The 143,547-nt window shown below is 45.4% G+C and overlaps 2 protein-coding genes and 1 pseudogene across 6 annotated transcripts; all 3 read left to right on the top strand.

Annotated features, from left to right (window-relative positions):
- The first annotated feature begins 15,782 nt into the window (after window positions 1-15,782).
- On the top strand, window positions 15,783-64,118 carry SNX31 (sorting nexin 31). 3 transcript variants are annotated; one of them, XM_053660810.1, is made up of 14 exons: window positions 15,783-16,100; window positions 16,239-16,313; window positions 25,943-26,057; window positions 27,788-27,852; window positions 30,281-30,391; window positions 34,707-34,797; window positions 35,954-36,041; window positions 39,293-39,416; window positions 45,079-45,171; window positions 46,939-47,142; window positions 53,471-53,584; window positions 55,545-55,622; window positions 60,585-60,641; window positions 63,518-64,118. In XM_053660810.1, exons 1-14 carry the CDS (start codon window positions 16,035-16,037, stop codon window positions 63,608-63,610), a joined length of 1,374 nt encoding a protein of 457 aa, XP_053516785.1. In that variant the 5' UTR covers window positions 15,783-16,034; the 3' UTR covers window positions 63,611-64,118. The 3 variants fall into 3 exon arrangements, with proteins under 3 accessions (XP_053516785.1, XP_053516786.1, XP_036989306.2); XM_053660811.1 differs by having other exon boundaries at window positions 60,588-60,641; XM_037133411.2 differs by having other exon boundaries at window positions 39,347-39,416.
- Window positions 64,119-71,198: 7,080 nt separating this feature from the next.
- On the top strand, window positions 71,199-100,723 carry ANKRD46 (ankyrin repeat domain 46). 3 transcript variants are annotated; one of them, XM_053661058.1, is made up of 5 exons: window positions 71,199-71,316; window positions 87,469-87,532; window positions 91,372-91,702; window positions 93,021-93,179; window positions 98,723-100,723. In XM_053661058.1, the coding sequence occupies exons 1-5, from the start codon at window positions 71,209-71,211 to the stop codon at window positions 98,937-98,939; spliced, it is 879 nt and encodes a 292-aa protein (XP_053517033.1). In that variant the 5' UTR covers window positions 71,199-71,208; the 3' UTR covers window positions 98,940-100,723. The 3 variants fall into 3 exon arrangements, with proteins under 3 accessions (XP_053517033.1, XP_053517035.1, XP_053517034.1); XM_053661059.1 differs by having other exon boundaries at window positions 71,281-71,316; window positions 87,469-87,568; XM_053661060.1 differs by lacking the exon at window positions 87,469-87,532 and having other exon boundaries at window positions 71,233-71,316.
- A 21,472-nt stretch (window positions 100,724-122,195) lies between these two features.
- Window positions 122,196-128,420, top strand: LOC128626730 (transmembrane protein 230-like; annotated as a pseudogene).
- Window positions 128,421-143,547: the final 15,127 nt, after the last annotated feature.

Genomic DNA, 143,547 nt, shown 5'->3' on the forward strand with positions numbered 1-143,547 from the left:
AGGCCTCCCTGTCTTCGTGTTAAAGCGGAGATGAGTACAGGGCCACCTCACAGGTTGGTGTGAAGATGTCATGGAAATAACACCTGAAGAGCTCCTCCGGAGAGGGTAAACAGGAGTTCTTTCTACTGAGCAGAAGTACCACGAGCAAAGACACGACCTCCCCAGAGACGGCCGCCAACCTGGACCATGGACTTGGGCCCAGAGACCTGTTTCACAAAAAGGACGGAAACTACCAACTTGGATGCGTCATCGATTTACTTGCTACTTTCAGCCCAGTATTCCCACCAGTTTAGAAGAGATGGCCACAGGCTCCGCTTACTGTTTAACAAACATCCATGTGACAAATACCCGGGATTCGTCTGTTTGTTGTTTTATGGCGCAGAATCTTTTCTTTCCTTGAGTTTGGTTTTCCTTCTTGACTACTTGGACTACTTCCAATACATTTTTAAAAACAATACTTAAACAAAGAAAAACAAACCAGGAAAACCAACAGCATTTGGCTTTGCACATGCCCCTCTCCACGACAAAGTCTGCGGCCACTGCTGTCCCTTTACAAGAACTTCGCAAACCCTGGCAAGTCCACCGTCACTGGATACACGAAAAGCCGCACTATCATTTTCTTAGACAAACATCCTGGGCAATTTGGCTTCTTTTACTGTCATTAATACAACCGGTTCTGCTGAGTACCTTAGGGGACCTTGAAAGACCAGTTCTTGTTGTTTTAACCTGCTCGCTGGCCTATCCTCTTGGTTTATAATTCTAACATATTTGCCAATGGCTTCCAGGTACCACCGAAAAAAACACCTACGATATACAAAGGGCATTTTCTTTTTCCTTAATATCCATGTCTCCAGGACAGGACAGGAAAGATGTAATGAACGCCAAGGAGCACGTGGGCAAGTGTGTCCTTGCGCATGTTTACCCGAAGCTTGGACTAAATGTTCCCGTGTCCTTTAGCTTATTCTGCCACTTCCCAGTTTGGCTGAAACTGTTGGAACTAATCCCTCTGCCCTTTAAACTTCTGATTTAAGCTAAAGTGACATGCTGGTTGGCTACTTCAGGGACCAGGGAAGTGAGTGAGAAGAGTAACGGCGCCCCCTACAGGTCTGTGCTTATGACAGTGAATTTGACAATCTCGGGGGGCCTCCTGAGCAGCAGGAGTGTCCTCTGGTGTCTGGCCTGGTGGGATCTGCAAAGTGGTGATTTAATGACCAGTGGTTTTCAGTATATTCATGAAACTATGCAACCATCTCATGATTGATTTAGAACATTTTTCATCAGCCCCAAAAGAAAGCCTGTGCCTATTTAGCTGTCCGTCTCTCATCCCTTCCTCACCCCAGCCTTAGGCAACCAACCACTCACCTGCTTTCTGTCTCTATGGAGTTACCTATTCTGGACATTTTATATAAATGGAGTGATATAGTTTGCTGTCTTCTGTGATTGAGTTAGTTTACATAGTACCGTGTTTTCAGAGTTAATCTAAATTGTATGTATCAATCTTCTACTCCTTTTTTTTAGCCAAATAATACCCCATTGTATGGGTAATACCACATTTCAGTTACTGATTCATCACCTGATGGCTGTTTGGGTTGTTTTCAGGGTTAGGTGATTATGAATCTGCTGCTATGAACATTCCTGTGCAAATGTGTCTGTGGACAAGACTTGTATGTAAAGCATTCCTTTAGGTCGGAGAGTCTCAAACAGGGATAATTTTGCCCCCTAGAGGAATTTGGCAGTGTGGGAGAACAAGGTTACCTGTCACACCTGCGAAAACGGTGCTCCTGGCATCCAGTAAACAGAGGCCAAGATGCTGTTAAACACCCGTGATGCACAGGGCAGCCCCACAGCAGAAAAAATACCCCTCAGAAACGTCGCCAGTGCCTGGGTTTCGAACCCTCACCCCCAAGGTGACTCAGGTGCCCAGGAGGGAGGTTTGGGAAGCTTCAAGGATCCTCATTCTCACTTCGTGCAAGTGACCCTCAGCTGGACAATTTCCAACTTGTAAAACCAAGACTTTTTTTCACGAACCCCTTCAAACAAAGAGGACCCACATTCCTTCAGAAAGGTCTGAGGTGTATCATTTAGTCCGGGGTTCTTCACTCAGGACCTGGGTCTCCGGGGAATTTCGGAGCTGCCTGAAACTCTCTCTAAAAGTGCGTGCACGTGCAGACCATATTTTCAGGGGAGAGGATCTCAGTTCTAAGGGGGCCGATGAGCCCGAGCCTTCACGCTCCTTAGCCAATTTTTTCCCCTTCACTTCTCTGTGGCACTCTTCCTAGGCGGAAAACTCTGTTTTCTAATGTCAGTTAATTAAGAATTAGAGATAAAAGAGAGCCTGTTGCAGGCAAAGTGGAGGTATAATAGTCTGTCCGGGGCCACCGGGGTGGCAGAGAGAAGCAGAGGCTTCCCCTCCACACCTCATGGGGAAGGAGGCCTCGATGAAACATTGCAGCCAAGTGGTTCCCAGCACAGGCCTCGGAACAAGGTGGCCCGGCCTGGAATTCCTGCTCTGCCAACCTCTGGTTGTGGAAACTCAGGGAAGGCACTCGACCTTTTTGTGCTTTAACTTCCTTACCTGAAAAATGGGGGCAGTCATAGTAACCAACCCACACAGTGCAAATTGGGTGGTTAGAAAGCTTAGAACGACACACAGCAAGTGGTAAGCACTTTGTGCTTGTTATCTATGTAGTGCGGTCTCTGTATTTTTTATCCTAGGAACAATCGATGTTAAAAATGTAAAATCATCAGCACCGAAATCATTAAAAATGTAATATAATCTCCCTTTGACATGTCCATGCGAATTTTGCTGCTGCTTGTGAAGGCACTTTTTGTGCCTAGAACTTTTTAAAAAACTCAATGTCATACTTGGTATATAATCTGTCAGATGGTGGTCAGTGCTGGAGGAAAACGCAGCAGGGCGAAGGGTGGGCGGAGGGCACTGAGGGTTTGCACAGAATGGTCCAGGAAGACACGTCTCAGAGGGTGACGTTCTAGCAGAAGAAAGCAAGGGGTGGGCCCTGTCACCGTCTGGGGAAAGGGCGCTTCCTGCAGGAGGAGCAGCGAGTTGGAGAATGGGGGAGGGTGTGTGGCTTAGCCCCAAATCCAGACTGAGCAAGGGGAAGAGCAGTAACATGGGAGTCAGAATAGGAGGGGCAGTGGGTGGGCTCAGGACCTGAGCCAGAAAGAAGCTGTCGGAGGGTTGGAACAGAAACGATAGGGCCTGGCTCACAGGAGAGGATGGGGTAGAAGCAGGGGGACCAGTTTGGAGGCTATTGTTTAAATCCAGGGGGGAGATAATGGTGGTTAAACCAGGTTGGAAGTAGGAGAAGGTAAGAAGGGGTAGGAATCTGCATATATCTTAAAGGAACGGCCATCAGCTTTGCCCATGAGAAATGGGATGTGAAAGAGATGAATCCAGACCATCTCCAGAGCAAACACCAGCCCCTTCCACAGCCTAGTTCAAGTCCCATAAATGTCTTCAGCTGTGTTCGCACATTCTATGTACTCAATTCTAAGCATCTCAAATGCTAGACTAATAAGCATAACCTTCCCAAATACTTAAGCAACTATAGAAAATCTAACTACTTAAATAAGTAATGACAGTGATTTACCAGTTATCTTCAACATTACAGTATTGTTAATAAACTGGGATACATTCTGTTATAGTTTTCAATTTAAAAATCTCGAGTCCACAATGATTGCTCAACTACACATTTTACATTGGAATCACGAGGCTCACAGGTCAAAACGTTGGATGCCCTACTTGCCAGGTCCTCTGAAACATAATGAACATTGTAGGGGCCAACTAGTAAGTACGACACAGGTCATTTCTAAATCTAACACAAAAATATTAACACAAAGCATTTAACCGTATCATCTATACAACTAAGTCTGAGACTTTCCAGAGGTGCAGTCGCACACCCAGTAAGGAGAAGGGTGGCGCCCAGGTGAACTGAGGCCACATTCTCACCGACAGGGCTGTGACTGCTGATCAATCAGGCAGCACTGTCCAGGACCCCAGATCTGAAGACGCAGAGATCAGGGAGAGGTTTCTGCGTGTTTCTCTTTTTAAATGAGAAACAGGAGCAAGCTGAGCCCCCCAGAAAGGGAGGTTGAGGTCGGTGGAGTCTAATAATCCGCATCCCCTGGAGTCAGATTACTCACTGCCTAAGTTTCCTGAAATTCCCTTCTACTTTATCTCCAGGTTTGATGGGACCATCTTTGATAGCCTCTGTACTGCTTGCTTCCCTGCTCGATCGGGTTGACCTGTGGGTGTGGTTCTCGAACTTGGCTGTGCAGTGGAATCCACTGTGGCCAGCAGCAGCCGATTGTTTTGGTCCCGGTGAGGTCCAGGGCTGTTACTGTAGCTGCGGTGGTCAGGTCATCCTAAGAGGTGACATTTATACAGAGACCCCCAGGTACAGAGAGATGGATCTACCAAATATCTAGGGGATGAGAGATCAGCAAAAAACAAGGTTCTGAAGCAGAAAGCTGTTTGGCCCAGGAAAAAGAGAGCTGGACTGCACTAAGTGGGGGGAGGGGTGGGGGGGCAGCAGCCCAGCGTGCCGCCCAGCACGTCTGTGTGCGGACTGTGTTCTCCCACCAGACCATGAGACTCCAGTCTTTGTATCACTAGCTACATTCCATGTACCTAGTCATTCCATGTCAGCCCATGGACTATGCTCAGTATTTACTAAATAAAGGAAAAACCAACTAGGTATAGCTCCTCCATGAGCAAATTAGAATATCAGGATGCTAGGCTTAATTTTTCACTCCCTAGCTCCCTATAAAACCCAGTGGGGAGCTGTGACATTTATGGAGCTCCCCAAAGGCTTTGTTTTATAAACACATGGTCTGCAGCCCCCGAGAAGGGAGGGCCACCAACTGATGAGAACAGTGCAAGTCTTCTTCTCGGTACTTACCGGTGAGTGGATACGATTCCCTAGAGCGCCATTGCTATGTACGACTGCGTACACGCAGTCAAGGGTCACCAAAATCGGTGCTTTGCGAGCGTTTCCTGGGGACTGATTTCACGTTCCGTGCAGGAGCCAGGCCAGCTGAGAGGCCTGCCCTCTCCCGCCGTGTGCGTGCACAGCAGAGTCAGAATTCCTGCCAATTTTAGGTGGGAGCCTTGCTATTATTGCGCCATCACTGTTGTGTAGAGTGGCTCATGGCTTTCCTCTGCAGTTTTTCCTGCACTTTAATGACAGCTTTCTGTTTCTTTTTTATCTGTAACCATCTGGTTTGTTGTGGGTTTGTTCTGTAAGCTCTGCAGGCCGTGTTAGGGAATGCTTCATAAATCTTTTTCCATGACTTAGGTTTGAAGTTGGAGTATGTTGGTTTTTGTGGGTAACGGTCCCATTAGACTGCTAAGCTTCCCTCCTGTAGTTAGAGCACCCTACTTTTACTTTGGGGCCCCCACCCCATCTCCACCAGCCCTAGTTGGAGCTGTGTAACTTGGAGTCTTTCCCTGCCCCCCCCTTCTCTTGCCCCAAGGGTGCTCTGCTAACCAAGAATCGCACTTCCTTCCCCTGTCACAGTGAGCCCTGGGTTCAGGGACAGCCCACAGCCCTTCTCGACCACCAGGGTCCTCACTGTGAGCTGGCAGATCGATGCTCGTTAGGAAGGAGCAGCCTGCTCTCTTCCTCCGCAACAGTGGTTCTCAGAACTAACACTTCTTTTTATAAACAATTTTTTGTTACTATCCCTTTAATACACCAGAAGGGAATTCAGAGATAATGCACATGTCATGAAAAAAAATAGGCTCTCTGAACTCTAGTACAAAAGAGAAATAAACGCCGCTTATAAAAATAACAAAAATACATTCATAACAAATTAGCAGTGCATCGGCACGTGAGGGCACAGGCACGCCTACACGTGAAGATGTAGCGGGATAATGGGAAGCGTGCTCCAGACGTGGGGAAGCGCCATGAGCGTGCTGGTGACGGGCAGAGCTGTGCGCAGGTGAGCCGCATGGTGCCACCAATACCGTTAGGGACGTCACCCTTGGTGACGTGACATCTGAAGTAGTGACATAGTGAACTGCCCTTGCTAAAGTCTGAAACAAAGGAAAGAACAATTTTCTTTTACTTTGCACATGGTCGTATTTGTGAACAACTCAGTGTGTAGTAAAACTGAGCAGCGTATCTAGGGACCCAGTGAGGTGCCCTCTGGGGACCAAGGCCGTGGACACCATCTTTGCAGTCTCCCCCTGCCTTCTCTGGGTTTCGGGTATCTCCCAGAAGGGAGCTTCTATGTTTGCCTGGCCCCCCAAATTTTGTGTCTGCCACCCAGAGGACACCTCTAGGTGACCTGACTCCGGTGGCCAGTGGGGCCGATACGTGTGTTTCCCACAGGACTGGAGCAGACAGAGAAAGAGGTCTTCACCCAGCGACCAGCCCAGCCAGAGCAGCACAGAGGCAATGCACCGAGGAGCCCAGTCGCTCTGTGGAAGAGGCCTGTTAGCTCATCTTCATGGCTGCAAGCCCGTGGGAAGGGCTAAGGAAACACACATCTAAGACCATCTGAAATCTTCTCCAGAGACGTCAGATACTGGGCACAATGTTTGCATTTTTCCTCTGCCGGGCTCTCTGGTGTCATGTCAGAGGCACCAGAGCATTGTTTATGGCCCTGCTGCCCCCAGGGATCTCATGGGCAGAAGGTGGGTCCAGGCACTCCAGCCACAAGCCAAGACTGTCCCCATGTACCTCATGTTCTTCAAGAACCCGAGTCTTTAAGTGTTGCCTTTTGTTTATATCTCCCGTAGGTTTCTCCACTTGCCTCTAAGAAATTCTGAGCTAACCTGTAACTCCTACAGGTAGTCTATGTTCTCTCCTCACATCCGAGCAGGTCACCAGGAAGCCACACAGCATGGCAAGGGTGAGGGGGTGGGTCAGCCCCTGCGAGCCACCTTCAGGGGCTGGGGGTGGAGTGAGGAGGTAATGGGTGTTGCACTTGGTTTAATCAGAGGTCACACACAAGAGGAGACGAAGACAGCAAGTATTCAGCACAGTGTCTGGATGTACGTCTGGGCTCAGTAAATGTTTCCCCTCTCTCCTTGCCACTTCGCTCTCACGGAGCTGTTAACCACTTCCCCTGCACAACAGGCAGCTCATCCCTGGGACTGGGCTCTTAACCAGAAATGCCGGCGAAGCGTCAGCTGATGGGGGAGGACTGGGACTTAGAGGTTATCTAGTCCATCTGCCCAGCCTCCTCATAAATTTTATTTTTAATTTGTAAATATCAGTATTTTATCAAGGTCTGAGTGACATACAGTTAGTTAAAGAGTCAACTAATTAATTCTACAAGGATCATGAAGACAAGCAGCGGCCTGTCCATTATGAGAGGCGGTCCTCTCCTGGGTCTGGCTGGCCGCCTCCACAGCCCGTACACTTGCCTGTGAGCACCACCCCCCTCACTCTTTCGGGATCAGGCATTCTCTCCCGACCTCTCAGTACAGAAAACGAGGATGTGCCCCTTGATTTCGCAGGTTGGGAAGCTAAAGTGGGTCAAGCCCAGGGACTTTTCCAAGGCCCCACTGAGGCCAAAATATCTGAAGATGAAGCCAGAGACCTTGCAACTTTAAAACCCCTTAGCATTTTTTTCACACTACACTCAAGTTTGGGAGTCAGTGCTCAGGCAGTGAGAAAGCTTTGGAGGCAGCAGCTCAACATTTAAATCCTGGCTGTGATTTTTTGGCTGTCACCGTGAGCACATCTTTTTTATGTGCCCCAGTTTCTTCAGCTCTAAAATGGGCACATTTATTCCTATAAAGTGGGATGACACGGTCAAGGGCTGTACAAAGACTGCGAGTCCCAGCTGTAAACGCTTGGGCAGTGGTTGACTTCCCAGGGCCCATTTTCCTCATTAGTGAAATGGGTCTCCCTGCCCCTGCCTTGTCTCCTATTCTCCACTCCAGTTCGATGGCCTTATTTCTATTTTCCAAGATAACTTGAGGCTTTCTCATGCTTGCTGTCTATCTGCCTTAAACACTCTTCTTTCTAACCTTCAACACAGGCCCTTGATCTGGCTAAGCCCTACTCGCCCTTTAGGTTTCAGTTAAGAGTCCCTGGTCCAGATAAGCCTTCCCTGTGCCCCCAACTCAGGGCAGCTCTCCTGACCCTCGTCCTGAACCTGGCGCGTGCTCTGCGCTCTGTGCCCTATGCTTTTCCACCACAGAAGGGCTCACACTTGGAGTCTATTGCAGTTGTGTTCTTTCTTCTTGAAAGTCTGCCTTCCCCATGAGACCGTAAGAGCACAGGAACATCTGGCACAGCCACCGCAGTGCCCGCGGCCCAGGCACAGGGCCAGAAACATGGGGGACATGCACTAACCTCTCGGCTGGATACCAGTCCACCTTGCTTGGCAAGCTCACTGCTGGACCCACCAGCTCAACCTTGTTCTTACAACTCCCTGACTAGAGATGCAGAAAAGCTGGTTGTCCCCAAGGTCATGTTGACTTACTCAAATCAAGGTCTGATAGCTGAATGGTAAGACAGGCTCAGCAGGTGGGACGGACCCAGGCATGTCATTATTTACGGTGCGTGCTGGCGTGGCCAGTAATGCCCCTTACCCCCAGCCGTGGGGCTGCGGCTCTCATTTCTGTTAAGGAAAGAAAGTCTTTATATGAACCCTTCCACGCCAGAATTACAAGTGGCGGGGAGAGCCCTGCTCTGCCGCAGAGCTGTGGGGCATAGCTGTCGTTCACACAGTGTCCTCATAACTGAGAAAGAAGGAGTCAAAAAGAATCAAAATCAAAACTTTTCTGAGAAGGCATTCCTCAAAAGCCCTGTGCACTCAGAAGAGGAGTGGCTGAGTCATTTCCAGTTGCATGGTTGAGAAGAGATCTATTTTCTCTTCTAAAACTCTCAAATACAGAAGTACTACTCTGTGACGACCGTATGTCTCTAATTTACACTGATTTAGTTTCGCTTGTCTAAGCAGAAATCTCTGATGTCGAACAAATTCATACCTAGAAATGCTCTCTATTCTGTGAACAGCTGAAATGGATGTTATGAGGGGACTTAAACATGGGGTAGGACAGTTGAGATGACAAATGGTGGCAGTTGGTAAGAGCTTGGGTACCACAAACCCCTGGCACAACTGCCACGTCCCCAGGCTGGCCTGCAGTTCAGCAGGGCAGTGGAGAATGTCGGCTCTAAACCATACTGTCTGGGTCTGAGTCCTGGCTCTGCCGTTGAGCAGCTGCATGGCCTTGGGCAGTTTGCCGAACCACACGGTGCTTCAGTTAGCTCATCAATGCAGGGGCAGGGGAGTACCTACCTCATGTCACAACATTGCGAGTGACTAAGATTTTGTATATAAAGAGCACTTGGAAGCATGTTTGGCTCAAGTAAGTACTCAAGAAATAATAAGCTCTCACCCTGGCTGGTGTGGCTCAGTGGATTGAGCGCCAGCCTGCAAACCAAAGGGTCGCTGGTTCGATTCCCAGTCAGGGCACATGTCTGGGTTGTAGGCCAGGTCCCTGGTTGGGGGCATGCAAGAGGCAATCAGTAGATGTATCTCTCACACATCAAAGTTTTTCTCCCTTTCTTTCTCCCTCCCTTCCCATCTCTCTGGAAATGAATGAATAAAATCTTTTTTAAAAAGAAAAAGAAATAATAAGCTCTCAAGACAAAAACTAGATACCATCCGAGTGCCCATCAATAAGAGGACTGGTAAATTGTCATGTATGCATACAGAGGATACTACTCAGCAATGAAAAGGAAAAAGACTATTAACATACACAACAACCTGGATGAATCTCAGAATAAAGTTGCTGAGTGAACAAAAGCTAGACCAAAAGAGTATATTTAGCACACGATTCCATTAACGCAGACCTCTTGAAAGTGCAATGTGACTTATAGTGACAGAAGGCACGTGGGTAGCTGCCTGGGAAGGGGAGGCAGGGACAGACAGGCTGGAGGGACCACCGAGGGGCGTGAGGACACCTCTGCAGGCTTTGGGTAGGTTCCCTATCCCGATCGTGGTGATGGTCTCACGAGAATGCACATACGTCAAACTTTATGCACACTTTCAATATGGGTGAATATTGTATGTATGTCAATTACATCTCAACTAAACTGTTTAAGAGAAAAAGACAGATCAGCCATTACTATTACCCCATCCTTGTTAACACTACTGAATTAGAGTCAACACTCAATTCCAGCAGTATGTGGTTTTCCCTGGTGACGATGAATCTTTTGATTCTCTCCCACTTATGAGAACTTACGATTCTATAGCTGACTAGTCTTCTGACCTTGGACAAGTCTCTGAGACCCTCTGAGCCTCCATGTTTTTCACCAGTAACATGGACATTATGATAGCTACCTGCCTTTCTGACTGTTGCCGGGCGAAGGTTGAAGACGAGTGTTCATCCAAGTGCTTCACACACTGACGGTGGGGTGAGCATAGGGGGTGGCACATGGCTTATGAGCTCAAATACTCATGTGTTTTCCAGCAGAACTTTATGCTAAGTGCCTCTTAAGGCAGCCCCTCTACAAAACTATTCAGATTCATGATTTTGGGGAGAATACCCTTGTTAGCTCATTTTTCTGGTTAACCGTCCAGGTCTGTGGAGAGAAGGGATTGAGGGCTACCAGAGTCTGAGGGAAGTAGGCCAGGCCACTTGGAGAGGCCGGCCAGGGTTAGCACGGGGCGCTGTTATATGGGAACCGCCCGGGCAGCAAGTCCGCCACCTAGGGAAGCTTCTTCCTTCTGCCCAGAGGCCCCTGCCCTTCAGAGAGTCAAAGCCTGCTGCTGCCTGGCTAGCTGGGGCTGGCTTAATCTTTTGGGTAACAATGGGTATCATTCTTGAGAGCCTGCAAGGGTGGTTGCAGGAAAACAACATAAAAGACTTCAAGGGGTGGGGGACTGGAGGGAGTTTATAAACCCTGAGTAAAAAGGACTAGAAAGATACAAACTAAAATTGTACCAAATGCAAGCCAAGAGGTACAAACCAAATCACTATCCGTGGTTATTTTTAGACCTGGAGTTGGGGGAACTTTTCACTTTCTTCTGGTGGCTTATCTGTATTTTCTAAACTTTCTACAATGAGTGGCTATTGTTTTTGCAATAAGAAAACATAAACAACACAACAATGAAAAATCAAAACCAAAGTATTTCTGGTTTGGAATTGCTACCATTGTTCAAAAAAGCAGGAAACATTCTCATTACCTCTGACCAGTAAAGATAATCATCAGCTGCAAACAAAGAAAAAAATAAAATGCCTCCAGCCCACGTGTGATCGGCCAGCTCAGACTCTGTCTCTGAGAGCTGTGTCACTGGGTGGCCTCAGGAAAGTCCTGCTGGGCCCCGTGACACACAGGGGAAAGGACGGTGATGCCCCCCAAGCCTCTTTATGTCCTTTATCGCTAGATCTTGCTCTGTAATCCATACATGAATATAAACTGTTAAATCGACATGTTTTCTGCCTGCCCCACTCAGCTGGAAACCAATTGTGTTGTATCCTGATACCCCCAACCTATCAGCCAGTGGGTCCAGAGCGGCCACACCAAGAGTGACAAAACAGCTGTCACTGGCTCATGGCCCTCTCTGCTCCACTGACAGACCTGGACCCACTGCACAGAACCCTTAAAAGTGTGTGATCCCCAGAAGCTTCTCCTGCGGGCGGCTCACACAGAGTCCACTCCGGCCGTGCCTTCTGCAGTGTCCACAGCAGAACCCAGACCCAGACGGTCGAAGTTTATATCCTGGCAGTGAGGTTCACCCCCTGTGTAACTTCGAGTGAGATACTGAACTTCTCTGTACCTCAGTTTCCTTATTGGTAAAACGGGCAAAGTACTATCTATTTATAGGGTTGTTGTGCGGACTGAGTGAATTAACAGAGCACAGTGCTCCGAACAGTGCCCGGCACACAGTCAGTGCTCCCTGCCTGTTACCTGTTACTGGCCAAAGCCTCTGCTTCACTTTCGAGCAGCTGCTTGCTGTCTGTCTGCAGGTCCCTGGCAGCACGTGAAAGAAATCTTCATTTTAAATATGGATTAAAAAGATTGAATAAAGTCCCGTGCAATGTTTCACAGCCTTTAGTTTCATCCCAGCAAGCTGCTTGGGTGAAGTTCGTAAAGCAGCTTCCCCAGGAGGCATTTTTCCAAGACCAGACCTCAACTCTTACAGAGCCAGCTCGAGACGAATCTCAGCCCTCAAACTTCCAGGAGCTGTGAGTGACTCTTACCCTCCAGTAGCTTTCAAACCTGGGAGTTTTAAAGCCAGATGCCCAGGCTATCCCCCACACCAATTAAACCAGGATCCCTCAGGCGGGGCCCAGGCATGCGCTCCTTTGGAAGCTCCCAGGTGATTCCAGGGTGCAGCCCAGGCTGAGAAGCACTGCCGGCGCCTAAACCAAATGCCGCAACCGTAACAGATCACAGGTGGTGGCTAATATGTGGTCCTATGTCAGGACGGAAGCAGACGTCAATAAACTGGTAACACTGGGGACAAGCACAGCTCAGGAAGGGGGGCCTTAAGATGTCAAAGCTCCATGGTATCCTTTCATTCTTCGGAAAGACACTTGGTTTGGGGGATCACCGAGTAGTCCTGCTTGTGTTCTTGTAATTTCCAGTTACTTCCTGCTCGAAAAAATCTCGCCCGCCCTGGAGGAGAACTCCTCGGGGGGTCCAAACGCAGAGCCAGACAGAGGCACGTCAGAGCTTCAGCTCTGTGGCCCGGCCTGGAGTCGCTCAGTGTCTCACCCAGGGGCTGAGCAGCCCGACCTCCAGCGGGCTGACGGTGAGGTGGGACGTGTGTTGTGAAGGAGGCCATGGAGCACCTCAGAAGAGGAGGGGCACCCCCAGATGAGGCCATTAGGGAGGAATGGGGGGTATGTGTCCTTCGGAAAGGTCCTTAACCACATGTTCTTCTGTTCCTTCAAATGTCCTTAACCTTCAGGGTCACTGTGAAGGTTAAATGAGTTAGTATAGTGCTTTAAAGTAGAGAGTTCTTGGCACTGAGAAAACCCTTGCAGGGTGAGCTGTGCTTAGTATTATTGTCATCAGTATAACTGTTAAGCAGATTTCTGGTCTATTAGTAAAATTTTTTAAAGGAAAAATATTTGGTAGTTAAAAATAGTAGAGCAGGGTTACAAGTACAGTTGACTCTTGAACAGCAAGTGTGGTAGGGGTGCCAACCCACCCCATCTCACAGTCGAAAAACCGGGTATAATTTAAGTCAGCCCTCTGAATGCTGGGGTTCCCAACCTCACATCCAAAACACAGTCAACCCTTGAACAAGGGTCCGATCAGGATGCTGCCCTGCAGACTCGGACCCCAGAGCTGACCTGATTAGCCTCTGCTCCTTGGCACACTCAGGGGAACTCCGGGCCTGGGTACAGAGTGGCCCTCGGGGTCAGGGATGGCCCCCAGACCGGGGCAAACCCTCAGGCCCATGCCCCCTAAACGGGAAATTCCTTTGAAGTGAGTATAGCTATCAACACAGTTTCATAGAGGAAAGAGGTCAGTTTAAGAGTCCACTAACTTGCCCAAGGCTCCCTGACGAGATGCCCCTGAGCTGGGATACAAATTCCCGTGGCTGTTTTCCTAGTCACTACATTACACCACCTCCCTAACTCAAGGCTGTACGTCTCGATCTGCTTTCTGTAAAACCAGAACTGTCCATGGTTCCTCACTCAGGTATGAGGGAAATTCAATGGCATAATGTACACCACAGCCTGGCACACAGTGGGCCTGCAGGAAAGAATGGGTTTTCAGCAAGCACTGGCTCTTCGCCCTACTTTCAGATTCCCATTTCGGGCAGTCAGCTCTCACCCAGCGATGACCTGCATTTTAAAGGACTTTCAGTGATTCCAATTAGATCCACTCTCTGGTCCTATTTTGTTGCTGTTGGATGTTGCTCTTTTCTTTTCTTTTTTAAATTCTCACTCAAGGACATGCTCATTGATTTTAGAGAAAGGGGAAAGGAGGGAGAGAAATATCACTGTGAAAGAAGCATCAACCAGTTGCCTCTCGCATGCTCTGCACCCAAACCAGGACAGAACGTGCAACCTAGGCATGTGCCCTGACTGGGAATTGAACTTGTGACCTTCTGGTTTGTAGGACACCCCTTCAACCAACTGAGCCACATGGGGCAGGGCCAGATGTTGCTCTTAATGTTGACCTGGAAGAGTCATGGGAGGATGAAAGGGCGGGAGGAAGCAGGGAGACAACCTGGTGCCCGCCTGGTGACGGACACACCTGGTGACGGACACACCTGGTGACTGCTGCTTCCCCCGCCTCCCCTCTGCCCCAGTGGCCGTGGCAAGGTCCTGATTTAACGAAAATAAGAGACTTAGGAGGATTACTTTCCACAGCAACCAAAAATGAGAGACTGTTGAGAGAACTTGGGATGCTTAGCCCAGAGAACAAAGGGTTTATGTGAACCCAGCCAACTGGGTGCTGGCACCTATTTAAAACCAAGGGGTCTTGGGGATCGAGAGAGGCCCAAGCCACTTCCATTGAATGAGGTTTCTGGTGTATTAATGAAAAATGTTTTTTTTTTTTAAGAAAAAATATTTACTAGTTAAAAAATACTGCCCTTGCTGGTGTGACTCAGTAGATTGAGTGCCAGCCTGGGAATCGAAAGGTCGCCGGTTGGATTCCTGATCAGGGCGCAGGCCTGGCTGTGGGCCAGTTCCGCTGTCAGGGGCATGTAAGAGGCAATCAATTGATGTGTCTCATGCACTGATATTTGTCTCCCTGTCCTTCTCTATCCTTTTCCCAATATCTAGAATAAATAAAGAAATCTGAAAAAATACCAGAGCAGGCTTATAAATATAGTTGACTCTTGAACAGCAAGTGTGGGGTTGGGGGAGGCCAACTCACCCCCCTCACAGTTGAAAATCCGGGTATAATCTAAACCAGCCCTCTGAGTACTGGGATTCCTGACCTCACATCCAAAACACAGTTGACCCTTGAACAAGGCGGGTTTGAACTGCATTGGTCCACTTCTATGTGGATTTTAAACAACCTTAAGTGTTACATTTAACAAATGTTAACACAAAATACTATGGTAATCACAGAATACTTACCAGATATATGTATTTTTAAAAATCTTAATTCATATTGAACTGCAGGCAATGTTGGCAGGTAATGGAACGTGAACTTTTTTCAACCCTGGCAAGGTACTGAAAGACAAGGTCAACACTTGTGGTTTGAGGGTGGGTCTCAGAGTGAGCTCTGTCTCTGTGTTTGTCGGTAGATCCATCCTAAGGGGGAGGCGACATTCTACAAGCCACGGAGGTCGGAGTGGCCCTGGCCTGTAGACCCTTGGAGAAGGGTCAGAGTGCCGACAGCTGCCTACCTCGGAGCGCTGCGCTCCTGCAAATAGTCCGACTCTGAGATTTGGGGCAGAATGGGAAGTAGTGAATTATTACTCTTTTAGCATATATTTAGGGTTTCTGTGCAGCCGGAGCAGTGATTTTTAATTCATGTGGGTTCAAGGAACCTTCTGAAAATCTGATTTAAAAAAAACCCTGGACCTTCTTTCCAGAAGAATTCTATCTCCCCACCCACTCACCCACACACAGTACCCCCGCCACGTTCCCAGAGGAGGAAGTCTTTCGCACTCTCTAGGACGTCTCTCTGCCCCGAATTCCGTCCCAAGCCCTGCCTGGCACGTGGGAGCCCTGCCCTGGTGCAGGCTGCCTGCCAGGTGGGGGACTGAGTGTTGCGGTGCTCGGCTCTCGGCCACAGACACGCTCCACCCTCTACTGGTCCTGGGACCTGAGAGGCGCAGCCGGAGCCTGGCGGGGACCGGAGGAGGCACCGCCCGGCCCCCCGCCCCACCTGCTGCCGCCGGGGGCGAGGGGGAAGCGGCAGCAAGCCCCGCCCGTGACGGCGTGGCCAGCCTGGGTGCGTCCACCGCCCCGGCTCAGAGCTAGGACGCGTCGCTGCAGGTCGGGCTCCTGGGCTGCTGGCCGAGCCTGGACTCGGGTCCCTACCAGCGCCACGGGTCCGGCTGCTCCGCCGCATCCCCAACCGAGACTCGCGGACCGGGACCGCGCCTCCGCAGCCACGTGAGCCATGAAGACGCACTTCTGCATCCCGGTGTCCCAGCAGCAGCCGGAGGCGCTGGGGGGCCGCTACACGGTGCACTGGGGCCGGGGCTGGGGCCGGGCTGGGGCCGGGGGCCGGGGGCGGGTTCCCACCGGGCAGGGACGGGGCGCCACGGCGGGGGCTCGCCTGCTCGCGGGGCTATTCCGAGCCCGGACCTCTCTGTGTTTGCAGCTCTACTCCGTGTACCTGGACGGGTTCCTCTTCTGCAGGGTGCGCTACAGCCAGCTGCACCGCTGGAACGAACAGGTGAGCGGGTCCAGGCGGGTTCCAGCTCGTTCACCTGACGCACGTGAGCAAAACTGCGCCCAGTGGACCCCGGGCTCGTGGCTCTGGCAAAATCCGAGGCCCTTTAAGGGCTCCTGGCACCAAATCTTCGAGACATAGTCGTGGTAAGGATCGGTTGTGAATTATTTGGCACAGAACTCAGTGGATACACGTTGCTGCTCCGAATCATCTGCAGCTAGGAGATGAGGGACCGGGGTGCAGGTGATGCTTCCAAACTTTTTCCCGCCCAATGATCGACCCCTATCCCGCCCCCACAGTCCCCCCTGGCAGGGCCGGTTCACAGCCCGCTCTTCCCCAGGACGACGCCCCCACTCACAATGAGCAAACCAAGTCCAGACCAAGGAGTAGTCAGGAATCGTGTACGTGGGCATTTAATACTCTTCCTCCCGGTTACCCCCCTCTCTTAAGTTTACCCCTCTGTGAAAAGGTGTGTCTGTATTTTTGTTTCCAAACGGCTGGTTTCATAGTCTTTAAGTACTGGCAGGCGTGGGAGCCCTGGAGACAGATGACAATATCAAGAGGGGACGGCACTTCTCACACAGTTTCTCATCCCGAGGTCTCGACGGCATTTTCTCTGGGACGCAGACTGATGTATTAGCCTGTTTTAATGTGGGTCGTTTTTTTTTTTTTTTCCCAATAAGGGAATGTTGAAAGTCTTCAAAATGGATTAAAGGAGTGAAGTTGAGAAATAAACTTCACCAGGTCTCCAAACCCATCCCATACACAGTTTTTTTCTTTTTGTTTATTTATTTTTTAGATTTTATATTCTGATTATAAAGAGGAAAGAAGAGAAAAGAAAAAGAGACTCTTGCCCAGAGAGCAGCTATAAACACTTTGGGCGGAGTCCTTTCAGGCACTCTCTGGGTCTCTAGTGAGCAGATCCGCGCAGTTCCCTTCCCCATCCTCTGTCCGTGGACAGTTCAGTTCCACTCTTCTGCCGGCACCCTCCCTGCAGCCAGCCTTCTTGCTCATACACTGTATGAATTTAAAAAGCCCATTTTCAAGGTATGACTAAGTATCTTTGAAATCAACAAAAACCAGCTGCAACATTCATATGTGGGGTCATCTTTGGGTTGTTAGTGCCTGGCACCCAGTGGGTCCCCAGCAATGATTGGCGGAAGGGCGTCAGTTCAGACTTGTGAAAGATGGGAAGCTGCTTGTGACCAAAACATGTTTGGAGGGCTGGGAAGACTGCCCGCGGAGATCTCGAAGGAAAAGGAATGATAGGTAGGCGTTTTAAGTGTTTGAAGGAGGAAGTTGAGGTATCATCTTCTGCTTTCCACTTGTCTGTCTTCCTGCAAGTGAGGTGGGACTGGGCAGGAAGCCCGTACAAGGTAGGTGGTAAGCAGGAGACAGCAGGGGGGCGCAGGGAGATTGTGGAATCGGGTGACCACTCCCTGACTCACCTCTTTTCTGACCTTCAGTTTTCTCATTAGAAATAGTAAGTAGCTCTGGCCGGGTGGCCCTGTTGATTGGAGTGTCATCCTGTTCACCAGAAGGTTGTGGGTTCAATTTCCAATCAGGACACATGCCTAGGTTGTGGGTTTGATCCTTGGTTGGAGTGCATATGGAAGGCAACCAATTAATTTCCCTCTCTCTCTCTCTCTCTCTCTCTCTCTCTCACTCCCAATACCGCCCCCCTCCCGGCCTTTCTAAAATCAGTAAATATATCCTTGGATGAGGATTTTAAAAAGGAAGAAAGAAAGAATAAAAAAAATAGGTGATTATGGATGTCAGTGTCACAGGGTACTTGTGAAGTTCAGGGGCCAGTATCTCGTACAGCCTGGCACACAGTACATGCTCAGTAAACACCAGCAAACTCAGGGTTGGAGAATTCCTGGTGCTCCTTAACCAACAGACTCAGGAAAGTGCGTGCTTTCAGAAACATTCAGCCCAATCAAATCCTAGCAGGCCCAGAAGCGGAGACATAAAGTGAGCTAACTTGGTCTCCTATTTTGCAAGCCATGAACAAGACGCCATTTGAAATTCACTGCAGTGGAGTCTTAAATGTTGAACTCCACGCCTCAGTGCCCTCTGTGGGGCATCAGTGGCCTTTAAGGAATACTTCATGATAGTCCCAGATTTCTCAAAATCCTAAAGTGGACATTATTCAGTTTCAAACTACCTCACACCTTGCCCTATTGTTTCCTCTTTCTGTAGCAACAACTCCATTTTAAATAAATTATTTAGATCTTAGGTAGCTGTTGGTATTTATTATTAATTTATAACAATAACTAACAATTAGGCAGATACTGCATGCTAAGTCTGATGCTAAGAACATGTACTAGTGTGTTTAATTTTTATAGCAGTCCCATGAGCTGGGATTATAGTTAGTCCCATGTACCAGATGAAAAAACTGAGGCACAACTTGCCTAAAGTCATACTGCTGGTAAGTGTTGGAAGCAGGATTTGGTTTCCAGAACCTGCTCAGACCCATTCCATTTTGTGGGGGTTTTTTTTCCACCATAGTTGACAAAATAAATTGTGTCAATAAAACAATTGAGTCAAATCCTCAAGCTCTAAACTACTGTGTTTTTCTCTATTTTGGAATAACTTAATGACATCCCCCAATTTGGAATGTTTAGTGTGATGAATCTTGGTAAACATGTACAATTACCACCACCACCACCGTAATCAGGCCAGAGAACAGTCCCTATATTCTAAAAGTTCTTTTGTCTCCTTCGCCCTTGATCCCCTCCTTCCACCTCTGGCCCCAGGCAGCCAACATCTGCTTTCCGTCATCAGAGCTCCGGGCACAGGAGTTAATTCTAGCTCATTACTCCCATTTTATAGATAGTCTGAGTACAGTCAGCAGATTTAGCAAATGAAAATACAGGATCCCCAGTGAATTTCAGATAAACAACACACACCTCTTTAGTATAAATATGTCCCAAGCAGTATTTGGGACATCATTGGACATTCAGTATTTTGTCTGGCAACCCTGAGTCTGAGACTAAAAGTTTGGGTGATCTCTTCTAGCCATTTCTCATCTAGATTTTATTCTTCCTATTCCACAGATGATATGAACCAACTCAGAATTTGTTTTTTCTTTCAAAGATGTTATTTATTTTATTTTTAGAGAGAGGGGGAGGGAGGGGTAAAAAGAGGGAGAGAAGTATCAATGTGTGGTTGCCTCTCACATGGCCCCCACTGGGGACCTGGCCCACAACCCAGGCATGTGCCCTGACTGGGAATCGAGCTGACGACCTTTCGGTCTGCAGCCTGTGCTCAGTCCACCGAGCTACAGCAGCCAGGGCTGGCTCAGAATTCTTAATCTGATTTAATACAAAGCACTATAAAGAGGAAAACAATATAAAGGCCCCATTCGTGTTTGTGTGTGTGTGTGTGTGTGTGTGTGTGTGTGTGTATTTGGTGAGTGTAAGTGTATTTCTAGTTGGTTTCCTGGGAACTTCCACATGTCCATAGAATAGAAACTTTATCTTATAGAATTAACTGACTATTCATGTACTTAAGAAATATTTACTGACTTCCTGTTAGATGCCATGCACTGTGTTGAACTAAGTGGAGACTCTGACTTGAGCACAGGAGATTTTTGACTGAGAACTGGGTTTCTGTTTTGTGAGCTGGGTAACTCTGAGGCTGAGGATGAGTACCTGGCTCAGGCCAGGTGGGCCCTGCACCTCCTCAGCCACGCTATGTAGAAGCCAATGCCATAGGATCGAAACTGAGGAGAGACAGTTGTGTTTCCAACAGGTCAGTTGTGACCTGAGCGCCTTCTAAGACACCGCAGCCCTGTCCCCAAGTGAGGCATCCTCGGTCTGGTAGTTTGCCCCTCTGCTGAGAAATGCTGTCCATCCCTCTGCCCTGTGAACTGCCTGACCTGACCGCTTCTTCTGCGTCTTCAGACCATTAAAGCCAGTGTGACGTATGCCCCCGCCCTTGCCAGCAGCACCCCCTGCAAATGAAATCAGTGAAGGAACTGGCTCGCTTTGGCCAAGCGTGAGGGTGTCTGCGTAAGTGCTGCTCAACTCTGTGAAAGGGTGCTTGCCTCTGCATATATTCTAGCATCAGACATGGCAATGGGGACGAGATCTGGATGCTGGCAAAGAATCCTGCGGTGGGAGAGGAGGGCACCGGTTTACTCTTCGTCCCTGCCTGGTGCTGACCCAGCCTGGCTCCTTCCCCTCCTTTAGCCAATCTCCCCACTTCCCCATTCAAACCCTCTATTCCCATCAAGCTGGCCCACTCCTTGTCTCTGCGTGACTCCTTCCCCCTCCCAAGAAGACCCCTGCTTCTGGCCCACTGGTCAGGGGCCAGCCCTTTCTCAAGGCCCACCTCCAGCCTCACCTCCTCTGGGAAGTCCCCCTCGATGGCATGATATGCCTTCCTCCAATTCCTGTACCACTTCATGTTTAGACTTATCATGTTCTTCTTTTTTTAAGTCCTCACCAGAGGATTAGCTTATTGATTTTAGAGAAAAGAGGAAGAGAGAGGGAAAGAGAGAGGGAGGGAAACATCAATGTGAGAGAGAAACATTGATTGGTTGCCTCTCGTACACGCCCCAATCAGGGACCGAACTCACCGCCTAAGTCATGTGCCCTGGCTGGGAATTGAACCCAAAGCTCTTCGGTTTACTGGACAACTCTCCAAATGGCTGAGTCTCAGCTGCCAGGGCTTCTGTTCCTCTTCTTGTGTGTATATTTTTGTCTCCCCTGATTATTTAGTTGCAAACCTCAAATATTTAAATAAGCAATAAATGAAGTCTGCTGGCATGCATACCCAGCCCAGAATCCCACTTTAGTAGTTGCTCAATAGAGATTTGGTGTGGGAGAAGGGAAGTGAGGGGGAGGAGAGTGAAAGGCGGGGAAAAGACAGTGTCCAGGTTCCGCCACCCATTCCCATGTAGGGCCTTGGTTTAAGTCACTTCATCTCCCTGAGTGTCAGGTTACTCCTCTTGTCAAGTAACCTCGTCAAGGTGGAGGAATGTCGTCCTGGACCCTGTCTCAGTGGGAGAATGGCAGTGTTCATGGGGACCGTGCCCATCTGCCCCACAGGCAGTTCTGAAGGATAAAGGAGATGATGTACAAGCTTCAGGCTGATGTTCTTTGGTATCAGATGCCACAGACCAGGTTGCTCTTTAGCCCAAGAATCTGGACTTTTGATTACAAGGGGCCTTGGAAAAGTGGGATGAATGAGCCAACATTAGAAACAGGGGCTGTTTGTGTCTGTCATTTTACGTGCGTGTCAGTCACCACCCTGGGACAGGTGTGCGGGCTGTGAGTGCACAGTGTGAGAAAGGAGGCGATGCTCCATGATTGGTCAGTGAAGTCCTCTTTCTGTTAAAAGGTGGAACTGCACAATGGGGAAAGTGGTGAAGGAGATTGTGCTGGGATTAAAATATATATTTTTATTATATATACATATATATTATATATATTATATATGTATATATAGACATTGTCTTGTTTATGAACATTGTCTTAAAAAAAGGACCAAAACCACTTCATGATAAACGAACAGAATATGTTTTCCTTTTGATCCCTTGAAACAATTTTTGAAAGGGTGGGCTAAACTATAATGGCAGATAATTCTCAGCATGTTACTGGTTTTCACACCTGAACTATGTGCTGTCTGAGATCAACAGAAAAGGCTATATTGGGGCAGAGACGAAGGACTTGTGTAGGTGATGAGTGACTTCTGGCGGACTTACCTGCAGCTCATTATATACTTACCTTCCCCTTCCAGCAGTGTTAGAGAAGAGAGGGGAACGGTTCTCTGAGCAGTCAGCTCAGGTTGTGAAACCTGCTGGGAGAGTTTGGGCTCTGTGGTGGGTATTGGAACCTGGATTCCTGTTGACTTTCCCCCCAGGTCTTGGCCTTAGGGTAGAGGCTTCTGCAAGATGCTCCTCCTGCATATGCTCAACCCAGGTGGCCCTGCTGGCTCAGCGCTGCTGTGATTTCAACCAATTGGGGAGCAGCTGTGACATTTCTGAACACATGCCAAGGAAGACAATTGCCTTTTAAAGATCACTTAATTGGTTAATCAAGAAATAATTGCATGCAAAGAAGACAGGATTCTGCTTCTATTTAAAGGAATTAGCAGTGATGGGGGTGCATAAATTCCAGGGTGCATAAATCCGAGGGCACTGGAGCTGCCTGCTGGGCACAGGTGCCTTTGGACAATCTCTGGCATGGTGGGAAGAGTTCCTTGAATTTAAAAGAAGCAGAATTTTTGCTGTAATATTTTATACTGCTAGATCTAGAAGAATGTTTGCACACTTAAATGGCTACAAAAGTCAGGCAGGTGATTTAAGTAAGAGGCATGGATCGGACAAGAGGCCGTGGGGAGGGGTGGGAACTGCTTAGGTCTCTAAGGGGGGTGGTTGCCTGAGACAGTGGGAACCCAGTGACTCCAGACCTTCGGATTTTTCAAGAGAAGCCAGAACTCAATTTATAAAAAATAGGCTTTAATTTCCTAGACCAGTTTTAAATTTACAGAAACATTGCAAAGATAGTACCGAGTTCCTACATAGCCTGCACCCAGTTTTCCCTGTTGTATTCCATTAGTAGGGTGCACTTGTTCCAGTTGGTGAACCAGCACCAGTACAGTATTATTAACTCTAGTTCACGATTTACTCAGACTTCAGTGTTTATGTAATGTCCAACCTCTGTTTCGGGATCCCACCCAGCACATCACGTTACGTTTAGTTGGGACATCTCCTTAGGCTCCTCTTAACTGTGGCAGTTTCTCAGACTTCATTGTTTGTAATGACCTGGACTGTTTCGAGGAGTGTCAGTCAGGCGTTTTGTGGAAGGTCCCTCTATCGGAATCTGATGTTTTACGTGACTGCACTGGCTAGGGCGACCCCAGAGGTCAAGCGCCATTCTAATCACATCATATCAAGGGTACCTACTCTCTACACAACTTACCACTGTTGATGTTGACCTTGATCACCTGGCTGAGGTAGTTATTATCAGGTTTTGCCACTGCGGAGTTATTCTTTAACTCTCTGTCCATAGTGTATCCTTTGGAAGTCACCGTGTATAGCCCACGCCGACAGAGTTGGGAATTATACTCTGTTCCTTGTGAATGCATGTTGACATGAATTATTTGATTCTCTGCACAGGAGATTTGTCTATTCTCTCCTATATTTTTATTTATTCAATAATGTATTTATACTCATATGGGCTCCTGGATATCTACTTTATACTTTGAGTTATACTTCAATATGACTTTATTTTGTTGCTCAAATTGTTTCAGCTTTGGCCTGTGGGAACTCTTTCAATTTGCTCCTGTGTCTCTGATATACCCCTATTGTTGATTTTTTGTTAGCATTTTCTTATTTTCTGGTGCTACAAGATGCTTCAGATTCATCTTTCATATTTCCTACGTTGGCCATTTCCCCACGGAGCCCCAGTAGCTTTTACTGGAGAACAGGATCAGAGACCGAGATCTGGACACCAGGTGTGTCCTTTGTCACGTCAGTGCGGCTGTTACCAGGCCCTCTCGACTGACAGCGTAAGGACTGTATGTGTGTGGAGCTTATCTATAGACGGTTTAACATTTAACTGTCTGGGTTTCTGTTAAACTACACATGAGTCCATACCAATATCTCCATCTACAGTCCATGACCACACGGATCGCTGGAGCTTCCTCACCTCCCTTTTCTGAAAACTCCCATCCAACTGGAGAAACCCGGTTCCCACCACCTGCCATCTTTTTACTTAAGTGTTCGATTCTGTCCACACACAGCGCAGGGTTAGAATTGTTAACCTGTGGCCCCGTGGGAAACAACTCTGTCAGCTGGAGCACAGTGCTTCTGGACAGTTTCTGTGGCCTTAGGGTGCACAGACTCCACTCACTTCCAAAACGGCTTAGGTCAGCATCTTCCCCCTTCGCTGCAACATTCCATACATTTGTAATATAGTTAAATTCTTCTGTCACATTCTGCATTCCGTCCTGGGTTTTGCCCCACCTCCTAAGTTGTTTTTCAGATATTTTTGCACATTAAGTTGTGTTGTAAAGTTTAGTAGGTTGACAAATGTGTGGTACTGTGCGTGTACACACAGGGACAGTGTTACACAAAACAGTTTCACTGCCCTAAAAACCTCCACGGGCTTCACCCGTTCAACACCCTCCCACCCCAAGCTCCCGGTTACCACAATTTTCTCTTCTACTATTGCTATAAGTTTGTTTTTTCAAAAATGTCATATATTTAAAATGAAACAGATTACAGCTGTTCCAGACTGTCTTCTTTCACTTGTCGATCTTCTTTTCAATTTTCACCATGTCTTTTCAAGGCTTGGTGGCTCATTTCCTTTTATTGCTGGATGATATGCCATCATCTGGGTACACCACAGTTTGTTTATCCAATGCCATATTGAAGGACAACTTGATTGCTTTGTATTTTGGGCAGATATGAATAAAGTAGCTATAAGCATTCACCAGCGTGTTTTGTGGACATAGTTTTCAAATCTGTGGACTATATACCTAGGACTGTGATTACTGGATATTGCATGGTAAACATTAGCTTGTGAGAAATTGCCAGACGGTTCCAAAGTGGCCGGGCCATTCTGTAGCTCATTCAGGACACGAGTGGTAAACATTTTGAATCACAAAATTAAGATTGGAATCAAATTCAAATTCTCTAAAAATCAAACACCCCAAACAAAACACATCAGAAAACAGGAAACTTTGTAGATTTCAGACCAGCACTGTCCGACAGAATTTTCTGTGCTACTGGAAATGCTCTAGATCGGCTTTGTCCAATTCAGTAAGAACGTGCCACGTTTCGGGTAGTTACTGAGCATTTGAAGTGTGGCTGGTATGACTGAGAAACTGAATTTTAAATTTTATTTCATTTTAATTTAAGTTTAAATTTAGGTAGTCATAGGTGGCTAATGGACATCATATTAGATAGCACAGGTCTAGGTCATTTTAAGGGTTTTTTGCTTTCACTCGAGGGAGGTGGGAAACCAGGAACGGTTTTGAGCAGGGCGGGGCAGGGCAGTGATCTGTACTGGGAATAGACTGAGGGTGTTAATGCTGTAGACAGAGAGATCTCTTGGAAGGCTACAGTAACCTGAAAAAAGATGACGGGGCATGGACGAGGGCAACAGCAGTGGGGCAGGGAGGAGTGGTCAGATTCCCCGTGCATTTTTGGAGGTAAGGCCTATGCGAGGTAAATATTGGCCAAATACACCCTGCATTTGTAACAAAAACCATGGAATTAAAATCCTTACCTGGTTGCAGTCTCATTTCTCTTCGATCTGCTTTTATTTCTTTAAGCCATTGACTGTGGTAATAGTAGGAATTGCAGCCCTCTGCTCTGGAGGTACCTTGATCAAACCTGACTGGATCTCACACTGGTTTCCTTTCTCCTGTTTTAAAGAGAGCAATACCATGCCTTATCTGCAAGCTGCCGCTCTAAGTATAGGGCTAGAATGAAGGCACATGCCCTTTTGGTTATTTAAAGATTATTTTTAAATCATCTTTAACCCTTCCACCAGGAAGGGTTAATTTTAAATAAAGTGCCAGAACAAGATGTGCCGTAAGAGGAGTCTTTGGTGCCTCACCAACCCTGAGTTGGAGGTTCTTTGCCTTCAGCATGTGTTTTCTGGATCTTTCAGCTGAGACGGGTCTTTGGAAATAGCCTGCCTCCCTTTCCACCGAAGTACTATCTTGCAATGACCACATCTATGGCCAATGAGAGAAGGGACCAGTTGGAGCAGTATTTGCAAAATGGTAGGTATTTTTTAAAACAAATTTACTGAGATGTAGGTTGCACAGTATAAACCCACTTACCTAAAGTGTACAATTCAGTGATTATTAGTCTGTTTATGGGATTGCACAACTGTACCATGATCTAACTTGAGAGCATTTTCCTCACTCCAAAAAGGAACCTCACACCTATCACAAGTCAATCTCTAGGCTTCTCCACCACCAGCCCCCATCGCCCACGCCACTAATTCCTGTCTTTCCAGCTCTGCTCGTTCTGGACATTTCAGATAAATGGAAGCATGTAACATGCAGCCTTTCTATTTGGTTTTTAAAATACTTCTCTCTAATTTATTTTATTGTAAGAGTACTATATATAATACACATAACATACAAAATGCATGTTAATCGACTACCTTATCAGTAAGTCTTCTGGTCAACAGGAGGCAATGAGTAGTTAAGTTTGGGGGGAGTCAGAAGCCATACAGTGGTGTTCGACAGTATGGGGGTCAGCATGCCTAACCCCCACATTGTTCGAGGGTCAACCTTATACAGTGAAAGGCACGTTCCCTTCCACCCCAGACCCCCAGGCTTCTCAAAGTGGACACTCCTGCAGGCAGGTGGCTTGGGGGTCCCTCTGAAACCGTCTCTGTGTCTACTAGCGTGCGTGCCTGACTATCCAACACTAACCAGAACTTACTCTGCGCTTTTTTGTGTCTGATTTTTAAAACCTTTTTATTCTGAAATATGCCCCGACTTTTAAAAAGTTGCAAAAAGTAATGCAAAATTCTGTATACTGTTCACTCAGACTCCCCAAATGTTAACATTTTACATTTGCTTTATCATTCTCTCACTCTCCTGCACATGTGTGTACTTATTCATATATATTATATATAATTTTTTAGATACATTGTTTCACACACAAGGCACTTTACCCTTAAATACTTCTGTGCATATTTTCTAAGATCAAGGATATTCCCTTCTATAACCACAGTATAGTTATCAAAATCAGGCATTTCACAGTGATACCATAAAGTTACCTAGAAACCTTATTCCAATTTCACCAACTATCCCAATGATGTCCTTCAGAACAAAAGAAAAAAAAGATTTTTCTTCTTTATGTTGTTTTTATCCTCTTACAATATATATCTTATAGATCATCCTAGGTCAGCAATGACCCGTTTACTTTGTTACTGCTCATAGCTGCACATATTTCTCAAGCACAGTAAATAAAAATTCCAGAAGTCATCTCTTTCCCACTCACCTTTTATAACAGAGAATATACCTCTTTCAGCCCTGTTCAAGAAGTAATACTTCTTGAAAATGTAATACTTTAAGCCCAAACTGTAATACTTTTTGAGTTTTCATTCTCTCTTGGTTTCTTTTCTCCCATCTTAGAGAAATACTCCTTTAACCACTGGCCTTTTCACCAGTAATCACAGTGCTTGAGGGGTCAGCTTCCCAGGCCAGGCCTTTTATCCACATCATCAGCATTACTTGGGCATCCTCTCTGGCCAGGTGGATACTGTGCGACTCGGGCGAGCATGGAGGCCTGGGGTTGGTGTGATGGGTCCAACTCGTCATCAAGGCTGCCTGGAGGAAGCGAGCTTTGCAGCGTTTGGTGTGTGTGAGAGGTCACAGGCTCCACTGCTTTCTAGGAGGCCGCAGGGCTTGGGGGCCCCCTGGAGGTCAGAGTGGTGTAACAGGGAAGTCAGCCCAGCTCCACGCTAACCTGGCCTCCTCTCCATGTTTTCCAGTAACCGTGGACCCGGACGTGCTGAGAAGTGACGTCTTCATTGACTTTTTAAAACTGGTACAGCTGGTAAGCTTACTCTTCTTTACTGAGGTCATTATTTCACGGCAGAATATGTCTCTTCGTTAACCACGCCTGTGTTTCCGGCATCAGCCCAGCAGAGGCTGCACTCAGGTGAAACACGCTCATTTGGAGCACAGGGGAGGATGGGTCCTATTTTGTCCTTTTGGAGGTCTAGATTCTGGATGGAAGATTAAGAGTGTCATTTTAGCTCATTTTAATACAGTGGGTAACTGTTTTTTTCTGTAGCCTAAGCATTCATTGTACACTTCGAAACCGACCATGGAAAAGAGAACCTTTTATCACTCAGGGCCCTGGGCAAAGCAGGGATGTAGTTTCTGTAGCGGATATTTCCACACGTGCTGTGGGGAAGCCTACAGGGCAGCACCCATAGCCACGCCCCCATTATCTGTACATTCTCTGTTCCTGCTGTACAGGGCAGGGCAAAAGTAGGTTTACAGTTGTTTGTGTGGAAAGTAACACAATAATTAATAAATAACAGTACAAGAGTAAACTGTGTTTTGTGTAAACCTACTTTTGTCAACCCCGTATTGTAAGTGGATCACAGAGCAAATCCGAAGGGAGTGGAATGAAACACAGCCGCTCACTCCCGTTTGTGGGTCTAAACCGCTTCCAACATGTCCGATAGAGGCTGGAACTTTGCCAAGACCCTTGTTTAGTGCATCACTCATTCTAGTTGTGTATGTGAACATTTTCATGGCTGAATGGAAGAACTTGGAAAGGTCTCGTTGTACAATAATATGATATTACTAAACTGGTTCCCTAGGTTGGGGAAGAATAATAGCTTGATCAGATTTGTAAGAAGTGGAAGCAGATTTTGTTTATTTAGTCATTCAACTGCGTTGCTAACTCTGGTCCACTCAGCCTGAGAAGTGACCCTAGAGGCTTCTCTTGTGTAGTCATTTGTATTTTCCCGTATATTTGATGGGGTACAACACAAACACACACACACGCTTTCCTTTTGTTGGGAAAGTCTGTCGTGGTGGCAACAACACTCAAACAGCGCACAACTGATAGCAGTGACACCGAAGGCCTCAGAGGCAGCACGGCTTACAGTTCAGTGGGCGCTCTTCACGTTTCTGTGCACACACAAACATTCACATGTGCACACCTCCTTCCTGCTTTACAAATAGGCACATACTCCTACCTGCTGTCTGAATCCTGTGTGTTAAAGCTCACATGTTGCAAATCATTGCATGTCAGCGATGACATTGCATGTCAGTGCAGAGGGGCGACTGGCCTGGACTCTCTCACCTCTTTGTGTGCACACTGTGGGTTTGCTTTTGTGCTTTTTAAAAATCACACATGGGTATTGATGACTTGGAGCTTTGTTTTGAGTGCCTTTTTTGCTGATAATTTAGTTCTCTTAGTATTTTACCTTTATGACTTTATGCAGAAGTCTTATGCTCCAGCTGTGTTTGTCCGTGTCTCTTCTTGCCTCTTCTGACAAGATTTTCACAATGGTTTTATTTTTCCCCTTCCATTCTCAGTTCTCCCAAGGATGACCCATAACGAGGGCCATTCTAAATGCCTAGGGGAGTGCGAACTCACCGCATCCAGTGGATATTAGGGCAGTAGGGGTTAATCCTGTCACAGAACCTGGGGCGAGAAAGTCTGGGACCTGAATCGCAGAGATGAGACAGCTCTGTGAACTGACAGGATCCCATTTGTGAGGTGCTAGAAAGAGCGCGCCCCCAGATGCGGCACCCCCACGAGGCCCACCGGGGCGGGCACTGGCCATGCCTCCTCCTGGGGTCCCTCTCTCTATGGAAACTGAGCACTAGTCTGTCTCAGCTTCGAACTTTCCTAAACTCTGATGGCCTTTCCAGTGTCTGTAGTGTGCCCTTGACATTTTGAAGCATTCTGTCCAAGAACCTCACAGGTCCCGGGATCTGTGCGCACCCCTAGCCTACACGCATGCCCTCACGGACTCAGGGGCGCGGCAGCACTGCGCTGAGCGGGTGGTGTGGGCCCTTGGCTGGGTGCCCGCACACAGGTACTGCTTGCTTCCACATAAGGGCATCAGAGCTTGCACACTTCTGATTTTTGTTGTAGCAGGATCATACATTAATGCATTTTATGGACTTGTAGGGAAGCTTGGAAATATTAAAAATGGGAGTTAAAAATCTGAAACCACCAAGGGTCACATGGATGATTTTTTTCCCTAAAATGTTGTTTATTTGATAATTATTCAAGCTACATGTCATTACATTGCCTTTGACCCTCTCCACACCCCTCCCAACCCCCGCCCTGTCCTCCAAAACTCCACCCCCCAAATCTCTACCCTGGGCTCTCGTGTGCTTCTGGGTACTGCAGACCTTCAGGGCCCGGGGAGAGGACACTGCTGACTGTCACCCCCATAAGGTGCCCCACCGAGGTCTCTGTGGGGCTCACTGTGCTTTCCCTTTGCTCACAGGACACGTTTAGCGTCACCACCAAGAAAGTCTCTCTGGACATATTTCTGCCCGACGGAAGAGGCATTCGCATCGAAATCCTAACGTCAGACACCGCTGAAAGAGTCCTAGAGGTAAACTTCACCTAAACTCCAGCCCCAGGACTGAATGCAGGCAGCAGTGTTTGAAGGCGGGGACACAGTTGCCTTCTGGAAGCTTCCTGCCGAGTACGTCACTCTGGGTGACTTGTCTGCAGAGATGCTGGGGTTTTCTGGTAGACTGGCTGCGGCTCAGTTACAGCCAGTCCCAGGGCCTTGTTAAAATTGTTTTTGGATTAATTGCTTAGAGAGAGAGAGGAAGGGACAGGCAGAGAGAGATTTGTTGTTCCACTTATTTGTGCATTCATTGGTTGATTCTTGCATGTGCCCTGACCAGGGATCGAACCCGCAACCTTGATGTAGTGGGACAGTGTTCTAACCAACTTAGCTACCTGGCCAGGGCTCACCAGGCCTCTTTGGTTTTGCTTTCCCTGTGGGTATCAACTTTCTGGAGATCTTTTAGAACCTTCCTAAAGCTACCTTCAGTCCCCTCAAACTCAGCCAGGGATGTGCTCTGTTTCGGGGTTATGGGGTGGCCCACAGTTGGGAGCAGGAAGGAGGCTGGTGCCCAGATGGGCCTGAAATGGGCCACACCCAGGTGGGCTGGCAACAGGTTCTGGGAGAGAGTGCTGCAGGTTCCTCAAGGGCTAAAAGAGTTGTCCTTCCTCCCTCACAGGGACAGCCCTGAACCAGCACCCCAGCAGGTCTAGTTCTGTGGCAGACCTGCGTTTAGCTGCTTCTCTGAGGACTCCGAGAGCGAGACCCAGAGAGCATCCTCTGCTCCCTTGGACGTGGCCGTGGCCAGCCCTGCCCCGGGCCTGCCCTCCCTCTGAGCTGTGGAGGGGACACCACCTTCTCACACCCACACACTGTTCCCAGGCCCCTTTCCTTCAGAGAGTTTTAGTTCTAATCCTCCAGAGACACACACAGGAGAATAAAAAGTTATAAATGGGAGGAAGTGGGGAAGTTTCTAGGACCTTGCCAAGGACAGATCGTTCTTGTGCCGGGTCCGCGGTGTCTGCCGCCTTTTGAGCCTGAAATGAGCAGAAGTGCCCCCATGGGGCTCCCAGCTCCCGCTCAAGTCCACTTGCCTTTACCTGAGACCCTGTGTGTGTGTGTATCGGAGGGTTCTTTGTATGGCGACTCTCTCCGGCCTGGAGATTTCAGCCCACTCGTATCCTTCTGGCCTCAGGAGCGCAGGCTGTGTTCCCAGGTGGGAAACGCCCTTTCCCGATTTGTAGGCTCTGCCCGAGCGTGACCAGTTTGGACGTCTCTTCCTGCTGAAGCGACCGCACACTCCCCACCCCAACCTCTGCATGGCCCCTGCATTGTGGCCCCGGGCGCGTGGCGTCAGCAGCTACCTAGTGCATCCATTGAGAAGTTTCCCCAGACGCCTCCTCCTTCGCCCCAGACTCCTGCCACTGTACCCCACATGTCTCCTCTAGTCACCCCTGTTCCCCTGTCTTCTCCTCTCAACCTCCATGCCCCTAGTTCGAGCCCTCGTCATTCTTACCCAGATTTCTACAGCAGCCCAGGAAATAGTCTTCCTGCTTCCAGTCTTGCTAATCTTCTGCACAGATTTTCAGAATGATCTTTCTAAAAAGCATCCAAGGCCTTTATGCTTAATGCTTGAGGGGATTTATACCAACTCCCTGCCCTTCCAGCCCCACCCCCACCCCCACCAGCCACAACGGTTCCTTCAGTTGCCCTGCTGGGACCTACAAAATGGGACACAGATACGTAAATGAAGGAGGAGGAGGATGGTGGTAGGGTGGGGACCTTAAAGTAGATGCCTCTGGGGCCAGGCAGGTAACTCAGGTGCTGCGGGCGGATGTAAGATCATTTGAAAATGGTTGGCCCCTGGAGCCCCTGCCCTGCCTGGCCACACCATCGTTGACATGTTTGCGCACCCTGGCCTCGCTGGCCAAGACACACCTGCAGCTGGCTGCTGGTGGCAGGTTCGGGTCTCCTATGTGCTGAGGTTAGGACGAGTCCTGGATTCAAAGGACAGTGCTGTCACACCATAGCCGTGTGAGTTTGGGTAAGTCACTTAATGTTTCAAGACAACGTCTAAGTAATTATAGAAATACCTCATGTTCCATCAACAGTGGTGGTTCTGGGTGTTTATTATCATTGGAATTATCGCTGTTAGAGGCAGCGCTGAGCAAGCATTGCGCTGGGCAGTAAGGGTAGGGTCCCACGGTGCCATCTGTTTCTGCCCAGTCCCCCTGTAACTAATAGCATAAGTTTAATCAGACACATTTGCCATCTCAGAAAGATGCACTTCCTCTCTTCCAATCTCACATCGGCCTGTGAGAGACTCCCCCATGACTCTGACGTCATTAGCATCAGGTCCGTTTAACCGGAGGTTCTGCCCTTAAAGGTACAGTGGTTCCACAACAGGTACAGTGAGCCCTCGGCCGGCAGACCTGCGTATTCTCTTCCAGGGGCTGGAAATTCTCTCACCTGCAGGACAATGTAATTTAAACTTTGTAATTAAAAATCACAGTCTGCCTCTCCGCACGCCTACTTGCCGCTCTTCGCTGTTCCTGACCCCCTCACCCCCATCGTGCTGGGCTCTTCAAAGACCAGTCATAAGCTAAACACTTTTTGTCACCGTTGTTTATACATTTGTGCTGATGTCGGTTTATTGCTGCTGTTCATGTTGTGGAGCATCGTTAACCTTTGCCAGGATGGAAATATTACTGTCTCATGTTGTAGATGCTCACTCCTCTCCAAAGAAGGTGCTTGTATTTATGTCATCATAAATGATAAAGGCTGCTCCATTCTCCTTTCTCACGCCTCTGCTTTTGCCTATGAGCTTGCTGTTTTCACTGCTGGAGTCGGAGAAGAGAAATCTGATTTGAGTGGACATGGGCCATGTTTACTCTAGGACAAGATATAATCCGTTACCTACCACACTCACGCCCCACTGCGACCGTCCACTGTGGGGCCCTGTGTTTTCATTTGTTTATTTTTGTTTGCAAGGGCGTGGGGAGGGAAATGAGGGAGACAGGAGAATGGGGCAAGTGTCGGGGAGAAGTTTCCAGGCTCTTTACTCACAAGGCTGCACTGAGAACAGCACTCACACCATCTGCCTCATAAGACTGTATTTATGAGGTGCTGTATTTTACTGTGTGTAATGGACTCTTTTTTGACCAAATTTTTGAGGGAAAAATAAGGATATGCATTATACATGGGTAATACTAATTTCTTATTTATATAAATATTTTTAAAATCTTTTATTTATGCTTATGCATTAATAGTATAACTCTAGAAAGCAATAATGATATCCATGTATAAAATAATACCCTGCAATATGATAACTGGTTTTGTTTCCAAATATAAGTAAAGAACGAATTGAATTAAAAAATTAAAATGAAAGCTATCTTTTCTTCAAGTTTGGGCCAATAATGTGGGTGTGCACTATACATGGAAAAGGACAGTAATTTTCGGGTCTCCGACAAGGAGAGTCTCCCTGGTGTTTGTACAACTTCCACCACGAGAACGAGGAGCTGTGGTTAAAGTGTTGGCTTGCTCACAGTGCTGTAAGGGCACATCCTTCGGTGTGAAAGATGATCTAGAGAATTCAGGTGGGGCGTGCAAAGAAGTCATCCAGGGGCCCAGATTCAAAGGGGGCAGAGGTGAGGGTGGGTGAGTGGTGAGGGAAAGAGTCTGGGGTGGCGTGGAAGTTCCTGCTAAGGGAACATTTGAGGTTATAGCCTTGTGACCCATTGGTAACACACCCATTAGTGTTGAAATGAAAGCTCTTTGATGTGAAAGCCAAAAAAGAATATGAAATGAGGGTAGTTTGTGCCTGGAATCTGAGGATTTCACTGTACCAGCACCATGTAAATTAGGCTTGGACATCACAGGCAACATCACAGATAAGCAGGCTTCGGGTATCAAAGGCTTGGAGCTCGTAGACTTTTACAGAACAGCCAAGCAGTGGGGAATATCCCTTTTCCCAATATGTGGTAACTCCGCCCACTGGAAGGTAAATATGTAGAACAGATGTTCGTGCAGAATGGGTGCTGCCCTCCAGTGGACAATGAGGTCCAAACGACCTGGGAGACACATGCATCCTGAGGTGGGACAACCAGCCTCAGCTGAGGCCAATGAATGTCGTTGTGATGGGACAGATTTTTTCCTGTCACTCTATTTCTTATTAATTTTGAAATTTTCTAAAACAAGTGTGTACCGTTTTAGGTTCTGAAAACATTTCTTTTAGTATCTGCTAGTCCATTAAAGCACTTTTTATTGTGTTTACAGGCAGTTGCAAATCTGGCATATCTCAGTACCCACGGCAGACATTTCTAACCCTGCCCCCTTTTCTTGTCTTTGGTTCAAGGTGGTGTCACACAAACTTGGACTGTGTCCGGAGCTCTTGGGCTACTTCGGCCTCTTTCTCATTCGGTTTCCCAAGGAGGGCAAGCTCTCTGGTAAGCAGGACAGAAGGAATGCCGTGTGGGCAGGGGCTCCGCTGAGGAACCGCCCACCCCCAGGGGAAGTCCCCAGTGTGTGGACCCTACTGCTGTTCCTCACTCCTAGATGGAAAGTTTGGGGGTGGGAGGTCGCGTCTGTGGGCAGGGAGAGCTGGGGACGAGCAGCTCCAGGGAAAGGGCGTGGACAAGAGTGAGAAGTCAGGTCTCTCCGGGCCCTGCACTCCGCTGGTGCCTGCACTGGTCCCCATCCTGATGTCCCTCCCCCTGCACCAGTGCACCTGGCTGCTGACCCGCAGCCACGCCATAACCTCCCGTGAACGGAGTGCCAGACCCCGGGCATCAGGGCATCCCATCATGCCGTCCTTTTCCTTGTTAAGGAGTAGTTCCTGTGAAGTTCAGGTGATATAGATAAGTTCCCAGCTCTGGCTGGTGTAGCTCAGTGGATTGAGTGCCGGCCTGCGAACCAAAGGATCGAGGTTCGATTCCCAGTCAGGGCACATGCCTGGGTTGCACATCTAATACTTGGTCGGGGCACATATGGGAGACAACCAATCGACGTTTCTCTCACATCGATGTTTCTCCCTTCTCTCCCTTTCTTTTTCTCTAAAGTCAGTAAACATATCCTTGGGTAAGGATTTAAAAAAAAGATACGTGATAATAAGAGATGACAGTCCAATTCACATAGTTTTTGCTTTTCTAGATGCAGAGCATTTCTAGGTAGTGCAAGTTTTTAGCTGTGAGATGCGATCAGTGACCTCAGCACAGTTTACACACGTCCTCAGAAGCCGTGGGGAGGCGGGTTCAGTTGGAGGGTAAGGGGTCAGTGTGTTGGCCTGGCCGCTGGGATCTGGGGCGAGCTGGGATCTGGGGTGAGCCGGCAAAGGCGCCGCGCCTCTCCGGCCCCCGGTTTCTTCATCTGTAGCTCCGTGTAAAACACTGCTCACTCAGGGTCCTGGTATTTTATGAAGATAAAATGTTATTGACTTTTTGAATAAGTTTTAGAAAGCTAAAAATTACATAGAAACGCAAGAGAATATTATTGTCATACGTTATGCTTTCCAACAGTAATGCTTTCTGTTCTCGCTTTAAAGCCACTGGGTGTAATCTCTCTGTGCTGTTTCGATCAGCGAGACTGCCTTTCCCCTTTCTCTAGTCATGAAAAAATTAGCGGACTTCGAACTCCCTCACGTGAGTCTTCTAAGTTCAGAGGTGGAAGACTGCAAGGTCGGACTCAGGAAGTGGTGAGTAGGCGTCGGGACAGCAGACATTTGAGGCCGAATGGCTGTCGCTGATCAGAACCTGTCATTTCACCTGGTCGCTCTTAGGCCAACAGCTAGCAAGAGACCGGGGGGATTTGTGCCCGGGGGGGCACAAAGAGGAAAACAGTGAAGAAGGCAGAGAGGGCAGTGGTGACACTGTTTGTCCTAAAGGGTAGGACGTCGAGGTGACTTCGCTGGTCTCAAGTAAATACTCAGAGGGATATTAGTGTGAGGAAGGTTAAGACTTGAAAAACAAGGGCTCTTAAGGTTGGGATTGAAACAGGTAATGGTGAGGAACTACAGGCCATGGGCTTGCTTTGGAATGGATTACTGACGGTATTAATGGAAGGAATTAGTTGATTCCAAGCAGTTCTAATTCACCTGTTGAACTGTGTTGAACTATTTATTCCCTGAAGGCAAAGGGTGGGCTCTGCCAATGTGAAGTGCATTTGAACTCTCAGTAGTTGGCTTACATCCCAAAAGCATTTCAACAATAAATGCATGTATGCCAGGACCAGCCTTATTTCTACACTGATAGGACACCTTGCAGAAAAACACTACCTTTCCCCCCAGAAACAGAGGCCCCTATGGAGAGCAAGCAAACAGAAAATAACTAGGAGCAGGACACTCCCCTGACCACCCCCACACGTAACCTAGAACCTGTAGCTCTGTGTTGATCACCATGGTTGCGTTGGGTTGTGTCTTTGGTTCACTCTCTCCTGGCTCAGTTATTCTGTAATCTGAGCACAGCAGATGAAAAGGAAGGCATTTTGAAATCTAGAAATAGTAGTTATCTTGACCTTGTGATGCCCTGCAAGAGTTCTAGTCTGCGGTTTTGGTTTTGGAAGGATATTCCCAGCAAGGCTAGAAGTTCATTTACTATTATTCAAAAAATATTCTGAGAAACTGTCAAATTCCACGGCATGGAACCCTGACAAAGGAAAAGGAAAAAGCCTTAGCAGTTCCATCCAAGGGTTTCTAGAGCAGCTGTGCTTATGGAAGCTGCTCAGTCCGGTGAGTGGCCGAGCGTGGTTACTCCTGGGATCGGAGAATGTGAATCTCAGTCCCAGCTCTCTCAGGATTTAGCTGAACAACCTTAGCCCAGTTACTCAAGTTCTCTAAGACTCAGTTTCTCTGTTTGTAAAATGGGAATCCTAATAGAGTCATGAGCCTCATAGGATTATCGTGAGGGTTAAACAGAGTGACCCCATGCGCTCAGAAAATGTTGCTCTTGTTTGTTCTCGTCATCTTGAGGACGGTAATGAGAATGCCGGCAACAGCAGAAACACTGGGGCTGAGGCTTCTTGTGCGTGGCTCTCTGGAGAGCATGAGGTCAGAGGGCAGATGAGGACTGTTCTTTACCTCGAAGCTTGAATTGGAAACTGGGCTTTCCCAGGGTCTATGTCTTCATTAACTAGGTGAATTCTAGATTATAAGTGCAAAATAAAATGTCCATCTACACGGGAGGGTAAATGGTAATGGAAAGAAATAATTTTTCAAAAGCCTGCTTACAGGCCAGCATCTCGGATGCAGGCAGGTTGCCTTTGATCCTGGGAACTGGAAGAAAGGCGGCCTCGCGTCAGTGGTTAGAGGTGAGGTTCAGGTCACTGGAAAGGGCCCGGCCGGCTGCCTTCCAGGGTGAAGTGTTACAGGACGGGGGCAGGGGGCTGTGGGAGTCCCAGCAGGGGCAGCCTCGCTCTGCTGGGAATGGGTTAAACCATTAGGAAAAAATTGTAGTGGTTAATTCTACCTCCATACCTAGAAGAGGCAAATTCAGAGAGATGGACAGTAGAACAGAGGGTACCAGGGACTAGGATTTTGAAGAGAGGGGTTATTGCTTAACAGGTGCAGAACCTTTACTAGGGAAAATGAAAATCTTAGGGATCTTCCTCTGCCCGTGAATTCCCTGGTGCATCTCTCCAGTGATGATATGGTTCCTTCCAGACCAGAGGGTGCCTGCCCTGGCCTCTCAGAGCCCCAGTGTGGGGTGGGTCTGGGGGCCATCTGGCTTTCTGATGTAATGGTTGCTGTCCTCTGCCACACAGGGGGCCCCGGGGATGCATGAGTGAAATAGTAAACAGAATATGAGTAGGACTGCTGCAGCCGCTTCTCCCCATGCCCCAGAATGAAGTTGATCTTCAACTAACATTTTCATCCTCTTCCTCGTCTAAGCCAACCCCATCATCTGTCTGTTCACCCTACACACCTGAGTGCCGTGGTTCTGCTTACCTCTGCCTTCAGACCGGTCACGGAGTACCTGCAGCACACCCTTTCCTGACCTTTCCGTCCATTCTCAGCACACCACTGGGCTTCTAGTTCATCCTGGTGGTGCTGGGTCCGTTAGACATACACGGAGCCCTGCTCTTTGCAAGTCACGTTGCCGAGGCCCCTGAGTAGGACCCAGCCCTGGAGCTCAGGGGTCCTCTGATCAGCTTGATCAGAGCAGTGGTCAGGCTAAACTCAGGAGCTGAGAAAGCACAGAGGGTGGGGCCCTAACACAGCCTTGGGGAGCAGGCACCAGAGAAGGGGAAATGAGGATGCGTCTTGCCAGGAGAAGCAGTTAGTTCACAGACAGAGGTTGGTGAGGTGAGTGGTCTTCCAGGCAGAGGGAGAGGGGAGAAAACATGGCTGGAAGGTAGAATGTTCAGGGAGGGGAGTGGGGTAAGAGAGGGGGCTGGACAGGGAAGTGGGGTGTCCTCTGAAGGGCCCTGGATGGGAGCAGAGTCCGTGATTTCACTGCTGGGACTATGGGAGCATGAAAGGCTACTCAGGAAAACCATTCCCATCAGCATGTGGGGTGTGAGATCGAGGGAACCCGACTGAGGCAGGAAGCCCAGTGAGGAGGTTGCCAGAGCAACACAGGCAAGAGGTGAGGGTGGCCTAAGGATGGGGAGGTGATATCGGTGTGGGTAGGAGCAGGTGAGAGCGCACGTCAGGTATTGTGGGTGGGGAAGCTCATGCAGGACTCAGTGGCTTGGAGTGAACGGGGCTGCGTGTGAACAGGGCTGCGGACCATTCTCCTGAAGCTTTGTCCTTTGCTTTGTCCTTTTGCATCTTTGCTGTCCGTGCCCACCAGGCAAGAACTTACAGCATCAAAAAATTAGGGAGCAGAAGAGGTGAGGGACAGATTGAAGGCTAGGCAGGGAGAGGGGCAGGGCTTCGTCAGAAAGGGGCCTCGGTTCAAGGCGTAGAGAGCCAGCACGTCAGAGACCACCGTGGCTTTGTGCTCCCAGGGCTGCCCGTGAGCCGTGCGGTGGGAACCGACTTAACACTCCTGGGTCCTGCAGGTACATGGACCCCGCCCTCGACTCCGTGCTGATGGACTGCAGAGCTGCTGTGAACCTGATCTACATGCAGGTGAGGGCAGCCCAGAGCCTTCGGGGCACCACATACAGGGCCCGGCAGAAGGGAGGCCTGCAGGAGTGTGGTTGGGAGGGCGGTAATATGGGTGCAACGATTTATAGTTTTAATTTGAACATTTCACCTAAAATGTCAGATGGTGTGCTTGAGTGCGAAATTGCTGTTAGAAGAGTTACATGCTTATGATTTTGCGGTACAAGATTTTGTAATAAAAAGGGGGCATTATTTCTGTAGGACCCTGTATTATAGGCCATTTGGGTTTAAAGCATTAGAAAAAAAATAATTGTAGTAGTGAATTCTACCTCCATCCCTAGCATAGGCAACTTCGGAGAGACAGAAAGTAGAGCAGAGGTTGTTGCCAGGGGCTGGGGGAGGGGAGGGGTTGTTGGCTAATGGGTACAGAACCTTCGCCAGGGACGATGAAAAAGTTAGTGCAGAGAGCGGTGATGGGGACAGCATTGTGAGTGTTTCAGTGCCACCGGAGTGCACACTCACAGATTGTTAAAGTGAGAAGTATTGTATTTTACTACTGTAAAAAAATGTAAAAAAAAGAGGAATCCACCTCCATTTGGACAATCACTGTCTGAATTTGCCACTGAGACACCCTCATCTCAGACTGATCTGCATGAGCCTAGAAAGGAGACCCCTGACAATTCAGTCACACAGGGGTCCTAATTCTCACTTTAGCATTAGCGCCCTTCTTCCCGAGCGGCAGGGAGTGTTGGTGGCCTGGGAAGCTGCCCGGGGTCGTGGGCTCAGAAGGGCCCCGTGCTTGTTTAAGGCTTTGCTGTCACATCTTGAAATTCTCAATTTTTGAACAAGGGACCCCGCATTTTCATGTTGCACTAGGCCCAGCAAATCATGAAGTTGGTCCTGCCTATCCCTACTGCTCAGCCGCCAGAAAAGTAAATTTGGGGCTTGACCTGTTTTGATTTTCCTGGCCTGTGCGGGGAAGGCTCTGCCAAGCAGCTGGATGAGCGGCGGGTACTGCCTGCGTCCTACACATCTGGGTCCTCCAGCTCAGATCCCCCTCCTGCTTCACCCGCTCCCCTAGTGTTCGCTCCACCACGTCAGCATCGTCAGCATCGTCGCAGGCCTGACCCTTGCCAAGGCCGTTCTTGACAAGGCTGGGAGGGAGGCATGGAAGCTTCATTGGAGGAGTTCCGTGAGAGTATCCCCCCGTCCGCTGTCGCACAGCAGGCAGAGTGGCCAGTCAGATTCTCGCCCTGCTCACACCCTCCAGGTCCTTCCATTCCACTCACACCGAATCCCACATCCTGCCACACTTCTTTATTTTCTTCTTAGCGTTTCCACCATTGCACACACACACACACACACACACACACACACACACACACACAGGTATATATGTACACTTATGTATGTATTTTTAAATATTTGTTTACTGTCTCTCTTCCTACTAGAATGATTTCTCCGTGAAATCAGGTATTTGTTGGGTCACTGCTGTGTCCGCAGACTGTAACTGTTCCTGGCATGCTGTCGGCACTAAGCCCTGTGGTGGGCCTGGCCTTGTACTGATTGTTGTAAATGCTTTGTTTCCTGTAAGCTGCAGACTAACTCTGTAAGGCAGTTGGTAGGTACCCTCCACATGTGTAAGAAGAAGAACCATAAAGTTTGCTGACAAAGAAGTGGATAGGCTTGGATGTAGGAGGTGTAGAAAGGGGATTTAACAATACTTTCCGCAAGTGGCTCTTGTGTTGTGTGATTCTAAGCTGCTAAATGTTGTAGCTTTTCATAAACTGAAATGAAAGAAAAGGAAGAATATAGGATCATTCATTACTTTTATCGAGTGTTTCAAAGGGACAAGGAGACATCGACAGAACGTACTGTATAGTACTTTGGTACAGAAAAGACAGGGTTGGCTTTTGATGTTTCGGCTTATTAACGAACAGAAGGGGAAAAGAGCCTCAGCACATACCTCAAGCTTTTATTTTTTATTTTTGTTTGAAGCAATTACATTGCTTTAATTGTATTAGTTTAAGCAATGCTTTATTTTTGGAGTGTTCTGTTATGTAGCAATAGCTAACTGATAACAAAGCTGTTATATTATTTTCCTCCTTAGTAGAATTATGTGTATTGCTGGTATGTTACATGTCACTTAAATTGACTTCAAAAAGTTTACACTGTGATTCTGCGTGGAATGAGAGTTATTATTTACACTGAAAGGCATAGACAAAACGTCAGGGCTTCCTTTGATATTTGTAGAGCAAATGTTCATCTTTGAAGAAACGACTACAGTTCCATATTCTCTTGCAAAGCAACAACCAGGTGCTTCTTGTGCCCAGAGAGAGGAAACTGCTCTGTTTTAAACTAAGATGCAAATGGACTGCCCCTGCACAGGCTGAGTGGTGCCCCTGAGGGCAGGAGAAGTCACTAACTGCCTGGGAATAAAGGGAAGCGGTTACCAGCAAGAAAAGGCTGGCAGACAGGCTCAGGGACTGTACAGCGCTGTCACTAGGCACTGTGTCATCACTTAATCTGCAGTGTTTTCTTAGTGTCACAGAAAATCCTGGTATCTGAGAGTCAGTTTGACAAAACCGAACGTCATTTATATTTACATCTCCCCCACTGGGCCACCAGCCCGTGCAGGCACTTGGCCGTTTTGGCTCAGGGCCTAGCACGTGGGTACGTGGCTGAGCAGACACAGCAGGCTCCAGCGGCCAGAACGTCGGAGGAGGAGTTATAGCCCCAGTACTCATCCTTCCTTAGGGGACTTTTTAAGAGACTAAGGTCCAATCACTCCTACAAAGCTCTTCTAAATTCTAAGGAGGCAAAGCAAAATATCAATAAATGTTTAATGCTCACTATTATATTCTTATGGCTAGACTGTGGCTTGGAGTTCAGTTCATATTATACTTTGATGCGTGTGTAATCACGTTCAGGGCACTTATCCCCATGTTATATGAGTTGGCACATAATTTACCAGTTTAAATGTTTACTGAAGCTGGTCACTGTTTGGTTCTTGCTATTGTAATACATTAGTATTTGTATCTTGTTTACTTGCTATTCTGTCCTCAGTTGAGAATGCATCATCTCAGTCTAATATCGCTCATGTCTTAGTGGCATCGTTTCCAGGGACTCGCGGTGGGGAGAGGTGGGCACTGCCTGCATCGAAGGCTGATTTCTATCTGTCCTCGTTAAGGAGTGGCAAGCCAGGGAGCAACAGGTGATATTTCTACTGCTTATAGCTGGAGAAAAAGATGGCTTGTGGAAAGCACAGTGAATTGCAGTTTCAGAAATGCGCTGTGTCACTTGCTCTGCCACAGGCTTTCTCTCCGTGTGACCTTGGACCAGACACTCTGTCCTTCTGGAACTAAAACTACGGTCTGTGTTTGAACCCTCTGTTATGGCACTTCTCCCCCAGCATTGTAAATACTGGTTCACATAGGTATCTCCCTAACCAGCTCTGAATGGCCAAGGGCTGTGTCCTGGGTGCCTAGGACATATAAATGGGTGGGGCGCAACCATCCTTTTAAAAACTTAATGTGCTGGCCTGTATGATAACTTTGTGCAAATTAGTAAAAGGTGCCCCTTCCTCCAGGCAGGGCCCGTGGCTTGGAGAGGGGAGTGTTGGCTGACCTCTAGCCTCCCGATACTGCCACAAGCCCGTGACCTGGCCTGGGGCCCAGGCTGCTCGCACATCCCTGGCCTTGCTCTGCTGCATGTTCACCAGCTGGAGCCAAGCAGCTGACGCGTTGTCTCAAAAGGCATGCGTGCTGCACAACCCACTACTGCACCCTCTGCAGAGGGCGCTAGAGTACGTGTGATTGAAGCTCATGAGAAACACGATGTGTGATCTCACGTGGTTTGAAAAATTAGGTTCTTCCCAAGTCTCCATTGGTGAGCCACATAACGGAGTCGAGACGTTTGTCTTAGCTGACTCTGTCCTTGCCGGCAGTGAGGTGCTGTGTGCAACGATCTCATACTCAGAGGCAAACACTGACGACGGTAGTGAAACAAAAACTTATGTTCCTGCTTCTGTAGGACATTTAAACCTCTGTCCCAAGTCCCCTAAAGATGAATGATGCGTCCTCAGTTTGTGCTTAGTGTCACTTAATTCAGCCAGGTTTCCTCTTCGACAAGGTGGCCCTGTGTGGACAGGGCTCTAACGGCCAGTAGAATTTGGGAAAGGAGGTGTTTAGTTCCTCACACCCATGATTCCATGCTGGTACAGCATCGAGGTTCAGTGATGGGAGCAGTTGGCCACAAGGAGAAAGTCTTGGGTGGGCAGCTGCCTGCGTGGCCACAGTGCAGTGGCGCGGGCCAGGGTTGGAGGGCCAAGAGAAACCTCATGGTTCTCCTGAGCTCCGGCCACACCCATTCTAAAGCCCAGCAGTGGGGCTCAGAGCACAGTCCCTCCGAGAACGGCCTGTCGGCTACTCACTCCAGTGGGTTAGTGCACGGTGTAGTGGTCAGATCTGGGTTTAATCCGACTCTGGCCACATATTTGCTGGATCATCTTGAAAGTCATAACCTCACTGCATCTCAGTTTACCCATCAGTAAAATGGGAGTAAGTTTCCTACCTCCACAGAATGGTTTGGAAAAAGTAATTGAGGAAATCTTTCTAAAACAATGTCTCGACAAATAGGATTTTCCTTCTCTCTGAAGTTATCTCCTTTTCTCCCAACCTAAACAGCAATGTCAAAACTTTAGTCTGCTTTTCATTCTCCTCTTAGAGATAAGGCTTCCTGCCAATATCACAGAGGGACTCAGTATGTGGACTTATGTTCAGGCCAAGGTGTAAGTAAGCAATAATTGGCAAAGAATGATTGCGTGTTTGCTGTAGAGAAGACATTGGATACGTTACACTGAGGCAAAGGACCCAGGGTCTTCCCTTGAGGGGTTAACAGTCTAGCCAAGGACCAATGGAAGACTCTTCAGTGCGAGATACAGCAGGACAGGCTACTTGTATCGATTCGAATCCCATCAGTTCTATGTGAAAATTCCTGTCTCCCCAAACCCCTGTCAACCCTGAATGTTACGTACTTTTTGGTCTTTGCCAAGTTGAGAGGGAAGAAATTCTTTGATTGCTAGTGCGATGAAATATATATTTGTCACTGGAATTTCTCTTTGTCATTTGCTGATCCACACCTGCCTACCTTCCGATGTTTACATCATTATGACTGCTTTATAGAAATAGTATCAAATCTTTGCCTCATAGGATGTACTTATCTTTCCCTGGCTTGCCATTTACTTGTTGGTTTTGTTCTTGGTGGTTTTTATATGCAGAAGTTTTATATTTTTACATATTATATATTTCTTTATCATGGTATTTTGTTTTTGTCTCTTAAAAAGTTATTCCCTACTTCAAGATCAGATTAAAAATATTCACCTTCATTTTCTGCTGGCTCTTTTATGGTTTTTACACTTAGATCTTTAATGTATCTGGGTTTATGTGATTGGGTGGTGTGAGGACAGAGCTGACTTTATTTTTATTTTCCCTTCCAAGCGCTGTCAGTTGACCCTAAACCACTGAACAACCTTTCGCTACACTCACTAATTTAAAAAGTGACTGTTATAAAAAGCTGGGTCCTTATATCTGTCTACTTGGGTCTGTTTTTCATCCTTGAGTGTGTTTGTGTCAGATTAACTCATTTCTGCTGAATTTGCTAATTTTACAACTTATGTTTTTTTAAGGCAATCCAGGACATTCAGAAAGAGTGGGCCAAGCCCACACAGGCACAGAGGCAGAAATTAGAGGCTCTCCAGAAAGAAGACAACCAAACGAAGGTGAATCAAACATTGCACCAAAAGCAGTCCCCCCAGGAGGGAGTTAAAGAAACATCAGAACTGGGCTGTTTCTATAATTTACAAACCCGCCAAGCACTAAAAGTGGGACTTTTAAAACATGAGAATACTTTTCATTGATTTTTCTGATTGTAACATTAATAAAGGCTTTCTGTTTAAAGATTCTAAAAAAAAATGCAGATGATACATTGTGAGTGCTTTATCAGGTTAATTAGCATAGGCCCTCCACATTTGTAATGGCCACAGAGTATTCCCTGTAATGGTTACCATGTGGCAAAGCAATGTCCCATTGTTGGGAGTCGGGTCGTTTCCGGATTTTGCTGCTATGAACCACTTTGGCAGCGAGCGCCACCGTGGTGAGGCCTGGGACCCTGTCTGATGCGTACCTGCCTGTGCACGGCTCCTGGCTGAAGGTCCCTGGGCACTGCGATTATATTTTCTGTCTTCGAGTTCATGTTCTGCTGCCCTTCAGGATATATTCCTAAACGTCCATTTTTAAAGCCTCCATAAAGATGGTACCAACTCACACAAGCCTGTCCCCAAGCGGCATGTGTGAGTCTGACAAACAGGACATATTTTAACGGGAGAAATGGCCTCTGCTTCATTGTGTTGTCTTAAATCTTCATGCTTTGCCATTGTTCACGACTAAAGCATCGATTCTGAACAAAACACAAGCAAAATTTAGAGGACTCATTTATGCTTAGGTTGATGTAGAAACTAATTCTTAAAATGGTGGTTTGAGAATGTTTTTGACGAGCTGGAAAGAGACAAAGGAAAAGGGAAGAGCGTGTAGGGAGAGAAAGGGAGTCGTAACCTTTAGTAAAGGACCGGGAAAGAACCAGGTTGTCACTGGGGGTGGGAGCGGGGGGGGGGGGGGGGGGAGGAAACGTCCTTCTAATCTGACCCTGTGTTAAAGTGAGAAGCCCCCTCTGCCCTCACACGTCTCACAATCCATCTGTCAGGGCCCTGGTGGAGGACGGAAGAACGGGGTGGGCTCACCGAGCTGATACCAGCTTGTTTAAATATGCTCATTAGTGATCATTAGACGTTAACAGGACAGGAGGCCGAGACCACAGTGGCGAACTGTAACTGTCCTCTGTCCTTAAGTCATGTCAGAATTGGGACGGGTGGGGGGAACGAAACCTGAAACATGACACAAGGATTCCCTTGGCACTTGGGGGCTGTCCGGAAACTCTACTTAAAAAGCAGACTCACTTTTGCTCTCATTTCGTGGCTATTGCCAAAATCTCTTTCTCTGAGAATCTATACCACCATTATAGAAAGCAGCCTGTACAAATGAACTACTTTCCTCCTACATGGACCTCAGTTTAGTTTTTTAAAAGATGGCATTTTAAACATACGGTTTTTGCTTATTTTGCCCTTATAATTTCCTGCGATAGAATCATATCATCTTAATTGATTCACTCTTTTCTTCATCATTCACGCACCGAGTATTTTTATTCCCCCTATGTCCTGAGCACAGTAACAGGAGCAGGGACACAATGGTGAACGAGGCAGGGACGGTCCCTGACCTGGGGACACACCACGCACTTCCCCAGGCCTTACAGTCAGAGAGTAGGAAGGGCAATGCCTTCCTCTGCATTGTCCAGAAGGAAGAGGTGCTCCCGCTGTCTCTCAATCCCTGTGTTCTTCTAGAATGGCAGCAGCCTCTCACATGGGCTTTTCATCTGTTTCAAGTGGTCTTTTGCTTCCTCCTACCCCCCACCCCTCCACCTCCCTTTGGAGCAGTTTCTGGAGCTGTCCCGGGAGGTGCAGCACTACGGGTACGTGCAGCTGGATCCCTGTGTCTGTGACTACCCGCAGCCCGGCTGTGCGGCTGTTCTTTCCGTTGGCAACCATGAGATCAGCTGCCGCGTCACCCTGCCCGATGACCGGACCCAGGACATCACCTTCCAGATGAGCAGAGTAAAGTGCTGGCAGGTCACTTTCCTTGTGAGTATCTCAGCTCTGCCTCGCCCATGGTTGAAATTTCCACTCACGATTTGAAGTCCTGTTGTTTTTGGATGGCCGAGTTCACGCAGGAGACAGGCCTGCCTTTTGAGTCAGCACCTCGAGTGAACACGTGTCTAAGCCACAGTAAGCACCACCCAGCCACAAAACGTACTTATTGTCTGGTACAAGCTCCCCACCCATAGCAGCAGAGATGCCATCTTCCCACCTTCCAATAACAGGCTTCTCTGCTGCTTGAAGGGTGGCTGCAGTAATAACAGCATGTGCAAATAACAGCTATCGTGTATAGAGCACTTCATATGTACTTAGAACTGACAAGATCGCTCCCGCGGAAACTGGATGCTGAGCAGTAAGCTATACTTAAGGATCCCTTGGCATTATACCTGCATCGCTGCCTCCTCCCAAGAGAAGCCCTTACGCTCAGATTTGTTGAGTGCCTACTCTGCAGGTGCTCTGCAGGGCATTGCCACAGCTATTGTTTAATTCTTACAATAACTCAGTGAGTTATGTGCGATTCTCTCCTTCACACAGGAAACCGAGGTTACCTCATAGAGGGCACATTCTAGTAGAGCAACCGCGACACCCGGTTGTTCAGTGCACGGAATCCAAGGGCATTTCTGATCCGGCGCAGTGTTAGACCTGTTGCTCCTCCTCTGTTGCTGTGGGCCGCTTCTCCCTTCGATCACTTCGAAAATGCGAAGTTCTATTTGCTGGGGTTCTATTTCCAGCATCTTTCCTCTACAGGTTCTCGGAAACCAATCACCCAGGTCCCTCTCAGAAGGACCAGTGTTTTCTTCTGCCTTCCGACATCTTCACCGGGTGTCTCGTGAACATGTCCCACTCAACCTTTCTTTCCCTCTCACGCCCACCCTAGGGTTCTCCCTCCCTGTCTTGGGAAGTGGGACTTCCACCACCACCCCCTAACCCCCAAGTCGGTAATGTTGAAATTATCTCTGACTTCTCTCTCTCTCTCTCTTACGTGTGTAATACGTGCTGGTGGAGGTCTATTCATTGGACGACCTTGCTGTCCATCAGAACGTGTCCTTTCTGTCCACCCTCGCAGTTCGGTCTCAACATCTCCTGCCTCGATGGACCTAGGAGCCTCCTAAACCCTCCTCCCTGCCCATTCTCTCCCCCCTCGGGGTCAGAGAAAATAATGTCGTATGGCTCCAGTCCTTTTAAACTTACAGGAACTTGTTCTGTGGCCCAAAATTTTGTCTATTGTGGTCAATGTTTCCTGCATACCTGAAGAGAATGTTTATTCTGCCTCTAGAGGGTGGAGCAGTCTATGCATATCAATCATGTCACATGGTTGATAGTGTTGAAATCTCCTATAACCTTATACATGTTCTACTTCTATCAGTTATCGAGAGCAGTGTTGAGGTCTTCAGATATAATGGTGGATTTGTCTATTTCTTTTGAGTTTTATCAGTTTCTTCCTGCCTTGTTTTATGATTTCAGTTTTCTCGGCAGTGGTTTTTGTGAGCTATATCTTTATTTAAAATGTGCTTATGGTTACTTAAGAGTTTTTAATATACATCTTCATCTTCTCACAGCCTACTTTCAACACACCACTTCACAAGAGGTGTAAAAACACTTTCTGTATCTGTGATATCTGTTGCCATTCTGTTTCTACATGTAAGCCTATGCTACTGTATAATTATTTTTGCTTTAAATAATTACTTGTAGTTAAACTTTAAAAATTTTTATTTATTTTTAGAAAGAAGGGAAGGGAGGGAGAAAGAGAGGGAGAGAAGTATCAATGTGAGGTTGCCTCTCATGTGGCCCCCACTGTGGACCTGGCCTGCAACCTAGGCCTGTGCCCTGACTGGGAATCAAACCAGCGACCCTTTGATTCACAGCCCATGCTCAATCCACTGCGCTACAAGAGCCAGGGCTTGTAGTTAAACTTTTAACTTTGATATAGATTCATGTGCAGTTGTAAGACATGGGCAGAGATCCTGTGTACTCTCTAGCCACTCTTCTCAATTATTTTATCTTGCAAAACTATACGATATACAGTATCACCATCCAGTACATGGGTGTTGATACGTTTCCATCACAAGGGTCCTGCACGTTGGCCTTGTACAGTTACCCCCACTTCCTCCCATCCCCACTCCTCCTTAACCCCTTGCAACCATTCATCTGTTTGCCATTTCTACCTTGTCACTGCAAGACTATCATATAAAATGTTTGGAGGTGATGGGTATATTTATCACCTTGGTTGTGGGGAAGGTTTTGTGGACGTTTGCATGTGTCCAAACTCATCAAATTTTATGCATTAATTGTGTGCAGTTTTTTTGTATATTATATGTCAATAAGACTGCTTTTAAAAGAGAAATATGCATAAAATGAGGATACATATTGCTCAGTGGATGGAAATGTGACCAGAGGTGCACAGGAACTGAAACCCTGCATTTCTCCTCGGGCTGTGATTCAGTATTTGGTAACTCAGTGTTGATGGTGACTTTTATAGAATCTGACTACTGTGAATAAGAATTCACTTTTCTTAGGGGGTAAAAAAATATATATGGGAAAGCTAAGAATTGATTATCTTTTTTATAAAAAGAATGTTTCCTGGTCAGGCAGCTCATTTGATCAGACTTGTCCCAACAAACCACGGTTGCAGGTTCAACCCCCACTCAGGATACAACAAGAAGCAACCAGTGACTGCATGACTTAGTGAAAAAAAACAATCGATGTTTCTCTCTTTCTCCTCTCTCCCTCCTGCTCTCTCTTTAAAATCAATACATTAAAAAAATTAAGAAAAGAATGTCACATGAATGGAGTCCTATAGTCTGTAGTCTTTTGGGATTGACTTCTGTTTTTTTTTTAACTCAGTATAATTGTTTGGAACTTCATCCAGGTTGTTGTGTATATCAGTGGTTTGCTTCTCTTTACTGTTGAGTAGTGTTTCATGGTATACAATGGCTATGATTTGTTTAGCAATTTGCCCAGTGAAAGGGATGGTTTGGTTTCAGTTTTTAGTCATTCTGAGTAAAACTCCTATAAATATCCACATCCAGGTTTTTGTCTGACCACCAGGCTTCTTCTCTCTGGGATAAATGCCCGGGAGAGCAATTGCTGGGTCATGTGGAAGTTGAATGTTTAGTTTTTTTAAAGAAAGTGCCAACCTGTTGCCCAGCGTGGCGGTACCAGTTTACGTCTGCACCAGCAATGCGCAGGGGATGTAGTTTCTCTGCATCCTCACCAACGTCTGGCATGGTCGCTATTTTTTATTTTAGTCATTCTGATGAGTGTGTGATGGCTTTTCACTGTGGTTGTAATTTGCGTTTCCCTTGAGGCTGTTGAACATCTCTTCAGGTGGTTATCTGCCAGCTACGTATCATCTTCATATCTTTTGCCCATTTTCTAGTTGGATTATTTGTTTACTGTTGAGTTTTGAGAGTACTTAATAACATTCTAGATGCTAGTCCTTTGTCAGATGTGTGGTTTGCAAATGCTTCCTAGTTTTTTCTGTCCTCTTAACAGGTCTTTTGTGGAGCAAAGATTTTAAATTTTTACAAAGTATAATTCATCAGTTACTCCTTTTATAGATTGTGTTTTTCAGTGTCAAGTCTAAGAACTCTTTGCCAAACTCTAGACCCTGAAGTTTTTTCCCCCCTAGGGTTTATTTCTCAAGGTTTTGTACTTACAGGGTATTCATCTAAGTCTATGATCCATTCTGAGCTGATTTCCATATAGGGTGTGGGACTTAGAACAAGGTGCCTTTTTCACCTTTGGAAGTCCAGCCGCCGCAAGACCATTTGCTGAGAAGGCTTTCTTTCCTCAGTGGAATTGCTTTTGCACCTTTACCAAAACCAGGTGGGCATGTTTGTGTGGGTCTGTCTCTGGCTTATTCTGTTCCACTGATCTATGTCTCTATTTCTCCACCAATAGTACCACACAATGGTTCTCTTCCTTTGTAATAGTTTTATCGAGATATAATTAATTCCCATACCATACAGCTCATCCGTACAAAGTGTACATTGCAGTGGCATTTCTTACATTCGCAGAGCTGTGCAGCCATCACCACAATCAATTTCAGAACATTTTTATCACCTCAGAGAGCAGCCAAACACCCTTAACCTCTTTCCTCCCTAACCCCCCATTCCCAGCAGCCCCGAGAGATCAGGAGTTTACTTTCTGCTTCTAGATTCGCCTTTCTGAACACTTCACCTTATTGGAATCATATGTGGTCTTTTGTGACTGGCTCCTCCCACTTACTGTTTCCAAGGTTCATCCTTGTCGAGGTGCATATCAGTACTTTACTTTTTTTCTGTGGTCAAATAGTATTTCGCTGTGTAAATATAACATGCTTGGTTTATCCACTCATCCGTTGACAAACGTTTGGGTTGTTTTGACCTTTCGGTGGTTATGAATCAGTGCCGTGAGCATGTGTGTACAAGTCTTATGTGGACATATGTTTTCACCGCCCTTGGACTTAAACCTGGGAGCGGAGTTGCTCGTAACTCTGCCCTGGTGGTGACTCTATGGTTGGGTTTTGAGGAAATCTCGGACTGTTAACCAGAGTGCCTGCTCCGTCTTACATCACCAGCACGAGAGTTTGATTTCTCCACATCCTTGACAGTACTTACTACCTGACTTTTAAAATCATAGCCACCCTAGTGGATGCCAAGTGGTATCTCATTGTGGTGTTGATTCAGTCCTCGTTCTGTGCTTCATTGTCAGTAGTTTCTCTTGCTCTGGTTTTAAGATTATTCATCTTTTCTTCTGTAGTGCCTAACATGCTGTTTTCCCCATGCAATGTATTTCTATTTCTTTTACTGTATTTTTAATCTCTAGAAATTTCATTTGGGTGATTTTTATAACTCCATTGTTCTTCTGATTATGTTTTTCTCTAAATTCTTGAATGTGTGGAGTGTATTTGAAGTAACTGTTTTAGTACTGTTGTCTACTAATTCCACCATCTCAGTTATTCCCGAGTTTTTTTCTACTGATTAATTAGTCTCCTATTTGCACAGCATACTTTGCATACCAGGCTGTTTTTTATGGTGAGGCAAACATTGCGAATTTTGCATTGTTGAATGCTGGATTTCGCTGTATTCCTTTAAAGAGTATTAGACTTTGTCCTGGTATGCAAGGAAGTTTCTTGAGTTTGGATGTATTTATTTCATTATTTGTTGGCTTGCTTTTAAGCTTTTTGAAGGTAGGTCAAGGGCAGTATTAAGGGCTTATTTAGACCTTTATTCATTAGCTCTCTCTCAACACTTTGTTTATTATGGTCTCTCTATTCTAGTTGATAGAAACGCAAACCTTTTCCAGCCCAGTTTGTGGGTTTCCTGGAGTTGTTCTGCCTCCTGCTTTTCAGCAACTCTTTCCCCAGCCTCACATGCAAAGGTCATTATTAGAAAGCAGGTCTCTGGAACTCTTTTTCTGTCTACAGCCCTTGTCTTTGGTCTTCTGCCCCACACATTCTAACCTCAAAGTCTTCAAATGTTAGCTCTTTCTCCTCAAGTCGGCATGACCCCTGGGCTGGGTCCCCCCTCCTTGCACTGAATCCTGGAAACTCCTGCAGGCAGTAAGCTGGGGAATTGTAGGGCTCACCTCATTTTTTTCCCTCCCTGAGTTAACAGTTTCACCTTACCTGTTGTTCAGTGTTTGAAAACAGCTGTTTTCCAGTTCAGTTTTTACACGGATGCCGTCAGACCAATATTTCCAAAATATAAATCAAATTGATTTGTTAGATACCTTTTAAATCATTTAATAAATGCCTACTGCTCTCAAGATGAAGTCCAGACTCCTAACTTAGCTTATAAAACATGTAACAGTTAGGGGTCTTCTGTAGCAAGGAATAGAAACCAACACTATGGCTCCAGTGAGAAAGGGGATGTATTGGAGGAAGACGGGGTAACCCACTGATTTAAAGGAAAGGCTGGCGCAGAGGCTTAGGAAAGCCAGGAGCCAGGGAGCTCCAGGTTCCTAGGAATACTTTATCAGGCCTCCTCCCGGGATCTCTCTGCCCTGGGGTCAAATGAGGGCACAGAGGGTATTTGTTCAGTGGGTCTGAGTTTGGGTCACGGGACACCCCTCAGGAAGGCAGCTTTCCCAACAGTCCCACCTCCATACCCATAGTGGGTGCGAGATGGTTTTCCCTAGGCACATGAGACTGCATTGCTGGGAGAAAGGAGAGATGCTATGCAGCAAAAACCACAGGTGCTTTCTACCAGGCTTTCAAAATCTGACCCCTGCCTGACTCTCTAAGTCTCTTCTCGCACCTGCTGCCTGCCTGGAAGCCTGTGCCACTTTAATTTCTATTGGATATCAAATAATATCTTTTCCTCTGTAGGGGACTCTGCTGCATATGGATGGGCCCCAGCGAACTCTCAACCAGAACTTGGAGCTCAGGTTTCAGTACAGCGAGGGTAGTCGGTGGCAGTGGTTTGTTATTTACACCAAACAGGTGAGTTCTCGGGGAGGAGTGTGAAAACCCAAGCTGGACGTTCTCTTGCTTGCTGGGGTGGACACAGCACATAACCCGAACTCTTTGTAGTTACTAGAGTTTGCTATGCACCCTCTTTTGGGCTGTGATACTCTTCTGTTTTGTTTTGTTTTCCTAGTCACCACAGCCTTCATATCAATTAGAAATGAATGTAGTCACGAAATAACAGAACACTCCACTGACGGTGGCTTAAACCAGGGGTCAGGAAGCTTTTTCCTCAAAGGGCCAGATGGTAACTATTCTAGATTTTGAGGTGCATTTGGTCTCTATTGGAACTACTTGCTAATATGAAACATTCTTAGGAAAGTGATAGGACGTTTTTTGAGGCAAGATTTGCAGTCCTTGGAGACACAGAGAGAGATTTTGGTACTGAAACCACCCTTCCTCCCCTAGAACACTAAGTGCAATAGTTAAATTTTATTATGGTCTTTTAATCTAGTCTGTAGCAAAGGAGTTTAAATCACTATACAGAGGTATAATAAACACTCTTTTAAAGGATTCCTAGTAAGGTCGTATTTCCTTTGGAGTGTGGGTTTATTGAGACAACTTTTGGAAAAAGCCAAAATGTGGCTCGTGTGCCTTACAAATACATACAAATGCGGGCTTGGGCCCAGATCTTTTCTAGGTCCTTTAAACAAAAGTTCAGTCCCTTTATACTTAATAAACCTTTCCTTGTTTGTAGCAGAGTCCTAACCTCCATATCTATGAACATCGCATAGTAATATTAAATCAATACGAACCTTGTGGGACATCATTGAACGGCCTTTCCAGCTGCATCAGCTCAAGGGGTGTTTCGAACTACTTCGTAACCTGGTTTTGTGCAGGCTGCATTTCTGCCCAGATAAACAGGGTCAGTCCCTACCAAAACCCGGGCTCTTTTCCTCATTAGCAGCAGTGCCTTTCTTCCCTCTTCCCACGTTTCTCTCCCCTTAAAATTCAGTGAACTCCTGTCATGTGCTGCAGTCCTGCAAGACCTCGGGCTGGTCTCCCTACGTAGCCCTTCTCTCCCTCTAATTATTTCTATGAACTGCCCTCTAATCCGCGCGGGCTACTCCCCCAACCTGAGTTTTCTTCCTCTTTTCTCCTCTCCGTCATCACTGCCCCCCTCCCCGCCCCCCATAAAGTGACCGTTCTTGAGCACAGGCTTAGATTAAGTTCCTGTAACCTCAGACTTTGAGCTTCCGTTGTCTCAGGCGTTGGCAGGGCCCATGAAAGAGGAGTGAGCGAGCGGGAACCGAGAGCAGGACAAGAGAGGAAAAGGCTCAGTGGGAAAGGAGCAGCTGGGAAAATCACAGGGAACCTGACGTCTGGCAAGTAGGTGTGCAGGTCCTGGAACAAGGGAGCCCCGAGTTTTGTGTTGCACGATGTGTAGCATGTGTCTTGGACTAACCACTGTGAACCAACACTAAAGCCACAGGTGGCACTGGGGACAACTGTCAGTTTTGCAAGTGAATGATTAAAGGTGCCTGAAAAATAAAACTGAAGAAAAACAATTTTTTTTTCAGTTTCAGTAAAAGTCATATTCTTTCAAACAGACAGGGTGCTATTTATGCCTAGGACTCTTAGTTATTATGCATGCAGTTAATTACAAGATTGACCAATATCAGCTCATGTGATTACAATAATAAGCAATTTTTATTATTTGTTCCTTGTAAAATATGAGATGCTTACAAAGTAATAGAGAAACTGAGATCCTGGTCATTTTCACCTGTCTTTTTAAAATTTACTGTAAATATATCCACATAACTGAGAAATTTTTCAATTATTTGTTAATTACATCTTATGCAAATTTGTGGGAGTTAAGAAATCTAAATTCATACTATTGGAGGGCAGAGCTCAAAATCTGCCTAGTGGCGTGAGGAGGGAAGGAAGAGAAAAAAGATCTTTAGCTGAGAGACTTCCTTATTTCCATATTTTTTAGGCTTTTTTGCTGAGCAGCTGCTTGAAAAAAATGATCTTGGAAAAGATGGCAAAGCTAGCTGCAGAGAATCCAGAGATGGTGAGTGCCTGTATCTGTGTCTGGTTTTCACCTAAGTTCCCACCATCGGCAGACACCAAACTACCGTCATCGGCTCCCTGGACCTGGAGCGAGGAATCCAGCCCGGAGCTTCTCTGCCCTCTGGGAGCTCCGTCTTTGGAAATCAAGAGGTTTTCCGATGAGAATCATCCTTGGATTGCTGAGAATTGTCTAACCTCTACACTGTATCCTTGTCTTTCTGCCTTCCCCCAAAGGGAAGAATCTGGATTTATCATAAAAGCTACATTATAAAGTCAGGGTTATGAAAGGCTTTTAATAGCAGCAATGATCTTAAACAAGCTCTACAGCTTTGTCTCTAGAAAAAACCCCAGCCTTGTGATGCTTCCTCTGTGCCCAAGTAAAGTGTCTTTAGCAGTTAGGAGAGGCCATTAAGTAAAATAAACTCTCAAGCTGGTAACTTTTTCCTCAATGTAAAATTAAACTTTGTTTTTCTAGTCAACATCCCTTTAATAAAAGGCCTACTAACTCACTGAACAGGTTGGTGGCTGGCTGTAAAAAGAGTTACTGAGATAGAGTTATTTTTCCACCTGTTTTGTTACCACCACGATATAAGGATGCCCCTAATAGCACAATATAGTTTAATTTTTTATAACTACAAGTACTAATGCCTGGTTGGCATTTATAAACATAATTCTTTTCCAGAATATTACTGTTATCTTTAAAAGTACAACAGACAACATTTGGAAATGTTCCCTAAGGTTAGTCCTTTATATGAGGATGGATGACATCTTAGCTTAACATGGCTCTCTCTTGACTTTGTGGCTTTTTGCTAAGAAAATAGTTTCATTTTATCCTTATTTCTCTTCCAGAACTGAAAATATTTTCCCAGGGAAAATACAAATGCGCTGCCTCTTGGTGTCGAAACAATTCAAAATGTGCTCCAGTAGCAAATTACAGCAATAAAAGGATCAAGGACACTGTTTAAAGAGAGTAATAAAATCTAACCTCTTAGACAGGGTGTACCCCCTTAGGCTCCAATTATTGTGGATGTAAAAAGAAGAAAGAGAAAAGTAATTAACTGAAGCAGTCCCCTTTCAAAGGGAGAAATGCCCTCAAATGTGGTTGAATAAAATGTAAGCTACTTGATGCAAGGAAATATTTGTACAATGAATAGCTAAAGAGTTTGCTCCATAATAGGAGAGAGTATCTACTTAGAGTTTTCGAGAGAAGCAACCATGGGAACTACATTCCTTAGAGCTGCGCAGAAACTGAAATCTGTAGTTTATTCTAATGGCTGATCACAAAATTAGCGTATTAGTCAGTATTTGTATTTCTTTCTTTTTTTAAAGATTTTTTATTTATTTATCTTTAGAGGGGAAGGGAAGGAGAGAAGGAGAGAAATATCAGTGTATGGTTGCCTCTCGTGCTGGGAACTGGCCTGCAACCCAGGCATGTGCCCTGACTGGGAATCAAACCTTGATCCTCTGGTTTGCAGGCCCATGCTCAATCCACTGAGCTACACCAGCCAGGGTAGTATTTATAGTTCTTTGTCCAAATGCTCAACCAGCTTTGTTTCTACAAAACATCTATTTTTATTTCTTATTTTTCTTCTCAAAAAGACAAGTGAAGAGCCTTCCTCTTGAATATTGGGATGTTGTAGGGACGGTCCCCATGTTGATGTGGAATTTCATCTACAAACCCCTGGGTAGAATGGGACCCTGGCAGAGAAAAAACAGGTCAGCTGTTTGAACTTCAGCTGACTCTGGGCCTCCCTTCAAAGTACAGTTGATGAGAACAGTTCATTTTGTGTAGCTTAATGGAGCCATATAAATGTACGGCTGTGGTATTTCCTCCCACAAAAGTCGGAGCTGATGCATAGCACGTATAGAAGAGCTCGTACAGACTAGGATTCAGAGGTTTTTCTTTTGCAAGGCAGAATAGGTTCCAAGATTTTGATAATCGTGAAGAACCTGGGAAGGAAGAGAGAAACTGAGGAAACTGTAATCAAATGAGCCCCATAAAGAAAGCAGATTGTCCCTGAAAGCAGATTAAATAGCACTGTTTTATCCGAGTAAGAAGGAAGGAGTAAAAGAAGTAATTGAGTGCCAACTTGAAGTTAATTGGCTCAGTTAGCTTTAGGCAATGCTTCCAAAGGTAGATTTGAAACGTTTATGGTGAGATCATTAAAATGTGAAGCTAAATGCACTCAACAACAATGTAAACAGTCAATAATAAAAAAGTCGTGTTAACGTCTTCAAGGCAATATTAACTGCAAACCGGAAGGAATAAAAAAATGTTCCTACACCAATGCCTAAGTGAAGTTTGTTAATATTTGTTACTTTTAGCTGGAACAGAATTATAAGGATTATTTTATTTTCAAATAAAGTATATTAGGAGTTAATTTGGCTACCTATTATCAAAAAAAAAGCACCATCAGCAAAAGAAAAGTTTGTTTCTGTCTCACCCCAAAGCAGCCGAGAGGTCAGCAGTCTTGCATTGACATGGGGGCTCCCAGCCATCGCCAGAGACCTTTCTGCTGTCGTGAAGGTGACATTATGTCATTCCATCCACCTTCCATGCAACGAGCCTGAGGGGAGTGTGAAGGGGGGCCCATCTTTTTTCTCTATGACATTGCCTGAGAAGCCCCACACAAAACTTCTGCTTACAGCTCATTGGCAAAGAGTGGGTCGCACTGCAGGCCTTGCTGCGAGGGGCCTGGTTAATTCGGTCTTTCTGCAGGGAACGTTGTTGTCTCTGCAAACAAATTCGTGTGTTGTGCTGTCTGGTGCCAATAGGAATTCCCAATCTGGGGGGCAGAAAGAGGAGAAACTTTATTCAGATAAACAGTCTGCAAACTAGGGAGATGCAGCCACTGAAGCAAAGGGAAGAACGAGATGGCCTGCTCCCTGCTGGCTTCCTCCTCCTTACCCACTTCCCAAACTACCGTCACCACAGGTATTGGTTTTCTCTCCGTTTCTCTTTCATTCCGGGTAAGGTCAGACCTTGTGAAGGGCCACAGTGTGTTCCCATTTTGTGGTGAGGAGGGGACGCACCAAGGGCAGTGCTGTCCGATTCCCAGCAGCTGTCAGCCTTTGAATAGCTCATCCAGTTCAGAAAACAGAGGAAGTGAGGACAAGTTCCAGCCGTCACAAGAAGGGCCTGAGCACAGCCGAGGACAGGGTTTTGGGGGGGGGGGGATGAAGGTGCCGGAGCGAGTGCTGAGATTATCAACAGAAACTTCTGTGTTCATGAAGGAGGAAGTGCAGGCATACTGTGTTATGAAAAAGGATTTGCTCACCCACCCTCCCCAACTTTATTCCTTCTAGTATATCAAATAGTTAAAGCCTTATTGAAATAAGTTAAGGAGACAGATCATATCAGAAATCACTTACCATTTGTAGTGGGTTCTATTTTATTTTGAAATGGGAGGAGGGGAATGAGACTAGGAGAGAGAAAAATTCTGTTTTTCCTCAACTCTGTATTTCATTGCACAAGACCTCTTACCAATTATAATGTAATATAAAATAATAATACTAGTAAAACACATAAAACATCAGAGCATTAATTTCTCATTGTTGAAACTTAATAACTGATTTTTTAAATTGCTGAGATTGGTCTCAAATCTATGAACTTTTTCATTAAGAATACTAACCTAAAAGTATGCATACTTTAAAACAATATATTTTATAACAAAAGTAAGTTAACCATAGTTACTCTTTTGCAATGTCATGTCATTTATCCCACTTACTTGGAAATGTCCTGCTCTATAGCCTCATGAATAATAAGCAATACCCAACAATTTGCCTAATCCGCCCCTCATTCTATCATTTATGAAAGCCTGCATTTGCCATGCAATGGCTAGACACTGAGGACCCAGCATAAGGAGCTTATTGGTTGGAGGAGAAAGGCAATCAGCTAAGCGACATTTACAGTTATAGAATGATAAGTGGAGACATGCACTGTTTAATAACAGTTCTCTTCTTTTCCTCTAAGTGTAAGAACTCTTTCCCCCAAACACTGCCTAGGTCAAGTTTACTGGCTCTGCCAGACACTCTCTTTGCCGCTTCAAGTTCATTCCCCAAGCTTGTTGCCCTGGAGACTGCCCTGTGTGTGCTGTGTTCTTGCCCTCTGACCTCCGACCTTGGGCCGTGCTCACCAGACCCGGTGAAAGCACGGGACAAAAGCGAAATTGGGGTATTTATTTCTCTCATTCTGTCCCTTCTGAGTCTCTGCTGTCGGCAGGGCCTGTAGCAGGGCTTCCGCTCCTGTGGGCGGCCTCTCCTTCCTGCGGCTGCAGCTACTCTCCTTCCAGTACCAGCTGCTCTCCTTCCCCTTCAGGCCCAGAGGTGGGAAGAATCACCCTCCCTCGAGACACTCCCCCCGCCCCCCCCACCTGCCCCCCACATCCTAGTCCCTGGGGGCTCCAGTCTCCCTTCATTGATTCACTTTAATCCTGCCCATACTTCCATTGTTCCTTTTAAAAACTCTCTTCAATCACCCCAAGAGGGCGCCATCTATTTTCTTCCAGGACCCTGGCTGTTCAATTTACATTATGTACTTGAGGTCGATGCTAGTGTCTTGTTTGCAGTTTGATTCTTCCCTTGATTAATGGTGTCTTTCCATTAATCAAAGCCCCATTTGGCTTTGATTCAGCATATGAATTGGAGTTCTGTGGATTATTTCAGGATTTAGAAGTTCATTTTATTTTGTGTGAAGCCCTTTTAGAATGTGTTAAATCACACTATCCGTAGGCAACCAACAAGATTAAACATGAAGCTTCACTTAACTTTTGGCAACTCAATTACTATACCATTTAGACACTTGCAAATGAAGGGGGAATATGCAGATGACAAGCAGGCCTGCTGACTGGCGCCTTTGGGGCCACTAAGAGGATTATTGGGGAGGCAGTGTGCTGGTTAAATAGGGTGTTTGTGTGCTTCCTTCTCTAGGCTGTGCTGACTGACATTTCACTAATCTCTTCAGCAGATTGAAGTTCCGGAACCAGGCAGAAGTAAGAAATACAACATTCAACAAAGCCAGGTCTGTGAATAAGATTATGTAATTGATACATTATAATTTTGATAAATCTCCCCTCCCCTTTAAGGAACCAAAGTCCTTCTACCTTTAATAATAAGCCAGAATTCTCCTTTTAAGAAGCTCTTCTATGTAGGTTAGGCCAATCAGAGGGCATCAGAGAAGTATGTTTTTTGGTGTTTTTTGTTGTTTTGTTTTGTTTTTGTAGCAGCCAGTAGGGCTAGCAGAAATGCTTTTCTGAGTTTTTACGTAAAAAATGTTGAAGAATACAAAATTCTTTTATGATTACCTTCTACACTGCATGCATGTTCTGGAAAATACTTTCTAACTTGTGTATTTTTGTTTTGTGGATTTTCCACAGCGTACTCTGTATAACACAGTGTTTCAGTTTATAAAACACTTTTTCGAGCACGTAGGTCCGCTGTGCAGATAACGGTAACAGTAGAAATCATGACAGAGAGCATCAGTAGCCCCTCACTGCTGCCGGGCACTGGTCTGAGCCCCTTTCTGTGGGTGAACGCATGCATCCTCACCACCACCCTGTAAATCTGTTAAGGAAGCTGGGGTGCAGAGAGGGGCAGTGGCTTGCCCCAGGCTGCAGGTGGTCAGTGGTGGAGGGAAGCAGGCGGTCTGACTCAGGAGCGTTGCCTTTAACTCCCTTGGCTAACTCCTCCTTTCTAGTCTCAAATCCTAGAGAAGGTGAATGAGATCCAGTTGGCCTCTTAGTAGCTTTTGAATGGAATTTATTGTTGGTCCAACTCCTGTCACTGGATCTGCTGTGTATATAAAAATACTTAGTATTTAGGGATAGTATTTATAAATATATAAGTATGTGGCGTCTTTTCTTGAGTGAATAAGCTCAGGAAAAAAATTAAAACAGGCTAAATGCGAAGCTTTCTCTCTTTTATAATACCATTTCTGGATGCATAGATCAGAGACACAAGATGAGAACTCCACCACTTACTGGCTATGTGTCTTCAGGTACACACACAAAAAAGTGTGTATATGGGCTCCTGAGGTACGTATTACAGTGCAGACTCCTGGCCCTCACCCCAAGGGATCGATGCAGAAAGTCTGGTGTCGGGGTTCTGAATCAGAGTGTATAACAAGCTGCTCAGTGAGAAACACTGCACCATGCTTTAATTTCTTTAACTATAGAATGTACAGGCAGCCCTGGCTGGTGTGTCTCAGTGGACTGAGTGCCCGCCTATGAGCCAAAGAGTTGACGGTTCAATTCCCAGTCAAGGCACATACATGCCAGGGTTGTGGGCCAGGTCCCCAGTAGGGGGTGCACAAGAGGCAACCACACCTTGATGTTTCTTTCCCTCTCTTTCTCCCTCCCTTTCCCTCTGTCTAAAAATAAATAAACAAAATCTTTAAAAAATGCACAGGGTAATTACTCCATCATTTAAATGTGCCCATTTCAGCAGCATAGTATTGATGTAGAGCTGTAATTCTCAACCTTGGCTGCACACTGGAATCACCTGGGGATATCTAAGAACTAATGATGGCTGGCGGGGGCCTGGCAGCAGAATTTTTAAAAGCTCCCAGGTGGTTAATGTACAGCGGGGATTGTGACCATTGCTCTAGAACAGCGGTTCTCCAAGTGTGGCCCCTGGACCCGCAACATCGGCATCTCTTGGGAACACACTGGCAATTAAAATGATCAGGCCCCAGACCTGCTGGATCAGAAACTCTGGGCCTGGGACCAGCAATCTGTGTCTAGCTAACCCTGCCCTTCAGTCTGATGCACGTTCAGAAGTGCGAGCCGCTGCCCTAGGACAGCAGGCAACAGACCACGCAGCACAGCTGCGGTCGACGTCACGCTGATTCAGATTCCCTCTCGGAGGAGCAGCCCGGCCAAGCAGGCGGGCATCCTTGGTGCCCCTGCAGGGCCCGCATGTCAGCAGCGGGGCTGGTGTCCCGCCATATTGCATTCCAGCTTATTGTAGCAAATGTTTGTCTTTTTTGCCCCTTGTGTGTGTTTGTTTATTATCAGAGTGCACTCGACATACAATAGTATATTAGTTTCAGGCCTACGACATACTGATTAGACATTTCCATACCTTACTGCAAATCTTTCGATAGGGCTTCTTCTGCACTAGGCACTGTCACGATTACTTTCCACATGTGATCTATTTAGTCCTCATTTCGACTCAGGTATCACTGTTATTCTCAGTTTATAGCCAAGGGAGCCGAAAACACACAGAGTTCTCACAGCTAGTGAGTGGGGAAGCCTGTGTCCAAACCTGGGTATACTGAATTTGTCATCTAACAAATAAAGTTTGTTCCTCAAACGGCTCTGTCATGGGGTCTCTCCCATCAAGACAAACCCCTCATAGAAAAACAATATTTTAGCTGATCTGCCCATTGAGGTGCCCCACATGTACTTCACCAGTGCCAAAGCATATTCTCTATAGCCCTTTGAGATTTCATAAATACTGAAGACATTGAAGGCTCATTTCTCACTCATTAAAGATTTGTAGCAACCAGAAGCTCTTAAAATGTTTGAAAATAAATAATACACTTTAAAAATGTTTGTATTTGTGTGGAATGTGCACTAAAGATTTGGGGTAAAGTTAAAAGCTGAACATCTCATGTCTCTAAGGCCGGGGAAAAAGATAAGGGGCAGATTCTAGTGTTTCCTAGAGACATCCCAGCGCCCAGAGGTGGTCTGGAAAGGGATATCTTGGCAGGCCAGCAGGGGGCACTCTCAGCTCTAAATGTAACTAAGGATAAAAACTAATAATCTTTGCTTCAACAAATGTTACTTTATATTGCCTTTTAAATATTAAAATCACTGACATTCTTATTGTTACTATTGTTATGGAAATTATGCCTTCCCATATATACTTCTAACCTCTCTGTTTACTTCACAACAGAAAGACTATTCCAGTTTTCTACCAAGAATAAACAAGATTAAGATAGCTGAACTTGACTGTGTTTTGGGGCCCATAAAGGAAGAAGGCCTTTGAAGAGAGAGTCCCACTTTTTCAAATGCCCTCTAAGGCTGTCCAGAAAGTGCTTAATGGTTAAAAGTGAGCTTCCTACCTTCAGTGAAAGAAATTTGACTCCTTCCTATTGTATGACGTTAAGATGGACCCTATTCAACAAGACTACTTCAGAACTGTGTTAAACTCAAGATGAAAAAGAAACACGAGCCAAAGCTGTACAGTTGGTTTTTGCCTCAGCAGTGACCAGTGGCCAATCCAAATCAATTAGTATGAAGCCTGCTCTCCAACCACCGGCCCCCTCCACCCGTGGATGTTGACCTATCTCCCCGATGTCTCTTATGGGTTCCAGAGACATGACCCAGCAGCTGGGGAGAATGTGGCTCCAAGAAATGGAGTCGTAGAAAACGAAATCTGGTTTTCTCCAATGTGTCCACAGCACCAGGGCAAGGAGGGGATGAAATACTGATTTGTTTCCTTATGTAATTCTGAGCCTACCAATACAGATGTACTTCGAGTAACAGGCTTCCCAGTTCTGTTTCTCTACTCTTGTCATTGTGTTCCATCCTTAGAACACTACATTCAGTTCAGTAGTCGTTTTACTGTTATGAATATTTTTATTTTGGGAATCAATATCAGGTACCTTATAAATCTCTTAGATTAAAAAATATGTACACCTTTTCACTAGATTTTTTTCTTATCCAGTTTCAGTTTATCATAATAATTATATAGAGAGTTAACACTGCTATAAGAGAAGACAGAAGAATCTACATAATATACTTAGATGAAGTATAATATTGTAATGTTCTTTCCTAAGTCAGTTGTATAACTAATCATGTCATAAATATGAAATATATTCCAGTGACTATAGAATTGACTAATGGAAATTCTGTGAGTAATAGTTTTGAAGGGTAGAATCTATTAAAGCCCTATAGTACTTATAAAGCAATGCCTCTAGTCATAATTTCTGGTACCATAAAGCTTAAAAAGTAAAAGAAATAAAATAAAATTTATATCTATATTTTAGGCTATAGACATTTTGGCAGGAAGAAGCATAAATACCCTATATCATTTGTGGTGAGTGTATTAATAGGTTAGGACGCATTTTTAGATGCAAATGGAAGCTTATCTACTATTGGGCCAATTTAACACTAGTTGAGGCTTGTTTCTTTTTAATGGCAAACACCTACTCTGTCTAAGGGACCACTGTAGACACTAGAAATTTGTTTTGGGGGTCAGAAGACACATGCATTAGGTCAAACTACATGCACGTGGTGTTACGTAGGTCATCGGTTGAACTTGGTACATAGGAGGGAGTGATCCCGGACAGCATGTAGGAGGCGTCCAGCGTGTAGTGTGGGCCTGTGTGTGGAAGGAAGTTGTGGGGGAGGCAGGGTCAGGAAAGTCCAAGGAGGACTTTGAAGAAAGAGTACAACCAAGGGGAAGCAGAATTGGGGGGTACACACATAAAAGGCAGAGAGAGACCCCAATGGGAGAATGAGTGCAGTGTCTGGGGAGTGACCGGTGAGCCCGCTCCATGCCAGCAAAGTTAGTAGTTCGGAGATAATGCTCAGAGGACGAGGGATCGGTGTGCACGCATGAAGCCAGCATCCCTATTACATCGAGGCAAGCAGTTCGTCCCCTATTTGAGGAGGTGGAAACAGAAGCATTGTAGTGTTAATTTTTTAAAGACAGTGAGATCATCAATATATTTCAGAATATGAGGAGAAAATACAAGTATTAAACAGCATTCGCAGTGTGTACTTCATGAAGAGAAAAGGAACCAGGATAGTGCAAAACAAAATTCCAAACTTACTTTGTACAATGACACATTCCTCAGCAGTTCTGTGAGAGAAGAGGGGTCTCTTAGCCCCTTTGGGGACTGCTGGGCCTGTCTTTATCTAGAAGGAGTTTAGGGGTTTGAATCACCTCTGGATCAAAACATGTCGTTATTGAGCATAAAGTCTGAACTCCAACTGCCAGAGTGGCCTTGCCCACCGCAAATCCTGGGCGAAGACCCCCTATTACTCCTGCCAGGGATGACCTCACTCTTCAGGTGGTGTTGCTGGGTCGTGACCTTCCCAACAGCACAGCCACCCAGCACAGCAGGCATCAGCCAGCACACGACATTCATAAAGGTAGGCAACCCTTGAAATCCTTCAAGCAACCTCTAAGTGGTGTGGCATGGGTTAGTCTATAGGTTCACTCCCCCTGTACCTACAAATGGCCCCCTGCCAGCTTTTCTCTGACACATTCACATTCACCAGCATCACTTCTCTCACCTCTTCCAGACATGCACCTTTGTTTCTGCTGCTGTTCATATTCCTAAAAAAAACTGGCATAAGCTTTCTGCCTACAGGCAAACACACTCACATTTGAAAATTTCACACAGACTGTAATGAGAATAAAGGGCAGAGCTGATTAAATTGTGGTTAGGTCCGAAGTTCTGAGCCCCTTTGGGTCCTAGGGAGGGAAAGCACATGCAGGCTTTGTCTGAGGATCTGAGAGGCTCTCCGAAGCCAGGCCTTGGTCTAGGGCAGTACGTGCTGATTACAGCTTGCACACATCCCCACATGGACAACTGGGAAGCAGATTTTATGGTATGTATCTACACTAGAAATCACCATGATTTCACCGTCAAAGAGAATTTGAAAAGAGCTAAGTGATCTTAATTTTTGGAAAGCCAAAGAGGTTCCAAGGCTCAGTGAGGAAATTGTGGCTGAAGTGATCTTAAAATGCAAAATGAAAGAAAACTCAGCAAGGGAGATCATTCCACTTTTCCGATGCTTCCTGGTCATCCCTCCTCCTACACAGTGTGGTCAGTGGTCCACTGGGCTGCTGGGGGCTCAGGACGGTGGGAGATGGAATGGAACATACTTCTCTCCTTCATTACGTGCTCTTGATCCTATCATCAGTGGTCCCCCCAGATGTCAAGAAGTTAGGTGTATCGTGCTCATCACCCTAAAATAAGATGTGCTCAATTAACAATACGTATGGCTAACCAATAATTTCCCGTATAAAGTGGCTTTTAATCCTTATACTTGTGCTTTTCCCCCACTTTATTGAGGTGTAATTGTATTTGGCATATAAGTTGCTTTATACTAGCTATTTGTTGTATTCTTCAGGAGTAAGTCATTTGTATAATAATTTTCCAGAAAAGAATTGGAGCTTTAGAAAAAGTACATGGTGAACTTGGGTCTTGATTCTAGACCTAGCACATGTCCTTTTCTGTAGGGCAAAGCCTTTAGCTAAGCACATGGGCTTTGCTTGTGCAATATTGGGGAAGAGGACAGACATTCCATTGACTTAAAGGCACTGACCAGAGGGCTTTTGCACTGTTCCGAATGTGGTTTCTTTCCTGGAAATGTGGGAACACAGAGTTGGCTGTGCTTCCTGATGGCTTTTCCATCTGTCCACATGAGCACAGATCCGATGGGGCTCGGTGGTGCAGCAGTTGTCAGGGGTGATGATGCGCAGAGCAGCAGGCTGACAATGGTATGTGAGTTGACTTTGCTGTGCACATGCGTGCTCTGATTCTCGCCGGAAGCTGGTCCCAGCAGAATTTCTGGGGAGCTCCAGTCCTATGTAATAGGGTCTAGTATGCAGAGAAAGAGGTGGTGTGAATCTACTGTTTTTGGGTCCCAATCAAGGAAAGTTTAGAAACTGATTTTCGGCAGGACAAAAAAGACGAATAAAACAAGTGAACTGGCAGTTACTAAACATACATATCACAAAAGGCAACCACTTAGAGATAAGTTCTAATCACAGCTCAACTACAGAGTTGATTCCCAGATTTTGCTTCATAAGAGTGTGGAAAACATTAGGCTTTCCAGAGGCATGAAGTCAACAAGTCCACCTACTGATCCACAGAGGGAAAGTGTGTCCATGACCCCAGCACCTGTATCACAACAGGTTAAGGAGTAAAATAGGAGGATTGTATATCATACTTTATTTTCATGTGTTGATTGAACATACATCATAGTGGTTAAAACTGAGATTCTTACAGGTAGCTGGATTTATATCAATTATGTATACATGTGTACATATATCTGTATAACAATACTTATACAAGGTCTGTCTGGGAAAATTCCAGCCATTATTAGTATAACGAGAATGGCTTATGCAACATTGATATAACCTGGCAGCCAAGGAGAGTGGATTGGAAAGTGTATAAGGGAACAATGATGACTTCACTGTACTAGTGAGGGGGGCAGTTGTTGAGTGAGCATGTGTAATGTGTGGCTGTCACATTCAAAATGACTGAGGCAGTAGAACAATGAGTCTTGTGTTACTGAATCTTGTGAATCGAATCTTGTGTTAAGCTTGAACAGTCCTCTGCGGGAGCTATTGGGACGATTCAGAAGGCTGCAGCTATGGGAAACTGGTGATTGGCAGCTTCATCACAACAACACACCTGCTTGTGTATCACATCTCATGCAGTGTTTTAGTGAAACATCAAATCTCCCAGGTGACTCAGCACCCCCTACAACCTAAGGGTGCCCTGCAATTTCTGGCTTTTCCCAAAACTAAAATCACCTTTGAAAGGGAAAAGATTTCAGACCATCAGTGAGATTCAGGAAAATATGGGGTAGCTGATGGCAAGTGGGAAAACTATGTGAGGTCCCAAGGTGCCTACTTTGAAGAGGACTGAGGCGTCATTGTCCTATGTACAATGTTTCTTGGGTCTTGTAACTTCTTAAATAAATGCCTCTGTTTTTCATATTACATGGCTGGATACCTTCTGGACAGACCTTGTATGTATTATTCATCTTTTGTGATGCACTATGGGTAGTTTACCCCCTTTTCTTACCTCATCCTGTTTTTCTTTTGTCACAATTAAAACTGGTGACATGTAGTCTGGGGATCAGATGAATATAGGCTGAGACCTTACACAGTGAATTAACTGTAGAAAAATCTTCAAGTCTTACAGCCCAATTGCAAGCTCCCTTAAATGGGACTTGAAAATAAATCCTGTTGGATTATTTACAAAATAATCCTGCTGGGTTATTTAGTTGTAGCTAGAATTCCTTGAGAAGCTTTGAAACATATGGACCCTGAGCTGTGTGGTGTTTTCAAACCATTTTGACTTGGTCTTAACTAGGGTGTGGGTGTTGGTATTTTTAAGCTCCTGCAGTGATTGCAATGTGCTGCCAGGGTTGAGAACTACTAACCACCTACTACGTGACATTCATTGTGGTAAGTACTCAGGGTTTCATGTTAGGGCTCCAACTCAGCTGCCCTGACCCTCTGACGTCACCATTGTCAGGGCACACGTACTGTCTCTGCTGTCCAGAACACTGCCCTTGTTCATTGCCCGAAGAACTCCTCATCCTTGGTGTCTCAGATGTCTCCCTTATTCAAAGACATTGCTGGCCTCCCTTTTAAATGAGGTCCCATTTTTTAGGACATCATCTGCCTTCACAGCATCTCTCCTCTTTACCTTCGTAACACTTGTCCCCATTTTAGTAACAGGTATTTCTTCCCATTGGAACTTTCACAATCAGAACTCAGGACCAAATAGATTTTGGCAATGAGGAAGAAGAGGCAGATTTACCTGAAGGGAATAAAGTTTAAGCTTCAGGGAACTTGTAGTGGGCTGAAGAACGCTTCCTCAAAGATGTCCATGTCCTGACCCCCAGAACCAGTGACTATCGTACCTTGTACAGTAAAAAGGACTTTGCAGATGTGAGTAAGTTGAAGGTCTTGAAATGGAGAGAATATTCTGGATTATCTAGGTGTGATTCATGTGATCCAAGGGTCCTTACAGTTAGAGAAGATGCAAGGACAAAAGCTGAGGTTAGAGAGAACAAAAGATGCCCCACTGCTGGTCTTGAAGGTAGAGGAAGGGGCCACGAGCCAAGGGATGCAGGCAGCCCCTGGAAGCTGGAGAAGGCAAGGAAATGGGTTCTCCCTCGAGTCTCCAGAAGAAATGCAACACTGCCAACTCTTTGAGTTTATCCCAGTGAAACTAACTGATCTCGGACATCTGACCTCCTGAACTGTAAGAGAAGTAATTAGTGTTGTTTTAAGTCTTTAAGTTGGTGGTAATTTGTTATGGCAAAATTAAGGAACTAATATAGCTTCCCCTTGCACAGGCCCCTTCCAAGAGCCTGGAACGGACTCCAGAAGTTTGTTCACATGGTCCAATGTTTCTCTAAAACCTGCAAAATTAAAATATGTTCACTACAATTGTGCTGTGTCTGCACTCAGACTCCCCGGGGCTCTCTCCTCCTTTGGGTGAGTAGCACGGAGTGCTGAGAGGCACTTTTGGACTCCGGCTAAGCATAAATGAGATTGGGGATACTTTGGATGCATTTAGTGGGATAAGTTTCTGTGGTTCACGGTGGCTTCCATACAGTGCTAAGTTGTTGTTGGAGTGTGGCAGTGGCTTCCATGAACACTCTTATGCTCACTGTGCTAAGTCCCCAGGTGTGGTGACATGAAGCAGTCATAGAATATGTGTAGCATGCAATTCATTCCCTTAATCTCATCAGGGGAAAAAGCTGTCTGCATAGTCCCTACATTTTTCTGATCAAACAAAAGCAGTGACTCATGAAGAAGGAGAGGAGAGATACATTTAAATAGCAGTAATGCATAGGCTTTCAGATTGTTTGATAAACCAGTTAATGAAGAAGAGTATGAATTGTTTGAATGCTTTGGGAGAAGGTTGAATTCTTAGCTGATTTGATATAATTTATGGGCATCAGTGAAAAATATTATTAACACACAACCACAAGGAGGACATTCATGATAAACCAGTTAATAAATGTCATCAATTTGAAGAGCATTTAATATTCATGATTAGTCACCCTGCACAAGAACATGTGAAATGCCCTGAAATGTTGTAATTCTCTTATGAAAGAAGTTTGATAGCAGTTTTCTCAAATTCAACAATAATCCTAAAGAGTTTCATGACATTTCCAAGAACGAACTGTCAGACTGAGAAAGAGCCCTTGAATGGTGGGTACGAGACATTCTCAGGGTGGCTGGTTGAACGAGTGTGTCAGAATTCAGAGAAGGGACGAGCACTGTGCAGAGGAAGTCTTCTTGGAGGTAGGACCGGAGCTGGTAAACTAAGAAAAAAAGGTATTTCCAGTACGTGAACTTCCCACCACCCCACCACCCACTTTTTAGTTTTGGCTGTACACATGTATGTTACATTTAGGCTGGGAATCCTAAAAAGTGGGATGTAAATGATCAAACCGTTTTTATTAAAAAAAAAATAGACTCGGGGTTATATGTTAGAGTGAGAGTATTCTAGTTGCTATTACTAATATATTGCTTTGAGTTATAGAGAAGACTTACCTAGCAGCCAGCAACTATTAATTGATGCCTGTCGTTCTTCATAAAACAGTCCGTGCCTTTGAACCTTCGTTTAGTTGAGGAATTGGATGCATATTTAGAAAAGGACGTGAAACTTGCAAAATGCTCCGAGACTCAGATGGGAGGAGACACTTTCAGGTCGTCTTCCCCTCCTGCCATGCCACAGCTTTTGGTACTTCGTCTAACTGAAGAAATTGACTCAGGTTCGGATTTGATTGAGAACCTCCTGAGCCGCGGTGCAGGCTGCCCGCCTCCAGGGGGCGCGCGGGCCGCCGCAACGTGAGGCCGCTCTGGCTCAGATGGAGGCTCCGCTTGTCTCTGTGATCCGCTTCTCACCAGGGCCTGCTGCCGCAGCGTCGCCGCCGGGAGGGTGCTGCAGCTGTCACCTCTGCTCGGCCGAGTCGAAGGTACCTGGGAGGGGGCCTGTGGACCTCTCCACGACGCGAGCCACTGATACCTCCCCCGCCGGCCCAGGGAGGGACGCGGCCCAAGGCCTGGCCGAGGGGCCCGGGGTGGGAGGGAGCCGGACAGGTCCCCACGGGCCCGGGGGTCTGTGCTTCTCCTGAGCGCAGGGAAAGGTCTGCGGGGCGGTTGCGGGGGGGTGCGCGTTTGCGGGTGAAGGCAGTGGGTGTCCGCGGGAGGGTGACACCCCGGATTTGTCGGCCGCCACGGGCCTGCGGCGGGGCGCGCGCTCGGGGACCGGGGAGGTCCCAGGTCCGAAGTCCGAGCCGAAGCCCCAGCCGGCCTCTGGTTGTTAGGCCCGGGCGACAGGTGTGCTTTTGCCGCAATAGCACAGACCACAGTACGTGGTCGATTATAAGGAGTCCGCAGTCTAGACGTGAACAGAAGCCGTTGAAATGTCCAGAATGGCATCCGGTCCCAGGGTGCCTGTGTTCAAAAGCAGTATTTGCCCCTTAATTAACATGCTGTGCTGAGACATAGGTTGTTTACTCACTAGATTTTCTAACACAGTGCTTTGCCTCGAGAGAAAGGTAATGTTTATTCTCCAAAACGGTTCACAATGTTCAGAATATGAACATATTGAGCTAAAAAAATATACCATTGAATAGTAACACTTGTCATTCCTTAAAAAATAATGGTGGCATCAAGGAGCTCCTAGCTTAAAGAGCTGTGTTATCAGTGGTGTAGGAGTTACAGTAATAGCTATCCTCAAGTGCTTGCTCCATGTCAGATATTGTGCTGCGTGCTCTAAAATACCTAGTGACTTTAATCCTTGGAGCAATCTTATGAAGTAACATTTCCATTTTGCAGATAAGGAAACTGAGGCACGGAGTCTAAATTAGTTTGTTCAGGGTTAGACAGCTAAGACAGCCAGCAAAGGCTGAGCTGGGGTTTGAGCCTCTTCTCCCTTCCTCCAGTGTTCTCTGCGCAAGATTTTGTTGCTGTTGTTTTCATATGCACAGACTGGGGATCAAACGCAATTTGGGTTTGTGCCCTGACCAGGAATCCACTCCCTAACCCTTCCGTCTAGGGAACGATGCTCCAACCAACTGAGCCACCCTGTCGGCCTGTCGCTGTTGTTTTTAGGAACTTGATTTGTAGCTTGAACTGATTTCCCTGTATTACTACTGCCTGGGTGTCCTGAGGATGTGGCAGCTGGCTTTCTTCAGTGGGAACCATCCATGAGAGAGCAAAGAGGAGGCTTTGATGTTTTTTATTGTCCGATCTGGGAAACCACTTCAGTCGTATTCTATTTGGTAGAAATGAATAAGCAAAGCCATTCAAGGGGAGGAGATTTAAACTTCATCTCCTCAAGGGAGGTGTATCAAAGAATATGTGGGCATATTTTTCAACCGCTGCAGTGTACTTATGTAAGTGATATGATTAATACACAAAATTGCAACAGAATGCAAATACAAATGCAAAAATGCAGATACACCACACGTGTATTACTACAATTAGAGTTCAGCAAGGTTGCCGATGTGAGTCAACACACATGCAGTAGTTTCATTTATAGTATTAGGAATAACTCAGTTAAAACTGTAATAAAAAAAGACTCCAATCATAGCAGAAATTTATTTAAAAATAAAAGTTATAAAGTATGTACAAGACCTTCATGGAAAAATTATACAAATGTATTAAAAGATAGCAAAGACTACTCATATACAATGTTCAAGGATGGGATAACTCTGTAGTAAACAAAAATTTCAGTAAGGGTTGTGTGATGTACGACAAAGGAATCCTTGCACTCAGATGGAATAGAAAATGACAAATAATTGTTACAGTGATTTTGACGAACGAGATTGGGAGACTTACCAAACATGGTATCAAGTACTGTTGTAAAGCCAGCGTGAGTAAGGCAGTGTGGTGTTGGCATGTGCATATTCCCACATATTACCAGAACAGAGTAGGAAGCCAGAAACAGACAGGCATAAACAGATAATTGACACTCGTCAGAGCCCTGTTGTCTGGTACAGTGGCTACGACCACATACGACTTTCAATTCTAAATGTAAGGTGCCCAGTATTAATAACTGCACGATTGGTTCTCAGCATTCTGGTGTTCTCCTGTTTGATGCTGTTTTAAAGTATTTTTTGTGACATATCTTTGTGGAACTTTTGGCTATTTAAAAAAAGTGTTTATGTCTTGGGACATAGCGAGGGAATTGTATGTTCTATTACAACTTTCCAAGTGAATGAATGGTGCGTCTGTTTCGAAAAGGTATTCTGTATTTCCATGGCCTCAGAAGGAGGAGGAAAATTGTCAAAGCAAATTCTATATTACAAAAATAATTCTAACTAGTTAGGAGACTTTGCAAATAAGTAAAATAAGAAATTAACAGTGTTGAAATTGATCCAGGTATCCTTGATGAAATTGAGAGATTAAGAAATTGGAAGTGTTTTCTTTGACACAAGCTAGCTCATTATCAATAAGGGTTCAGTTTCTGCAAAAATAAAGACTTAAATGGACAGAGAGAGATCTCAAGAGATGAAGTGATTTGAAGATGGAGTTGGTAATTACATTATTACTATGTTGCCTCTAGTTAATATAGATTATTTAGCATCTGGAAAAATTTGCCAAAAACATGCTAACAACTCATTTGCAATGCTTTCTGGAAAAATAAAATTTATTTTTATTTTTTTGTGATTATTTCAATTTTCTTTTCTTTTTATAAAATATTTTACTTTTCTGCCAGTTTATACTTAACACATTTTTATACATTTATATTTTTATTTGATGCTCTGAAATGTTACTAATTTTTTAATTACAGAGGCATTGTACATTTCATTTTACTTGTTAAAACATGAATTTTGAATTAGAAAAAACCCAGTGTTAGCACTAATATTTCGATATCATATGATGTAACTATTGAAATACTCATGCTATCATTTTGCTTTAATGTTATATTTCTGTCCAGGATATGCCTGCTATGGAAGGAGTTAACAAATGTGGATTTATTGTTTCTAAATAATTTCTTCTTCTCAGACCTTAAAAGACACTCAAGAAGTAGACATGTGATCATGATTTCTCCTTAAGTGTGGTATCAGTTTTATTGGTGTCCCATTTTAGGCTGCGTATTTTTGTCTAGTTATATTCTTTGACCAACTTCAATGAGTGTCTTCATGCCTTTTGTTACCTTTTAGACATTAAGGCCAATTTCCAAGCTCCATTGGAAGAGTTACTTGAATGCATCACTTTACAGTTGGATTGTGCATTCATTTAACTAAAAAAGTAAAAAGTATAGATTGAGCACTTAGTATGCAATAGGCGCTACTGGACATGGTGGGTTTTGTCAAACAAGACAAACAGGCTCCTGTCCTCAAAGGGCGTACATTCAAACAGGCAGGTATATAGTAAACGAGAAAATTCTAGATGGGATAAGAACCAGGAACAAAGTAAACAAGGCGATGTGAGAGGTAACTTGTGGAGATAAGTATGTTTGAGCTGAGACCTAAGTGCTGGGAATGAGCCTGTTGAGTAAAGATCTAGCCAGGCAATACGGTCCAGGGAAAGGCAGAGTAAGCGCGAAGACCCTGAGGCAGGGAAGAGCTAAAAGGAACTTAAAGGAGGGACGTGGGGCTAGAGTATAGAGACCAAGAAGTATGGATGGTTATAGATGGAATGACTTAGGCAGGAGCAAAGTCATTTGGATTATGTAGACCATGGCAAAGATTTTGAATGTTATTTTTAAATGCATTGGGTTGACATTTACTTATTTAAATCAAGGGAATGAAATGTGATTTATGTTTTTGAAAGATTTTTTTTTTTCTGTGTGGAGAAAGTAATTGTATGGGGTAAAAGTGGAAATGGAGAGCAGTTAGGAGTTTATTATAGTGGGCTCAGGAAGGAGTCATCTTTGGACCTTTGGAGCTACTGAAAAAGTTTCTTAGCCTGAACTTGATGTTCCACAAGCGTGGAATGAGGTAATTGGTAGGAATGAGACTGAGAGAATTAGAAAGGCAGGGGAAAACTTCATGTATGTGGTTGTGTGTTAGATCCAGAATTAAGAGTAGAGGCAGTGAGAATACAAAGCAAATAGAATTTGAGAGACAGCAAAGAATGAAGAGTTGACAGGACTTTGTGTCTGATTCAGAGTCAAAAGGAAAAAAGGCATCGAGGATGATGACTAGAGGCCTGGGCTGCTAGAGACGCATTAGTTCCATTGTCAGAAACTTGGAGCAATGCCTTCGTTGTGGTGTGTGTGTGGAGCGTTGGGTTTCAGATGTGATGTTGAGGTGAAGGCAAGACACACGGATGGGACGGTTTATAGAACTGCCCCGTGTACTGGTGTGCTAACATATATAGTACTGCTACAACTTCTTCGGAGTTCTCTGCTTGCTGGCCTTGCCCTTGCAGAATACCACACTTTTAAGAGTTCCTCTCATTATTGCCCCTGATCCCCTGAGGGTGGAGATCATTTTACTGATGTTCAGTGATTCACCCTTATCATCGATGTGGAAGTCCTTTACCCTTAAGTCAGGCCGAACTTTTTTAAGGGATATTTTTACTCGGAAACTAAGCAAAAAAAAAAATCTAGTATCTTATATTTGTTTATTGCATTACCGTTTTCAGAATTCCTCTCGTATAAAAACACTGTGAAGTGGGGCAGATATTATTATACCAGTTTTCCAAATCAGGAGACCGAGGCACCTAGAGATTGCCTTCTCAAGATTGTGCCCTAAAAAATGGCAGAGTGAGGAGCCAAGATGCAAATCTTGGTTGGTATGTAGTCCTCGAAGAGTAGTCGTGATAAACTAGCAGAGCTCAGGCCTTGAGTCTGCCTTCATGTTGATAGTTCATGATCATTCGTCGGGTTGTTTCTCCTCGCTGCAACCTCGACTAGATTGGGTGGAAGTGGTGTCTCTGGGTTAGCAGAAACCCAACACTGAGATTTGATCCGATTCCCATTTCCTTCTAGAAGTTTTTATTCTTTCCTCCAGCTCTTAGTCCCCTCAGGCCTTCCTCTCTGATGGTGATACTTGTGCTCATTGTCCTTGCTTCTATATGCCCTGGTCCTCTGGGTTTGGAAGGCATGTTCTTCTTGATGGGTGTGGAACTGGGAATGATCTGCTTTAAAAGCATTGGAAGGAACCAGAAGCTGGAGAAAGCTAGGGAAAGTCGTGCGGACAGGTTTCTTTCTGCTTAATGTAGCCAGAAGGGGGCTCAAGGAGAGGTTGCGAGATGTAAATAGCAGACGTTTCACAAGGTGTGAGGGAGTGGAATAGGTGGAAGATCCAGAGGTAGCTGTCAGCACAGGGAGTTACGGGTTAAGACTGGGTGGGGGAAACACGTCCAAGAGGACAAAACCCAAGTAAGGTGACTGAGGTGAAGGGGAAGTACAGGTATTTGACCTGGAGATGTCTGAAGAACTTGGGTTAATCTTTGAGTGGTGGTAAGTTTCATACATGAAACCATCTAATAATATATAACGGGGAACTAAAATTCGGGCCAGAGAAGACTAGAAGGAAGTGGTATGAAAAAGTAGTGTGTTTGGTAGAAGTATTTTAGATTTATTTGCATTAGTATCACTGGGGATGATGTGCCAAAATATCAGTGGTCAATTTAATAGTTACTTTGCACTCAAAAGTTTGTCTTTAATTTGCTCTTGTCTCTGTTCCCATACTTTTTCTGCTAAACATTTCATAATCCTACATCATTCTCCCATATCCAAAGCTTGTGAATTTCAATAATGTAATTTGTTTCATGTATCCAAATATAAGAAATTTATTCTCCCATCTATTATTTGAAGACAGTGAAGTTATTATCTTTTGATGGCCTTTTATTTTACTTACTGATTTTGGAGAGAGAGAGAGGAAGGAGGAGAGGAGAAAAAAGCACACCGATTTGTGGTTCCACTTACTCGTACATTCATTGGTTGCTTCTTGTGCTCGTATGTGCCCTGAGTGGGGATCAAACCCGCAACCTTGGCATTTTGGGACGATGCTCCAACCAACTGAGCTAACAGGCCAGGGCTTGATAGTACTTTAAAGAACAGTTTTTCTGTCATCATTATTTTTGCCTGACAGTATGGTTTTCTTTAGTACAAGAACAAAAGTTCAGAGTCATAATTATTCAAACTTAAAAAAAAAACAACCCCACTCTTTCTAACAGTTTTATCGTACCTCATACCCCTACTGACAGGTCTTCTAGAAAAAAAGGTTTCGGGTTTAGACATTTACCGTGTTATTCCACATTTCCTCGGTATTTGTCATAGAACAAATGACAAAATACAGGAGGGCACTGCCTGACAACATTTTGATCAATGACAGACCTCATATAGGACGGTGGTTGCATAACATTATAGTCAAGCTGAAAAATTTCGGTTGCCGAGTGCCGCCAGCCATGGCTAGCCATCACAGCATCGGAGTGCAGGGCACCGTCACCGCCTTTGCGGTGACGCCGGCGTCATCTTCCCGCCCTGCCAGTCGCACCGATGTGCGGCACATGCAATTACATGCAGTACATGATAGTTGATAGTGAAGGACTGTTACTCGTTTATGTATTTACTATACTTTTATTGTTATTTTACAGTATTACTGTACCTATAAAAGTTTGCTATAAAACAGTTACGCTGGCAGTGGCCTCTTGCATCTGGTGTTTATCATGTCTCTTGATTTCGTTTTCTCTCGTTTTTGGTTTAATCTCATGTTGTACTTGTCATACAGGTTTGTAGCCTAGGAACAGTAGACTGTACTGTATAACCGAGGTGTGTGATGGCTGTACCGCTAGGTTTGTGTAAGTGCGCTCTGTGCTATTTGCACAACGATGACATCACCTGTGCGATGCGATTCTCAGAACGGAGCCCTGTCCTAAGTGGCATGTGGCTGCATTAAATAGTTTTGAGAGACTGAAAACAAGGAGCAGAAAGAAAATGAGGTCTGTTTGCTAAAATTAGCAAGCAATTTTGACTATGTTAAGGGAAAAAAAACCTTGAGAAGCGGTTTCCTGGAAAACAGCAAACTGGGAGAGCTATGTGCCTATTAAAACTTGAGATCCTTAGTCACTAACCACTCTTTCCCATGTTGGCTTCAGTGACCTGGTAGGTCAGTAAAAATAGCTTCATTAGGAATTTGCCAGCCTTCACTCCCATGCCTGGGAGATCCACTGAAGCTCTGAGCACCCGGAGGTAAAGCCAGCCAAGTCACAGATCTGCCATTGTAATAGGGGAGGCTGTGTGGGGGCGGGTCTCAGTCGGAAAGAGGGTTCTTGTCATTCTTTGCCCCTCCCATCAGAGTTGTTGAACTTAAGAAGCCACCAGGATTGCTGACTTGGCTCTGTGTTAGGATATTGACATCCCCACCTCTTGCCTGATGTCTTAGGCTCCCAAGTGGCAGCATGAGGGAAGCTCCAGCCAAAAAACACAACTTCTGCCTGAAATCTTCTGCTTATTTTTATCCTCCTAAGCTGGGCTAGGAAACCTAGGGGGAAAAATCCTCATGTGTCTTACTTGGACCTAGAGCCATTTCTAAGCATATAACGCCCTGCTTTGTTCCTGGGTATCAAAGATGCCTCCCCAAATAGGTTACCCCAGGCTAAAGGAGCGAGAACAGGAAAAGACCACAGGCCCTCTTTAAAGCCTGACACACCCCTCAGCTGTCTCAGACTCTTTACTCGCTTCCTACCAGAGGTCTCATCCTTAATTCTTATTTTCAGTGGGGAGAAAGAGGGAATTTCTAACGCCCCATGTAGTGGTTCTTTTGTGACCATATGTAAACGTGCTATTTTAAAAGGCTGTATATGCTAACACCCAATCTAACACATAGTTTAGGATGTAGAAAGTGACAAATTATAATAGAACTGTGAAAAATAAACTGTTATATTGGTGCTGTAACTTACTTTTCTACCTTGAATCATGAATATGGCTACAACCTTGCGGGTGAGGGGTAGTGTGTAAAGTTGTGTATAAAGTTACAGCCCCTTGATGCTCAGCATCCTTATCCATAAAGCGAGGAGATTGGGTGAGGGGAGCCAAGATGACCGTCTCAGCTCTCAAGTTTCACGGAAACATCTAAGTTTCTCTAAGCACAATCTTGTGCCTTCAAACTACTTCAGGTGAAGTCTGGTTTAAATTTAGAAAATAGGAATAATTTACAAAAGTTGTAGTTTCTGTATTTTTAAGTAACACTGAATAAATGAATAAGCAAGAATGCCATTCTTGTGGCACTTTAATTCTGTGTAAATGAAATCTGCCAAGGTGGTGGGTTTAACAAGGTTTAGATTTTGGAATAGGCCTAGAATCATATTTATGCTACTCATTTGCTTGGGAAACATTTTTTAAAGAAAGGTTTAACTTCATCCTAACTCTGACTTTTCACAAATTCAGAATTAATGAGAATTATCATAAGTAACTGAATTTAAAGAGAAGCTTCAGTGGTGCTCTTCTTGCTTTATACCTACCTGTACTGGATGCTCAAGTTGCACTTGAAGCCCAGGGTGACCACAAGGTGGCACTATTAGGCCATATCAAGTGCTGCTGTAGCTAGAAAATTGTTTTAAAAACAAATTAACTTTTTACGGGAGTACTATATGTGCATGGAAAACTTCAGCTTGACCTCTCAGTGCTTATTTAATGTCTTTATTATAGAATTACAAGTTACAGGCTGGAACCTTCCAGAGGGAGGAAGTCCCTCGCTAAGAATTTTAAATATGGTAAAATTATACAGTAAAGATTGTGGAAAAGACCAAAAGGTATTAGAGTAACATAAAGTATCCAAGATTACCAACATTCCCTTTGTGAACAGTTCATTTTGATTTATTTTAAGCTAATATCTTTATAAAACTTGGATTTAAAGGACTTATCTAAGAAAAAGAAGTTTAAAAAACATGAACAGTGAAAGGATAGCAAACTCACAGTTATTAACAACCACACCTAAAACAAAAGCAAACTAAAAGGACAGCTAGATCAGGAGTGGAAACACAGAAATGAAGATCTCAAGGAGGGTTAGCAACAGGGGAGTGGGAGGAGGAGAAGGGGGGAGAAGGTACAGAAAATAAGTAGCATAGACAGTAGATAGAAAATAGATGGGGGGGCAAGAATAGCATGGGAAATATAGAATCTAAAGAACTTGAGACACATGGTCATAAACTAAAGGGGGGGTAATGGTGGAGATGGGGGGGTACGGTGGAGGGGAATGAAGGGGGGGAATAGAACAACTGTAACAGCATAATCAATAAAAAATAAATTTAAAAAACTTGGATTGTAACTAAATTTTAATAACAAACAAATAATAAACTAATATAACTTCTACAGGAAATACATATCGGAAACTCTTTTTTGGTGTTTTTTGATTTCCTGGTGGAGACAGAACATTTTAGCAGGTGTTTTCTCACTACTTCAATGCGTAAGAAGTACTTGACAAGAAGGAGTCCAGGAATTCGCTTCCTGTACCATGGAAAACATTTCCAAATATTTTATTGTCGTTTTCTCACACTTTAAAAAACTTACTTTGCGTGAGATGACGGCAAAGGGTTAATTCAGAACACGTGAGCTGCACTGACGTTTCCTGTAAAGTCAGGAACACTCCTAGGAATTGATTGTTTCTCTGTGGTTTAAAGAGAAGTATATTTTTAATAAATGGTTGTAATGAGTTAATTCAAAGTTTGTGGACTAGAACTAATGTTTCCCCTTCTGTAATCTTTGATGGGAAGATTTGGTAAACTGATTTATTATATTAAGAAAAATCATGTAAAAACAAGCTCAGTGACTTTATTTTTTCACACATAAAGTGAGGATAATGATAGTACTTACCATACAGAGTTTTATGAGGATTAAACCAGTGATTACAGGAAAAACACTTAAATAGTGCCTGGAATATAATAACTTAGTAAATGTTAAATATTACATATTCAGACGTTGCCAAGCAGTTGTTTGCATAGTAACAGCAAATATACAAACAAATCCTTTTTTTTTCTCTTTTCATTAAGTTTTGATTCCTAAGAACCTCTACTAAGTAATACATGATCAGCATACTTTTAATTATCACATACACTTAAACATAATGAGCTGGCCTCCCTTGAAGGAGCGTTCTGTAATTCACACGTCCACGTTAACCGCACCTTCACCACACTCATAAAGCTGCTGTTGAAGGAGTCCCAAAGTTAGGGATTTTAGACCCGGTCAAAACAGACTGAACTGTTGGACATAAGGCGAAATGTGAGTTCTCCACAAATTTTGGAAATAAGGTTAAAATGTATCTGTCAGTGCTGGATCCAGATCTATCTAAACATCACTCCTACTGAACATCTGGTAATTATTTTTGAGCCTTGGAAGTAAAATTTGGAAGGTTCTACCTATGAACTTCCCTCTTCAAATGTTCTTCACAGTACTGGAATACACTGAAAGGATACTATTCTCAATTCCTTTGAAAATTTATTTAGTGCCTTGCTTTCAGGAAGAGGCCTGCTTGTTTCCTACATTCAGAACTCAAGTCATATTCCCACATTTTGTCTTTATTTGGGGTAGGTAACTCCAAGGTTAAAAATTGGAATCCTAGCCGACTGGTCTATGAGAATTTATTTCCCAGGTCCTCCTAAGACAACCTCCCAAGAAGATGAAGACCCTATATGTCCAGCTTAGTTTAAGATGAACTATAGTTTGGGATGAACTGTAAACTAGAATCTTGGAAGTTTTGTAGTGAGCAAAGCAAGCACTGCATTGAGATGGCTGTCACAGTGAAATGATTTGCCTGTAGAGAAACGAGGCTGGGCCCGCAGCCCCGCACTGTAGTCAAACCTCTGTGTCACACCTTTTAAAGACACGGTCTGAGAACCTATTATGATACTCAGATTTTGACCAAAAATGTTATTTAAAAATTTGCTCAGACTATGTTTTGACTGTCTTAAAATGTCAATGAATTCAAAACTCTGTAATAGAAAAAATAGAGGGTAAATTTTGTTTTAATGTTCCAAGAAACTCAATAAGAAAGTCAGGGTGCATACTGACAATAGAATACAACCATTACAAACTGTAACAGAAGACTGGCAACAGGGAAGGAGTTCACAATATAGTAAGTGAAAAAGGTTAACGTTAATGCGCAGTGTATGAGTTAAATATACATATTCGTACAGAGAAAAAATGCTAGAGACTATAGCACCAAAATATTAATAACAGTCACTTCAAACAGTCGTTTCTAGTTGCTAAGATTATAGGTAACTTTAATTTTTGTCTCTGTTCATATTTATTTTCTTAAATTTACAATGAACTGCAGAACTAGCCGTAAGAAAAGATGTTACTTTGAGATCCTGTTGCAGGGAACTTAATCGAGTGTACATTCAACAAAGAACGACTGGATTTTCCTACTTCTGGCCTTTAACAAACGCTGCCCCGGCACCACGACCTCATGCAGGGCACGCCCGTAGATCAGACCCCTTCTTGCCATCTGGAGACGGGGTTGGGCAGGGAGTTTTGCAGACTATTTTGAACAGGCAACAAAGGTTTGTATGAGCCATTTTCCCTTTAACTATCTTGATAACTGTACAGAGGCCGCATGGCGTGTAGGAAATATTCGAGACTGAATTCGAAGGGCACCCTGCCACTGAACGTGGAGGCCTGAGACTCATGAACTTCTCTGAGCCTCGGAAACGAGGACCCCTCTTTTAGAGAAATACGGCTGCCAAAGATCAGCAGACTGAAGAAATGTGTTATTAATGTTTGGGGGAGAATTTAAATTGTTAAAATTCTTACTTGTCCACCGCTAGATTTCTTACTAGTAGGACTTTTTCCTTTCCTAATATATCTGTGGATCTGCACAGTGCTGAGGTTTTTTTTTTTAACTATATTCTTTTTTTTTAAAGATTTTATTTATTTAATCTTTAAAGGGGAAGGGAAGGAGAGGGAGAGAAACATCAATGTATGGTTGCCTTTCATGCGTCCCCGGCTGGGAACTGGCCTGCAGGGAACCGGCCTGCAACCCAGGTATGTGCCCTGACTGGGAATCGAACCACGATTGTCTGGTTCGCAGGCCTGTGCTCAGTCCACTGAGCTACAAACAGCCAGGGCTTGTGCTTAGGTTTTAAGAACAGTAATTTTAAAGTGCTAGCAGTTTGGATTTAATGACTTTATTGGAAGTTCTTGTTTCATGGTTCTTTGAAGTTATTTTATATATTAAAGTAAATAATCCTTTTAAAAGGATAAAAATTGACCAAGAGAGATATAGAGACTCCTGATTTTGAGGTTTCATTTACTGTATATCATTCTCAGTTTAGTACTTTTTTTGTCACTAGAAAATGTAGGCAATAGATGTGATAATGCCACACTTCAGATACGCCGTGTGTTCCTTGCATTTTGCCAAGTGTCTGGTGTTCTGATCTCTGATTAAAGTTGCTGTGTAGGCACAATGTACTCAGTCCTGGGAGTGTGCCTCTCCCAGTGATTTTTCAAAATGAAAAATGAATTGATACATTATATATAGTTGGTGATACTGGGTGTAGAAGACCAATTGAAAGTTATAATACACATATGTATAAAATAGGACATGTTTTTTCCATTAGTTCTTAACCATCAAGAATACTAAAAGTTATGCAGATTAACATAAAAGAAAAATATAAAAAAAGAAAACAAGAACTTTTCATCAAGTCAGTGACTCACAAGCTTACCCCAAATCTCCTTATTGTTTGGTTGTTTGGACTGAGACATTTTAGTGTTGGACTGTTTAGTGTTAGGGTCTCTCGTAACTGAGTTTAGGTGACGGCCTCGTGCGTCCTCACGAAGCTTCTCAGGCGGTGCCCCCGGAGCGCGGGGCTAGGAGTTTTAGACCGGGCCGCACCAGCGTTCTGAGACGTGCCCGCCGAAGCCCTGCTTTTCACAATCCCAGGGAGTCGGCCTTCGGAGCAGCACTGTCCCTTAGGAAGCAGGCCATACCGAACAAGCTGAGGGCTTTCTGGGCCTTGCCGATTCCTACTCTCCACTGTTCCGGCGCTTTCCCGCTGCCAGGAACCGGTTCTCTTCCTTTCCTGGAGGTCGTTACTCCCCACTAGAGGTCACTCACTGTTAGGAGCTGCAGCGTTATCAGCGGATCAGTGTTCCCTGCCAGCTGTCTTCAGTACGGCAGAGGAAACGGCAGAGGACTGGGCCCAGTCTTGGGAGGGCAGTGATTGTTATTTTGAGGCGCTTACGTCATACAGTTAGTAAGTAGCTGATGTGAGTTTCAAACTCAGGCTCTCCAGCTCCGGATACATCCTAGATGGAGTAGCCACTCTTTTAACAGCCTCTGACTGTGGAACCGCCGCCTCTGGAGCATGCTGTCCACTCCTGGAAGTAGCCTTCCAGCAGAGTCCGACGTCACCACGTCTCCCTCCTGCACCCCCACCTCCGAAAGCAGCCTTCAGTCTGCGTGGCTTTCGCATCGTTCACCGGGGAGCAGACTCCCCTCTGTGAATCTTGAAAGATATGAGTTCCCTGTCCACACTCACACATTAGTGCCCCTAACTCTACTTGTGGAATGGTTTTTACTACTCATTTCCTTTGGTGAACACCAGGGCATCTACCTGAGCCCTTGTAAGTGGTTGGGCCATGAGCTTTTCCACAGCCTCTCACTCTCCTGGTTCCTCGAAGCATCCAGACACACGACTCCAAAGAAGACCTTACATCTTTCCTCTTTTTGTATGGGGAGGGTGGGCACCTAATTTAGACTCAACAGGATTTTTGTCAAAATCTTTAGGCCACCATACAACACAGCAGTTGCTCCTGGTTGTTTGTCCCAGAGAAACAAAGACTTACATTCACATAAAAATGTGTACCTAAATGTTTAAAAGCTTTATCATAGTCAGAAAAACTGGAGTCAGCCAGATGTCCTTCAGTGGGTGAACAGTTCAAGGATCTGTGGTACCTCTGTATCATGGAAAAGTACTTAGCAACAAAAAGAAACAAACTATTGATATAAACAACCTGCATAAATCTCAAGAGAATTATATGGAGTGGAAAAATAGAAAGCAACCCTGAAAGTTATGCACCGTTTGGTTCCATTTACATGTTTGAATTGACAGTGTCACAGAAATGGAAGACAGAGTAGTGTTTCCAGGGAATGGAGGCGGGGCAGGAGGGAAGTGGGCGTGGCTGTAGAAGGCCCGTGTGAGAGGTCTTCCTGGTGATGGCAGTGTTCCCTGTCTTGACTATATCAGTGTCAGTGTCTTGGTTGTGGTCTCGTATTGTAGTTTTGCGAGATGTTACGATGGGGGGAGACGAGGTAAAAGGTTCGCAGGACCACTGTTGTCACAAATGCATGTGAATCTCTAATTATCTCAAAATGAAAAGCTTGATTTAAAAAATCTCTAGTCCTCTTGATCTCTGAGACAATAGTTAGTTTGCATCCTGATTTTTATTCACTTCCACAGCTTCTTGAGGAGGCTTTGAACAGATTTCTAGTGATCAAGATCTAGTTGGGGCCTTGGACATTGTCTCACAGGTTTCTAGGAATCAGATCTAATACATTTGTATACTATTGTTTGAAGTCACCAAAACCTGTAATTTGATCAAGTTTATTTTATTATGGAGCTTAGTCATATCAAAATATTATGGCAGATGTAATGTCTTTCTGTGGACTTAGGGGAAATTGAAATTAGTTGGGGGGTGGTATAGCTATGGTGGTGTATCAAGCAAAACTTGTCCCTTCTGTAAGGTGAACCCTACTGTCTTCAGAGTAACCCCCCTCCACTATTTTAACATTAAAAATTAAGGCCAGAGTATATATTAGAGAGAGGCTTTCATCAGGGAGACATAGCTCCAGGACTCGGGACAAGAAAGGAAAATACTAGGCTTTAGGTGAATCAGAATACTTATTCAAAGAAATTGATTAAGTGGCTCTGTGATAGGAAGTTTGGCTAAGCTGGCATTGCAGACTTGCAGAAAACCGGGAAACAGTGGAGCAGGCTCTGTGTTTGTGTATTATCAGTCATCACATCACTCGTTGACACACTTGTGAGACTGGTCCTTGCATATGGCTCGTCAGTCCTGGTCTTCACTTCCAACCCGGCACTGATAGCCCTTGTGAAACAACCTGACTTACATTGTAAGTGGTGCCTCATAAAGTGCCATTAATTATTTCTCTGGATAAGCTTATTTAAAGGGATTTGATAACAGTGAATATGAATGACCAGTGAGAAGTTAACCTGAATTTCAACCAGAGCTATAAGTTTGGGATTTAGACTTTACAAGGGGGGACCCCAAGAAACCCAAGAATTATCTTTTGGAGGGTGGGACCCTTGTACTACAAGCTCCCCCAACTGGGTAAGTGTTCTAGGAACGCATCTGTATCAGTGTACCAACTGGCATTGTTGTAAGAGGGTGCATTTAGCTTCAGTTAATTTTTTTTGCAAACTCAAGTCATTTGCCCATTTTGCTGTGGGTGATTTATGAGCACACCTGCCTACCCCACGCTGAGTGTTCAGCAGTTTTGACCCAAAATATCATGACCCTTTTGCTCCATTCTCCCTATTCACCAGATCTTACCCAAGTGACTTTTTTGTTTCCCCAATGAAAAAGTCCTCAAAGGGAAACGTTTTGCCCATCTAGAAGAGGTGAAACAAAATATGGCAGAAGCACTAAAAGGCATCAAAATCCCTCAAGAGAGCAGTGCAGTGGGACAGATGGCGCTCTGGAAATCTCTCCCTGTGCCGAGGGGACACCCGACGGGGTCCAGCCGAAGCGTGAAGAGGGAGCAGCCCACAGATCGGGAGGAAGGGGTCGGCATGTGGAAAAGACTGCAGATGGACATGAGCCTGTCTTTCTTTCACACTGAGAGGAAAAGGGGGGCAACCGCAGGGGAGGACTAGCCACCATTTACATGAAAAACATGCATTCTGAATTCCAGGGACTCAGAATGAATTTTGGGAGCTCAGTTTTGTCTCTACTGATGAACCACAGTTTGATTCTTTTTCTTTTATCTTTCGGACCATTCTTTCTTGGTTCTGGGCAACAGAGCAACTCTGTAAGCCCTTTTTCCTTCCTTTTCACTTTTCTTACTCATCAGTTACTAGCCTCACAAATTGAAGTCTTTCTGGAGAATGTCTGCAGGCCCCACGAGTTCATCTGCGTTTCCTGGAACAGTGAGTCCCTTTTCACACCACACCTTCGTTATAATCGAATTTTCTATTTACTCTAGATCCTTGCCGTTACGTTTCTGGATATCCTGTTGAACCTTCTTAAGAATTCAGAGAAACTGTCAGGTGACCACTGAAAAAAGATCTAATCTTAAGGTTTACGTGAGTATTTTCTGCCGTGGCCTTGCTTTAAGACAGATTCAGTTTTGTGATTGAAATGAAAATGTTATCATCAAGCTTATTAAATTTAGGGGTAAGACTAGCAGTTTCTCAAGAGCACAGAGAAACTCACAAAGTACAGTACACTTATTCTTTCTTAAAAAATAGACCCAAAAAAGGCTTTTCTTCTCCCAGTGAGCCAACATTCAAAAGAATCCTAGTCTGCAAACCACAAGAATTCTTACTGTGCTTTAACCAAAAATACCAAGTAAATTGTTTCTCAGAATTTATTCATACACAGTTTAACCAAAACACAGTACTTCTTGAAAAGCACATATGTTGTATTTTATTTTTTTAAAGTTTGTGATAGCTTTGTGTTCTTTAACGATCCAATCCAATGAACGCCATAGGGGAAAATACGGAGATTACCCTCAAAAGAAAACGCTTGACAATTGTACTGAGTCATTTCTTCTCATTGGGTTAATTTCTTTTAAAAGTATTACATAATGTTGTGATCTGAAGTTTGTTTTACCTTGACCTCTGTAGTTCTTAGTTGCCACGTCCTCTTCCAACCATGTTGTCTGACAAGGTCCAGGCATGGAGGATTCGAGTTCAAGGAATTCGTCTCCCCGGAGGAGAACAAATCCAAAATGGGTTATTTTATTTTAATTATTTTACTCTTGCTACTGAATATAGACATTGTACTGTACTTCCTTATTCTGTGAAAATCACCCAAGAGGAAGGGACAGTTCAGGGGAAGACATTAGTATCCCCCACGGAACTGCCTGAAAGGATGGAAAAATCTCCACAGATTCCCCTCTCCCTTATACAGGGGAGTACGACAGCCAGGGTGATATAATTGTTAACCGTAAGGAAAAACATGTCAAGTTGTATAAATTACCCTGGTTTGAGCAACTTAAAGCGATCAGGACTGCCATGGTGTACCAGAAATAAGAAAAACAAGTTAGATCTCTTAAATCAACAGTTAAGACCAGTTAATAAAGAACCAGGTTATTGTTGCAAACACAGGTTGTCCTGCCAGCAGTTGAGGGATTGGAAGAACAGATTAGACAGACTTTCCCATGACTGTTCCTTACCCACAGATACAAAGGGTCTTCCAAGAAAACAAGTAAAAACTATACAGACCCCTACCCACAGCCCAGGGATACGGTCAGGACGGTTGAGATGCAGAGGCAACTGTGGCTGGATTTCCTGTCTCTCTCTCCTTACATGTTTGTTTTGGTGATTAAAAGGTGGTGGCATTGTTAGACACCTGTATTTCAGGTTCATTAATTCTCATAATTCCAATGAAGTTGTACAAAATAATTTCTTGACCAGAGAACAAAATCCCCTCTAATGAAATAGCTCCTGAATGTCTAAAAGTTGTTGGAGTAACAGCTGCTCCTTTACCTTGAACAAGAATATATATTAATTAGAATTAAGCAGGCATAGAAGCAGGAAATGCTTGTTAGATACCACAAACTAAACACATAGAAACAATTACCAAGGAGTAGAGTCCATAGTACATAGAGAAACATTTTGGACAGAAAGATAGACAGCTAAGTTAGACATCACAAAGGCCTTATAATGAATTTCCTAACCTCTGCTTGGTCTAGCGTACCTTTTGTCCCGTGCCAAATTCTAAGACCTTTAATAAACAATAAGACATTCAAACTCTGTACATAGAGCTATTTCAAATTGTCTGATTAATGGCTCTCCTGGTCAAAACAACTTTTGTTTAACATAACTGAAACTATGGAAATTTTTGTATTTTTCCTGGTTACCTTTGTATTGATTTTTTTTGCTTAACTGATCATGCTATGCTGCAAATGTTAATCACTACCTAAAATGAAAATATAAAAACCTGCTTGTACTTGCAGTAAATGGAACAGAGCTTCACTGTCCTTTGAGGCGTGTTGTCGTCTGTGACCCATCGCCAACTCCTTCCCCACCTTCGGGAATCCCTGGGCCCTGCTGCGGCTGGCCCACGGCACTTAGTCACAGGCAGATTTTCCCCATGTTTAGACTTACCCGTAACAGCCCCGTCTCACTCTTTACATCCAGCGGGTCACTAAGTCGAGCTCATTGTACCTCCGTGTCCCCGAGCAGTGTCCCGTCTCTCCTCCACCGCAGCTGCCTGGGGTCAGGCTCTCTGCGTGTCTTGCCTGGGTTTCCACAGTGACATACTGATTGATTTCTCTGTCTCCCACCTCACTTTCCCATGGTGCCTACAGAGCAGTCTTTCTCAAAGGAGAATATATTGAGATCGTGGCATTTTCTTGGGTTAGCACCCCCCAATGACTCATTACTAGAATTCAGGTACAATGAGCCTTAGCACAGAGCCGTTGGGAAGGTGAAATAAAACTCAGTAAGAAGCCCTGGTGCCATGCTGGGCTCAGCGCAGGCCTTGGGTACCTGGTACCTGCTGCTGTTTCCCTTTGCACCAGGAGCCTGGGCAGCAGCAGAACTCGAGTGTAAGGGCGCCCAGGACTGGAGGGGCCACGGCTTTGCTGGGAAGCCAGGCTAAGAGGAGGAGGGGCCCAGAATCTCATCAAACTCCACAGCCTTGCTTTCCTGGCACCCCGAGGTCAGGCCCAAGAGGAGATCGGCCTTGCATCCGGTTCCATTAGCGTCCCAGAGAGGAAGACTTAGGCTGATAAATTACAAGCCATGCTCATCTCTGACTGACTAACCTTCAAGTAACCTTCGAGTGGGAGTCATCGCCATAATAAACACATCAGTCTCTGCCTTCCTGTTTTCTTGTTTTGGTTTGTTTTCTCTTCAGTTTCTTAGTAAAGGTTTGTCAGGTTTTCCCTTATTTTTACATGAACCAAGAGAGGTGTGGGGAGAGAGAGGAAGGCACACAGGGAGACAGTGAGAGAGGCACACAGAAAAAGACGCTCAGAGAGAGAGAGAAGGCGCAGGGACACGAGGAGACCACTGGGGCAGGAAGGTGTCCATGTGGGACATGCGAACACTCTGACTGGTGAGGCTGCGTTACTCGGGTGGATGAGGCATGAGCGTGGACACAGTTGGGATCGCTGCCTTCACCCCACCTCTCTACTCCCAGACAGACCTGGTTTTTCTCACCTCTCCATCTTCGGACCGTGGGAGTTCAGTAAAGTCAGATGTTTAACAGAGCAGAAGAGGATCAATACTGTAAAGAAGATGGGCAATGTGAATTGATTTTGTGATATTTATAATTTTTAAATTAAGTTCGTTGCTTTCCTTAGCTTTTTCTGTTAAAATTAGGAATTTGTGCTATAAACACAGCATTTAGTGGGGCTTTATTGAGTGTTGCTTTGCTGTGTTTAATGCTAATTTAGTTAACTTTTGAGCAGAGATCTCTGTTTACCATGTAGAATGTATCAGATGCGATCAGGAGCAAGTATATGGAGGAATTACTTTGTTTAAATGAGAACATCAGCACTAGCGCATGTGCGTGGGTGGTGCTCTGAAATCTGAGGATTGAGTGTTTATGTTTTCTGACAATGCAGTAAACGTAAATCTAAGCAGTTACAGCTTGCTTAACTCTAAAAATGTCTCAGTATTTTTATATGATGAAAAGCAAAATAAAGCTTTATAGTAATTTAATTGCAATTTTGACCCAGAAGATATGAAGGAACTAAGACATTATAATGGCCAATAAAATGTAATTGGTAACTTGGATGTTGTTTCTGTTTGGTGAGGTACTTTATCAGAGGCCGAAGGCCAGGAAGGACAACAAAAGGTGCTTTCTAAATGACTTTATTGTCTTGGTTCAGTCTGCCTTAGCCAAACCTCACTCGCCTCGTGTTTCATTACAGGCATCCGCCACACCGGAACCATGTCCTACGTTTTTGTAAACGATTCTTCCCAGACCAATGTGCCCTTGCTACAAGCCTGTATTGATGGAGACTTTAACTATTCCAAGAGGCTTTTGGAAAGTGGCTTTGACCCAAACATTCGAGACAGCAGGGGCCGAACAGGCCTTCACCTTGCCGCAGCCCGCGGGAACGTGGACATCTGCCAGTTGTTGCATAAATTTGGTGCTGACCTTCTGGCCACAGATTATCAGGGGAACACAGCTCTTCATCTCTGTGGTCATGTGGATACTATTCAATTCTTAGTTTCCAATGGACTCAAAATTGATATTTGGTAAGTTCTCTTGTGGTTTTTGAAGTCTAGTCATTTCTTCCCATTAGTCTCTCAACCAGTGGGCTAATCTTGGAGTCTGTTGATTTTGTTTTCTCGCTGATCAGTTGTAGCAACGCGGTTAGCAAGGCTTTGAGAACATGGAATCTTGTCGGGGGAGCAAGGGAACAAGGGCTGACTTCTAGGTTCATGCTGAAGCAGTGTCAGTTCTATGAAAACAGGAAAGAATTAAAATTTGTTGAACATCTATTATGTGTTGGGCACTGTGTTTACTTATATTAGCTCATTCAATCCTCAGAATAAATAGTTCTCGCAGTAGCTGTTACCTTCATTCTACAGATGAAATAGTTGAGACAGGAAGGGTTAAATGACTTAACAAAGGTCATGTAGCCAGAATTTGAACCTTGTTCCACCAGATTCCAAAGCTTCTTTGCCTTCAGTCATATGATATTCCATGCTAGCTTCAGATTCTCTGTGGGGCTCAAAATCCTTTTTATCCTGAACACTCTCAAGAAGTGGTTCTCTTTGTTTATTTTAGAGGCACTTTTTCTCTTGAATGGGAGAGATGTCAGGCCACTGTTAAAGCTAAGCTTGACCTTTAAGCTGCAGTTACATGCTGCCCTAATTTATTGGTCCTATACTGTCCCTAACCCTGAATAAGACAGTAAATGCTCCTGTCCCATCAAGACAGTACACGGTGGGGACCGGCTGCAGGGTTTGATGTCAGCTGGGCTCTGTCCCATTGTTAGCGTTAGATAGCTAGGTGAGTCCAAGTAGCTTATTTAGTTGCATTTGAGATTTAAAAAAATTCTTAGACTTTAAAAAATATATAAATATTCTTTCCGTAAAATGTAAATGTCAAAAATGAATCTAGGTATAAAGGACACATGGACAAAAACTAGGGTGGGTGGAAATGGGAGGAAGGTGGGGAGGGCTGGGTGGGTGGCTGGGATGGGAGTAAAAGACAGAAAACTGGACTTGAACAACAATTAAAATAAAATTTAAATAAATAAAATTTAAAAACGTAAAATAAAAATAAATGAATCTAGAATTAGACTTTCCAGTTAATTTCTGGAAAGATGCCCTCTTTTTCTTTTATTTATTCTAATTTATTCACTCTTCTGCCTATATATTTCTTTTCTTTTTCCCTAGAAGGAAAAAAAATAGGTTAATTCAAAATTCAGCTTTCAACTTGACTATTGGTTCAACTTGACTAATTTTAACTTGAGCTTATACCCTCTTCACTGTTTTAGGCACTAACAGTGTAATACAATAAATGACTTACTGTAATGACCTCTTTGTTTTCATAACCTTTTTAAAGCAATCATCAAGGTGCTACACCCTTAGTTCTGGCAAAGCGCAGGGGCGTGAATAAAGATGTCATCCGATTGCTGGAATCTTTGGAAGAACAGGAAGTAAAAGGATTTAACAGAGGAACACACTCAAAACTGGAGACCATGCAGACAGCTGAGAGTGAAAGGTATTTAGGATATAATTTTTTAATGGGCAAGTCACTTTAAGTCCCTGGATCTTTTATGACAACTTCGTGAGCTTTATATTTATTTGCTTGCAAGTACAAAGCTTTGATACTTTCTTTGAACTTCATGTAGGTCCCTATGGCTCCGGATTACACTTGAGAAGCTATTAACAGAAAGTACTACATGCCCGCATGCACATAATGTTCTGTGCAGGAAACTGCTGCATCAGCAGTGCAAGGGAGAAGAGGTGCTTAAGAGCTGAGTGTGGGGGAGCGAAACAGGAGTCTGAGGGTTTTAGTACAGGTCACAAAAGGAATGGGATTTCAAGAAGGGAAAGATAAGTAAGGCTGAGAACTTGGGCAGTATTAGAAAAGACCAAGACGGTAGTTTCGAGGGTACGGAAGCACACTGCTGAGGAATAGAGCCGGAGGAGAGAAAGTAAGACAAGATTTAACACATACTCAATTCAACAGTGTGAAAGTGAAAGTGACTTTTACATGAGTTGGAACGAAATAAAAGTTGGGCGCCTGTAAGTAATTGAGGCTAAGATGCAGTGATTGAGCGAGTCTTAAATCTCCCATCATTTCTCATCTAAAAGCAGTTCAGAACAGAGCTCAGGGAGCTCTGAAAGGTGACAAACCATTTTTACTCCTGGCCTCTGGCTCAACAGATGAAGTCAGCAGGCCAGACTTTGTTGGACTAGCATGGAGTTTCGTGACTGCCACGGAGTGTCAGCCAGATTACACCAGGCAAGGACATCGGCTTCATACAGTCTCACCCCACAGTGGTCAGTGGGTTACATTTCAAGGTCCTCATCAGCTGTTGACCCAGGAGCTGACTGATCAGATTTGGATTGAGGATCCTGTAGACCACCGATACCATCAGGGGCTTTGCTTCCTTGAATTCTCAATGAAACCCTCTCTGTTTTTCCTCGTTCACACTTCAGTTCCTTTGAGCCCATGAGTACTTTCCTTCCTCTTCGTGCGTGTACTGCCTGGGATATTCCTTGGGGACCATTAATTCCACTCTCAAGCCTAGGACTGTTTTGTTTAGATACTTTAAAATATTTATTACTGTCCAAAGATATGAAAGAGTTTTACTTCTAGAACAGAGCATGCTTCCCTGAGTTATCACTGAAAGCTGATAAGTAGATCAAATAAGCAGGAAGTCAAAGATGCATTTGCAAGCCCTATTTCTCTCACCTGTGTGCTTTGGGTCAACTGTCAGAATGCCATAAGCAACCTAATGACATTGTTATCTGTTATTTGTCACAGGTTATGTTCTTCCAAAATACCTCGAAATGTATTTTCATCTTTCTGAACAATAGTAGTAAATTACTTTAAGCTTATTTTATTTTTTTAACATGAGAAATATCCAAGAATGTGCTTTTGTTTATTAGTTATTTTTGAGACATTGCTTGGTATATTTTTTAGGTTAATATATTTTTAAAATTATATTTTATTGATTATGCTATTACAGTTGCCCCAATTTTCTCCCCTTTGACCCCCTCCACACCGCACCCCCTACTCCCTCAGGCGGTCCCCACATCATCATTGATGTCCATGGGTCATGGGTATAAGTTCTTTGGCGACTCCATTTCCTACACTGAACTTTACATCCCCATGGCTACCAATTTGTACTACTTAATCCCTTCACCTCTTCACCCATTCCCCCAAACCCACCTTTCTGGCAACCATCTAAATGTTCTCCATTTCCATGATTCTGTCTCTGTTCTTCTTGTTTGCTTTTTAGGTTCAATTGTTGATAGATTTGTATTTTTTGCCATTTTTTTCTTCATAGTTTTGATCTTCTTTTTCTTAAAAAAAGTCCCTTTAACATTTCATATAATAATGGTTTGGTGGTGATGAACTCCTTTGTTTTTTTTTCTTGTCTGGAAGCTCTTTATCTGTCCTTCGATCAGTTGGATAGAGTAATCTTGGCTGTAGGTCCCTGCTTTTCATGACTTTGAATATTTCTTGCCAATCCCTTCTAGTCTGCAAAGTTTCTTTTGAGAAATCAGCTGACAATCTTATGGGAACTCTCCTGTAGGTAACTAATTTCTCTTGCTGTTTTTAAGATTCTCTCTTTGTATTTAAGCTTTGGCATTTTAATTATGGTATGTCTTGGAGTGGGCCTCTTTACATCTATTTTGTTTGGGACTCTCTGTGCTTCCTGGACTTGTACATCTGTTACTTTCACCAAGTTAGGGAAGTTTTCTTTCCTTATTTTTTCAAATACATTTTAAAATTCTTGGTCTCTCCCCTTTCAGCTCCCCTATGATGTGAATGTTGGAATGCTTGAAGTTGTCCCAGAGTCTGGTTCCACGATCCTCGTTTTTTGGATTTTTCTTTCTTCTTGCTCTTCTTATTGGTTGTTATTTGTTTCCTTATGTTCCAAATCATTGATTTGATTCTCAACTTTGTCCACTCTCCTGTTGATTCCTTGTAAATTGTTCTTTATTTCAATTAGTGTATCCTTTGTTTCTGACTGGGTCTTTTTTATGCTGTGGAGGTCCTCACTAAGTTTCTTGAGCATCCTTATAACCTGTGTTTTGAACCATGCATCTGATGCATTACTTATCTCCATTTTATTTAGCTTCTTTTTGGAGTTTTGTTCTGTTCTTTCATTTGGGCCATGTTTCTTTGTCTCCTCATTTTGGCAGTCTCCCTGTGTTTCTTGCTATGTGTTAGGTAGAGCTACTATATCTCCCAGGCTCGATAGAATGGCTTAATGTAATAGGTGTCCTGTAGGGTCCAGGGCCCAGACTCCCTCATTACCCAAGCTGGGTACTCAAGGTGTGCCCACTGTGTGGGCTGTGTATACCCTCCTCTCATAATTGAGCCTTGATTGTTGTTGGTGCATCCAAGCTAGCCACCACCTATGTTCTGTCTGGGGTCACGTCATTATCTACAAAGCAATCTGCAGATGGCTGCTGTTTGTGCTGGGCTTGGAGGTGCCCAGGAGAGACCAAGCTGTGAATGAAGGCCAGCTGCTGCTAGCATTGGGCCTGGGGCCACTTAGCTAGAGTATGGGGCTTGCTGAAGCCAGATGCCACTTGTTTGAGAGAATTTAGGAAAATCCAAAGCATCAGCCAAGACAAGCCATTCATTCATATGGAAAATCACTGGAAACAGCTTGGTTGAGCTGGAAAATTGGGTGGGGCAGAGCCTCAGGAAATCACCAGGTGGGGCAGTGTGAGCCAGGTTGATGGAGTCTCAGATACTGTTTTTGCCTACTGGCTCTGTGACTCTGTGGGGGGAGGGCTCAGTGAAAGAAGAATGGCCTTCTCTAGTATTTCTGTCTGGGAGAAAGTGGCCCTTCCAGGTCTCACCCTTATGTCAGACAATTAATTTTTCTCCCCAATTGTTTCTGATGCCTTTCAATCTGCTGCCCTGGTACCGAAGCTCAGGGGGAGTGAGTCCTAATACATCCATGTGTGAGCCCTTTAACAGGACTGCCTGGAATTCCAGTAGTTTCTGTCTTCTGCAATCTCAATCTCCACTGGTTTTTACAGCCAGAATTTATGGAGTCTTAACCTTCTTGCACTGGAAATCTGGGCTGGGTGCCCGGTGTGGGGCTGGGACCTCTCATCCTGAGATATTCCTCCCATTTTTATCTGCCACTTGTGGGTATGGGGCCAGCCCATTCCACACCTCCCCCTCCTGCCAGTCTGTGTGGTTTCTTCTTTAATTCTGTAGTTGTAGGACTTCCATTCAGTTCAATTTCTGATGGTTCTGAATGTTGGTCGTTCTGTAGTTCAGTTGCATTTTTGATGCAGGTGTTGCATAATTTTTTAAAGAGTCTGTATAAATCAAATTAGTGAAAAATACTTTCCCAATCTCTCATAATCCTAAATTTAATTTAGTTCCTTTGTACTTTATAGGTACAAGGTAACTAAGACAGTGTAGATGACAATGTGCAAAAAAACTACACGTGCACACTCACGCTGCCACGCTGTTAGAATCGGGTGCTCTGGGCCGCAGCAAACATCTCTCATTGAGCAGAGTCACTCTAGAAAATTCTGAATGCAAAGTGTCATGAATCCTGGACAGCTCAAGTGACTTCTCATTTTACATGTAACGTCTGTGAGGATGAAAGCATGTCAGCTCAGGCATAGTCAGGTTTTACATCAGAATTAACTTTGACCTTCTTTATCTACTTACGGTTTTGTGTGTTTAAACCTCAGCATTCTCATCTTGAACACACCTCAGTTTCCTAAATTTTTGTATTGTTGTAGGTTCCCACTGAAAACGTCTTCTTGTATTCAGTTTCCTAAATTTTTGTATTGTTGTAGGTTCCCACTGAAAACGTCTTCTTGTATTCAGAAAATAAATGTCTTTAATATGAAAAGAAAAATTTGAGTGTGAAGCATACGGGCCCATTCGGAAGTCAGCTTTTCATGATAAGAGAAGAACTCTAATATTAGTAAAGGCTGATTAGGAAAGGACCTCTAGTTTACAGTGTCAAGAAGTAAACTAAAGCTCTAGGTTTTAGAAAACTGCTGATTTTTATATAGTGAACCAGACTCTAAGACATCGTTTTACGCTGTTTGCTTTGTTCTGTAGCTAGATAGTTGGAAAAATATGAAGAGAAAGTGTTTAGGAAAAGTAGAACTTTTTCTAAGCAATAGATGGTTGATACATGTGATTATGCTCATGGTGGCTTTAATCTAAATGACAGCCTGCTGCTGGGCCAGCGGTGTGACACTGTCATGGGTGTTGATCCCTTTAAGCTGTGAATTCATCACAGTGCAGGCCTTCTGGGACCGAATCAGATACACTGTTTTCTGCTGACGGCAGTCAGCGTTCTCCCTGCCAGGGTTCTGAAAACCAGAATCGGTGGTGTGACGGTGTTCGTGTTACCTTATTTCAGCCAGGCTCAGCCTTTGTGCAGAAGAGAAATAAACTTTTTCTATATCATTGTACAAGATAGAACTACAGCCATTGGGAAGAAACTAATAAAAAGAATTTCTAATGAGTAGACTTGTTCAAATGTACAACAGAGTTAGCTTCCATTATTAAAGGATTACAGTTAAAAGAAGGAATTCTTTCATTGATCATATTATTAAACTAAAAATAACCCCTTTTAAGATTCACATACTGTATTAAATGATTTTTTAGATTTGCCCCTTATTTTTTTTTAACAAGAATTCTCAAATTATGAGTCTTTGTTTTGAATTCTTCTAAATTTAAAATAACCAAATGTGTTTTGGTTTAGTATCTGATGGAAACAACTCATTTGACCAACTTCAAGGTTCGTGGCTGGGACTTTTTTATTAGAAAAGGACTTTTAACTTTGATTCTTCTAGATACAAAACCAAGAAGCACAATTATTATATCGGTTACAATCTGAGGCAGATTGTCCAGATACACACATCAGTACAGAGTGTGTGAGAGTGTATACAAATGTCACTTCTCTTCTTGTGACGACTGTGTCGTAAAGTTGCTCTTTTCTGAATAATATAGTTCCTGTTGTTTTATGTTTTTAAAAATGGGTGCAGTGCGTTGCTTCTTGCCCACTTACTTTCTCTTTGCTTCTTTCACAGTGCCATGGAGAGCCACTCTCTCCTCAACCCCAACCTGCAGCAAGGTGAAGGGGTCCTGTCCAGCTTCCGAACCACGTGGCAGGAGTTTGTAGAGGACCTGGGCTTCTGGAGGGTTTTGCTCTTGATCTTCGTCATTGCTCTGCTGTCTCTGGGCATTGCCTACTACGTGAGTGGGGTGCTGCCGTTCGTGGAAAACCAGCCTGAACTGGTGCATTGAAGGAGCTCGCGGAGGGCGAGGCGTGTGCGTGTTTCCTGGCTTCCAGTGTTTCTCAGTTTCTCAAGCTTGTTCGAGTGCAAGGCAGTGAGGGCTGTACATGGTTTTCTTTTTGCAGTTTTACATATTGTAATCCTCTTAGAATGACATGTTCATCTGAACTAACTACTTAGCGTAGTCGAGTATACTGCATCCCAAAGCTACCTCTAACTCAACGGGACTTCTTAGCAACGCAGCCTTGTTTGATAAAAACATGGAAATGACTACAGAAAGAAAGATAAAGGAAGTCCTTGCTAAAGAAACCTTACCCTCATACAGGACCAACTAAAGCAAAGTGTTCAAAAAGAAAATTTTAGGTTTTCTTTTCTGATTGGTTTTGGTTGGTGATTTTGTTTTGTTCTTATTTGTTTATTTTTGCAAGAGCATCTTTTCTCTTTTTATTTACAGTCTCTGAGAATAGACAAGAGAGCGAAACATTCAGCTTAAAACTTGAAGTGCTTCTTTTTTCACATCCTGCGTAGTAAATCAGTATTGTTGGAATGCCTTTGGTTTATTTTAACACTTTCAAGTCTAGTCACAAACCAAGTAGAACTTTTGAAAGTGAGCTATATTTTATTCAAAAATGATAGGTTTGATCTTATATTTATTTGTTTTAGAATAGTGTTTTGTAAACCGCTTTTGTAAACCGCTTTACTTGTTAATATCTATTAACAAGAAACGAAGACTTCATCTTGTTCACTTTTTCATTTCCCTTTGTGTTTATTTCAAAGGTGGTCTGTTCATAAAAAATATAGTCAGAAAGCTTTTTCTACTCAGTAGTTAGCAGGAGAAGTATTCTGCTGTGTGACTGTCACCGTAGCTTTGTGACGCTGTTGTCATAGTGAACGGTTCAGTTTCACACGCCTGCCGTGTTGTCACAGTTGTGTCATAGTTGCTTTGCTTTGTGTGCAACCCTGTTAGAGTTCCTGTAGAGTCATCATGATTTCATCCACGTCAGTTACTGTCTGACAGCAAGACGGACGGAGTATTTCCGAGTTAATAGTGCTCAACATAATTGTGCTGGGTGTCATAAATGCTTTATGAATGGTTATGTTATTTAAATTGAAGTCTGGTGACCAAACTGTATTGCAGCATTCAGCAGTATGTTTTGTTGATGATTCTGTTATGCATAAATCATATTCTTAGGTTATTAAAAAGGAATATTAAGACTTGATAGTTATTCATTGGGAATAGTCAGAAAACTGTAATGAAAGAATAGTAATACCTTTTAGAACAAAGACATCTAAGCTACTGCTAATTGAGTTGTTGCTAGAATTAGAATTTACAGTTTAGAGTAGAATTGGTATTTCTGTGATTCTTGTTGCTTCTTGTAATTCTCTCTTTTATATTTCCACATTTAGGATTGAGGTGGCTTTATCCTCTCTTAAACAGCTGTTTGAAAGTCCTGATTTACCTGGCTGCTTCTATATCAGCTCACAGAGTCTTGCTTTTAGGTTAGACATAAATAAAATAAATCTTACTTGGTGTAAATACAGAAAAAACAGTGGATTTTAGAATGGAAAACACTATAATACTAGAAATCAAAGTATATTTAGAATGAAAGCTGTGGAATTAGGTTTACATTTGGTTGTAAATCTAAACAGATAAGTAAAATTGATTAAACTTATGTACATATTTTGCATTTTTTAAGATGTTTCCTTTTAAGTTCTGATTTCTTTGTGTCTGTTCTCTGCATTCAGGATTCAGAAACAGCACCAATAAATGTATTTGTAATCTCTTAGTCACAATCCATTTTTGTAGTGTATTATTGTTTTTCTTTCAATTTAAGGTTTAAAAAAAAAAACCAGGTTGCAGTTGGCTGTGTAAAAAACTAAGAGTTTTGCTCTGGCTGGCCTAGCTCAGTGGATTGAGCACAGGCCTGTGAACCAAAGGATCTTGGTTTGATTCCCAGTCAGGGCACATGCCTGGGTTGCAGGCCGGTTCCCAGCAGGGGACACATGAGAGGCAACCACACATTGATATTTCTCTCCCTTTCTCCTTCCCTTCCCCTCTAAAGGTAAATAAATAAAAATCTTTTAAAAAACCTAAGTTTTTTTCCCCCAAATCTAGTTTAATAGGCATATCAAGTTTATATGTTTTCCTCATAATTGCTCTGAAACTAATTTGGGTGAATTGCTTAGGGATTTGAAAGTGATAATGACTACAGTGATTAACCGCCTCGCAATTATCCAAGTCGTTTGACCTGCGGCGTTTCATTCATCCTCCAGCGCCCTCCCAGTCACTGCACCTCCCGTTTTTTACAAGATGAGGGAGGCCACACGGGAGGGAGGGATAAGCGGCTTGTCCAGGGCCAAACCGCTGGGACGTAGTGGAACAGGTCGTCCAGACTGAGGCTCTCTCCCCAACTATGAGTTTGCTCTTTTTGATCCCCTCACTGTCTGTCATGAATCTGGCAGTGGAACCATCGAGAACCTCTCCTGCTGCCATCTCAGCAGCATGTTACTAAAATGTCCTGTTCCTAAATACTTATCTTTTCCTCTTTCTATGATGTGCCATTTCCCCACATCCTCCCGGTATTATTAACCTTTAAAATTGGAGCTCAGACCCCTGGCAGGATAAGGAAAGCCTCCCTGGTAACCACAGCTAACTGCCCCCTTCTGTACCCCTACCCTTACCTTGTTGTCTACCGTGCTCGGCACGTGCTGTGTTTTTCACTTGTCTCTTTCACAGTAAGTTCGTGAGAGCAGGAACTTAGCCCCGTTTTACTGCCCTGTCTGTCCACAGTGCTTCCCGTAGGTCTCTTTGTGCACAAGGACTAACAGCATGACTTTGTTACCCATAGCTTCAATTTTTGTCTTCAGATGAAATAGCTTTTACCTGTCACATGTTTCCTTCAACATGCTGCATGTGTGAACTCTGCTAGTCATTCTTCCACCACACGTCTGCCACCTGATGGAAGAACTCTGTAGTCTTGTCCTGTGTGGCTCCTTTACTTGATGGTGTGAGGCTTTAGACCAGCACGCGGCTGCTTTTCCCACTCAGCGTGCAAGCCCTGGGTCAGTCGTCAGCTGCTGCCGCGGCTGTTTTAACAGGCCTCTGCCTCTGACTTGTGAAATTACGTGTATGTCAAAGGGCTTTCAGCTGCAAGAAACCCAAATCCAAATTCCAAGCAGCTTAAACCATACAAGTTTATCGATGTATGTAACTGGAAGTCCAGAGGTAGAGCAGACCCCAAAGATGACACAGGGCAAATTTAGCTGAGCTCTTCTGTGCTTTCGGTTCGTGGGCCTTCTCCTTCAGCTAGTTTTGAAGGAGCCCAGGATTTTCAGGCCTCACTACCATTTGTAACTATGGAAGGAGGAGAAAGAGACCATCTTCCCTGTTGTTCTCTCCTAGGAAACTCCTTCGAAGCCTCCAGCAAACTTCTTTTATCTTTCCTTGCAGCCAACATTACTTCACGTTTCCTATTCTCAACCCAACCAATGTCCCGTGCTAGTTGATTAGGCCTGGACTGATCAACCAATCATCGTCACGGCTGCAGCTGACATGTGTAATCTGATTGGCTTGGCCCCAGGGTTTCAGCCGGGATGAGGCACCGCCATGGTCAGTGGGCAGGTGCCACCGATGATTATGTTCCACAGCATGTGGGACTGGTGAGCGCAACAAAGAATCGCTCCACACTCCACAGACTTCTTGAATGCTCTGCTAAACATTCAGATGGGGTAAAAAAAAAAACACAAGAAACTTTTACTTTTCTAAGCCTAAAACCCAACTTCATTTTATATTTTAAAACAAAGTATTTTTATACAGTTGTCACATACACTGAATTTTCCAACAATACAATCATGAGATAATTGAGGGACGATTCCACTTTATTTTGTTCAAAACTTGACTAGAAAGTGTACTTGTTTCAAAAAATCTTAATGACAGGACACTACGGATGACAGCTGAGTGTGACCGATAGTAAAACAGTGTCACTGTGGACAGGTACCGATGACAGCTGAGTGTGACCGACAGCACAAACAACATCCCGCCGTGGAACAGATGCTGATGACTTCATTGTTTCCTCTCGTGCGGCTGTCTAAGCATTAACAGGTTATAACACACACTTTCTTATCAACTACTCTCCCTTTGTTTTGCCTTTATGTTATGTGATTTATATGGAATTGTTCTATTGATTTCAGCAATTGTTACTTTTGTCTGGGACTCATATTCAGTCATCCTGGGGTGACTTTTCCAAACAGTTGATGCACCTTTCTCACAGTGGCCTGGGGGAGAGAAGAGGCCGGCACCTGGGTGAACCACCCTTTAAAGTTGTTCAGGCTGAAACCACTGCGGTGGTGTTGGATGAATTAGAACTCGGGGGTCAAGTCCGTTCCTTTGTGCTCTGAAGTAGATTCAGAAGGATTTTCTAGGGAGGACCTTGGCCCTCCCGCAGACACGTGTCGGCGTCCCTCAACACAGGTGAGATTGGCATGCTGTTTGGTCATGCCTGCTTGGACTTTGCACGCCACAGATGGACAGCTCCGCTGTCCAGGCCACAAGGGCGTGCCTTCTCCTAGCAACAGAGGCTTGACCACACTCCACTTACTCCGGGAATACAGCCTGGAGTTCCTTATCTGATATCCATCAGAGGTTCGGCTGATAACAATATTTAGAGAGTATTACTTGGAAAAAGCTTTAGATCAGCATCATCCAATCTAGCTTTCTACAATGATGGAAAATTTCTGCATGTGGGCTGCCCAGTGTGGTAGCCACTTGGCACTTGTAGCTATTTAAATTGATTAAATTAGAAATTCAGTTCATTAGCACAGTTATCTGAGCCTAAAATCTTACTTCAGTTTACATTCTAAAACAAAATTAGCCACCTTTCTAGTGTTCAGTAGCCGCAAGAGGCCATTGTTTGGGACAGCACAGATATGTACCATTCATTTCCACAGAAAGTTCTTCTGTGCAGCAGTGTTTGAAAGTCTGCCTTGGGCTCTGGTCCCTACTACTGTCAGGTCAGTAGAGAGCTACATAATGAACCGTATTTTGCAGTGCCCACCCCAGTGCTTTTACTGCTCTCTCTTACTAATAAAGTGGTAACACTACACAGTGCTGATCACCTCACTTAACCTTTGCAAATTGCTACTGTTATCCACACCTCACAGTTAGGGAAACTGAGGCACCTGAGGTGGTTGGAATCACATGCCCAAGGTCACATAGCTGGTCAGTGCAGAGCTGGGATGTGAACTCAGGCAGTGTGGAATGAAGTCTCTTCCTCTACCCATCGTGCTGTGCTGCATCTGCTTGGCGGTGACGTGGTCGTGTTGAAGTGAGGACTCACACTGTGAGCCCAGCCGCTGCGCCTAGTCTAAGGAAAGTTACTGAGCCCACTCTTGGCACAATTGTTCTTGATGAAGAGTCGCTGAGGAGGAACGTTAAGCTTCTTACAACCACACACAGCTACCTTTCTGCTGAGCTTTACTTTCATCTTCTGTCTCTATGAATTATGTAACTGATGAGGAGAATTCCTTTCACGATGGATGCTGAAAAGCCTAATGCCAAATTTGGGTTTTAGCAGAAGCAGCTGCAGTTGAGGTCATTATGGTGATTTATTAGAACCTCACTCCTGGTTTGTTTTGTATCCTTGTCTTTAGTTTTATTTTCTTATTCTAAATGTTCACTTTTATTTATGCTATTCTGTATTCCTTAAGCTCCCTTAAATTATTTTTGCATTGTAATGGGGAGTGGACCTTGAGACAGTTATTAGCATGAATTGCAAGGACTACCACAGATACCTATCCAGTCCTGGACGCCAAGAGCAGAAAATGCATTGACCTTTCGCAGTTGGAAACAATACCTTGCTGCCTCCTGTTCGAAACGCAGTTATGGTTTCTGGCAGACCCGCGGTTGTCAGTTTACCTTACTTATGTCTGTTTGTTTCAAACAGGACTCAGTTCAGCTGAATAAGCAAGTATTATTCTAAACTTTGGAAATCAAATGTCGTAGGTTTTTCTAGCATTCTCATGAATCACTTGAGCGAAGCCTGATAAATGAACATTAACAAGTTATTACAATAACAGAATTATAGAGACGGAGGGACATTAGAAGTCACCCAGGAAGGGGGAAAAGGCAGTCTCACACATAACGAAGGGGCAGAACAGCTGTGTGAACCCTGACATGGTCTACTAGGCTCACCTCTGCCGCACTGCCTGTCACTCACAGGTCTCTCCCCACCCCGCCCACCCATCGGTTATTGTAAACGCTATTTTCAGGTACTCGTAGCTTGTGTTAGATACATAAACACAAACTTTCTTGCCATTGTGTTCTGTGCACTTCAACAGTTAACCAAAACGCTGCCTGCTCACTAAGCTGACACTCTCATAAACTGCAGATGTTATTTTTCTGTGACCCCAATCTCCATTTGCTTATGAATGGGAGGATCACTACAAACCTATCACCTTCCCTCGATACACGTCGTTAGTGAGAAGTCTTTTCAATTCTCAGAAACAATTTGCATGAAACACACATTCCCCGTAAAGCACCCTACACCACCCAGACGCTGTCAGGAAGCCAAGCAGAAGGTTCCCCAGTTTCCATGGCAGGAGTGGTGGTACATTTTCATGGTCCGTCACGCTGCTTTTTCTTATTAGCACAGCTATTTCTTCAATCCCATTGTCCTTTCATTTAAGTTAGGAGATTAACGGTTACAGGACCCTTTGTAAACCTAAGACCCGGAGTTATGAAATGCCCTGCTGGACGGTGGCTAACAAGGCCATTCCCTGCCTGGGCCGCTAGTGTCAGGGATGTATGACGGTGCTGACTGAGCTCGCCGATGTGCTTCTTGTGTGTCCTCCTCACGTTTTCCGAAGCATTTCTAAAAAGGAAGTGAGAAGGGTGTGAAGAGGAATAACCCACACCCAGGATAAAACTGTCATCGTGTCCGCTTAGGAATCACTCACTTAGGAGCATTCAATAAATTCTTCTCCTCCTTTCCTCCCCCTAAAGTTTTGTTTCATTATTTCTTGTGACCAAATTAATCTAAGGATTACTTTAATAATTAACTCTGACCTAGGATAATTCCAACTAGAAATAGGCAATAGGAAATCTACTCCTGAGATTTTAAAAAATGGATACATTGTTTATTTGCTGGAATCATTACAAATATGTGTGCGCCCATATTGTTTTTTAAAAAATATTTATTTACTTATCTTTAGAAGGGAAAGGAAGGAGAGAGGGAGAGAAACATCAATGTGTGGTTGCCTCTCATGTGTCCCCTATGGGGGACCTGGCCTGCAACCCAGGCATGTGCCCTGACTGGGAATTGGACCACGATCTTTTGGTTCGCAGGCCAGCGCACAATCCACTGAGCTATACCAGCCAGGCCCATATTGTTTTATGAGTAAATATATTTCAGCAAATATAAATTGTTTTATCTTTTTTACATTTATGGGCTTTTAAAATTGTGTGCCCTTTGGAGAGCAATGGTAGCTGTACAGAATGCTTATATGTTTTGGTATGTGTCCATAAACCAAATTCCTTTTGGAGATTCAAGAATAGTCACTAACCTGATTCTCTTGAATCTTCTTGCTATAAATTGCAAGTGCTTAGAAGTGTGGCATTGCAGAGTTAGTTATTTCTTCCCATAATTGGGCTATGAGGAGGTTATTCTCTGTTACAATAAAAATTAATATTCCCTTTCTTTGGGGATTAATATCTAAATTTGAAGACTATGGGTCAGAGTTGGCTGGACCGTTTCACTGAAATTTCAGCGCCTAAGAAACAAAAATAGGTTTTGAAATAGTTTCTAGGTCACTGGCACAGAAAACTGGCAAAAAGCTATAACTGACTTTGGATAGTCCTAGTTAGTACACGTCCATCAGCACAGGCTGTTCTTTTGGACTGTGGTTCAAGTTTAGGAGAAAATAATACACCAAATTTACTGTGTAGTGTAGAGGGATCCCCAAATTTACTCTGTGTCTTTAAGTTTGGGTGATTGTCCCTTATTGTAGTAGATTCCCTGACTCGGGAGGGGGAAGACATATGTAATCAGATGTCAGTTCTGTATCACTTCACTGAGCTGTCCACGTTTATCTGTTCTTTTTGTTTAAATTCCATTTCTTTTAGATCACAGTGTAGGCTGTGGTTATACTGAAAAACACGTAGTCTTGGAGTTAATAGAGTCGTGCTCTACTTAATATGGATTGACCTTGGTAAAATAATTCAAGCTTTCTGAACCTCTGTCTTCATCTATAAACCAGAAATAATACCCACCTCATAGACTTACAAGGAATAAAAGCAACTTACCTAAGTGGTGTGTGTGTGTGTGTGTGTGTGTGTGCCTGGCCCTACGAGGGCTGATACTGTTGTTATCCCCATAATGAAAACGAGGCTGAGAAAGTGAAACCTGTTTCTTGCAGTCGGGGGTGGACCAGAGCCGTCTGTCTGCCCCTGGGGATTCGGTGAGAAGCAGTGAGAGCACAGCGCTTCTCCCACTGAGTCACCGCATCCGAAAGTGCCTGGCTCTGTAAAGGGACTCGGCGTAAATACTCCCTCTTTCTTTTTTCAGTGATGGGGGCAGGGCGGCGGGGGGGGGGGAGATAAATGCTCGGTTTCATAACTGCTGACCTGTCTCGGGTTTACATCGAGAAGGGAAGTGTACCGTTTTTTAGCCAATTGTGAAGTTTTAAAACGCCAAAGGGACACGCCCTATGAGACTCAAGAGGATCATTTCCCTGCAGATCCAGGACAAAAGCTCCAGGTGTTGGACCCCTCAGGTTCACCATCTGTTGAATGAGAACAGGAACACTAATGAGAGACCCAAATGAAATAATGTACGTAAGATGCCCGATGCAGGGCCTGGTGGCTCTCAGTTATTAGCACCATGATACTGTTTTCCACTCTGGGCCACTCACTCTCTCGAACCTGGACCGCCCCCCGAAGACAGGACAGCTTCGGCTCTCTTGCACTGATAAGCGCGCTGGCTGATTGGGCTCCGGGGTGACTGGAGGGCTTCCGCTCTGCTTGGAGCTTTCATTAGATAACACCTTAATTATTAGGTAAGAGGAGTTGACCACAGCCCCTGACAATCTGCCAGACCCCGCCCCGCGGGAAACGGAGATCACCAGCAGCCACGGACACTCCCTGGCGCGTTGGACCAGAGCCGAGGGCGAGGACCGGAGGCGCAGGCCGCCGCTCCCTGGCTCTTCTCTCCTGCGGTTCCAGTGCACCTCTGCCGGTAACGGAACTGAGGGTTTTGTTGTCTAAACTTCCTCGCCTTAACCGAGGAGCCCCGTGCCTAACAGAAGCTGAATCGGGGCCATCTACCTGCCAGGGCAGCGCTGTCTGCACCTGGCCGCCTTCTGCCACCTGCGCATCCGAGGCCAAAGGAGGAGGGACACAGACACCGGGTCCCTGACAGGCGGGGCTGTCCCAGCACGATCAGTGCCAAAACGCGGCACCTCCGAAGCCCCACGGCTGCGGAGGAGGCACCGGAGGGCTCCACCGGCCCCGCCCCGCCGGGGCAGGCCGACCTCCGCGGGGCGAACCCCGTCCACGTGCCCTGGAACAAAAGGCCGCGAAGGTGCCTGAAAGACAACTCCCCGGCGGGTGATGTCATGCTGTTTTGTTTGTCTCTATGGACTGCGGGGATCCAGTTTCAGCTGTGAAGAAAACGGTCTGGGGAAAAAAGTTACTTCATTCGGAAAATTCCGAGAAGCCATAAATACCGTTTGCAGCTGATGAAAGCACATTCTCGGGCAGACAATGGCTTTGGGCTGGAAGAAGTGCCCTCCAGGGAGCGGAGCCTGCCCCGCCCCAGCCCCAGCCCTCCCCGCAGCCCGCCCCTCCCGGACGTGGGCGCTGCCCCTGGCGGGGTCCGCGGGAGACCCCACGGCCAGCGGGAGCCGTCTGGGGGCCGTTTCCCCGGCGCATCCTCAGTTGCCCGATGCGCAGCGCACCCCTGGCGCCGCCCGCGCAACTGCGCCCACCTCCCTTTCGCCCGCAGTTGACCTGTGTTTCTGAATTGCTGTTAGAGAAAATCACAAATAACATGGTGTTTTCTTTTCATGTCTTACTCTCTTTCTAGCCTTGCAACCTCTTGTGACTCCTTTTTGCTTTGTGCTCTTTTCTTTTTTTCCCTACAGTCGGGCACAGTGAGAAAGAGGGAGCAAACAGGGTGAACTTCTATTTCACTTTCCACGAGAAACTTGAGTATAATTCCCAGTCCAGATCTTCAAGTGAATCAGGAAGGAGTAAACCTGAGCACGCCAGGAAAGGCCTGGGCAGAGCTGAGATCCAGGGGCACATTTCCAAGAGATGCTGTCTGTCCGGCTGCCTCTCTCTCTCTCTCAATAAGAAAACAACACGGCGATATCACACACTTCTGCACGACAGGAGAAAGTCCCTAATCCAGCCTCTGCTTCCATCCGCGTGCCTTCCCAGCACCAGGTCCCTCTCACATCTAGCCCCTCACTCTGTCTTCCCTGTCTCCGCTGACTTCTAGCTTTTTTATTTTGGAATAGCTTTAGATTCTTAGAAAAGTTGAAGACAATATGGAGAGCTCTGGTACACCCTTCACCCAGCGTTCTCTAAAACGTTCCCTTTCTACGAAGTCATGGTGTACCTGTCAAGACTAAGAAATTAACCTTGGTGCAACACTAACAGCCCACCTACCACCTCTAATCAGATTTCACCAATTGTCTCACTAATCTGTTCCATGGTCCCACACTGTATTTAGTCATTATTTCTTGGTCTTCTTTCATATATGATTGTTTCCCTGTTTTTCCTTGATTTTCATGAACTTATAGTTTTTAAGAGTATTGATCAAGTATTTGGTAGAATGTCAACTTGAGTTTATCAATTTTCTTATGATTCAACTGGGCTTATGGGTTTGGGGGAGAAGAGCCCAGAGGTGAAGCGCCTTTCTCGTTAAATCTCATTGGGGGTGAATCAGAGCACTGTGGCTTATCCCTGGAGATGTTACCTGGGGCACTTGCTCATGATAGTGTCCACCAGGTTTTTTCCCTGTAAAGTGGCTCTTTTTCCCTTTCTGTACTCTACTTTTTGGAATCCAGTCTAGCCCGCCCTCCAGGATGGGGGACTGAAGCTTCACTTCCTGGAGGGGGGAGTACCTCTATGCATATTAGAATTCTTCTGTAGGGAGATTTTGCCTTCTCCTTTATTTCTTAATTTGTTGAATCATTTATTATAGAGAAAACTTTCCCTTTAAAAGATGGGAAAATAATAGCATGTTCGTATGTTTGTGGGCATGGTCCAACAGAGAGCAAACTATTGCAAGAGTTTCTTTAGTTCTTTTAACAAGTGTTGACCATTTTTTTTCTCTGTCTGAGTTTCCACCAGGCCTTTGCTCATGCCATTTGAAACTTCACCTTTACCCAGAAGTCAGTTTCTTTGGGCGTGTTGGAGGTCAGAGGACCTCCTGTTGACGTCTGGGCACAGTTTTCATAGATGGCCGCACCCTGGCTGAGAACTCTCAGAACCAGACATGTAGGCTGGTCACCCAGCAGAGCCTCCGGGTGCTTGTGGCAGGGGTCTCGTCTCCCCAGCCCTCACCCTTCCCACCTCCTCAGCTCCGAAGCCCATCAGAGCCCAGTGCAGGACAAGGAATTTCAGTGCTGGGGAAGAGCCCATGTTTTCTTGGGTTAGGAAAGAGTGGACATCTGTCATGGGGAGGCATGGCAGCTCAAGCCCCGTGGAGGGAACTTTGGGGGCTGGTAATGACCGTGGAGGAGGATTCTGGGAAAGGAAGCTGCAGATGGAGCTCCTTGGTGCCAACTCAAAATCCAGAACAGTGGGCTCTGTGTTTCTTCTGTCCCCCCTTTGGGAGGACGGAGCTCCAAGGACACTGGCTGAGGCTCTGAGCCCTGCTGGGGGCGGGGGGGGGGGTCAGGAAAGAGGCAAGTCCGAGCACCTCCAGGCAGGGAAATGAGACATGGAAGACCTTAGAGGTCCCAGTGAGAAACTCAGTGGAGGCATGGACAGCTCAGGAGAGACGGCCCCAGGACAGGTTCTTGACCACTGCTGGCCAGCTTACCACGCCCACTCCCACCGCTGTCCGCACTCCCCCCACCCCCCAATCCCTATACACGGAAACCTCTCATTTGGCCTCCAGCGGGGGAACTCCAGGCTCACAATCCTGGTCCCACAGGGTGTGGGGTGGTGGAGAGAGTGGTGTGACAAAGGTGACATATCCTGGGAGGCAGAAATGATCTCCAGGCATATGTTTTGCAGAGGCTAGCAGTATGGTGTCTACATAGATCTCTGTCTCTGTAGATGAATCAGTCCACACCCTGCTGTACCACCTAGAAGAACTGTTACCAATGAAAGGAAGGTGGTAAATTCCCTCTCATTCAGAGAATACCTCTCTCTTCTCAACAAGCTGCCCACAGGTTTCTCATCAAGATAGCAGTTCATTGCACAGGGAAGGGAACTTACCGTATGGAAATTCCCACTTCCTCTGAGAACAGTGCGCACAGTGAGTGTTAACCGTGGTGAGTAAGAATCCCCTTGTCCTCCCCACCTCTGATGGCAGCATTTCTCTTTGGAAGCCTAGTAAAGTCTTATCCAAACTCTCCTGCAAGTCTAAAAAATGCCCGGAGGTAGACCCAGAGGTGAGAGTTGAAAGCAGGAATGATGGCATTGACCAGAGCAGATACCGCAGCAGCGTTTTTTCCCAGCCCGTATCTTCTGATGACAGCGTTTTGGTTTTTCCTTCAGGGCAGCAGCTCTTCTCCCTGCTCTGTTCCTGTGTTTCCACAGGGGCAGGGGCACGTGGCCCAGTCCTGGCCCAGCACGGGACACCTCTCGAACCACAGAGGTGGACGCATAACCCAAGCCCGGCTAGTTAGAGGCAGCTTTGGCCGGTGGCACGGCTACCAGGGAATGAGGCGGATACTGAGAAAAGGGAAAGCTGAGAGGTGGACAGAGTGCTGGAAGCATCCTTGCCACTCTCCAGCCGGTCTTTTCAGTTACAGAACCAAGCAAAGTCCCTTCCTTCCTTTTCTTCCTTCCTTCCTTCCTCCCTCCCCTCAAGGTGCCTTCTTTTCCTCTCTCTTGGATCATCATCAATATGCAAATATGCTATTATTTCCCCATATTTCAGAAAGTTTTCTCTGTATTAAATAATTCTCTGTTCTCCCTCCCTCCCTCCCTCTGTCCCTCTCTGCCTCCTACTCCATCCTTCTCTCTCTCTTTCTTTTCTCCTCATTTTGGTTCAGTTCAGTTTGATTTTGGTTTTTGTCTTTTGCACCAAAATTGTCCCAACAAATACCCCTCACACATCTGCCAAACCCCCCGCCCCCCGAAAAAGGCTTAAGCTCTGTATTTTTTTCAGGTGTCTCCAGGCTACTGAGCCATCCCAACCCACACCCTTTTGTTCCCTACAGTGTCAAATAAGAACGTATTTTTAAAACTGAACAGATGTATCTTTCTATTATATAATTAATACAAAATTTATTTTTTTTAATTAGAGAAGAGTGGGGGGGAGTACTTCCGATCCAGCTCCTGTGAGCGTTTCCCTGTGCGCATTCAGAGGGTGATCGTTCTGGTGCGTGTGACATGCGTCCTGCTATTGTCATCACCGACATCACACGGCCATTGCCGCCAGTGTTCCTTGCCTCCTGTGTTGTCCCAGTCTCCATTTTCAACATCTTCCCTTTCGTGGAGGTAGAGTTAGTGTGAGACTGGAAAGGGAATGAGTCACCTAGAACACTGCGGACCCACTTGTTTAGGTGGGAGCTGTTACTGTCATGAACCATTCTTTCACTGTTTCCAGGAACCCAGCCCTCAACGTCCGCAGTTTGATTCCGAGTCCCTCCCCTGGAGATTCTGATTTGACAGACCTGGGCTGGGTTCCAGGAATTTGTGTTTCTAAGCAGTGGCCAGGTGATGCCAATGCTGCAGGTCTCGCCAGGTAGAAATCACGTGGGGGCCAAACTGTGTTTGCTCTTCAGGTGATTCGTAGGCATATTCAAGCCTGAGAAGCCCAGAGGTAGATGAGTCCTAACACTGTTTAACCATCGTGTACCAAACACTAATTCATGCACCTGTGGGTTTCCCAAGCCTGTAATTTTCTTGGGAGCCAAGTTCCCAATGGGCATATGACCTACAGCGTTAGGCCTAAAGCCCCTGCAAACCGCAGTTTCCCACAACCTGAAAAGCGGCAACACTACTGGCAGGTTTCTTCCACTCTTCTCTTCTAATTTTCAATCATTTGGTTGGAGGCGAAGGGGCAGGTTTGGGGGCATCGGGGCCGCCAGCTCCCTTTCTTCTTCCTTGAGTGTCAGGGCCTCTGTCGGGGGACGCTATGCTGAGGAACACACCTGGCTTCTGTCCTCTAGAGATGACAGCCGATAGAACGATGAACACAAAAGAAACAAATGTGACGGGACCTGCGAAAGAGCGAGGGCGGAGGAAGCCCACAGAAGGGGCACTTGGAACCCAGAGAAGGGGCGCTGGGCTGGCCTTAAAGTGCAGGACTCTGAGCTGAGGAAGAGCCAGCAGTTAGCCAGGCAAAGGAAAGTGGGAATGGCGTCTGGAGCCAAAGGAAATCCAAGGGCAGGGGAGAGGAGCGGGGACTGTCCGGGGGCTGTTCAGGGTGGGATAAAGAAATGGAGCTGGAGGGCGAGGTGGGGCAGGTGCAGGGACCGTCCAGAAACTCGCACCCTGGTCCCCGAGCCCAGTGTGGGGACAGCGTAGGAACATCTGGGGATTTTCAAGCCGTCTGCCGAGTGAAATGACGTGCTTTCTACAACTGATCACAATTTCACCTCCAAGGCAACGCGTGTGGTCAATGGTTCCCCAATTGACCACACAACCCCCTACCTGGCCACCACACGACCCCATCGATAGCTCCTGCAGCTGGAACCACAACAGTGCACGTCCTCAGGACGATGTGCCAGTGCTAGAGAAGCCCGAAGAGCAGGGGATTGAACGAAATACGTGCATGTTTTCTCTGGAAAGCAGGCAGGGTTCCCATGGGGACCCCGGGGTCGACCTCGAGCTCTTCTGGCATTTGAATCCACCACCCTTGGCTGCAGGGCCCGATGCCCAGCAGCGTCAGTATCTCTGGGAACTTGTTAGAAACACAGAATAGGGCCTGCTCCAGATGTACTACACCCCAGTCCACATCCTAACAAATCCTCAAGTGATTGATTTGAGTGCCTGTAGTTGAACAAGTTGCCTTATTACTCATTGTATCAAAGGCGACTAAACACCTCGAGGAACTATGGGTCATCTCAGTAGAAAGGTGCTTGAAAGGACTTGTGGGACCTGGGCTTTGCTTAGGTGATTTGGGAACAGCCCAAGAAAGGGGTTTGCTCTGCGTTGGGTTCTGTCGTGAAGCAGGACAATTCCATGACTAGGTATCTTAGTAAATAGCATCTTATAGAGGAGGGCAGACCCGGTGGAGGCTAGTGCTGCTGCGACTGGTAGAAAAGCAGCTGCCACTCATGTCAGCCAGGAGAGGGAGATGTTTAGTATTTTGGTTGTTTTTGTCTTTGCTTCGACAAAGTTATGAAGTGGGCTATTCTGACTGACTTTATCACAGGTGCAGAGTGGCCTTGTCTGATGTTAGTGTTCTTGGAGACTGTTCAAGTCCAACAAGGGGACGTGGAGGCCAGCTTCTAGCAAGTCTGAGACCTCGCTGAAAGTGTCGGGCCAGTTTACGGACATCAGGGGCTGCTTTGCCCTTCTCAACATTAAAGATTTAGAGTTAATGTTTTCATTTGTGGGTTCGTATTGTTAGGGTTCCCTCGTGGTCCAGTATGTGTTCCAGGGCCAGAACAGGAGAAAGCAGGGTGGAGGATGCCTTCCCAGCTCCCTGAAGTTTTTAGGAACCCCCTCCCAACCCTTGCTTTTCTACCTCATTGGCTGTCCCCAGTTCCGAGACAGCTGGGGAATCCAGTCTTCTCCGGGCATGTCTCTGCCCTTCCCCAGCTCAGGTATCCGTGAAGCGGAAGGAGAAACTGGGTACGGAGCAGGCTCCTGGCAGCCTCTCTCCAAGGGAGAAGGCTGGGCTCAGGGATGGGGAAATTCCAGGCTGTGAAGTGTGTCCAGATTTTATCTTCTCCTCCTTATCAATATTTAACATTCCCAACATTCCCACAACCAGAAATGGCCCAAACCTTTAGAGTGAGAAAGAATGATCCTGTCTCCAAGGTTATTCTTGTAAGGGAGAATTTGTTTCTTCACATTTTCCAAACCACTGGCTCGGACTGGTCTAAATACGCAAGTCAGAACTGCCCCTGGCCCCAGGTGGGGAGGTGTTGGAGCCATGGAGAGGTGTGTTAGAAGGTTGGTCCCCTCCTCAGGGAGGGTAAACAGTGGGAAGAGGGCTCCCTAAAACCAGGTATCAGAGCTGACAAGACGGGAGTGCGCCTTCCCTTTCACTCCATAAACCAGCACGACAGCTGGGCACCCCAAAGGCCACTGGCCTGTGTGTGCAGTGCGGTTACACTGGCGCCCAATTCACAGGGCCCCACCCTACCCTGCTACACAGGTAACCAGCATCTCAGGTAGGACTTCACTCCCTTCAGAGTGTCACCCCGTCACTTTCCGGAAGTCCTCAAAGGGACCCCTCACATGAACTCCATTGACAGCCTGCCAGTTGCCAGGGTCATTGCCTCATTTCACAAGATACCAGGCCTTGTGCTAGAAAAATGATCCAGGTGCCAATGTGAGAGACCAGCACTGAATATATGGAGCAGAGAGCTTACTGGGGAAAGATGCACAGTTATCTAAGAAATATATAATTATAATTGTGGAAATGCTACAATTAAAAAAAAATCTGAGTGACCAATGGGAGATAGGGCATTTCTCAAAAATGCCCTGAACATCAGATGTGTTTGCACTCCAGGCACAAATGTTGTTCTCTCTGCAGGAACAAGTTTCCCCTTTGCATCCCCATGACTCACTCCTCACTTGCTTCAGACTGTGTGCCAACGTCACCTTCTCAGTGACACCTTCCCTGACACCCGCCCCCACCCCGGCTCCCTAGTTCCTGCCCTCGCTCTGTTTGCTCCATAGTTTTGCCACCTAACATCTCACGTATTGGCTTATTGACTGTCTTCCCTCCCCTCCACTGAAACTTCGCTCCACAAGATCAGGGGCTTTTGTCTGTTTTGTCACCACTGTGTCTCCAGTTCTGAAGACACTGTGTGACAGGGCTTCAGGGAGTGTGCAGAGTGAGTACAGGAGCGAGGGAGCGAGACGAGTGAACGCAGGCGGTCAGGGCGGCTCCCGGAGCCTCGATGAGGAGCTTGTCTCTCTGCTTTGGGAAGCTGATGAAGCCAGTGCGAAGGTGATTTGATTTGGGTTTTGTCATGCTCCTCTGGCTGCTACTCTGGGCAGAGTGGCTTGGAAAAAGTCAAGCGTTGAGGCGGGGGAGGGGAACAATGTGGAAGGCAGTGATAGCCGCCGAGACAGAGAAAACAGTGCGTCGGACATGGTGCTGGAGGAAAGTGGGCAGCTCCAGGGACATTTGGGAAGACTTTCACTTCTGCTGAGTGGGACCCGGCCCCCAGAATTCAGCAGCTTATGGTGGGGCAGATGGAAGGAAGAATATGGATGGGGGGAGAGTCAAGAGTTCCCCTGGGGATGGGTTTTCCTCTCCTGCTCTGCCCCCACATTCGCAGCTCTCAAGCTTGGGCTGCAGTCCCGGTGCCGCCACTAGGACGGTGCCCGACCAGGGAAGGCCGCTGGCCCTGCGGCACGGGGCCCTGAGACCTGACAGGCAGCTAGTCCCCGTGGAGCCAGGCGACGCTGGATTCCGTTCAGAGGAGGGCGATGTGCCCAGCTTTATCTTTGGGCCACGCTTTGCCTGAGCCTGTCGGACCCTCACCCTTCTGAGGTCCAGAGCCTCAGCCTAGTCTTTGGGGACAGAAAGGGAGCAGATGCAGTCGCACCTGCACTGTGCCTTCCTCTCTCTCTGTAGCATCTCCTGCTCCACCACACCTGTTTGGCTCCACTGACCAAAAAGACCGTTGCACATGTCCCCAGGGGCGAGATGCAAACATTTAATTAGTGAACACAGCAAGCACACTGCCAGCTTAGCCCATCAGCCTCCTTCCACCAACCAGCTGGAAGGAGCAGGGAGAACTGGCCGAGAGTCAAAGCCTCCCACAGCCTTGAGCCCGGCACGTGAGAGACACTCCAAAGGCTCTGTCCCCAGATGCGGGGGCACCAAGAGAGGCCTCTGTGGAGCCCCATGTGCTGCACAACGGAGTCCAGTCCTCCCTCCCAAGGTTTGCCTGTTCTTGCTTCCTCTACTTTCTTTTCCACCCCTGCCTTCTGTCCCCCAGATAAGCTCCCATCCCATCCCTACTCATCCTCCCCACAGGAGCTCCTCCAGGAAGGCACCCCGGGCTCCTTTTCCTTCTTTGTCTGTGATTCTCCTCTGCACTCTTTGGTATCTGGATCTCCATTTCAGCATTGGGGTGGTGGGCAAGCAGACTTTGCAGCAGACAAAATGTGCACTGGGGTCCCGCCTGCCGCTGTGTGACCTTGGACAAAGAACTTAACTTCCCAGTGCCCCCTTCAGAAATGGGAATACTAATGTCTCCGGGAGAGGCTCCTGGGAGGATTGGCTGAAACCCTGCTTGCAAAGTGCTCAGCCCGGTGTTGGGTGTGGCAGAGGTCAGTGGTGACAAGTCTCCCTGATGCTCCACATCACAGCAGGCGCTCAGCAGGCATGCAGTAAGTGGACGAACTGGGCTGCACCTCCTTCTTCAGTTGCCTCCAGTGGGTCGTGCACTAGGGCCCTTGTTCCCATTATTTTATGGACGTGTCGCATATCTGCAGGACTGGAGAAGCACAAAGCTCACCTCTCATGTCCTCAGCAAGGACACAGTGGGCCAAGTTCACAGATTAGTACAGAGGCCGAGTCCCCCTCAAGTGGTGGAGAGAACATTTCTCACAAAAATGTTCACTGTTCATGCAACCCTTCTCCTCCTAGGCATCCCTGCAGCAAGAGCAGCCTTTGAGGCAACTCTCTGCCTCGAAGACAGGTTCTAGAAACATTCTTGGGAGATATCTGAGACTGCATGTGACCTGTTGTGGTGCCTGGGGCTCTGTCATAGAGCGGTGACATCCCCATGGCACGCAGTCATCATGGCAGTCCCCTGTGCATCCTGTCCTGCGCTCTAGGGCTGCACCAGCTGCTTTCTATGCACGCGTCTTGTGTTATCCCCATGACCGCCCCATTCCACAGGTGAGGGAACCGAGGCTTGGCAAGGTTAAGTCCCTTGTTCAAGGTCACACAGCTGGTAAGGAGCAGACCCACGATGTCTACACCGTTTGTCCTATCCCAGCCCACAGTCCTGCCACTGGGCCACCCCCTTCTGTAATGGGGCAAGTGCTAACCTAGCATGGGGGTGTCCAGCCCCGAGTCAGGTGATGCGGGCTCCCACCGGAACCCCCACTTTCTAAACGAGGCGAGGGCCAGGGGAAGTGGGGACAGAAGGCTGCCCTCCCACTGCTCAGGCAAGGGGTTTTGGGTGGGGACCAAAATGCACTAGAGAATGAAAAAAATTATTTTTTAAATTTATACCTAACCAGAATCCCTCTTGCAGCAATTTATATGTCCATTTCCCCTAATTCAGGCGACTCTTGAGCATGAGAAATGTACTCAGCCATTTGAAGAGTGCTATTTAACCTATTACAAAGAACAAGTCTTTTGAATATGAGAACTTTCTGGAGGTCACATGTCATTTCCACTTTCACCTATTAAAATCGAAGCGCACACTCAGCAGTTAGAAAGCTTCACTGAGCGGGGGCGCCCGGCCGCCCAACCAGAGGTCACTGCTCTCGGGCAGGGGGAGACCAGCTCAGCAAGCCGCAGTCCTCGGCTCAAACCTGAACTTATTTTGGGAGAAAGAAAGACTTGTAAAAAGGTTACAATGAGCCAACAGTAAAAACTCAACGTCTGTCATGGTCGCGACTCACTGTGGGCTTGGGAGTGGGAGGCAGCAGTTCTGAGTTCTGTGAGGCGGTGAGGGAAACGGGTGGGGGAGGGGGCGGAGGAAATGGAGTCCCGGGCTGGGTGGAGCCCGAGGCCTGCAGGAGACCCCTTCACACATCTGCTTCCCTCATGAAGGATCCCTCACTCCCAGCTCTGCCAGGTGGAACCCAAAGCAGCCCTGGCCAGGAGCCAGAGCGAGGGCTTACCTGGGAGGGGCATCTGCTAAGCTCTTCGAATCAAATGCAAAAGCTGCTATTTTAATAATCATAAATTCTTACAGCAGGTCCCCCCAGGACCCTGGCTACCATGTTAGTTGTTAGTGGAATCACTTTTCAGTTTATTGGCTACTGAGGAGACCCAGTGCCTGGGGCCAAGCAGAGGGTGTGTGTGCGTGTGTGTGTGTGTGTGTGTGTGTGTGTGCGTGTGTGCATGCACGCCTACATTTTTCAGGATATTTGCATAACACATATCTTTTTGCAGATACCAGACAAACAGGAAGTTTCAGAACCTAAGCCATTTCCTTTTGCTATGAATCAGCAGCCTCTTTTTTCTCAGACAGAAATGGTGAAAATCACAGGGTAGATAGCATTGGCAGGTGAAGTGCAGGAGAGGAGCGCGAAGATCTCAGAAGTCACCTTCCTTCTGGGGGCAGGGGTGGCTTCCCTGGACATCTGCCCCTACCAGCACTTCTCAGGTCATGGGTCACCACGCACCCCGTTTCCTAGATTGCTTCGAGAGATCTTTGGATGCTGACCCTGAACACATTTAAAAACCAGTCTCTCGCCACACAACATAGGTTACACCAGTGCTGAGAACCAGACCCGGCCAGCAGGCCAGGGGAACCCCTGCCTCCTGGTTAGCCCAGGGTTGTGTCTCGAACAGGCACTGCAGAGTCACAAGTGCCCCTGGACTGGGGACCAGAGTACCTTGCACCAGACTCCCCACTGTGCCAGAGAGGCCAGGAGCAAACTGCTTTCCCCTCTGAGCCTCAGTTTCCCTATCAGTTAATTGGGGCTGATAGTGGCTCCCTGCTGGTTTGGGGCTAGAAGCACAGGGAAAAGGTAGGTCATTAAGGCAGCGAAGAAAAGCACAGGCGTTGGAGTCACAGATAATCTGAGTTTCAAACCCAGCTCCATGGTATCTTGCCTACAAGACTTGGGGCAAATTACCTAAGTTTCCTGAGACTTAATTTGTAAAGTGGAAATAAGAATATCTATCTATCTGGAGGATTAAATTAGGCCATCACTTAGAACCAAACACAGTGTGTGGCTCACAGCAAATTCTCAACAAAATGTAGCAGTTTTCCCGCCGCTTCCTCTCCCTCCTCCTTTCTCCACCCCACCCAGTACCGACAGACCTGTGGGGTCGGGACCACTGCTGATCTTCGCTGGTGAGGGCCCAGTACCTGGCTTGGCCTGTAGTAATAAGACAATAAATCTGCTGAATGTTCCTGCTTCCTAGCAGGTGCTGAGGAAATATACCCATATAAAATAAATTTACATGAAAGACACAGACCAAAGCATGCCTTCTCTGTTTGTGAAATTCCTAAAAGGGGAGCAGTGCAGAATTACAATTGCACACATCATGGGCTTGGACAGCGGTCAGATCCAGGGAGTCCTTTAACTGCCTCCTGCCTCACTTCTCTGATCTCGACAATGGGCACAACAGTAGTAACCCATCCACACTGGGTTGTTGCAAAGTTCAATGAGATATGCATGCAAAACACTTAACAAAGCACACTGCTCATAATAAATATGTGGAGGAATGTGTCAGATTAATCCCAGCTCCATGCCCCTGGAAGACCTGACTTTTTTTCCAAAAGTATAAGGCTGGGGACTGGCATGCCTCTTGCCTCATTTCTCTTGGTCCTCTCCTTCCTAACAGTGTCCTTTTCCCTCCTAAGAACGAGTGGTCTTTTCTCGTTGAGGAATGAGTTGGTGCTTCTGAAGCCTGGCTTCCCTCACCCCCGTGGGACTCCTGCAGAGGACCGTGAGCCATACCCCAATGATCTCACACCACCACCGAAGTGCAGGGGTGCAGGAGGCAAGGCTCCTCAAGGAAGACAGCACACTCCCCCAGGTATTTACTCTGGGACATGGTGCTCAGCTCCATCCTCACGCCATCTGTGCCACGGTCATGCTCACTGGTCACTCCTCCAAGAGTAAGTCTGGGACCCAGTGGACATACAGGCTAAGAGCCAAGGTCTGGAGTCAGACAGTCCGGCTTCGCATCCAGGCTCTGCACACACAAGCTGTCTGACCCCAGGCAGCTCTGCTACTGTCTGTTGACCTCCATTTCCCAATCTGTGAAATGAGGAGCAATGCGAGTACCCAGAGCTAATACTGAAAACGTTTAATCAACTTTGGCACTAACCTATGAAATGAATGCCAGCCAGTATCTGCTGCAGCCAAGCCTGCTAAGTATTAGCTCAGCTAGTTTCTACTGCAGAGCATATTGTAAACACCCTAAACATTAGCCACCACTTTTACTGTTTATGATTAGCTCATGTCATGCAGTTCCTTGCACAGCCTCCAGTGAAGGGACATTCAGAGAAGTGGGGTTCTAGACCGACCCAGCCTTGGTTTTCCCCTCTCAGGCCCTCTTGCCTCTCTCTGTTCATCAGCAAGTCGCAAAGATGCTGGGGATAGGATAGGACCTTTGTCGATCTGTCCAATGCAAATCATAGTGCCTCCCCCTGCTACCCATGGGATAGGAGCTGTGTACCCCCGAACACTCTCTGCAAATCTTCATCACAGCAACTTAAGGGCCAAATTCCTGGTGGCACAGTCCCTGAGTGTATATTTACAGTACAACCTGAGCCGGTGTGTGGCTAACATGTCCCACACTGGGGCCCCTGTGTTTTCTGGAGGGAACAATCTAGAGATGTTTATTGGGCACATAACACTGAACGGCTCCCACATACCACTGAAGAGCTCCGTGTCAGGGCCAGGGGTATTTCGCCTCTTCGTACTCCTCGGACCAGCTTTTTAAAAAGGTCCCCAGGGTATCTGGAGCAGGGAAGCAGCCATCCACAGCAGCAGGAAAGTCAAGGGCACCAGGCCCAGCTCCCAGAGATCCAGGTCATCTCTGTTCCCAGGGAGGCCTGCTGGAGTCCACATCTGTTCACACCAGGACAGCCCGCCACTCACCCTGCAGGCCTGAGACCCCTTGCCTGGACTTTGACTGCCTGCTGGGACCCCTGCAGTGAAGACTCAGAGCAGCCAGCGCTCTGCAGTCCATCTGCGTTTGTATGGGGCTGCATATTTACGAAGTCCTCCCCTGTCACCTCATAAAAGATGCTCCTGCTGAAGCAAGGGTGGAAGCCGGCCAGGGAGGGAGAGGACCGGACCTCAGAGCACTGGCTCCAGGAGTGTAACCTGGGCGATGGCTGCCCACCACCGCCAACTAGCCCTGACGGGTTTTCTGGTGACGCTTTTATCACAGGACTTTGCTTTTTCAGCACTGCAGTCTTCATGAATAGAACCCAGCAGGAATTCCCCTGTGGGGTTTTTGAGCATCTGTCAATATGTCTGTGTGTATTGATATTAACATTGTAAATATAAAGCCACCATTTCTTGTCTGTAAACTATGCTCCTATCTCTAGCAGGTTAATATATTCTCTCCTTTGATGTCTAATTTGTCAAAACCCCCTGAAGAAGGAATTATAATTCCTTCTTAAATAATTATATAATAATTACTATACCAATAATTACTATAATAATTATACTTTTACTTAAAATTAACTATCAATAATAAAATAAATTTTATTTTAATAAGTAATCATTTATTAAACTTTCTCAACATGCGAGGCATGGTGCTCACAGTCCTTTAACTAACATCTCATTGCTCCCTCCTCGAGGCCCATAAAGTAAGTGCTATTATTACCCCATTTCACAGATGAGTAAGGGGAGACCAGGGACTCCAGCCCAGATGTGCTACCCCAGAGTCTGTGAGCTTCCCTCACACTATCTGGCTTCTCTTCTCAGCCCTGCTTCTTCTCTCTGGTCTCTTACGGCAGGCGGGGGTGGAGGGGTGGGGGGGGAGTCAAGCACCAGGGGGCTGAAGAACCCTCAGTGGGTATGGGTGTGAGTGTGAGCTTCCCATCAGGCAGCTGAATGGGCCCCTCCGCTGCAGTGTGCCCAGCAGGCCAGAATTCTGGGGGCTGGCTGGCTTCCCAGTGCCTCCCTGCCAGTCAGTACGGGCACGGTAATACCCTCATTAGCACAAAGGAAATAATCCGGGTGATGTACCCAGCTGCACTGCCCACGCCATTAGCCACTCATACGATCAGGTTTACCTGGGAGCTGAAATTAGAGGGCAGAGGACTAAAGACCATTAGCAGAAAGTACAGACTTCCCATATACTTCCTGCCTCCCTTCTCCAGTTTTCCCTTTTATTAACACCCTAATTTGAATTTGGATGTTTTGTGTTTTAATGTGAGTGCCTCAATTGTTCTGGGCATTTGCAGCTCTTTCAATAACGAGTAGGAGAATTCCCAAGGACAAAGCTCTAGCAGTCAACCCCCCACCCCTCCAGTCCTACACATCTCTGCCTTTCGGTACTTCCCGCTCTCCACCCTGGGTATCTGCTTGGAGACCCGCAAGGCTGGGATTCCGAGCAGAAGGTCTGGTTCACACCTTCTCCCGCCAGAGGGAATTTTATGGCCTTCAGGACTGGTTAGAACTCAGGTCCTGTTGTGTGTACACAAAGATCTTATTTATGTCATGCTAAACAGTTTAGAATGTCAATACATTTGGAAGTAAAATTTTGGAATAATTCTGGGGTATAGTTGAACTCATTGTATGCACATTATTAAACTCTTGAATTTAAAAATATTTCCTTTCTTGCTCTTCCTGAATATTGTCTTCCTGATTGAATTACTCCTTCCTCTTCTTGATAAACATACCTCTACTTTGGAAAATCACCTTATTAGCTCAACAAGGCAGGATGCAGCCTGTCTTTGTAATGCCTAAGTAAATATTTATTAAGTAAATATTTTGGAGAAAAGTACCTTGTTTTTCTTCCCTCCAGTTTGAACACGTCTTTCCACTGAGTCTTTACAGACACGTACCCATGCGAGTCACTGGAATGCCATTAACATACGATTTAACACCTACTTAAATGTACTATTTTCTTCTCTGGGTCACACAGTCTTGGAGGAGATAATCAAGGGCAAGAGTTCAACCTCAAGGGCGTGGTCCTGGGATTCCGAACCCCCACATCTCAGGGCTTTCTCATGAAGTCTGCAGCCTGTTGCTGCTGCTGTTAGGGGCTTTCTCACACTTTCCCTTTGGGCCTTGCATGCGGCCAGCGGCCCCTGATCCACTGAGGATCTCTGCACTCACCAGGGTGCCTTTCGGGAACCAGTTTATAGAGGAGCCCTGGTGGCTTGGGCCACTGGGACTGCATCCCTCCTAAGCTGATGGAGGTTTTCTTTTTTCCCCCAATTTATTTATTTTTACTGAGGTAACATTGGTTAAAAACATTCTATAAATTTCAGGTATGCAAGGTTATAATTTGGTATATGTATACTCTACTGCATGCTTGAGAGGTGACTCAAAACTTGGAAAGTAATGGTTAATAAGCTTAATCATCAATACACGTGAAAGCAATTGTTCCCGGAACTGAAGGTGTGACCCACCCTGACCCCAGAAGACCATAAGCAGTCCCACCTGTGTGCCTCAGGAGGCCTGCGAGCTACTCAAGATGGAATCTGAGCCATTGTGCTCCAGGGTGAGATGCCCACCGCCCAGGACACAGCTAAAGACCACCACCCAGGGCGGTATGTTGCAGTTTTTTTTAATTCAATTAACTTTTCCCTGAATTCCAAACCCCTTACCTATACTTTGTTCTCTTTATTAAAAAGGGCCAGTTGAAAATGGAATTTAAAACAGTCCATGGGGGTATGAACCCAGCACCTTGTCAGATCAGCAGCCATCTGAATAAAGTGCCCATAAAGATGCAGTCCCTGTCGCTGTTTATTGGGTTCGGCATGTGGCCGGCAGCATGCATGCTGGGCTTTTCTGGTTTCATGCTCACCACCAAAAGTCTGCTTTCTATCTGTTGCCATACATTTGATGCTCTTCACCCACCGCAGCCTCCCTGCTCCTCTGGTAGCCGCCATCCTGTTGTTTATATGAAGTTTGTTCTCCCTTCATTTTGTTTGCTACTTTTTCATTTTATGTACCACATATGAGTGAAATCACATGTTTTTTTGTCCTTTTCTGTCTGACTTATTTCACTTAGTGTAATACTCTCAAGTGTTGTCACGAATGGCAGTATTTCGCCTTTTTTTATGGCTCAATAGTATTCCATTGCACATATACACCACATCTTGGGTTTTAATTCTTACCAAGCTGGTTCCTTCCACTGAAGAAATGAACACTGATTTCCAAGAGCATTTCAAATGACTGGCACATGCAAAGTCTCTCCTCCTATTGTCCCAGGTGTGATCCAATAAGAGCCCTGTTCACTGAGCCCCTCCTCCCACCTCATGAGAGGTACAGCTCACTCCTCCCTGCTTTGTTCAGGGATCCAACTCTGGTATCCCAGGTCTTAACCATCAGCCCCAGTATCCTCTAAACCTTTTCCCAGAAGCCCTAGGAGTGAGCTCTCATGAAAAAAGCAAAGGTTTCTGCGGCCTTCCCTCCCATCCCAGAATTCCTCTGGTGTGCATGCTAAATTGGCCCTGCTTTAACTAGGGCAGGCTGAACCACTGACCGCATTGAGTCAGATACGATAGAAGCTTATTTCTAGATTATATAACATTCCAGGGTGGAGGTCCTGGGTTATCAGGTGTCTCTCTGCTTCATGGCAATTCAGTGGCCCAAGCTCCTTCCAGCTTTGGCTCCATCATCCCCAAGGACCTAGAGCTGGTGAAAGAGGAGTGACAACATAGAGGAAGCATGCTGCTGTCTCAAAAGCTCCCCACACTCTATGGGCTGGAAGTCAGTCTCACGGCCACCCCTCCATGTACGAGGGGCTGGGAAGTGTCACTCAGCTCTCACCCAGCAAGAAAGGGACACGGGTTTTGGTGGAAAGCCCACAGCCCCTGTGACAGCCTCTGTTCGTCTTTTTCTCAAGGCTACCCTCCCTCACCTTCCTGCCGTCACCCTATTTGTCACCCTTGCCCTGTGATGTACTGAGAATTTTATGACTCAGGAACTAACACAATCGAGAGACAGGTATCTACAGCTTCTGAGGAGCAGATAAGAGGATCTGCTCACCAGGGACCAACCATCGCTGTCAGAGTGACACTCGACACATCTCGCTTGGCCCCCTCTGCCTTCATGCTCTCTGTGTTATTTTGTTTGTTTTAAGAGTAATTGTCCATGCTGGTATGCCACACTGACACATAGCGACTCCAGAAAAAAATAAAACCCGAACTGCAGCAGACATCTTCCCTGAGTACAAATCCATTTCAGAGCTTCCAACTCAGTTTCAGTCTTGTGATATTAATCTTTGGATAAGTTCCATCCAGACACATTTGCCTGAATGGCATTACTAATGGAAAACAGGGCCAGACTTGGGGTCATAGCCCTTGACAGCAGGGTCCTGTAACCTCTACCCCCACTCCAGCTGCGGCTGGCTCCTCCCATCTATCAAGGAACAACAGAGGCCAAGGGGACTCAGGAGAGCACCGGGCAAATACTGGGTACCCTGTGGCATAATGTGAACTTTGGGTTTGGAAATGGAAAAGGGGCACAGAAGAAGGAGGGCTCAAATGTGGCATCTCCAAAACCTGTGCAGTGGTCCATGGGAATTTGTCCAACTGGAGGTAGCCATCTGCCTTATGGTGAGAGACTCCCCAATTTTTTGTTACTTCACGGTTCCCTTCTGTCTTCCTAAATGTTCTGATTGTGAGTGCATTTCAGCTTGTCCTGACACCACCCCACCTCTCCTGTCTCAGAGCCTAAGATCTTGCTGGCACTCTTTGGTCTGCGACTTTGCTGGGCCCTGCGTTCCAGGCTCAGCTCTCTCCACCTTGAAAGCCTTCTGCCTGCATCTCTGCCTGAAAGCCTGGCTCCCCCACCCCAGTGAGAACCTCCTGCTGCTGGCCTTGTCCCCCCACCCCACCCTGCCACCCCTCAGAGCCAGTGTCTGGTCTATTCCCTGCATGCCGAGCCCTGAGGGTCTGGATACCTTGTCTAGACACTGTCCTCCTCCTCCTCAGTCCCTTCCTCCATCTGCAGTCTGCAGTGGGGCTAGTTCCTCTAGCCCAGGATCCAGCCAGGGGCTGCCTGATCCTGGAGTCCACATGGGTCATGAGGGTCATTCCCACCCCAAACCTTCCTGCTGTTTCCCCAGTCAGAATTTCTCCTCTGTCCCTTTCTACCCAGGCATGTCTTCCCTTTCCCAAGGCCCAGATCCTTCGTGGAGCCTCCTCTGATGAGCCCTCAGTGGTTTTGTTTAGGACACTTGGGTTAGGATAACTATTTCCATGCCCAGGTGAGTGGGTTTTAAGCAGATCCTCTACTGGGGCAAAAACTTCATATTTTCTACAGGATGAAACTCCTAGAATTGTGCTACAGGCAACAAACTTCCCCTCCCTGTTAGTTAATTGAGGCTTTTAGCCGCAAAAGGGCGCAGGACACACTTTGTCCTTGCAGTGGTGGAGAGTGTAGGAATACAGGAGACCCCCTTGGGGGATATGTTCCGAGACCCTCTGTGGTTGCCTGAAACCCAAATAGTACCAAACCCTAAATACACGGTCATTGTCGCTTAAGGACTGGGGTAGTTCTGAGGAATGCATCACTAGGTGATCCTGGCTTTGTGGGAACTTCACAGAGCCACTCTCACAGGTCCTGGAGGAATAGCCAGCCCACTGCACACCTGGGTTATGTGGTGCACCACTGTTGCACGTGTGGTCTGTCACTATCCGAATGTTGTCATGTGTGTGAGGGCACTGTTTTTGTGTGTGCATATGCACATGCCCCTTGATAAAGTTTGATTTATAAATTAGGCAACAAAACATTAACAATGACAATAATAATAATAATAATGTAGCACAACTGTAACAATAGGCTGTAATAAAATTACTGAGGCAGGGGGGCAGGGGGCAGCTTGGTGAGGCTGCTTCCAGCGGTGACCCAGCGGTTGGGGGCACATGGGCAACTTGGCACCTTCCACCTGTCGCTGTGTCGCTGTGTTATAGCGCCATCTTGTACTCCTGGCTACTGGAAGCTCCGGGAGTAAAGTGAAATACTCAAGGCTCTCCAGCACAGGTGGTGGCTACACTGACCTTCAGTTTAAGAAAAGCCCTCCTAAGATCCCATACAAGGCCATTGCACTCACTACAGCGCTGTTTTTGATTGGCACCTTTCTCATGATCATAGGCTCCCTCCTGCTGGTGGGTGATATCAGCAAAGGGGTTGGGGTGCAGAGAGACCGGGCTGTTCCTGCCCCGGTCATTGGCATCCTAGTGTCCTGCCAGGATTTTACCACCTGCACATCTCGCCTACTATGCATCCAAAGGCTACCAGGGTTACTCCTACAATGATGTTCCAGGCTTTGATGACTGAGCTTGGCTTTAAGATATTAAGCAGAAACTGTGGCTAAAGGCTAAGGAATTCTGCAGTTTGCAGATGTTTAACAAAACAACAGCCAGGTTTTATGGGTCCATTCTAAAGATTTAGTGGAGTTTACAGTTAGTGAACCAGAGCATGCTCCAGCTTTTCTGTATCCTGATGAAAAGCTGACAGGTTTCTCCACATGAACCTGTTTGTACCATGGGAGAATAGTGATGTTAATTGTATGGAAAAACAGGTTATTCCGTAGTAGAAAGTGTTGCCGCCACCACCCTTTTTAGGTCTGAACACTTATTTTTTTAAATATATTTTATCGATTATGCCATTACAGTTGTTCTATTTCCCCCCTTCATTCCCCTCCACCCTGCACACTCCCTCCCACCTCCTTAGTTCATGTCCATGGGTCATACATAATAAGTTCTCTGGCTTCTACATTTCCTATACTATTTTACCCTCCCTCTGTCTATTTTCTACCAACCATCTATTCTGCTTACTCTCTGTACCTTTTCCCCCTCTCATACCCCTGTTGATAACCCTTCATGTGATCTCTACTTCTGTGTTTCTGTTCCTGTTCTAGTTGTTTGCTTTTGTTTTTGTTTTAGGTGTGGTTGTTAATAATGGCGAGTTTGCCGTCATTTTACTGTTCATATTTTTTATCTTCTTTTTCTTAGATAAATCCCTTCAACATTTCATATAATAAGGGCTTGGTGATAATGAACTCCTTGAACTTGACCTTATCTGAGAAGCACTTTATCTGCCCTTCCATTCTAAATGAAAGCTTTGCTGGATAGAGCAATCTTGGATGTAGGTCCTTGCCTTTCATGACTTGGAATACTTCTTTCCAGCCCCTTCTTGCCTGCAAGGTCTCTTTTGAGAAATCAGCTGACAGTCTGATGGGAACTCTTTTGTAGGTGACTGTCTCATTTTCTCTTGCTGCTTTTAAGATTCTCTCCTTATTTTTAATCTTGGCTAATGTAATTATGATGTGCCTTTGTATGTTCCTCCTTGGGTCCGAGTTCTTTGGGACTCTGTGCTTCCTGGATTTCCTGGAAGTCTATTTCCTTTGCCAGATTGGGGAAGTTCTCCTTTATTTTTGTTCAAATACATTTTCTACTTGTTGCTCTTCCTCTTCTCCTTCTGGTACCCCTATAATTTGGACATTGGAATGTTTAAAGATGTCCTGGAGGTTCCTAAGCCTCTCCTCATTTTTTTGAATTCTTGTTTCTTCATTCTTTTCTGATTGGATGTTTCTTTCTTCCTTCTGGTCCACACTATTGATTTGAGTCCCAGTTTCCTTCCCATCACTATTGGTTCCCTGTACATTTTTCCTTATTTCACTTAGCATAGCCTTCATTTTTTCATTTAATTTGCAACAAAATTCAACCAATTCTGTGAGCATCCTGATTACCAGTGTTTTGAACTGTGCATCTGATAGGTTGGCTACCTCTTTGTCACTTAGTTGTATTTTTTGTGGAGCTTTGATCTGTTCTTTCATTTGGGCCATTTTTTGTTGTTGTTTTGACATGCTTGTTACATAGTGGGGGGCAGAGCCTTAGGTGTTCACCCCAGTGGGGCAACCCATGTAGCTGGGTTGTGACACTGTATGGGGGGAGGGGTCCAAGAGAAAACTATGGCGCTTGCTCTGCTCTCTGCTGGCTTTCAGTCACTTTTGCTGCTACCCACAAGCTAAGTGGGCCCTTCTGGTGCTGATGCCCAGGTGGGTGGGTTTGTGTTCATTCTAGGACCCTGTGGGCCTCTCCAATGAATTCTCCTACGAGGCTGGGAGTTTTTCACTCTGCCTCAAATTCCATAGGTGTTTTTAATCTGGTTTGAGGCTTTATTTCCTTGCACTGGAACCCTGGATTGCATGGTCTGTCTTGCTCCCCAGTTGTTCCTCTCAGTTTATCTGCATGCAAATGTGGGACCATCCACTCCATCAGCCACTGCCTTGCCCGAAGTCTTCTCCACCTGGCTGCCCATCTCTGTCTCTCCTACTGGCCTGGATGAATGTGTCTTTTTTAACTCCTTGGTTTTGGACTTCCATACAGTTCAATTTTCTGTCCATTCTGGTTGTTTTTTTGTTTTAAAATGGTTGTTGTCCTTCTTTTGGTTATGCGAGGAGGCACAGTGTGTCTACCTACACCTTCATCTTGTGAACATTTCTTTTAAATGAACTTTATTGTCATTTTGTTCTTTTGGCAAATGGAAGAATGCAGTATGTCAAACTTCTTACTATTAAGTGGTTTGCTTTGAAAATATCTGTGTATCTTATCCCCTATGCTCTAATATCATGTTCTAGTGGAAGACCTTGGCAAAGTCAAATATTAGTGTGGATGCATCTGTAATATTAAGAGCAACCAGGAATTTTTTAAACCTCAGAGCAACTTTTCTATATGTAAACCCTTTCTCTCTTCACCACTCCTTGGCCAGCTCTGCTCTGGTTCACCAATAAGTTGGGCACTATATAATTTGGGTAATTCTATCCTTTATAGATTAAAATGTTCTGTATATCATGCCTTTAAGGACTGGACTTCTGGCTGTTTTCTAAGGAAAATATAGATAGTGGTTGTTATTTATAGTTTATAACCCCCTCATTAGCACCTTGTGTTATGATGTCATTCTGCTGGAGATCGCAAGCTTTGGCTTGGATCCTTAGGGGACTACATCGCTTTAGTTTGCTCTGTTTCCTAGCCTGCAAAAACTGACTGTGTTCAAAAGAAATTAAAATGTCAAAATCTAAACCCTAAAAAAGAGTCGTGTGAATACGATCTCTCTCTTTCTCTTCTGCTCAAAATATCTCACTGCTCTGTTCTCACTCTTGTTCCTGGGATGATGGGAGGTGATACAGAGCCTACATGATGAGACAAGGTGAGGCGGGTGAGATATTAAGTTAAGTAAGGACTGCTTGAACTCCACCTTATCAGGATAGTTGATTGATAACCAAGGTGGCGACTACGTGGTTAACAAATGGGTGGGAGTGTATGCAACATGGATGCACTGGACGAAGGGATGGTCCACAGCCCGGGTGGGATGGACCAGGACAGCACAAAATCTCATCACGCCACTCAGAATGGCACACAGTTGAAAACTTATACATTATTTCTAGATTTCCCAGTTAGTATTTTCTGACCTCAGCTCTGAAACCTCTGAAAGTGAAACTGATGAGGGGCTCCAGAGTTGGAAAATTTTAGTCTAAGTAATAGCTAATAAGCTTAGTGATCAATGCATGTAAAAAGCTATTGTTCTGGGAACCGAAGGTATGACCTATCTTGACTCCAGGAGAGCACAAGCAGTTCCACCTTTGTGCCTCAGGAGGAATGCAAACAATTCAAGATGGTATCTGAGCCATTGTGCTCCAGGGTGAGATGCCCAGAGCCCAGGACACAGATGAAAGCCACCACCAAGGACACAGACGAAAGAATCTGCAGCCTTTATCTGATTAAGTTTTTCCCTGAATTCCAAACCCCTTACCTACATTTTTCTTCTCCTTACAAAAAAGGTTGGTTCAAAATGGAATTTAGGACGGTCTATTAGGTTACATAATCCACAGTCTTAGGTTACATAAGGTCACATGAGGTTACATTAGGTTACATAATCCACCGCCAGCTCGCCGGCCATCAGAATAAAGCACCCATAAAGATTCAATCCCTGTCTCTGCTTATTGGTTCTGGTAGTGACAGGCAGTACGGACTCTGGCTTTTCTGGTTTCAAAACCTCAGGAAAGAGGGGAAAACTGTACCAGGTGAATCCACTCTTTAATGGCAGTCATCAAAAAAGAGGGATCATTTCCTTTGTTCTTGTGAATATGGTATGGCCTTAGAAGTTTTGGGTGAGATTATTTTTCCAGATGCCTCCAGAGGTGAATGTGTCTCCACCTGTGGTCCTTAGTCCACTTGCCTCAGAACCACCTGTAGCAGTAGTTGAAATTCATGTTCCTGGTCTTTTCCCCCAAGACCTAATAAATGAGAACCTCTGAAGGTGGGTCCAGGAATCTGCATCTTGATAAGGTACTGTCTCAATGGCTTCACTGTGGCCAACTATTCGGCACAAAATGCTGTCACATTGGTCCTGCCCCTGAGGGCCTTGCAGCCTTAGGGGTCATGGGGTCTCCTGTCTCGGTAGCAGAGACCTAATAGCTCCAGGCCATGGTTTTGGCCACTATTCTATAATATTTCAACTAGGTGGGCATTCTATAAATACTTGTTGGACTGAACTAGTAACCTTGAAAGCAGGACTTTATTTTCTCTCTTTCTTTAGGAGTCACCTCCTGACACACAGTAAGTACTCACCCTATCCCAGACAGTAAGACAGTAAGTAGGTGGCTGGATGAGATCACAGGTCCCTGCCGCCAGTGCAAGAGGAGATGGGAGAGGAGACAGCAGCTTTAGTTAACACCGGCCTCCCTGCTCCTCCAGATGTCTCTGGAGGAAGAAGAAGCTCTTTCGTTTATGCTCATAATCCATAGAGTATAGGCCAGTTAGAAATCCTTGGTATGATTCCGGAAAGGCAGATGTCATTACAAGGTGCATTTTCTATTGACTTCAAGTAGCTTGCCAATGGCTGAGCTAGACAGAATTTCTGTGTGCAGTTTTGGTTTTTGTTCTCTGGCATGAGGCCAGGTCACTAGTTCTTGCTGTGCTTCCTATGTCTCTCAGCTTAAAGAGAGAGGGCAGAGCCCTGGGGTATGCTGGGAGGGAGGCCACCAGCCATGGTGGGAGAGATTTGAACATGGCCGAGAGAAATCTTAAAACTCTTATGAGTAAAACCATTTTGTTCTTAAGCCAAAGACCAAAAGGAAATCAGAGAAAGCTTAAGAAACTTCCCAGAAAATGAGCTAAGAGATAAACAAAATGAATGGAGTATTGTAGTTAGAAAATGCACATAACACTCACATGGGAATGATTAATGTCTCCTGAAGATTGTTCATGCTCATGGAAAGCAATTACCTGTATTGGCGTCTTAGTCAATCAGCAATACTACAGGCTATCCTCTCTTCTGGGATACAAGAGATAGTTAGAACAACTCCTACCGCAAAGGGTTTGCAATTTGGATGGAGAGCTAAGACAAACCCTCTGAAAGAGAGAGCCTCACATGGAATCTCAAAAGTAAGCATGCCTGCCTAAATGGCTAGGGAAATTCTTGAAGGAAATTCTTACCGTGAATCCTAAAACGTTAACCTTTCTGTACCTTAAATGCTTATATAGGGCAAATCCTGTCTCAGTCAGAATATATAATTGCAAACAACAGAACAAATTCTGGCTGGTTCAAGAAGAAAAGTATTATTGGGAGGCTTAGCTGAGAACCAGAATCAAAAAATGAGCAGAAACTGTGAGTGGCTAGAGAGTAGGAAGCACCATTGGGTAACCCCATACGAACATGCTGGGAGGTATCTATTGTAAGGCCTAGGATTCCAGGGCCTCCAATTCTAACTCAGTCCTGGACCCCATGCCCATGTCCTAGCTGCAAGGGAAGCTGGAAAACAGCGTTTGGAAGGTTTTGATTTTTAGCAGGAGGTGGATACTCATTCATCAGGTGGGGAATTCCCCAGCCACAGGAAGAAAGTTCAGTGGCAGGGCAACCAAAACAAGTGAGAGATGTTCACCACACTTTCTAGATCTTGTATGGGAACAGAAAGTATGAATGTAAAAGAATAGTCACTTCTAGTTTTTAAAAAGGAACACTGCAGAACAGGTAACTGTGGAGGTTATCAATGCAATAAAATTCTGCACAGTGGGAATTGAGGAAGTCTTAGTAGAAAGGGGACCTTGAAGAGTTTGGAGGATTGGGATAGATGGAGAAGAGGTGGGGAGGGTTCGTAGACTAAAAAACTACCCGGAAGCCAAAGTTAGCTGTGGGATCAGGGAGGAGACAGCCCAGCATTCCTACTAAGTCAGCCCTGTCCAGATTCAGGATCCAACATGGGGAGACCATTCCATCCAACCTCTGTTTTAATCTCTTCGGCATCGCTCAGAAGTCCTATTTATCATTAACTGAAAGAGGCGCCACCACTACTCTTTTAAACAGGTGAATGAGGAGGGCCCACTTTTGACATCTGACTACATTACACCTGGAATAACAATGAGCTGAAATCAGTTGCTACTAATTGCTCAATGTAAAACTTTTGAAGTGCAAGATAAACAGGTGAAGTGAGATTACCAAAAATGAAAATATTAATTGTATTTTTCTTGTCCATAGTATCTTCCACAGTATTCCCAACAATGGCCTCTTAGACCAAAGCTTCCTAACATGGATGGTTATCAGGAATCACCTGGTGAGCTTTTAAAACATATTCCCAGGTCCCTCTCATTATCAGTCATGAATCAAGACTTCTAGGAGGGGAGCTGGGATATCCATACTTTTAAGGCTCCCCATGATAATTTCATATCAGCCACATTTGAAAACAGTGCCCTAGACATTTCAACTTTCCCTCTTCTATTCCTTTGGTTGCCTATGAATCCTGAGACTCCCTCTTCACTTTTTTTTCCACCTAACTTTACTCTCTACTCTTTTTCAACAACCTAGTAAAATTTTCAGAATGCAGAAAATTTGGAAGAACTCTACAGTGGTCACTTGTATGCCCTCTACCTAGACTGTACATTGTTCCCATCTCACTACATTTGCTGTACACACATCTATCCACCCGTCTGTCCAAACAACCCTTCAATGAATTCTCTGATGCAATTCTAAGTGAGTTGTAGCTTTCAACATTCCTCACCTATAAACATTTTAGACTGTATATTAACCTTTTGTTAACATTTATAACATATTATAAACATTTTAGACTGCATATTAAAGTTCAATATTTGTGGATGGTTCTTTTTTATCAGATAAAATTTACAAAAACTAAAATGCACAAATAATGGGTACTAACCAATGTGTTTTGACAAATGCATATCCCATGTAACCCAAACTCTTGTTAAGAAACAGTATTTTGAGTTCCAACTACTTCTTCCCACTCAGTCTCCATCCCTACTCCCAGAACATTTGTCATTCTGATTTTTTTTACATTAGATTAGTCTACATGTCCTAGAACTTCATATAAGTAAATAGTGCAGTGCATACTATTTTTGTGTAAGGATTTAGTCACTCAACTAAAGATTCAATCATTTTTACATTTATAAGTAGTTAATTTTTTTACTGTTAATTTTATTCCATTGCTATAAATATATGATAGTTTGTTTACCCATTCTTCTGTTGATAGACATTTGGGTTTTTCCCCATTTTTAGCTATTATAAATAAACCTGCTATGAACATTCTTGTACATACATGTTTTGTGGATATATGTCTTCATTTCCTTAGGTAAATACTGAGGAATAGAATTGCTGAGGTGCAGGGTAGGCACGTGTTAAGTTTTGTAAGAAACTGGTCAGGTTTTTTTTGTCTAAAGTGTTTGAACCACTTTCCACTTGCTAATAATGTATCAGAGTTCTGATCACTTGACATTTTCACAACACTCGGTGTTTTCAGTCATCTTACTTTTAGCCACTCTGGTAGGTATGTAGTGGTGTATCACTGTGGTTTTAACATTTCCTTAATGATTAATGATTTTGAGCACTTTTCACGTACTTATTGGCTGGTAATATATGTTCTTTGTGAATGGTCTGTTTATATCTTTTGCCTGTGTTTAACAGATTGTCTCTTATTTTTGAGGCTTAACTTGCTAATACTTAGTAATTTTTACATTCATATTCCTGGAGAATATTGGTGTGATTTACTTTTAGTGTAATATCTGTCTTTGGTTTGAGTATCATGGTTATGATGATCTCATAAAATGAGTTACTTTCATTAAATAATTTGTGTTAATATCTTTTTCCACCTTTTTACCTAAAATCTGTCTCTAACTTTACATTCACAATTATAGATGGCATAAAATTGGGTTCTTGCTTTTTTTCCCCAGTTTGACGATCTTTGACTTTTAAGTGGAGTGTTTAAGTCAATTTTTACTCAATGTAATTAATGTATTGTATGGTTGTTATTTATTTTTATTTTGTCCAATCTATTTTTATTTCTTTTTTCTTCTTTTCTGCTTTCGATGGAGTTAATTGGCTTTCTGATAGAATTACATCTTAATTTATCCACTGTTTTTTTTAGCTATCCCTATTTGCATTAGTTTTTTTTTTAAGTAGATGCTCTAGAGATTATAATGAATATCCTCAACTTCATACAAATTATGACAGCCCCAAATTCAGTTCTCTACTTCTTTAAGCCAGTAAGGTTTCCAGTTTATTTCCAAATTGTAGTTACCCTGCACACTTGACTGAGGTCTACCATTAGGTAACAACCCATAAAAGTGAAAACATTTTTAAAGGAAAGCTCAACCAGGGTCCTTTCCTTCTTTCCCATGTCCCCTCCCCTCCAGTTTCTGTTGATGATGGTCATTATTTAATGGCTTCACATAGTTGTTTGTTATCCTTTGTCCGGAGTTCACCATTGTCATCTGCATCACAGCTGTGTGAGGGTTAGTCCAGCATGAACGATTTTACTGCTTTTGGAAAACAGAACTCTGTCTCTGTTACTTTGACTACGTTTAGAGACAGTCACGGGGCAATTGTCGGGATTTTTTTCTAAGGCTGTGAAATGCAGTAGTAATTAACATCCTGGACTCAGCAGCTAAACTTCTTGGGTTCAAATTCCTTCTCTAATGGCGTGACTTTATGAAAAATACTTGTCCTTACTGTGCCTCATTTTTTCACCTTTAAAATGGGATAAATCCAAAGTATCTCCTAGATTTGTTGTGACCTTTAAATAAATTAACATGTAAAGAGCTTGGAGGAGTGCCTGGTTCGTGGCAAAGAATAGATAAGCCAGCTTTGCTGGGGTTTATTGACATTATGGGTTTGGGATGACGTCACCACCATTTTACAGAAAGGCAGACCGAAGGTGCCAAACTGTAGACTGAAGTCAATATTATTTGTTCTCCAGGTCTTTTGTTCTTTGATAATTTACTCAGTTGTCATTTTCTCCTCATCCACCCATTACCCTTACTCTTCTAATGAAACGAGCTTGCCCAAAGAACTTTAACACGTTTCCTTCACTGGGCTGGAAGGATCCCCCTGCTTCTCGTTAAATAAGAACATCCTGTCCTGAAACTTCTCTGTCCTTCGTGTTTGAAGGGCCACCACATTTGCATTGTCTAAAACAAAAAGCCTGTTCTCACTAATGCTTTTCTCCTTGGTCACATAACCCAGCCTAGCATCCACACATTGAACTCACGACTTCTCCTAATAGGTTTAGTTGATCATTAACAGTTCCCTTTAAACTTTACCTAAGCCTTAGCTGGTGCAGCTGGAAGTGACAAGGGCGAGGGCTGGTGTCCACAGCTCAGCTCTGCGCCTCGGGCAGACTGGCACTTTCCACTCAGGTTTTCCCTGGCGGGCTACCCCACACCACAAACCAACTTTAAAAAAAGCCACAGTGGTGGGTTTCCCCTTTAAAAATACTATGTACCGATCGGGCTGTGCGAGACGGCTGATTTTGTAAGGGCGTAGTTTCGTCAGGGTTACAAAGTTGGCCTGGAGGCTGCAGCAGATGTTTTTTGTTGCTGCTGTTGTTTTAAATTTGAATTCAAATATTTTCAGGCAGGACAGGCACCAGGGGTGTGTAGCCCTTGTGGCAAGTTCTATCTAGGGGCTTCTAGAAGAGCACAGGAAACCCTGGGTTTTGGCTCAGCCACTGGCACTTGAGTGAGGGCTGCAGAGACCAGAAACCATCAGCAGTGTGGTGGAATCACATGTGAGTGAACACAACAACCAGAGATAGACAAACACACTTTGCAGGCCCGCATCCCGGCCCACCAGTCCAGAGTCCAGCTGCTAGCACAGGTTATTTATGTTTCTCTTTGTGGACTCACAAGGTAAAATGGAAAAATATCTACATGCACGGCTTCATATTATATCTAAAAGTTCAAGCCCAACATAATGTTGTTTGAAAGCAATTATCATAAAGAATAAACTCGGAGACTCCTTCACAAGTCAGGAATGATTCAGTTGAGTGATTCAGGAAAGATTTAATTGAACAAACCGAAGTTGGTTTGGGTCCTTGGAACTTCAGAGGAGGGCTTGGAAGTCCAGTGGGAGCTGCTGGAGCCCCACACCCAGGGCCGCTGTTGCCCACAGTCTCCATCCGCTAAAGCTTCCCTACCTTGAGTCTCACCTGAGACTCCCGCCCTCCCTCCTCAACCAGCCAGAGGCATCTTCCCCAGTCACCATTTCGTAGTGTCTCTTTCCTGCTCAGAATGCTTTCATAACTCCCAGGGCCCTCAGAAGAAATCCCAACTCGATTTACAGGGTCAGGATCTTGGTCTTAAGCAGCTCCTCAGCCTGAAGTCTCCCCACACCACTCTCTCCACTCCCTGACCCCACCCCTGTGCTCCAGTGCTCCAGAGACAGTCACAGGATGGGTTGTGCCCAGTCTGCTGGGGCCACAACCTGTCCCCAAACCCCTCCCTCACTGTTTTCGTTTCCTATTGCTGCTGAAACCAATTTGCACAAACTTAGTGGCTTAAAATAAAACAAGTGTATTCCCTTAGACTTCTGAAAGTTGGAAGTCTAAAATCAGGGCTGAAGCCTAGGCACCGGCGGGGCCGATTTTTTCTGGAGGCTCCGAGAAGAGACCCCATCTCCCTGCCTTGTCAGCTTCACGGGGCTGCCTGTGTTCCCTCCCTGGGGACCCTCCTCCATCCTCAAAGAACATCACTCCAGTCTCTGCCTCGTGGGTAGCTTGCTGTCTCCTCTTCTGAAGCCAAATCTCCCTCTGTCTCTCTCTTTCGAGGACACTTGGAATTACATTTAGGGCCTCCCAGATGACAGAGGATGACCTCCTATGTCAAAATCCTTAATCTGATCACATTTGCAAAATTCCTTTTGCCATATAGGGTAACAGTCACAGGTTCTGGTGATTAGGAGTTGGAGGTCACCATCACCAACCTGGCAAACCCCCATCTGCCCTCTGGGCTCCGTTCAGACTTTGTTTTTCTCCTCTGAGAGACCTCCCCAATCCCCACGAATGTGTCCAGGGGTCAGATCCCCTGGGGTGGCATGTCACGCACTGGATTAAATTGCCTTTTTGTCTCCCTTTTCTCAACTATTAGCTGCTTGAAGGCTGGGGTCCCATCCACCTTCTTCTTTGAGGTCTGGCACATAATATCTGCCTAATGCTTGTTTACAGAGATGAGAGTGCCCTTCTAGCTGACAACTTCAAGATGAAAGTCCTGATGGCGTTGGCACAGAAGTGCCCTGGTCAAGGTGATAGAGAAGCCTGAAGAAGGCAGGGCCATAGCCAGGTGTGAGGGCTGGACTGTTCACATTGAGACCCAGGGGTGTGTCCCTTGTGTTTGGACTTTAGAGCTTTGCATTAGGTGTGCAACAGCCCATCAGCAACAGAGCCCGAGCTCCTCAAGTCACGTACACTGCTCCCTAGACTTTCCTGTTGCTCCGACCTCAGTGACACGTGCCCTAGAAACAAGCGCTCAGAGTCCAGCTTCACTGCACCTCCACAGTAACACGGGACTGGCTCGTTTGGACACTGATTAACTTTGCAGAGGAACACAATCATTAGGCAAATTCCACCCACTTATCAGGGAAGATATAAACATAAGCAAACAACCTAGACACACAGGTTTACAACCGACAGCAGCCTTTGGATATAGCTGGTGCAAGCTTGCCCCTTGGTCCAGGTATCTGCTGACAGTAATGGGCTTTCAATTTACACTAACAGATAGGAGAACAAGGTCCCTTGGAATGTGGACTTATACATCCCCAAAGTTTATATACAGGCCAGAAACACAAACACACATACCCCCCAAAGCTATATTAGGTCACAGCTTCATGTGGTTATTTCTAACAAGGCTAACCTAGTTTCAATTATCTATGCCTAAACATACAAGCCACTAAAATGTCTTGTGGAATGGGTGTACAAAGGGAAAGAAGTCTTGGTAACCTGACACCTTGCCCGAGCAGGCATCCTTGCCCTTGGCTCCTGCACACAGCAACCTTGAGCTGTTCACTGCTGCGTTCTTTTGCTGTGTGGTTGGGGTGGAGTGGGTGGGAGAGGCTTCTTTTGGGTGATGAAGCGTGGAAACAAGGGTGGGGAGTCTGGTCAATCCTCAAAAAAGCATACACCTCTTTGAGACTAAAAAGGCTAGGATAGTGTAGGACTGACTGTCCCCCTCACACTCCCCTCCTGGCATTCCCCAGGCCACTTCTGCCAGCCCCATACCCTTAGGTATCTGGTGCTGGTGGCTAGCCATTCTAGAACTCACAGTCGGAACACTGGTCCTATTGGAAGCATAACCAGACAGCTGGTGGGCCCTGTCTGTTCAGTGTTTGACCCTTCAGACAGTTCAGAGGATGCTCTCTCTCCTTATCTCCCCAAGAAGCTCTTTTCCTCTCTTGATGCTGCGCCCTCTTCCCCTGCTCTGTGGAGAAAGATGACCACAGAGAGGAACCTTGGGATGAATAAGAAGTATGAGTTTGATTCTGACATGTCACATAACTAGTGTTAATTATAAACCTGGGATTTTTTTTTCTCTATCATCAACCTTGACTTGACAGGCAGTTTAGAGTCATATTTTGGAGCATAAATTTTGGAGTCAGATGGACCTGGGTTAGTGGTGGTTCTGCCACTTATAAGCTGTATACCCTTGAACAAACTAGTCTACCGTATCACTCTTTAGTTTCCCCATCCATAAAAGACAATAACAGTGATACCTACCTCATGGGAGTGTTATGAGAATTAAATAAAATTGTGCATGTAAAAGCTTTAACAATTCCTTGTATACATAACAAACGATCAATAAACATTAATTGTCCACAGTGATAGGATTGTGGGTAATATAAGAGCAACAAATAGAAACTGGTTAGAGAATGTTAGTCAACCATTATGTCATCTCTACCTCATGTTCAGGAGAGAGGGAGGCATGCGTAGCAGGTGGGAACCTTTTCCAAGAGCGCATGGGAGGTAAGGTCCCATAGGATGGAATTCTGAAAGTCCACCCCAAACACCCCTCGGATCTCTCAGTGAAATGCGGACAGTAGCATCTTGATCCTGCATTGTTTTTGTTGAGAAATGGCCCAAAGAAAAGTATTTCAACAGTAACTGTTGAAAGTAGGTTAAGTGCCAAAGGAAGAATACTGAGCCACCCACTGGCAATGAGCTAGGCCTTTCAGCTTCATATTATAAGTCCAAGGAAAACAAAAAAGGAAATGATTCAGCGATAGCTTTAACTCACCGAGCTGGCTGCCCGGTGGGGTCCAAAGCTGTTTCCCCACAGGTATCAGGTCAGAACCTTTAAAGAAGGAGCTACCCAAGGCTGAAGTAACCATGAACAGATCCAACTGGTTTTTGTGGTGGATAAGCTTTAACATACATCCAGATGTCAAGATTGTGAGACCCATATGTTGGCTTCACAAAGTGTTTGTAATATTCTTAGTTGAACTTCATACTGGGTTAGGTACTGGGATAAATCAAACTGAAACTAAATTGCAGGCCCCACCCTTGTAAGGAAGGGCTGGAATTGGCCCCAGGTTTCAAAGAAGTGGACAGAAAAAAACAAAAAACAGGAATCATATGAGCAAGAAGGACTTGCCCCACATTCTCAGCTGTTTTCTAGTTCCGGGAAAAATGCTGTCATGGACATGGCAAAGCAATCAGGGGCTTTGTTAAGGTCTGGTTTCCTAGGTGAACCCAGGACGGTGGGAAAGCCCTAGGGACATCTGACTCCTTTCCATTGCTGGGCATTTCAAGAGATACGCTACTTAGCAACCAGTCTGTGAGATGGAGGAGTGAATGCTTTACCTCCCCTGATCCCCCCCCCCCCAAAAAACTGGCCCAACTCTGCTGAGTTACTCTTTCTTGGCCTTTCTACCAAACTCAGGCATTCATATCCTCTGTTTGATCATGACTTCCTGTTCTGGTGAAGAAGTAGAAATGATTTTAATGTATTTTTTTGTTTCGTTTTTGGTTTGGTTTTGTTTTTTACCCCACTGTGGGCTATAAGCACAGGTTTGTATTTTTAGGTTTGACTTTGGGTAGCAGGACAGAGCACGGTCTGGCCAGGCCAAGGGCTGCGGTGTAGAACCAGTTCAGGTCAAGTTTTGCTCTGGGGGGATGTTCTCAGTGCACTGCGCTCAGAAGGGAAATGCCCAGACTTGTCACTCTCGCGGAGAAAGAGGGAGATAGAGATAAGAGGCTTTCAGATAGGGGCCTCCATCGGCAAACTTAATCTCAACAAAGTCCAGCTTATATCTGCGCCTCAGAACAATGACAGCAAGTTTCTCCAGAAACACACTAATATTTTTGAAGCATCTGAAATATTTATTCACATCTTACCAGAGCTCTATGACTGACAGGCTGTTGTCTTTCAAATAGTCTGTAAATTTCATTCTTCCTTTGATGGATTTGGGGTGAAGGGATTGGAAAATAGAGCAACCCCCCTCCCCCTAGACCACTCCACTTCCCACCGGGGTTTAAACTATTCAGGCAAACTTTCCTCAGAAAATTGAAGATGAGTCTGAAATGGCTGGAGTATCTGGTGGCAAAAAAATTTCCTCCTGGCCAAATAATTTTGTTTTCAAACCTTTCCTGCTGAAGTTGCTGGGCAAGCCAGAACAACTTTTCCATCAAAGAAATTGCAAAAGTGAATCTGATGTGCCGGAGGTGAAGTCAGAAAACAGAAGATTTGACCAAAAATGTAAGATAAAAAGTTGAGTCTTTGCATTCTATTGAAAGAGCCCACAGAGAATTTTCTAGAAATACTTGGTCTTAAAAAGGTTGCATGCATGTGGATGGAGAGAGTCGGGGTGAAAGTCGCAGAGGCTGATTCCAGTCCTAGAGCAGAAAGGAGTTTACGACAAGGAAATTGACGGACTCGCAGGTCCAGTGGGAGCCTGGAGAACAAACCCCTAGAACAACATCCGAATCTGTGCTACAGGACTGCCCTGATGAGGAAGCTGCCACCTGTGGCCTCCTCACCAGGGAAGAAAGGCTGCCAGCGCTGACCCTTCACTGACACCACCCCATTTCTTCCAAAAGAAACCTCTGCTGCCCCCCTTGCCTGTAAAATGGGTCACACCCAGAGCCTTCTTCTTGAAAGACCTCGCTTCCATGTCAAATGGAACCCTG

This window comes from Artibeus jamaicensis, unplaced genomic scaffold (genome assembly GCF_021234435.1).
Source record: "Artibeus jamaicensis isolate MK-2021 breed Jamaican fruit bat unplaced genomic scaffold, CSHL_Jam_final scaffold_916, whole genome shotgun sequence".
NCBI classification, from domain to species: Eukaryota; Metazoa; Chordata; class Mammalia; order Chiroptera; family Phyllostomidae; genus Artibeus; species Artibeus jamaicensis.

Coding starts and splice junctions, on each gene's coding strand:
- SNX31 (XM_053660810.1), top strand. CDS start 16,035: ATGAAGACGCACTTCTGCATCCCGGTGTCCCAGCAGCAGCCGGAGGCG. Junction 26,058..27,787: donor GGAGCAGTATTTGCAAAATG/GTAGGTATTTTT, acceptor CATGTTTTCCAG/TAACCGTGGACCCGGACGTG. Junction 30,392..34,706: donor CCGCTGAAAGAGTCCTAGAG/GTAAACTTCACC, acceptor CTTTGGTTCAAG/GTGGTGTCACACAAACTTGG.
- ANKRD46 (XM_053661058.1), top strand. CDS start 71,209: ATGGAGGCTCCGCTTGTCTCTGTGATCCGCTTCTCACCAGGGCCTGCT. Junction 87,533..91,371: donor GAATTCAGAGAAACTGTCAG/GTGACCACTGAA, acceptor GTTTCATTACAG/GCATCCGCCACACCGGAACC. Junction 93,180..98,722: donor CAGACAGCTGAGAGTGAAAG/GTATTTAGGATA, acceptor CTTCTTTCACAG/TGCCATGGAGAGCCACTCTC.